General features: G+C 40.6%; 3 protein-coding genes and 2 long non-coding RNA genes across 33 annotated transcripts; 3 read left to right on the top strand and 2 right to left on the bottom strand.

Annotated features, from left to right (window-relative positions):
• Positions 1-2,288: 2,288 nt before the first annotated feature.
• On the top strand, positions 2,289-6,285 carry CYREN (cell cycle regulator of NHEJ). 9 transcript variants are annotated; one of them, XM_045495747.1, is made up of 5 exons: positions 2,289-2,345; positions 3,198-3,271; positions 3,801-4,084; positions 4,340-4,415; positions 5,318-6,285. In XM_045495747.1, exons 3-5 carry the CDS (start codon positions 3,942-3,944, stop codon positions 5,573-5,575), a joined length of 477 nt encoding a protein of 158 aa, XP_045351703.1. In that variant the 5' UTR covers positions 2,289-2,345; positions 3,198-3,271; positions 3,801-3,941; the 3' UTR covers positions 5,576-6,285. The 9 variants fall into 9 exon arrangements, with proteins under 9 accessions (XP_045351703.1, XP_045351708.1, XP_045351702.1 ...); XM_045495752.1 differs by lacking the exon at positions 2,289-2,345 and adding an exon at positions 2,410-2,574 and having other exon boundaries at positions 3,928-4,084; XM_045495746.1 differs by lacking the exon at positions 2,289-2,345 and adding an exon at positions 2,410-2,574.
• TMEM140 (transmembrane protein 140) lies at positions 6,169-20,647 on the bottom strand. 5 transcript variants are annotated; one of them, XM_045495755.1, is made up of 3 exons: positions 20,109-20,647; positions 9,576-9,670; positions 6,169-7,655 (listed from the first exon to the last, which is right to left on the bottom strand). In XM_045495755.1, exons 2-3 carry the CDS (start codon positions 9,586-9,588, stop codon positions 7,063-7,065), a joined length of 606 nt encoding a protein of 201 aa, XP_045351711.1. In that variant the 5' UTR covers positions 9,589-9,670; positions 20,109-20,647; the 3' UTR covers positions 6,169-7,062. The 5 variants fall into 5 exon arrangements, 4 of the variants coding, with proteins under 4 accessions (XP_045351711.1, XP_045351713.1, XP_045351712.1 ...); XM_045495757.1 differs by lacking the exon at positions 9,576-9,670 and adding an exon at positions 8,244-8,346; XM_045495756.1 differs by lacking the exon at positions 9,576-9,670.
• On the top strand, positions 15,216-17,620 carry LOC123606913. Its single transcript, XR_006716564.1, has 2 exons — positions 15,216-15,374; positions 16,008-17,620. It is a non-coding gene; the product is annotated as an uncharacterized LOC123606913 (long non-coding RNA).
• Positions 20,109-77,159, top strand: LOC123606912. 7 transcript variants are annotated; one of them, XR_006716560.1, is made up of 5 exons: positions 20,404-20,495; positions 70,643-70,802; positions 71,355-71,404; positions 71,995-76,859; positions 77,095-77,159. It is a non-coding gene; the product is annotated as an uncharacterized LOC123606912 (long non-coding RNA). The 7 variants fall into 7 exon arrangements; XR_006716557.1 differs by lacking the exon at positions 71,355-71,404 and having other exon boundaries at positions 20,109-20,495; XR_006716562.1 differs by lacking the exons at positions 70,643-70,802; positions 71,355-71,404 and adding an exon at positions 59,929-59,999 and having other exon boundaries at positions 20,410-20,495.
• AGBL3 (AGBL carboxypeptidase 3) lies at positions 37,745-116,317 on the bottom strand. 11 transcript variants are annotated; one of them, XM_045495732.1, is made up of 20 exons: positions 115,280-116,317; positions 114,206-114,313; positions 113,026-113,086; positions 112,220-112,249; positions 110,404-110,589; positions 95,923-96,030; positions 87,647-87,785; positions 85,687-86,466; positions 81,202-81,364; positions 79,466-79,592; positions 78,182-78,282; positions 77,849-77,961; positions 77,263-77,329; positions 71,624-71,710; positions 68,455-68,512; positions 66,592-66,663; positions 49,662-49,710; positions 48,293-48,489; positions 43,227-43,458; positions 37,745-39,528 (listed from the first exon to the last, which is right to left on the bottom strand). In XM_045495732.1, exons 2-20 carry the CDS (start codon positions 114,302-114,304, stop codon positions 39,129-39,131), a joined length of 3,069 nt encoding a protein of 1,022 aa, XP_045351688.1. In that variant the 5' UTR covers positions 114,305-114,313; positions 115,280-116,317; the 3' UTR covers positions 37,745-39,128. The 11 variants fall into 11 exon arrangements, with proteins under 11 accessions (XP_045351688.1, XP_045351690.1, XP_045351689.1 ...); XM_045495734.1 differs by having other exon boundaries at positions 77,263-77,326; XM_045495733.1 differs by having other exon boundaries at positions 115,509-116,317.
• Between the last annotated feature and the right edge of the window lie 4,108 nt (positions 116,318-120,425).

The raw sequence follows: 120,425 nt of genomic DNA, 5'->3' as shown, positions 1-120,425 counted from the left end.
CCCTCGCTGTCCTCGGGACTGGTCTGCTTGCCGCCTCCTCTCGGCCCCAGGAGCACGGCTTTCAGAGCACTTCAGCGGTTCGCTTCAACCCATCCAGATCCCACCGCTCGGGTGTTCTCTCCCCTGCCTGGGCTTCTCTCCCTTCAAGCAGCTTCTATGCAGACGCAAAGGTTTCCTGCTTCTCAGACCTCATTTTTCGCCTTGCTGGGAAGAAGTTTTAGGGAGGCACATATGGGGGGAGTGGTTCCACTGATAAGTATTTTCTTTCATTCACACACACAAAAAAATGACGCTTCACCAGTTAGACTTGGGTTTGTTTTGGCTCCCAGCTTGAGAGCAGAGGACCCTGGAGATCAGTGGTTCTAATACTTCTGAGGAGCCAGAGAGGTGGGTCCTGCCCCTGGTGTGGCTCCCCTGGAAAGACTGCAGGCAGAGTCTGGGTGCAGCCTGCAGCCAGGTGACCTCGGTGCTGGACTGGTTGGTTTTGTGACTTGAAACCACTGGTTTATCTCTTCAAGCCTTGATTGAGTTAAACTCTCCTGGCCCAGCAGGTGAGCGTGCTTTAGAGAAACCAAAAGCACCACACAACTTAGTATAGATCTTCAGGGTAGGGAGTTTTCCAAGCTTCGGATCAAGGTCCACGGTTGTGCACCTCTGGCCTGCGGAGGGTAATTATTCTATTGGCGGATCTGTTGCAAATCACATTTCAGATGGTGTCTTGATAATTTCATATTTTGGGGCCAGATGATCAGTTCTAATCATCCTTTTACCTCATGCGGTAGAAGAAGGTTCCTCTGGTGGGAGAAGTTTCCTCTGTGTTTTTGTCATGTCTGTCACATCTGCGATCTGGGGTCTCTTTGCTGGCCTCTTTGAGGCTGCTGTACGCTGTGATTTTAAAAAAAAAAAATTTTTTTTTAAAGTTTATTTTGAGAGGGACAGAGATAGTACGAGTGAAGGAGGGGCAGGGAGAGAGAGAGAATCCCAAGCATGTGCAGAAACCTACCTGGGGCTCTACCCCATGAAACAGTGAGATCATGACCTGAGTTGAAACCAACTGACTGAGCCACCCAGGTAGCCCTGAGTGTGACTTTTTTTTTTGAGAGAGAAGGCACAAGTGAGCAAGGGGCAGAGGAGGGCAGTGAGGGGGAGGGAGAGAGACAGAGAAGGGAGGGGAGGGAGGCCAGCCCCGCCCGGGGCTTGAACTCATGGAACCCTGAGATCATGACCTGAGCGGAAGTCTGATGCTTAACTGAGCCGCCCAGGGGCCCCAAACTGAGTATGATTTTAATTAAAGCTAGATGCTAGCTCCACGTGTCCCCCGCGGTGCTCGCATCAGGCTGAACGCAAACACCGGGGACTCCTGGGAAGTTTTGTGGAGTTGCCGGGTTGGAAAAGGGAGCACCTGGCCACCAGTCTGAATGTTAAGTGTTAGTGACACCTACTTACTTTAAGATAATTTCTTTTCCTGCACCTGAGGGTCTCACCCTGTACCCCCTCCTTCTGGGATGCCTACACCCCAGCAGCGAGAGTTGGACTTGGTCCCTGTGGGAATCCTGAGCCTTAAAAAAATGCAGGCCCTCCTCCCCTCACCCTAATTTCTGATTTGGGGGCTCAGGAATTGACACTCTAATACTAAAATCCGACTAGCAGACCTCAATTGGAGCCATGTTTGGGACTGTTAAAGAAAAAATATTCTATTAAATAGAAAATTACTGACACTTGTTAAAAACTTAAAGGCAGACTTTATTCAAGGGAGTGTTTTATAGTTTTATAGTGTTTGGGTTTTATAGTAAGGGAGAGCCATCAGGCTTAACTCTGAATACAAGAGGGAAAGGGACTTTATAGCCAAAGAGTGGATGGAAAGCTGCCAAGAGGAATCACCAAAGGTTTGGGTGCCTGGGAGGTGGGGGGAGGGGAAGGGTTGGAACTCGCTAAACTCGGCAACCAGGATTCTTGCTGAAGGCAATCTAGGCGATCAGACATTACCTGGGGAATGGTGAAAAATGAGGAGCCCGCCCAAATTTGAGGGCGATCAGGATTGGAGGGTGGGGCTCCTGGCTAAAATGACTTGGTAGGATGCTTGCGAAAATTGGACAATGCAGAGAGGAGCAGGGAAGCTCCAGAGGCAGGGCCTAGATGAGGGTTCAGAGGAGCCCAACGAGAGCGAGAGCCGGGTCAAGGAGAGAGTGTCGCGACCCCGGAACAGCTGGCGACTCCCGCTCGGGGCGGAGACGCCCACTGCGCGGGCTGCCTGCAGGGGGCGCGCCGGGGGGCCGGAAGTGGCGAGGCCGCGCGGGGCGGAGGAGGTGCGCGCGGGGCCGAGCCGTGTCCCTCCGGCCTGCCAGGTGTGGGTGGGGTGTGGATCCGCGCAGCCGCCCCGCGCCGCCTCTCGGGCCCGCCCCGGAAGCCGAGCCGGAGGGGCGCGTGGTCCGGGACTCGGCTCCGCCCCGCCGTATCCCGAGTGACGGGGTCTCGAGCCTGCGGGCCCGGAGGAGGCGGTCACGGCCGTTCCCGGGGCCGGCGAGGCCTCACGTGGCTGCCCGCGTGCTTCCGCTCCGCCCTCGTCCCCCGCAGGTTGGCACGCGTCTCGCCGCGGCCCCGGTGGCGCAGGGTCCCCGAGAGCGGGGCGGGCCTTGCTTGGGGAGCGCCGGGCACGTCACGAGCCGGCGGGGCCGGGTTTCACCCAGGTAGCGCGGGCTCTGCCCGGCTTCGCGGGCTCCCCGCGCCCGGCCTCTGCGCTTCTCGGAGCCCCGGTAGCGCGGCGGCCCTTAGGTACAGGGTTCGGTCTGCAGCACCCGGCTGCGAGGCCTGGCTGGCCATTCCGTTTTTTTTTTTTTTTTTGTTTTTTTTTTTTTGGAACCTTGGGCACATTGCTGTCAGTTCCTCGTTTGTAAAAATGGGCTTGATAATATCTGCCTGCGGGTGGAATAAATGTCGGTGTGCCTGACTGCGGGGCTGTGTCTGCGCCTGGCGGTTAGCAGGGCTCGGGTAGTTGTGGGAACAGTCGGCTGTCATCACTGCCTGAATTTTGACAGCAACCAGGTACACTGGCCAAGCTCTGCCCTCTGGCCGGACAGGTTAGGATGACGTCATGCTCATTTTTTTTTTTTCTTAAGTTGTAAACAGTCTTCTAAGATGAGCAATAAATGACTGTGATTCAGAGAGGGATCGCTTATTCATGGTTGACCCTTTTCTAGGCAAACCTCTGCTCCAGTAAGAGCCTCCCTAGGCGGAGCTGGACTGCTTTCAGAGTGGACTGCCAAGTGGAAGGGTGAGACTTGCACCCCGAGTCCCTGGGTGGGGACTGAGCTGTAGGGGGAGGGGCTGTGGCGGTGGTAAGTGGGGGTGGGGAGAAGAGAGACCAGGTTAGATGAGACAGGCTGTCAGGACGCCTTCTGGATTACCTCCTTCCTGGATCAGGTCCTGTTGTGGTTCCTAATCCCTACTGCTGGCTAAAATCTGGCCACCCAGAAGTATTTTTGGATTAAGGGAGGGAGTGTTGGCCATTTAAACCTTGCGGGGACTCAAAATGGTCTTGGAGTTGTCTGTAACCACACTAAGGTAGAGGAAATGAGAAGTCTGGAGTTGGGGAGATGAGGGAGAGATCATGAGAGAGATTTTCAGGGTAGGCTAGGCACCCTGGGGACAGCGAGCATCTTGGATGGCAGGGAGAAGGGGAATGGGCCATCTTAGTCTCCTGGGGCCTGCTGTCCACCTCTGGCCTGTCCTGACCAGTAATTTCAGCTGGTGACTGGAAGTATTCCAGCTTATTAGAGCTCACTGGACTTTGTTCTTTGTAGGACTTCAAGCGTGACTCCCATGCAGGACAAACAGACCTAAAGGTCCCGGTCGGATGAGAGTGGGCTTCCCCGTCCTGAATTAGAAAAGCAGGTCATTAAGCCGGGGCCCTGACTCGTCTTCCTTCATGAGAGAAAAGAGAGATGGAAACCTTCAAATCTGGGGATAAAAAGAGGGTCCTTCCCACATGGATGACAGCCCAGGTGGCCGAGAAGAGAAAGGTGCCCGTGAAGACCCCGAAAGCGAGGACATCAGCAGCAATGCCAAGGGCTGCCGCCGCCGCAAGGTGGGACAACTTCTGGTCGGGGTCCTGGGGAATGAGGAGGGAGGGAGGGTTTGGAGGCGTTACAGTTGCTGGCGCTGAGTCTTGCCGTGCGGGCAGAACGGTGAAGTGGGGGGGTGGTTTCAGCCCCACAGAGGTGCGCGTGGCAAATCGGGAGGCCCAGGAATGGGACTCTTGCCCTCATTTTCTGCCCCCCTCGTGAGACCTGAGACCCGAGACCCGTCTGTCCCCATCTGTAGCATCAGGCCTTCCTTTCAGACTTCCTGCCACGAGGACTGTGTACTGCATGAGTGAGGCCGAAATGGTGGATGTCGCCCTGGGGATACTGATTGAGGTAAAGTCCACTGTGTCTCTTCTTACTCTCACGACCAGAAACCGGACTGGGCCCTTGGTTAATGGCAATAAAGGAGACGCCCTGCATTCTCAGTCGGCCTTGGGGAGCCCTGTCATCTGTCATCCCCCTTCGTCCAGCTGTCCCTTGTCTAGCGCTCCTCGTGCTCCCCTTGGCCTCTCCCCATGTGCGGTGTCACTGAATGTTTGGGGCTGGACACCTGGGGAGGGAGTGGTCGTGGGTGGGAGAGCAGCTCTCTCTGGGTGACTGTGTGTGGTATGTGGAGGGGACGGAAGTTTTTCACTGCTTACGTCCTCTGAAGGGTCTCAGGTGGGTGAGGTGACGTCTCAGCCGAATGCCACCCAAGTCTCCTGGCTTTTGAAGCGAATAGTAACTGCCACCTTAGTGTTGTGGAGTACTTTCTAGTTGACCAGGTGCTTTCCTAGGTTGTTGCCTCATTTAATCCTTGCAATAACCCGGTGATAGTGATTGCAGGTATTACTGTCCCCATTTTACAGATGAAGATATTAACACCCAGGGACTTTCCCATAGTTACACAGCCGATAAGTGACAGAACGTAGGCCCACACTCAAGTTTTGTACCCGTGGTCCTTACGTTCTGTCACCCCCACCTTTCCAGATACGCTTTTCCTACTTTTCTTTTCCACTCTGCCATTCCTCAGGCCCCTGCCTGCCTCTCTCCCAAGGGGGTCTTGACTTCTTCCGGAGCTGTGAGGGGTGGCCGGGGGAGGGGGGGTGGAGAGGGGGAGGCTCTGATTTGGGGCGGTGCTCAAGCCGGTCACACGCTTCACAGTGGCTTCCGCATGTGTTCTGCGTCGCCGGCGGTTATTTCATTCGGGAAATAGCACGATGTCTGTTTTGCCCCTCATTTCTCCTACCCGGCAGGCCCGGAAACAGGAACAGCCCTTGGAGCCACCGACTCCAGCTGGCGCTGATAAGCCGGAGCTGTCCCGGGCCCACTCCGCTTTGTCACCGTCACCGAGCTCTCCTGGGAGGAGAAGTGAGGACGAGGACAATGAGAAAGACGCCCTTCCTCCAGGCCACAGCCCTCGGGGGCCCGCGGGGTCTGACTCTGCCCGCAGCAGAAGCCCCGAGGAGGACGAGGACATGTTAAAATACGTCAGGGAGATATTTTTCAGCTGAACGGACAGGCTTCCCAGGACTTTCTACCCAGAGCGCTGGAGGAAGCCGGCCTCCCCTCCCTCCCGGGGCCCGCCAGCCGCTCCCGCTCCTCCCTGGCAGGCAGTCACCTCCTTGGGGAGCTGCCCTGTTGAGTGTGTGCAAGTGAGGAATCCAAATGCGCTTCCGTCAGAATTTCTCCCTGCGCTCTGTGCCTTCTCCACTCGGAGGCCGTGGTTTTATTGGCCTTCCAGGTCCAGGGAAGGTGGGGACATGGTGGCCAAACTTATTGGAACCGAAGAGCCAACTTAATAATTTTCAACAAAAAAGAGGCATTGCTGCTAAGTGCACTGGAATCCCCACCGTCTGGTCCCCCTGATCTTCTCTCCCTAAGGAGGACGGCTGTTCTGAACACAGTCGTCCCCCCCCCCCCCCACGCCAGGCAGGTGCCCCGCCCACAGTGCTCTGCTCTGTGTGAGATCTTGAAACTCTGTGGGCAGATCGGAAGCCCCCCTCCCCCAGGCAGCCACCGTCCTGCCACTTGGAGGCTCAGCCTCAGTCCCTGGGCAGTTGTAAAGGAGCCCTGCGAAGACCCTAAAGACCAGATCACACCGGAGTCCGTGTTTCTGACTCTATTCAGTGTGGTTTTTGACAGGCACAGAATGAGGCAGTCATTTGCTGTATAGGTTTTCCAATATACAGGTGCTGAAAAATACAAACAGTTCCCCAGTGTGTGAGCTGTGTTTATGTCCTTTCCAATTCTGGGTGGAGAAGTGAAGGCCTCGACATCTGTATGGAACCCCTCAGTTCTTTTCACCTTCCTCCTGCCCAGGGATTCGGCGTTTTGTGTTCCCAACTCCCAGGTCACATGCTGGGAACGATTTGCCAGCTGACGCCCCTGCTCTGTCTGGCTTCAGGTCTGGGAGACTTTTCAGGAGAACCTTCAAAGCCACCAAGGCTTGTCTTTGTGCCCACGTGTTCTGTCTTTAGTGACTCCCTCAGGGATCACTCGTGGGCCTTTGGGAGACGGGCTCATCACTTCACACCCACCGTGGGGAGGGGGAGCCTGCTAACCAGGGCCCCAGAGAGGCTGAGGTGCACTCTCTCATAACGTCCCCCCTTTGTTGCCATGAACCTTCACTCGGTTCCAGTGTGACATGTGGCTAATTATCCTAGAAATCAGGCCTCGTGATGAGAATCCTTATGTCAGTTAAAGGAGTTCTCGTGACAATGAGCTTTTTGTGGTGTGTCCTTGGGAACCTCGGAAGTCCCAAAGGATGGACGGCCCCACGCTAACAAGCCGCAGGTACCGCGGCTGCCACTGCTGCGCCCTTGGCCTTCTCGGCACTGGGTACCCCCACCTCCTCCGCGGTGGGTCCCGTCTGCCAGAGCTTGAGGCCGGCACTTGCTATGAAACAGGCTGAGAAGACATGCCAGCCCGTGAGTTTTCTGGCACCTTCTCTGAGCATAGTTCAAACTGAACTCTTGCCATCGTGAGCCTCTCGACAGAACTAGCAGCTGTCAAGCTTGACCTTGTCCTCTGCTCTCTGAGGGAACACACACGTGGCCATAAGCAAGAGGAGGAGTAAGGCCTGGGCAGTGCCCAGAGCCAGAAACCCAGGCTCCAGGAGGGAGAGCCGGATCCACTTCCACATGTAGGTGAGGAAGAGGCCCAGGCCGCTGGCCAGCAGCATGGAGGACGTCGCCAGGAAGCACCCCGCCAGCCGCCACTCTGCCTCGTTACTGTTGCACCAGGCCAGGAAGAGGGGCAGGGGGACAAAGAGAGTGAAGACCAGGGCCCCGTACACACCGAGCCTGGCCAGGGCCAGGCCGACCCGCGGCACCCCCAGGGCCTCCAGCTCAGGGAACTGGTGGCACTGGAGGGAGCCGGTGCCCTCGTTCCACAGGCAGAAGTTGTAGAAGCCGATTCTGAGGTTGGGCGAGTCCACGAGGTTGCCGGCCTTCCAGAGGAGAGCATAGAACAGCAGGAAGATGACCGCCACCGTGACTGTCATGATGCCCAGGAACAGCAGCTGCTTGCCCCGCCTTGGCCTTAGGACGGTCATCGTCTCCTGCCCTTTTGCAGGGCTGCCTTCCGGGGCACCTGAGGGAAGTCACACCCGTGAATGTCCGGCCTCCCTCCCGGTTTCCTCACAAGCTCGCCTTCTCCCTTCTGGAATCCCATAAACACCTGTGGCAGCCTTCCCTCCAACCCCAGCGGGAACAAGAAGTCAGAGGGAGCCTGCAGGCGGGATGCACTTGGTAAGTCACCGCGAGCCCCCTCTCCGGCCTCATTCAGGAGGAGGGGCTCCCCCCCCCCCCCGGCTGCCGCTGCGTGCCGGAAAGCGGTGACAATGATGGATGCCCTTTGAACAAAGGCTTTGCTGCCCTTTAAACACCACAAGCCCCTGGAAATGTTTGTGAGGGAGTTTCTCAGATCCTTTCGAGGGTGGGTTTGTCTGGGGTGAGGGAGGAGGCTCGCTGTCCCTGGGGGCCTGAAGGAGGAGGAAGGCGTTAGAGGCACAGGGGCCCCCCCAGGGGGCGCTGTGGGAACTACTGTCAATGGGCCACAGACCCGGCACATCAGAACTTCCAGGTTGGGGTGGGGCACTGGTGTGTTCTAGAAGCCCTGTGTTCTAACACAAGCTGGGGGTGGGGGGACGAGGTCTGCTAGACTTCTCCGGGAGCTTACCTGCCCTGCTCTGGGAGTCATTACTTGGTGAAGGCAAGGGGCCACCTGCTCATGAAATCACACAGTAGCACTCGCTACCTTTTAAGTGTCTCTGATTTTTTTCCTGAGAACAGGAATCATAGAAATCTTGGAAAATAATACGTAAAAGAAAAAAAATACATAAAAAATAACCTCTTATCCCACCACGTACGTAGAACCACTAATTTCTTACCAATATTTTTTTCCTATGCGCTGATGTGTTTTTAAATAGTCACACTGTTGACCACAATGATTTTCTCGCTGAATATTATGCACATTTTTCAAAGCTGTTACATAGTCTGCAAAAACATGTTTAATGGCTGTGTGATATCCATCACGCCATTAGACAGCTTGTTTCCATTTTTACCATTATAAGTGACAGATAAGGAAGATGTTTGTATGATTCTTGGTTGGAATCTGATTTTTCCTTCAGCTAGATATCTAAAGTGGAGCCAAAGGTAGAAATACTTTTGAGTGATCTTATTGCATATTGCCAAATTGATCCGCAGAAAACTTAATTGTAGTCCCCGTAAAATAGCGTACACCGTCCTCATCGTATTTGAACAGTCTTTTCACTATGATTTTAATCAGAAGGACTTCTCCAAATTGCTCTTCTACCACAGTAGTCTGCCTGCGATACTTTTGTATTTGTAAAGTTTCCACTACCGAACAAAATAGCCATTTGCATGCCAAAGTGCCGCTAGCCTTCCAAGACACCAGGTGCTGGGGACAAAGGACGGAGGGCCATCCTGTCAGTGCACCCAGCCTGGGGCGCCAGGTGGTTTCCTGCAGCCAGCTAGCGGTGGCCCCGGGGAGAGGCTCAGGGGACGTGTCCAGCCCTGGGGGGCGGCTTCTGAAGGGAGCCCGTGAGAGGAGCAGCCGCTCCCTCGTTCCCTCCGCCGGCTGGAAGGAAGGTGCGTCCCACCACATCCCATCTCTGTTCTGCTAGAACAGGAAGTGCCCCGAGGGAGAAAGAGAACAAGTGTGAGGGAAGAGGAGATGGGCCCCGCTGAGGGAGAGGGTGCTGCACCAACTACCACAGACTGGGCAGCTTATAAACCACAGACTTTTATTTCCCCCAGCTCGGGGGGCGGGGGCTGAGAAGTCCAAGATCAAGGGACTGGCTGATTTGGTGTCTGGTGTGCCCCCTTCTTGGTTCGTAGAGGGACATCCTTCCCCAGTGTCCTCACATGGTGGAAGGGACAGGAAGCTGTCTGGGGCACCTTTATTTTTCTCTGGGACCTCTTTCACAAGGGCACTGATTTCATTCATGAGGGCTCTGCTCTCAACCTCATCACCTCCCAAAGGCCTCACCTCCTACTGTCATCACCTTGGAGGTTAGGTTTCAACGTACGAAATTTGAAGGACACAGCGATTCACTCTATAGCAGGTGGCTCCCTTCAGAAGACCTGAGTCAGTGCAGACAATGAGAATAAAGATTTGTCAGCAAGCAACTCCTTTGACCGAGAGCCGGGACAGCACCTTGCGGGGAGGCCGGTGCCCGTCAGAACAGAAACATACACCTGTGCCTGCAGTGAGGTTTTGAACTCCTGTCGCCACCGTCCACCAAGGGCCTCTGCCCCTGGCTTCTTCTTCAGGGGAGCTCGGCCAGGAAGCACCGAGGTGGCAGAGAAGGGCCATCCCGTGGAGGCCCTGGGACCTCCCGTACCCCCCTTGCAACAGCAAGGCTTAGCAGGTGTGGAAAGGTGTCTTTGGTCCATGCGTTGTGAGAGTAGCATAGCCGAAGTTCTAGCTGGCCCAGCCCGCGGTGCGGGAACATCCCCAGCAGTAGGTGTTCTGTACGGTTTTCGTATTTCACAAATGCTTGTAGAAACCTGTATCTACGTTTTTAGTGGGTTTAGGTGTTTCAGGGTGCGGGATGGATTTCCAGGGCTGGAACCCCGATTTGTGCACGTGTGCCGTAGCAGATGAGCTTTGACTTGCCTCCGTTGGTTGGGAGTGCGGGTGGCCTTACGTGGATGTTCCCTCTTCTTGCCCCTGTTTCAGGCCTGTTATACTTGGGTTCAAAAAAATCGCTATTTTTAAGCATTTTTGACTTGAAGACAGAGCCAGGTTCAAAAGGCGTGGCGGCCTGAGGACATCGTATCAGCCAACTCTGGCTGTGGCTCCCAGGTGACCGGCCTTTGTTTTTGACTTCCTGCCTTTCTCTCAACTGCCCTTTGGGAGGGTTTCAGTAGAGAGTGAAACAAAAGAGAACCGGACCTGGGAAGCCCAGGAGCACAAATATGGGGAAAGTGGTCGCCCCTGGTTCCCCTTCTTCTCCCCGGTCTTTATAGGCACAGAGTTCAGCTCCACCGCCTGGAGCTTGGGGCTCAGCGCCACTGGGCAACTTTGAACTTGTACTTAATTCTCCGTAGGGGGCGCCTGCTCCCGGTGCCCTCCACTCTGGCTGTGCTCAGGCGGCCCCCAACCCCTTCTGCCCTCTCTCTCAGTCTCCCTGAAACTCCTGAGGTCTTGCCCTGCCCCCTGCCTCCAAATCCTACTGATCCCTGCCCCCTTTATCCACTTGGCCGTCCATCTTATCTTCTGAACGGTGCCTGACACACAGAAGGAAATTCTTGTTAAGAAAGAAGAAAGGAAGAGGGGGGAGAGAGAGAGAGAATGAAAGATGGAAGGAAGGAAAGAAAGAAAATTAAAGAAAAAGTAAAGCCAAGCCCTGTGGTACCCCTCAGTTATTGCGCGTGTACATCTTGTGTGCGTGTCCTGACAAGCCAGCAGGCTTCCTGAGGCGAGGGGCGTGTTTCGTGTGTCAGACACACTCAGCACGGCGCTGGGCTGGCTGCTCCCCGTGTCCCGTCAGACATCCGGACAGACTTCAGGACCTCAGGGAGGCTGGTCGCCGCTTCTTCGTCTAAACATTTCGTAGAGGATGCCTCTGGACGTTCCGTTGGAAAACCCCATGGCGCTCTTCTCTGTTGTCCTAAGAGCCCACCCTGGCTTTCGTGGCTTTTGACAATCCACATAATCTCGTTCTCGCCACCACGAGCTTTTGAATTCCCTTTCGTGACGAGCCTTGCCTCCTTCAGAGGGTGAACCAGCAGGCTGCTGCGTCACTGCTGCCATTTTTAGCTGAACTTTTTCCTGTTTATAAGACAGCCACACGTGATGATTGTAGAAAAGTGGAAAAATATGTGAATGACCAAAACTCATCTGTAACTTTGGGTTGTAGAAACCACCACTCTCAATGCATTTCCTTCTGTCATGTTGTTTTACGCGGTCAGGCTCATGCGAATATATATGTGTGCATCCCGCTTTGTCAACATCATTACGGCGTGAGCGTGTCCCTATGTCACGAGAAGTGTTTCCTGCACGATGTTTTTCGTGGCTGCCCGTACTTTAGGACATTACTTTGTTAAGACTGGACACAACGCTGTGGCGATGTGTGTGAATCACCGTCCCTTACCGTTGGCACTTGCTTCTCAAGACGCCTCAAGTGCCATGGCTCTCCTGAGTCACAGAATCAAAAGGAACTTTACGAACTGTCCTAGTGCCTTCGTTCCCTTTCCCGGAGGCAGGTTTGTAGCTCCGGTCTCCATCTCCCGAGTATACTTGGCACCTGTCTGTGATCTGCGAGAATACCCGTCCACGTGATTGTATATATATATATATATATATATATATATATATATATACACACACAATATATGTATATATTGTATATGTTATATACACATATATTGTATATATATATATATATATATATACACAATATGTGTGTGTGTGTGTGTGTGTGTGTATATATATATATATATATATGTATATATATATATATACAGCCCCCCCTGCAACTGTCTCTCATGCCAGGCAACTGCTCACTCACCACCCGTGGAAATTCTACTTCGCTCATTAAGTGTTTGGTGAACTCTCAGAGTGAGCCCCGCGGAGGGGAACGGAGTACCCACAAAGAACGTCCCCTTCAGAGTCCCCCTCCAGGAGCGTGGGGACTAGACTGGAACTTCTGAGTTCTTCCACCGGGAATATATCGTATGTTCTACCTGGAGGGGTGTATATGTTCCGGAATGTGCTACCAAGGATGACTTCTGCCCAGGGTGCCCTCTTTCCACGGCAACATCAATGACAACCTGGTATTCTTCCTGCTCCTTTAGGAACAGGACACCTCGATACTGTCCCCTCTTGGACCTCTCCTGTTATCCTCGCCCCTCACTCCCTCCCTCAGCTTCGGCTACAGTGGCTTCTTCCTTATTTTCCAAGAACTTAAGGCAAGTCAGGACTTCCATGCTTGCCATTTTCTCTGCCTGGAATGCTCTTCTGTTATTACACGCCTCCCTTGGGCCTCTCTGCTCAACTGTCCCTTTCTTACGGAGGCCACCCCTGGTTAGCATCTCCACCTGTGACAACCCCTCCACCAGCCCCACGGCTCACACTGCCTGTGCCCCTTTCCTGCTCTCTCCCCATAGCTCTGGTGCCATCTAACATTCTCAACATTTCTTGTCCCCCCCCGACCCCGGTCCCCAGTAGACTGTAACCTCCATGAGGGCAAGGACTTGTATCTGCTGCTCATTTTTATGTGTCTGTGGTTAGCTGGTCTGTTTATCTGTCAAAGACCTATCTTTCACTGTTAACGTCCCCCACACCCGGGACCACAGGCCACACGGGAGGCACTCAGTAAAAGTCTGTTAGAGGACACGCCGGTGACTGAATGAACGTCAGCAACGGCACATAGAGTTGCTCAGACCCCTCCCTGTGTCGATTTTTTCCATCTGCTTCCCTGTCCTGGTCCTCCTCCTTCTGGCCCCTCCCTCTTCTTCCCGGTTTCTAAATGTGAGCTCTCTACAGGACTCTCCTCTCTCTCAGATACGTCACGTAGGCCTACAGCTGTGAGAGCCGCACACCGAGAGCCCCGACAACGGACACGAGATGTGGGGACAGCGGAGGTCAAGGGCACACCCACGAGCGGTCCCTACCGGGGCCCCCAGGACCGCCTGGTAGAAACTGATGGTATCATTTTGTTGTCAGAACAGAACAGAAGCTTGAAAGAAAAAACGGCGAGCTGATGAGGTTGTTACTAGTTGTAAATTCATCTCCCGGCCTTCCTTTTCACTCGTGATTTAAGAGAGCTCTAGGGGACAACAGAGGGAAGAAGTTGCTTTGAGAATTCTCTTTGACCAGTGAAGGCGTTCAGGGAGAAATCGAGTTTGATTGAGAGTTTATTAATAGTTAAAAACAGATTTCAGAAGCTCTTTGGGCATTTACTCTGTGCCAGGCCCTGTGCCAAGCACTTAGTAGGTGCCATTTTATTAAGTTCTTACGACAACCCTGTGGGAGCAGGTTTACGACTGCCATCCCCATTTTCCAGAGGAGTAAAACTGAGGCTCGGTAAAGGTCAGGAGCTTCCCCAAGGTCCCCCGGCCAGTGGACAGTGACAGTCCATCAGGCAGGCGGGTCGTAATCATCTAGAACCTGCCTCCACTGAATTGTGCGCGTGCCCGCTGAGGCCTGGCGGACGCTGTTGTCGTTATTGGCTCTTCGTGTGGTGGAGACCATGTGGAATGAGTGTTCTGGGCATACACTCTGCAGCTGTGTGTCCTGGGTTCCAATCCCAGTTCTACCATTGACTTAACATCCCAGCGCCTAACATTCCCATCTGTAAAATGGCTGCAATAGAATTTATCTTGTAGCTTATGTACAGCACGTGGAACGTGACCTAGTAAGTCCTGTGTCAGTCATTATTGTCAAGGAGAAGAAACTGGAACTCGGGGAAGGGAGCCCGGCCGCGGTGTGGCCCTAGAGGAGACAGACGGTGCCTGCGTCCAGTAGCCGAGCTCCGCTAGGGGACCTGCGTCCCAGGGAGCTGTCTTTTGTGCCCTTGGACGCTGATGTGGCTGCCACAGGTGGTGGGGAAGGGCGTGAACCTGCGGGGGGGGGGGGGGGTGTCGAGCGCCCTGGCTCAGGGCCTGTGAGCTCGAGCAGCACCCGAGCAGCACCCCGCTTGGCCTCCGGCACCTGCTCCCTGTCCGGACCCCGTCGCTGGCCTGTCCCCGGGGGCTGTGGCGAGACTGAGGTGTGGCAACTGTCTCCACGCCCGCCCGTAGGCTGGATGCGCTGGGCCCACCGGGCCGCTCTGACAACTGGAGCTCTGACTGTGGACAAAAGGGAGGTGAGGGAAGAGCGAGGGGAGGGGGGCTGGGGGTGCGGCATCAAGGGGGAGAGAGCAGCAAAGCGGGGGGAAGAAAGCGTCCGGATAATGCCAGAACAGGGTCTGAGCCGAGCAGCGCAGGACAGGGTGGCTGGCGGTGTGGGTGCGGCTCTGACAGAAATAAAAAGGGAAGAAGAAAGGGAAATGTGTCATGTTTCCTTTGGCAGAAGCATGAGCCCAGGTTCTTATTTTTCACAACCGGCCTGCGCTGGTGCGTCCCAAAGGTGCGGAGGTGCCCCCGGGGGTCGCGCCGCGCTCTGAGGACGGCCAGGCCGGAGGGCAGCTTTGTAGGCAGCGCGTGACATTTGGGTTTGCTTGCCTGTGCCAGGGAAACAAAAAGCAGCTTCACCAGCAGAAGCACGACCACGCCACGAGACCGCCACGCAGGGTCAAAACCATCCGTCTCCAGACCTCCACGAACACCGAGCCACGGACGTGGGCCGTTTCAGCGGTTCCGTGAATGTTAACTAGCTCTTTGTTCGTTTGTTTTGTTGCTTGTTAGCCTCGGCGGCGGACAGATGATGCAGCTGGGAACGAGGGTCAAAACATAAAAAATCTAGAAGGAGAAAAAATCCTTCACCACAAGAACGCGCCTGCGTCTTGGACCCGTCCTTACTTGGTGTTTTTGTTTGTTTAATGTTTAAACATTTTTTTTTAATGTTTATGTTATTCATTTCTGAGACAGAGACAGAGTGTGAGTGGGGGAGGGGCAGAGAGAGCAGGAGACACAGAATCGGAAACAGGGCCCAGGCTCCGAGCCGTCAGCACGGAGCCCAACGCGGGGCTCGAACTTACTAACTGTGAAATCACGACCTGAGCCAAAGTCAGATGCCCAACTGACTGAGCCACCCAGGCGCCCCTCCTCACTTGCTTTTTAGTGGCGGGACTCCACAGCTAGCTTATGGGAAGCTAAGGACCCAGAGCAGAGTTTGAGGGTAAGTAGTACCAGAAGGTAGAACAGCCTTTGGCTGTCACTCTTGGTTCTCCTGCCCAGCTCTCTCCTGCAATCCCGATAGACATTCACAGCCCCCTTCTACTGAGGAGGCCGGGGTTTCATCTTGTGACTCCATGAAAGGCACATCTTGGAGAGTTCCTTGAGCCGTAGGCCCTGTGGAATCAGTAGCTCTCAGGGCAAACCAGGAACCTGGCCTCACTGAGCTTGCCTTCCGGTTGAGGACACAAACACCAGTGGTGTACTTTTAAAAAGACCGTTCCAAGTTTTGAAAAGATTTGGGAAGGAAACCAACAGGATGAAACAAAGGAGAGAAGGTGCTGGAAGCCGTGAGTCTAGATTAGTGGGTCAGGGAAGGCCTGTGTGCAGAGGAGACATTTGTTTGAGGCCCGAGGGATGTGACAGAGCCATCCCAAGTTGGGCCTGGGCAAGAGCCCTCCAGGGAGACAGTGCAGCTGTTATAAACACCGGGGCCTGGGAGAGGATCAGATTTCTGGGGCCGGGGTGGCTGCAGCCCCGTGACTGAGGGGAGGGGACCCAGGTCCCTGGGGGCCTTGTAGGCCAGGGTGAGAGGTGTGGATTTCATCGCTCGACCCGAGCGTCCCTCTTCCCTCAGACGCGAGGCTCTAGGCTCCCAGACGGCAGTGGGCTGAGCACACAGACAGATCTGTGAGCCGGGACAGACGCGCGGAGGCCAGGGGTCACCTCACACCCGTCCTGCCGGCTGGGCCCTCGGCAAGCACCGAGGCCTACTTGGACGTGGCCGGCACGCAACCGTTGGAAGAAGGGGAGGCAAAGAATAATAGACCCAAAGACTTGGACCTTCAGTTTTGCAAGAGGTCTTTAGAGAGAGAGGCTTCTTCCCCGGCAAGCTTGTAACACCTCGGAAAGGGCTTCAAAACACATGCAGATTAACTCAAAGAAAGCAGATCACAGCTAAGTTGAGTAGCAGACGCTAGGGGCCCTCCCCCTCTACCCTTCAAGGCCAGTTTCGGGAACCTCGGAAAGCCAGTCTTCGGTCACTCTGACGAGTCTTTGCCTCATCACCCTGCTGGCGTCAGCTGTGGCCTCTGCCTCCCGGTTGTCCGGCTGCCTGAGGAGGGGGCCGAGGCTGCGGTTCCTGCCGCTCTCTGCTCTGCCCGGGGACTTGGCCGTTGGTACCCCCACCACCCGACTTCTGCCCAGCGGACAGAGGGTACCTCTCCACAAAAGCGCGGGGGACCCAGGGCTCACCTCCCAAAGTCTGTTGAAGTCCAGGTTTGGGCTGACAAAGTGAATTCCTGTACTGGGACCACAAAATGGAGGCGGCCCTGGTGGCCCAGCCCGTGTCACAGTTCTAAGCCTAAGTCATGTGAAACACCTGTCGGGGAAACCCAGCCCCCCCCCCCCCACCCCAGCAAAACAGGACCTGCCTGCCTTTTAAGGAAACCCCCACCTCCCGGCCAATCATGCCCATTCTTTCCCACGTTGCTGCTTCTCTACACAACTGGCTCTTGCCCCAAATCCTGCCAGACTGCTCCATGCTTGGGAGGCGCTGTACTCCCCCAATCCACAGCTTGTCTTCCCTCAAATGAAGGAAGGGTAAACTCATCACTCAATTGTTTCCGTTTTGTCCTTTGACAGGGTTGAGAACGCTGAGGTGGCGTGACCCAGGGGCACCAAGTACAGCTCTGAAGATCTCAGTTGCTAATGAGAACATACGGCCCACGTGCCGGAAGATGACATTTGCAGACGCTTGTTAACGCTTGTGAAGTCACTTTCGGGCGTACCATTTTGAGGCCTGTGGCAGGCTAGAGTCACTGAAGTAGTCATGGTACCCAGCTCCCGGGTAGATTCCTAGAGATGACGGGGGCGAGATTGGGCCCCAGCCCCCAGAACGGTACCCCCCCAGGGCTACCGGGATGGACAGCTCAAGAGTGGAGTGTCTCAGAAAAGCCACACATACGGGGTTAATACGTGACCAAAGTATTAGAGTTTGCTGGAAGGTTTTTCACGAACGGGTGTGGAAGCCGTCGATTAGCTTCCTGAAAGCAAAACTAGTTTAAGTCCTCATGTCCACCTCACATACCAAAATGAACGTCATATGGATCCAAGAGTGAAATGCCATGAACAGAGGGAAAAAAAGATCTAAAAACAAGTCAAGATTCGATTACGAATGAGAAGGAACACTTTGAGCTTAAAAGCAAACTGAAATTACAAAAAAAAAAGTGCAGATTTAACTATTTAAAAGAAAGACACATTTCCGTATAACAAAAACAAACTAATAAAAGTAAAAGCCAACGAGTGTGGAAAGCATCTGCAACAGATATGAAATGATTAATTTTACCAACATGTCAAATATTCATACAAACGAGTAAGAAAAACATTAACCGTCCGTCAAAACGGACAAGGAACAAAGAGATTTCAGGAAAGGACTGCCAAGTAGGTAAGTGTAGCTGTCATACTTTCTACCAAATGTGTGGGCGTTTTCCTCCACCAAGCAGTTCTCCGTGACACCAGCGGGTGTCCTACTATTTAAGCCAATTCTGACATTATCTACAGGAAGAGAGTGTCAGATCCTGGGGCTAAGGGTTCAGTCCCCAAAGCCGTCTCCCCTTCCTCCTTCCTGGCTCCTGACCAAGGCTTAGTTACCTGGGCCCGACTGGCGAAATGAATCCCTGGGTGTTGGTGACTGAATCTCCAGCCAGTCTGCCTCCCTGGAGGTTGTGGGGGGTGGGGCTAAAAGTTCCGACCCTCTAATCACAAGACCCTCTAATCACAAGGCTCTTTCTCCCACAAACAAACCCCGTCTATAGGGACTTTCCAAAAGTCAGCTCATTAGCATAAACCCAGACGTGGCTGGACGGAGCTTGTTAATGAATAAAGAAGACATCTTTATCGCTATTCATTCACACTTCTAAGTGTTCCAAGGGTTTTAGGAGCTCTGTGCCAGCAAGGGCAACAAAGTCCAAATATATATTCTTATTATATAAATCACTATATCTCATTAACTAACATGAGAAAAAACGTCTATGCCTTTGTAGCACAAGCAAAGAAAAGCCAAGTCAAATAACCTGTGAGTTTCCGTATCAAAACTGCGGCTAAGAACTTTGGATGGCACCTAGCTCATGGCAAGGCTAGCCTTGTCATACGGTGACGGTGACAGTGGCCCAAGTGACCCGTAAACATTTGCGCAAACTTTCCAGGAGGCGATTTGGCAATATGCATGGAAACCCTTAAAACTAAAAGATAGTCCAATCTTTTTGGCCTGGTAATTCCACTTAGGGGTTTACCCCAAGGCAGCAATCAGAAATGCAATCAATGGTCTATACACAGGAATGTTCATCACCACATTTTGCAAAAAACAGGAAGCAGCTTGAATGTCCACCATTGGAATTAAACTGTGATGCACCAAAGTGGTGAGACTGCAGACTTTAGAAAAGCCAGTCTAAAATCACACTAATAGAGTATGACTGGAGGAAGGAGACTAAGGGAACATTCTAAAATGTTAATGCATCTGTCTCTGGGTGGTGGCATTGTGAACAACTGTTCTCTTTTTGCCTGAAAAACATTTCCAGAATTATGTGTTGCATTTATGTAAAAGTGAAATGTAGAAAACAAACACAAACGGACTTCATGATCAGGTAGGGTAAGGCAGGAGTCGGCTGGCGAGAACCTGAGAAAGGGGATTACGTGCAGAGTCGAAAGGGATGTCTTATGAACAGATTCTTAGGTCTGGGGCTTGGCGAGGGTTGGGGTGTAGGAAGAAGATACTGAGAAATGCACATTAGTTGTCAGGAGTCGAGAAGGAAAGAAGGAATCACATAATGTGTATGTGTGTGTGTGTGTGTGTGTGTGTGTGTGTGTGTGTGCGTGTGTGTGTGTGTTTCCCAAAGGAACCTTTGATTTTACAGGTGAAGTATAACAGAAGTTATTAAGGAAACAGTCCGTATTTAAGAAAATATTTTAAGATCAGCACTGGCAGGCATGAGAAGCACTGTAGTCTAATAACATAGGCTCTGAATATGTTAGACCCTGTTCAATTCTGAGTCAAGAACACGGGTCTTTCTGACAATCTCAACTTGCGGTGTATGTTTTAAGCACTCAGGGTGTTTCTGTAACTCGGAATAGTAATAGTTGAGCCACTTCGAGTCAGTGACCTGCTTCTGTCTGGCTGCCCATTTCTGATGAGCAACCCGCCCCGCGGGCCATAAACATCTATTTGCACAGACTTTGCAACACCCTGTCGCCAGGTTATCCCTGTGTGTGTGTGTTTTTTAAGTTTTTTTTAGTGTTTATTTATTTTTGAAAGAGAGAGCAAGCAGGGGAGGGGCAGAGAGGGAAGGAGGCACAGAATCCGAAGCAGGCTCCAGGCTCTGAGCTGTCAGCACAGAGCCCGACCCGGGGCTGGAACCCAGGAACTGTGAGATCATGACCTGAGCCGAAGTGGGACACTTAACCGACTGAGCCACCCAGGCGACCCCATTGCCGTGTGTTTCTAACCGGGTGTGCTGGCAGTCCCCTCACCATCTTGGGGGCCGCAGCCCCCCAGGATGATGGTGGCGGGAGCCGAGGGAAGGAGGGCAGAGCGGCACCCGAAGTCACTGGGGGTGGGGTGGGGGGGGGGCGGGTGTGCGGACACGGCCAGGCGGCGTGGCCCCGCTAGAGCGCGAAAGGCCGGAGCCCACGCTGAGCCCAGACGCAGGCCAGCTGCGCTCCACGCAGGGTGGGTACTTACGAGCAAGAAGAGGCAGAACGCACAGGCGCTCGTAAAGAGGACGGGCAGGGAGTCAGGTTTAGCGGAGTCTCCTTTCTCGCTGGCTTCCTAACGCCAGGCTCCGGAGACGGAGCCGAGGCCGGTGGAGACGGGAAGGGCGGCCGAAGGCCGGCCCGGGCTTCCCACCCGCTCGCGCTTGCAGTTGTGCCCAAGTAAACAGCTCGCTGAAGGTCAGGGCACTGATGCTGCCGACTGGTGTCACATCAGCTGATTTCACTTTCATTTCCTCACTTGCCGGTGGCTCGTGACTTTTCAGAAAAAGGGAACGTAAACAACGTTGTTGTTGTTCACCAGATCGCGTACTTTACCCACGCCCGAGCCGCCCGACCAGTTGACCCAAGGAGCCAGGTAAGGGTCCTGACGCTCTCACACGACAGCTCCGGAAAGGGAACTGCCCAGGACACTCTCAAAGCTCCCAGTGATTTAGACTCCGAGTAAACACGACCTCCAGTTTTACTCAGAAGGGGCCTTTAAGATCATCTGGTCTAAGATCCCGGACCCGGGTCCCCCCCCACCCCCACCCCCACCCCCCACTGGGAAGCACTCAGGCCCTCTGTCCCCTCCTTTTCAGGAATCTGTGCTTCTCTGGCCACAAAACCTTGTGGGTTTAGCGTCCTCACAGGGGGTGTTTGGGCCCGTGCTGGAGCAGCGGGAACATCTCTTCCTTCAAAATAAGAGCAGAACCAAGCTTTTATTTTGTAACCACAGGGGCTCCCGGCCAGAGTTTAAAAGTTGCTTCCTTTGCCCACATGACCAGCTGGGAACTCCAATTTGGAGCCAGGCTTGGTTAAGTCAGTAGAAGCTGCCCTAGTAATACTGCAGAACGCCTGGCCTGGCGGGTTTCTTCGGGTTCCTCTTCCCTCCCCCCCCCCCCCCAGGAGTTCTTTGAACTGCCACATGTTTTCCCCTTTGGAGTTCCTTTAAACTCAAACCCTAGAAAGATGAGGTCTGATGAGGCTTTGGGGCCAGGGCTCCCAGCTACAGAGGAGCAAATTATTTAACCAAGCTGAGTGTGAGTTTCTCACCCGTGAAATGGAAGCGTGGCTGTTGTGGGAACCCAGAGAGAGTGTGAAAGTGCTGGGCACTCAGTGCTGGGCAGGTCATGATGGCAGCTGTTATTAGGGGAGGGGCAGAGGGAGAATCCCAAGCAGGCTGACAGCCCCACCTCGGGGCTCAGTCTCGCAAAGTGTGCCTTGATGACCTGAGCTGAAGTCAGAGTCGACCGCTGGACCAACCGCCCAGGCGCCCCCGCATTTGTTACTATTTAAAAGCAGAATTTCTAAATATTGAGAGTAACCTTCTTGGTAATGCCTTCAAGGCAGAGACAAAAGGAACTTTTCGGTAGGAATATAAAGTAGTTACTCTGAAAATTAAACACCGGTGAGTAAGGGGATGTAGTGGAAGAGGGAGAGAAACATATATTTATACACTCAGTACAGGTTCCAATGCACATAGTTGTAAGAGAGCCAAACAGAGCTTCAAAGCAGCGACCGCATTCTCCCTTCTTCTCCAGAGCCAAGCACTTTCACCTGGGTAAGCGGATTCTTCAGGTGTTTACCCCAGTTCTCAAAATAACCTGCTTGTCTCCGTGCTCTCTGGTTTCTCAGTTTCAGGCATCATCTACTGACTCTCAGTTTTCTTCTCCCTGATTCCCTGTCCACAAGCATGAGTCTTATCTTCCTCCTCCTTCCAAACTGGTTATATTAAGATTTTGCTTAAATGAATACCCAGCGTCTGCACTATTGTAACTATGTAAATACCACACACAGCAGTGGAGTCGTGTAGAAAATTGTGATTCCCACCCCCCCTTCCCGGTCTGTTAGTCTTCTCTGGAGATAATTGTCTTAATTCTGTGTTAGCTTGGATTTCTATGTACTTAATACCGATGCAACCCTCAAAACTTAAATCTTTTTTCAAGAAATGTGTATGAGTGGTGCTTGACCTCTTCCTGACAAAAGCTCCCCCAGCGCCCTTGAACCCACTTCTGCTCCGGGCTGGGTCTTGACACCCGGCACCCAGCAGTCCTCCTGAAGGACCCTCCCCACCACCCCAGGGATTCCCTCTGCCCCTGTCCTGTGCTGGAGTTCTTATTGCGGGTATCAAAGGCTTTTATCCATTTAGTGTTTATCCTGCCCTTAAACTTGATTAATCAAAGGTCGATCAAGTACAGAATTTTAGGCGAAAATAATTTGCCTGTATAATTTTGAAAGCTTTATTCCATTCCATCTGGCCTTCCTGTTATTTTTGAGAGTTTAAAACTGGTCTATTTTACAGCTTCCCAGATCGTCTCCTTTCCTCTTCTCAGCCTTGCAGCTTTGTCTTCAGAAACAAAAGTGGTGAAAAAAAAAACAACAAACAAACCAGAAATGATTTTTGTGGGTTTTTTGAGAAGGAACGAAATTAAATGTGCCCAGGGGCCCCTTGGTGGCTCCGTGGGTTAAGCGTCGACTTCAGCTCGGGTCATGATCTCACTTGGTGGGTTCGAGCCCACCTTGGGCTCTGCGCTGTCAGTGCAAAGCTCGCCTGGGATCCTCTGTCTCCCCCTCTCTCTCTGCCCTTACCCCCCCCGCCCCCCGCTCATGGTCTCTCTCTCAAAAATAAACTTAAAAAAATTAAACGTACCCAGTTTGCCATTCTTAACTGGAAACGTAATTTTTTTTTTACACCCTGGAGGCTCCTCCTAGCGGCCGTTTCACGGGCTCCCCCTAGCGGCACAGCGGTTCTGGCCGAGCCTGTTGCTCCCGTCAAGCTCAGCCTCTTCTTCGCTTACCACCCCAACCTCCAGGCTGTGACTGCACCCTCGCCCGGGCGCGAACTTTCCCGCACTGCTCCCCACACACCAGCTGGCTTGGGGAGACCCTCAGAGCTCCCGGTTCTCAGGGCATGCTCCTCCTCCCGGGGCGAATTATCGGAGGCGGTGGCGGCTCCCTCTGGTGACACCTCTGCTGGTGGGGCGATGCCCCGGGGCAGTCCCTCTGGTCTTTTCAGCTCGCTTCCCTCCCCGCCCCGTGAACACGCTCGGGCAAAGGTGACCAGGGCTCCGGCTTTCTTGGCCTGCTGGCTCTGGGGACGAGCCTGTGCCTTCTGGCTGGACGGAGGGAGGGAGGCCCTGACTTCTCGGCGGGGCCCGCCGGGAACCGAGTCCCTGCAACACGGAGGTAGGGACGTGAGCAACGCTAGCAGCCTGCCCCTCCCGGGGAGACACCGCAGCCCTTGGCTGGGAGCTGGGGGGGCCGGAGGGTGACTCCCGTGTCCTTGGCCACCTGCTCTGGGAGGGGGGGAGCTTCCCTCTTGCTGAACTGCTGGGAAGGGAGCAGTAGCTATGGCTCAAGTCAGATTTTAGTAACTTTTCTTGAGTGAATGTTTCTCCATCTGTTGTGTGTCCTCACGACGGTTTCCCGAGACTTTACAGGAGGGTTTTTGTTATTGTTTTGAAGTTTTAGCAGTTATGGTATTCTCGGTGGGGGGGGGGGGGGAAGTAGATGGAGGGGCTTCTGGGGCTGCTGTTCTAGAACTGGGTTTCTGCCCCTTGTTTTTTAAAGGGAAAAGTTTTGACTGAATAAAATCTAAGGACATTTAAGTATTGAAGAATACATGAGCAAATCTGAAATGGCAACATTTCAGAAAATTACAAAGTAAGAAACAAATGGTTGTAACTCACAAGTCCCTTCGTCTGTGAATTTAGAACTTTGATAAAAATACTGATAGGTTTAACTGTGATGCCTGTTGTTTGTGTTTTCCAATTTGTTAAAACTAATAATACCAATAAAAGTTTATTGAGGTAACTATTAAGAAGCTACTTTTACAGATTTCTAATAGTATATCGAAATAGTCTTTTCTTTTTTTCCAAATATCCTGCCTGGTTTTGTTAAAATGTCAGTGATGGTTTAAGTAATAGTAAAAGAATGCAGTATTTATATCCTTTCATTGTAGGGGACACAATGAAATGGAACTAATGTATCATAATGAAGTTAAACCCATCTATGTTAATTCTTTTTAAAGATTATTCATTTTGAGAGAGAGAGAGACTGCGAGCAGGGGAGGGGCAGAGAAAGACGGAGAATCTGAAGCAGGCTCCACTCTGTCAGCACAGAGCCCATGCGGGGCTCGAACTCATGAATCTGCGAGATCATGACCCAAGCTGAAATCAAGAGTTGGATGCTTAACCACCTGAGCCATGTAGGTGCCCCAAAACCCATCTATATTTAAAAATGCTTTGAGGAGTTATAATTCTATCAAACACCAATAAGAACAAACAAAAATCAAATAGCAACATTGAAAGTATTCAACAGAGGTAAATCTAAATTGCTTTTTTAGTGTTTTTTTCCCCCAGTTTTACTACGATTGACAAATAAAAATTGCATATATTTAAAGTGTACAACATGATAATTTAGTATACATACACACTGTACAATGATTACCACAATCAGGTTAATTAAGATATCCATCACTTCACTTATCTTTTTGTGGTGATAACACTTGAGATCTATTCTCTTAAGCAAATGGACAGATGAATGAAGAAAACATGATTATATGTATATATATGTGTATGTATGTATATATATATATATACATATGTGATTATATGTGTATATATATAAATCACATTTGTATATATATATACAAACGTGATTATATGTATATATATGTGTATGTATATATATACATACACACACACACACACACACACACACAGGGATCTCCCTTCCCTGTAGGCTTGCTTGAGCCTGTGTTTTGTCAGTGCAGACAATATATATTATATACCCTTATATATATATTGGGATATCACACAGCCATGAGAAAGAAATCCTGCTATTTGCAACAATGGGGATGAAACTGGAGAACATTATACTAAGTGAAATAAACCAGACACAGACAAGTACCGCATGATGTCACTCACATATGGACTCTAAAAAAAATCAAACATACAATAATGTAGAATATAGTTGAGTTTATCAGAGGCTGGTTGAGGGGAAAAGGGGAGATATTTGATCAAAAGATACAGTCTTTTAATTTAGAAGATGAATCTGGAGACCTACTGTACAGCCTGATTAGAGTTAATAACTATGTATTGTGTACTTGAAATCTAAATTACTTTTGAGGAGACAAAAAACCCCAATGTATTGCAGTGGGTGTGGATGTTCAGGGGCAGCTGCATTGACCTCTGAATTACATCTGCATGTGAATCTGGGTCCCTATGGAGTAACTGTCCTCTTTTCCTTGAAAGGGGAACTGTTATCATCTGGGTGATTATCTCTAAAGAGAGCAGGTAAACCTCATTCTCAGCACAGTTTCAGCGAGAGAGTGTATGGGCTCCTTTCTCATTTACGGCCTGTGTTGTTCATGGGTAATACTTTCAAGGTTTTTGTTTTTGTTTGTTTTGCCTTTGAGTCCCCACACTTTTCGTTCCTTATCTTCTTGGAAAGCAGGCTTAGGTTTTGTTATTGATGAGTGTTTTCATCCAAGCCATCCGTTATTTCCCTCTGAAGTTGTTCTACGTTTTCTTCTGAGATGCCTTTAGCATTAGTTAGTTGGGACTGGAAGGGTTTCAGTCCCTCTTTGACTGATCATGTCTGTTCTTAAATTAAGATGAGCCATTATCACCCAGTAACATGACAGTTCGGGGTTTCTTCTTGATTGTTTTTTCAAAGGTGTCCTCAAGTGAAGAGGTCAACCCATTCACATTTCTCTTAAGTGTTGCCAAACACAGAGTTTGTACCTTCAGAGGACTGGCCTTTATAAGAGGTGACCTGTGAGATCCATAGACTTGTATAACTCATTTTAGTCTTTTCACTGACATAATGATATTCTTTAACCAAGACAGAAGAGCATTTGGCTATCTCTTTATTCCTCCTTAAAGTATGTTGGCTTCTTATCAAAAAGTAAAAAATCATAGCAGCATATACTGAAGGGAAACCCAAAGAGCTTTGTCTCAAGTAGTTAGATACTACCACCAGAGCCCTGATCTAGGACCAGAATGGAAAGATATTTCTGTGGCAGTCCAAAGGCCCTGCATGACTCCAAAGGCACTGAAGCTTGGTTGCTGGCTATTGGTATCTGGTGGACCACAACTATCTGCTTGGAACCCTGTGGACTGTTGTATTTCTTTTTATTTTTTATTTCTTTTTAATTTTTTTGGAGAGTGTGAGCGGGGGAGAGGGGCAGATGGGAGAGAGAGAATCTTTAGCAGGCTCCACGCCCAGTGTGGAGTTCTACACAGGGCTTGGTCCCACGAGCCTGGGGTCATGACCTGAGCTGAAATCAAGAGTTGGACAGTCTGCTGACGGAGTCTCCTAGGTGCCCCTGGAGTGTTCTATTTCTAAATTATTTTTTAACGTTTATTTTTGAGACAGAGAGAGACAGAGCATGAACAGGGGAGGGGCAGAGAGAGAGGGAGACACAGAATCGGAAGCAGGCTCCAGGCTCTGAGCTGTCAGCACAGAGCCTGACACGGGGCTTGAACTCACGGACCGTGAGATCATGACCTGAGCCGAAGTCGGACGCTTAACCGATCAAGCCATCCAGGCGCCCCTGGAGTGTTCTATTTCTAAAACAAACTAGTGCCTGGCAACCTAGGCCAGACTACCGGTAGGGAGGGCAAGTGAGGCCTGGTTGAATAAAGCACTATGCCCTAATAAAACAAAGTACACTCTTTGTTCACTGCTGCACACACAGAAAGCGTATTTCTGTTGTGCTGATTGCAGCCAAAAGAGACTAGCCCATGAATTTTTGCCTCTCCTGACACTACGCAAAACCTAGAGGATTAAAGTAGCTTCGTGCCATAACCTACATTCTCTGCGTGCAGGTGTGTCAGAGCACAATGGTGAGACATGCCCACGTTCTGGGGTGAGCCTCCTTCTGAGTTAGTTTCCTTCTGCAGCCTTGAAGGCAGATCCTACTTATCAAGGTTACAAGGATCTCCCTTCCCTGTAGGCTTGCTTGAGCCTGGGTTTGGTCAGTGCAGACAAGCTGGGTCAGAGAAATGAAGGGCCTCGCCAGAGGTGCTACTTCACCGATAAGAACTCGGGAGACATCAAGGAAAACTGTTGACGTCTTAACATCTCATGTATTTTCAGCGGAAACTTGCTGTAGTTCAATCCAAGTGCCCTTAGCGAGGTGACTCAATGACCCAGGCTCCTACCATCATGTGGCCCTGCCACCGTCAGCACAGTCGTCTTCAGAACCGTGGTTGCCTCCGTGGAGGGAGTACATCATTCTATCAGCTGGATTTGCCATCTTTTGTTTCTTTAAACAAAATCGTACTCTCCTTGTATCTCTCTAGCAGATTCAGGCCCAGAGCCTCTTTTGTCCATACCCAGGACTCTGCCATGAGCAGTTCTCTCCACACAGCCTTTGTTCATAGGAGAAAGAACAATCAGCAGAGACTGATCTGGAAATCCTGCCGCATCAGGGTTTGGTTCACCTAAGAATGTGGAGAATAGAGGCTCTTACCAGGCTTGGAGGTGGGGGCGAAGATGGTCAATGTTTGGTAGAGTGATGACTGTTTCTTTGTTTATAATTTATTTGAAAGAGAAATCACAAATTAAGAGTTTATAACATGTTTCTAAAAGTAAAGAATTCAGCCATGGTACAGAAGATCTTTATTATGGAAAAAATTACTTAAGCAAATCTGTTTTATATGCAGAAAGGGTATTCGCTCTTCTGGGATACAAGTGAAATATAACTTATTTGGTGGTGATAGGCAGATCATTCTTATTTTTTAAAATGCTTATTTTGAGATAGAGCTTGCATGTACTAGTGGGAGAGGGGCAGAGAAAAAAGGAGAGACAGAATCCCAAGCAGGCTCTGTATTGTCAGTGTAGAACCCAGTGTGGGACTCGATCTCATGAAATGCAAGATCATAACCTGAGCTGAAACCTAGAGTCAGACACTTAACTGACAGAGTCACCCAGGGGTCCTCAGATCATTCGTATCTTAAGCCTCATGAGTACAGAACAATTTAATGATGTCAGGATGAAGCCCCAGACTCAGTGTGTCTTTTGTTTCATCTGATCAAGCCCTTCTGCCTGAGTCAGTAGTATCAGTGCCATCTCCAGAAGCCCAGCTCCATGAGCATGGGGAGTCAAAGACAATACAGTCTGGGTCACGTTTGCCAGAGAGGATGGGGTCACAGTAGACACTCAAAAGCATTTAGCCCTCCTTTCATAGAAGCCTCAATTTTTAAAGGGTTTTTCGTTTGTTTGTTTTTGATGGACCTAGAATTCTAGGTTGTCCGTTTTCCTTCTTTAAAACTGCAATTCCATTTTCTTCTGGCTTCAATAGTTTCTGTAAAGAGATTAAATCTAATTCTCATAGTTTTCACTGGAAGGAAATGTGGCTTTTCCCCACCCTCTGGCTGCTGTCACAATGTTTCCTTTATCTTTGGTTTTTACCAGTTTGACGATGATGCATTTGAATTTGATTTTCCTCATATTTATCCTCAGCTCTGCTGAGCTTCCTTTTGGCAGCTTTCTTCAAACATTGCGTATCTAATTCTCTTCTCCTTCTGGAACTCAGTTACACATGTTAACATTTAAGAGACTGTATATCCCAAATCTCTCTTACCCTCTATTCTGGTGTTTTCTTTCCTTTTCTTTTTAAAATGTGTTTATTTGTATAAGATGCATTCTGAATAGGTCTTATTGACGAGTCTTAAAACTGATTTGGTCTTCTGCTGTATCTAGTCTGCAGTTAAATCCATGTAATAAATTATTAATTTCAGATATATTTTGCAGTTCTAGAATGTCAGTTTCTTTTTTTTTAATTTTTTAAATGTTTATTTATTTTTGAGACAGAGAGAGACAGAGCATGAACAGGGAGGGTCAGAGAGAGGGAGACACAGAATCTGAAGCAGGCTCCAGGCTCTGAGCTGTCAGCACAGAGCCCAATGCAGGGCTCGAACTCACAGACTGTGAGATCATGACCTGAGCTGAAGTAGGATGCTTAACAAACTGAGCCACCCAGGCGCCCCTAGAATGTCAATTTATTTCTTAAAATAAATCCTAATTCTGTGTTGAAATGCTCCATGTTTTCATTGTTTTGTTTACCTTTTCCTGCATAATTTTTAAATGATCATTTTGAGGTCTTTTGTGTTAACTCCATTTACTGGATTATCTCTGGGTCTGCTTCTGTTGTCTGTTTTCTCACTTGACTATTGGTCACTTTTCCTTTCTTTTTTAATGTTGCCTAATTTTTAATTACATGTTAGACATGGTGTTGATACATTATAGAAGGGCTGGACTATTGTTATCTTCTAAAGAATAGTTTTGTTTTGGAAGAATTTATATTACTAGCAGATTATCTTGTTGGGGTTCTATTTGAATCTTTCTTAGAATGTTCTAGTCCAGTTTTGTCTTTCGTCCTAGGATGTAGCCCTTGCTCCTATGCATGGTCTTTATTCACAGGGCATAGTTTTTCTGGGGTTCCAATTCAATGTTGGGGATGCTCACTAAGGTTTCTGTACTTTGGTTGAGTTGAAACTCCTGGGAAGAGTCTTCCCAGGACTCTTTCCTACTTTGCTTACCATACTTTTGCTTTTACATAATCATTTTCGGATATGGTCAAAGACCTGAGGAGAACTTCTACATAGATTTTGGGGGCTATTTTTCTGTGGTTTTTTCTTCAGTACCCTGCCTCCAAATTTCAGCTATTGCAGCAGGTTCAAACTCTGATCTCTATTTAGTCTGGTCAGTAAGACTGTTGGGTTCTACTTCTCTGAACTACAGTTTAGAAAATGACTCTGAGGAAGAAAGTTGGAGTGAATGTAGGGTTTATCCCATATATTCCTTCTCACAAGCGTTTCAGTCCTGTGCTGTTCACCATATATTGCCTGAAATCAATTATTTCATATAGATGGTTTGGCTTTAGTTTATAGAGAGTGGGTTAATGCATTACCAGCTATCCTGTAATGGATGAAAATGGACACCTTCATTTATTTTTATAAATAAAAAGCAATGTAAATATTTAAGGTTCTTCCATGTCTTTTCATCGCTTGATAGCTCATTTCCTTTTAGTGCTAAGTAATTCATTGGCTGGATGTACCATAGTTTATTTACCATTCAACTACTAAGGACATCTTGGTTTCTTTCAATTTTTGGCACTTAGGAAACTGCTATTAACATCTGCAGTAGTTTTTGTATGGACATAAGTTTCAATCCTTCAGGTGAATACCAGGGAGTGTGATCGTATGGTAAGAGTATGTTTAGTTGTGTAAGAAACTGCCAAACTGTCTTACAAAGTGGTGGTACCATTTTTCATTCCATACACCGTTAGGAAATATTCTCTCTGCTTCTATCTTTTGTTAGCGATTATAGAGATTTCCTTAAAATTTTTGTAGAATTCATCAGTCTAATCTGGTCTTAGTGATTTCTCTTTTGGCAACTTATTTATTGATTCCTTTTCTTTAATGGATATAGGCCTATTCAGCTAGTCTATTTCTTCTTGTGAATTTTGGCAGAATTGGTCATTGGTCTCTTTCAGAGAATTGGTCTATTTCATATAGGTTATCCAATTTGTGGGTACTGAGTTGTTCATAATATTTTTTTAACTTTTATTTGTTTTTTAAATTTTCATCCAAGTTAGCATATAGTGCAAGAGTGATTTCAGGAGTAGATTCCTTAATGCCCCTTACCCATTTAGCCCATCCCCCCCTCCCACAACCCCTCCAATAACCCTCTGTTTGTTCTCCACATTTAAGAATCTCTTATGTTTGTCCCCCTCCCTGTTTTATTTATTTTTTTGCTTCCCTTCCCTTATGTTCATCTGTTTTGTATCTTAAAGTCCTCATATGAGTGAAGTCATATGATATTTATCTTTCTCTGACTAATTTTGCTTAGCATAATACCCTCTAGTTGCATCCACATAGTTGCAAATGACAAGATTTCATTCTTTTTGATTGCTGAGTAATACTCCATTGTGTGTGTGTGTTATATATATATGTATGTGTGTGTGTGTGTTATATATATAACATATGTGTGTGTGTGTGTGTGTTATACAACACACACACCACATCTTCTTTATCCATTCATCCATCAATGGACATTTGGGCTCTTTCCATACTTTGACTATTGTTGCTAGTGCTGCTATAAACATTGGGGTGCATGTGCCCCTTCAAAACAGCATACTTGTATCCCTTGGATAAATCCCTAGTAGTGCAATCCTGGGTTGTAGGGTAGCTCTATTTTAATTTTTTGAGGAACCTCCATACTGTTTTCCAGAGTGACTGCACCAGCTTGCATTACCACCAGCAGTGCAAAACAGATCCTCTTTTTCTACATCCTTGCCAATATCTGTTGTTGCCTGAGTTGTTAATGTTAGCCATTCTGACAGGTGTGAGGTGGTATCTCATTGTGGTTTTGATTTGTATTTCCCTGATGATGAGTGATGTGGAGCATTTTTTCATGTGTCGGTTGGCCATCTGGATGCCTTCCTTGGAGAAGTGTCTATTCATGTCTTTTGCCCATTTCTTCTCTGGATTATTTTTTGGGTGTTGAGTTTGATAAGTTCTTTATAGATTTTGGATACTAACTCTTTATCTGATATGTCCTTTGCAAATATCTTCTCCCATTCTGTCGGTTGCCTTTTAGTTTTGCTGATTGTTTCCTTCGCTGTGCAGAAGCTTTTTATTTTGATGAGGTCCCAGTAGTTAATTTTTGCTTTTGTTTCCCTTGCTTCCAGAGACATGTTGAGTAAGAAGTTGCTGCAGCCAAGATCAAAGAGGTTTTGCCTGCTTTCTCCTCGAGGATTTTGATGGCTTCCTGTCTTACATTTAGGTCTTTCATCCATTTTGAGTTTATTTTTGTGTGTGGTATAAGAAAGTGGTCCAGGTTCATTTTTCTGCATGTCGCTGTCCAGTTTTCCCAGCACCACTTGCTGAAGAGACTATCTTTATTCCATTGGATATTCTTTCCTGCTTTGTCAAATATTAGTTGGCTATACGTTTGTGGGTCCATTTCTGGGTTCTCTATTCTGTTCCATTGATCTGAGTGTCTGTTCTTGTGCCACTGCCATACTGTCTTGATGATTACAGCTTTGTAATACAGCTTGAAGTCTGGGATTGTGGTGCCTCCTGCTTTGGTTTTCTTTTTCAATACTGCTTTGGCTATTTGGGTATTTTTCTGGTTGCATACAAATTTCAGGATTGTTTGTTCTAGCTCTATGAAGAATTCTGGTGTTATTTGATAGTTATTGCATTGAATATGTAGATTGCTTTGGGTAGTATTGACATTTTAACAATATTTGTTCTTCGTATCCAGAAGCATGGAATATTTTTCCATTTTTTGTGTCTTCTTCAATTTATTTCATAAACTTTGTATAGTTTTCAGTGTATAGGCTCTTCACCTTTTTGGTTAGATTTATTCCTAGATATTTTATGGTTTTTGGTGCAATTGTAAATGGGATCGATTCCTTGATTTCTCTTTCTGTTGCTTCATTGTTGGTGCATAGGAATGCACTGGTTTCTGTGCATTCATTTTATATCCTGCAACTTTGCTGAATTCATGGATCAGTTCTAGCAGTTTTTTGGTGGAATCTTTTGGGTTTTCCATGTAGAGTATCATGTCATCTGTGAAGAGTGAAACTTTGACCTCCTCCTGGCAAATTTGGATGCCTTTTTATTTCTTTGTGTTGTCTGATTGCTGAGGCTAAGACTTCCAATACTATGTTGAATAACAGTAGCAAGAGTGGACATCACTGTCTTGTCCCTGACCTTAGGGGGAAAGCTCTGTTTTTCCCCATTGAGGATGATATTAGCATTGTGTCTTTCATATATGGCTTTTATGATTTCGAGGTATGATCCTTCTATCCCTACTTTCTTAAGAGTTTGTATCAAGAAAGATGCTGTATTCTGTCAAATGCTTTCTCTGCATTTATTGAGAGGATCATGTGATTCTTGTCCTTTCTTTTATTGATGTGATGAATCACAATGATTGTTTTGCAGATATTGAACCAGCCCTGCACCCCAGTCATAAATCCCACTGGTTGCGGTGAATAATTTTTTAATGTATGGTTGGATCTGATTGGCTAATATCGTGTTGAGGATTTTTGCATCCATGTTCATCAGGGAAATTGGTGTATAGTTCTCCTTTTTAGTGGGGTCTTTGTCTGGTTTTGGAATCAAGGTTATCCTGGCTTCATAGAAAGAGTTTGGAAGTTTTCCTCCATTTCTATTTTTTGGGACAGCTTCGAGAGAATAGGTGTTAACTCTTCCTTAAATATTTGGTAGAATTCCCCTGGAAAGACATCTGGCCCTGGACTCTTGTTTTTTGGGAGGTTTTTGATTACTAATATGATTTCTTTACTGGTTATGGGTCTGTTCAAATTTTCTATTTCTTCCTGTGTCAGTTTTGGTAGTGTATATGTTTCTAGGAATTTGTCCATATCTTCCAGATTGCCCATTTTATTGGCATATAATTGCTCATAATACTGTCTTGTTTTTATTTCTGCTGTGTTGGTTGTGATCTCTCCTCTTTCATTCTTGATTTTGTTTATCTGGGTTCTTTTTCTTTTTGATCAGATTGGCTAGTGGCTTATCAATTTTGTTAATTCTTTCAAGGAATCAGCTTCTGGTTTCATTGATCTGACCTTTTTTTTTTTTGTTGTTTCGATAGCATTGATTTCTGCTCTAATCTTTATTATTTCCTGTCTTCTGCTGTTTTGGGGTTTTATTTGTTCTTTTTCCAGCTCTTTAAGGTATAAGGTTAGGTTGTGTATCTGAGACCTTTCTTCCTTCTTTAGGAAGGCCTGGATTGCTATATACTTACCTCTTATGACTGCTTTTGCTGCGTCCCAGAGGTTTTGGGCTGTGGTGTTATCATTTTTATTGGCTTCCTTTTTTTAATTTTTACTTTTTAATTTCCTTTTTAACTTCTTGGTTAGCCCATTCATTCTTTAGTAGGATGTTCTTTAGTTTCCAAGTATTTGCTATCTTTCCAAATTTTTTCTTGTGGTTGATTTCAAGTTTCATAGCATTGTGGTCTGAAAATATGCATAGTATGATCTTGATCTTTTTGTACTTGTTGAGGGCTGATTTGTGTCCCAGTATGTGATCTGTTCTGGATAAAGTTCCATGTGCACTGAAGAAGAATGTATATTCTGCTTCAGGATGAAATGTTCTGAATATATCTGTTAAGTCCATCTGGTCCAGTGTGTCATTCAAAGCCACTGTTTCCTTGTTGATTTTCTGTTTAGATGATCTGTCCATTGCTGTAAGTGGGGTGTTGAAGTCTCCTACTATTATGGTATTATTATCAATGAGTTTCTTTATGTATGTGATTAATTGATTTATATATTTGGGTGCTGTCACGTTTGGAGCATAAATGTTTACAATTGTCAGGTCTTCTTGGTGGATAGACCCCTTAATTATGATATAATGCTGTTCTTCATCTCTTGTTACAGTCTTTATTTTGAAGTCTAGATTGTCTGATATAAGTATGGCTACTCTGGCTTTCTTTTGTCATCTATTAGCATGAAAGATGGTTCTCTATCCCCTTACTTTCAATCTGAAGGTGTCTTTAGGTCTAAGGTGGGTCTCTTGTAAACAGCATATAGATGGATCTTGTTTTCTTATTCATTCTGTTACCCTATGTCTTTTGATGGAGGATTTAGTCCATTGACGTTTAGAGAGAGTACTGAAAGTTATGAGTTTATTGCCATTATGTTTCTTGTAGAGTTAGGGTTTCTGGTGTGGTCTCTGGTCCTTTCTAGTCTTTTTTTTTTTTTTTTTTGTCTTTTCTCCCCTCAGAGAATGCCCCTTAAATATTCTTACAGGGCTGGTTTAGTAGTCACAAACTCTAATTTTTGTTTAGGAAACTCTTAATCTCTCCTTCTATTTTGAATGACAGCCTTGCTGGATAAAGAATTCTTGGCTGCATATTTTTTTGATTCAGCACATTGAGTACATAATGTCATTCCTTTCTGACCTGCCAATTTCTGTGGCTAGGTCTGCTGCAAACCGGATCTGTCTTCCCTTGTAGGTTAAGGACTTTTTTCCCTTGCTGCTTTCATGATTCTTTCCTTGCCTGAGTATTTTGTGAATTTGACTATGATGCGCCTTGTTCATGGTCAGTTTTTGTTGAATCTTATGGGAGTCCTCTATGCTTCCTGGATTTTGAGGTCTGTGTCTTTGCCCAGGTTAGGAAAGTTTTCCGCTATGATTTGCTCACATAACTTTTCTACTCCTTTTTTCTCTCTTCATCTTCTGGGACCCCTATGATTCTGATGCTGTTCCTTTTTAATGAGTCACTCATTTCTCTAATTCTTAAATTGTGCTCTTTTGCCTTAGTCTCCCTTTTTTTCTGCATTATTATTCTCCATAAGTTTGTCCTCTGTATCGCTGATTTGCTGTTTTGCCTTGTCCATCCTTACTGCCATGGCATCTATTTGAGATTGCAGCTCAGCAATAGCGGTTTTTATTTCATCCTGACTAGTTTTTACTTCATCTCTTCAGAGAGGGATTCTAATTTATTTTTGACCCCAGCCAGTATTCTTATTATTGTGATCCTAAATTGTGGTTCAGGCATCTTGCTTGTATCTGTGTTGATTAAGTCCCTGGTTGTTGTTTCTTCCTGCTCTTACTTTTGGGGTTAATACCTTTGTTTTGTCATTTTGAAGGGAGAAAAGGAATTGATAAGGTTAAAAAAATTAAAATAAAAAAATTAAAAAGTGCACACACACAAATAAAATAAATGATGCTAGATTTTAGGTGTGTTCTGGTCTGGCTATTGAAAGGAGCTTGATAGATTAGAGAAAAAAGGGAAAGAAAAAAAGAAAACGTTTGAAATTTTCAGAAAATGAATGCAATGAAAGAGAATAAAATGATGAAAGTAAAACAGAATTTGAAAATTTTACAAAAAAGTAAAAAATATAGTAGAAAAAATTAAAGCAAAATATTTTTAATAAAAATTGAAAATAAAAACTTTCTTTTTGTATTCAAGAAAAAGAAAACAAAAAAGAAAAAAATGGAATAGATGGACCAGTTAGCAGACTGAAATACAATTGAAATTACATTGTTTTCCTGTAGAAGTCAAACTGTGAAGCCCTTGATAGTCCACAAACTAAGTAGGCGCAGAGACTTGTGGTGTTCCTGAAGAGCGAGGTTGGCCCAGTTGGGCAGGGCTTAGTGTAATGGCTCTGTTCTCCACTAGATGGCGCTGCTTAGCTTACTGGGGTGGATTATTGTGGCACTTGTAGGTGTGTACGTGCATGCGCGGGAGTGGTGAAAATGGCATACCCAGCCACCCAGTCTCCAGTATCGGAACTCTATTCTCCTCAATCAACAATTGCACACCCATCATTTGTTTCCGGCTTCCCGCTCTCCGCTTTTACACTGTGACCAAGCTGTCAGGTTGCCAGGGCACTTCCCTCCTGAGTTTTATCTCAGAGGCAGCTGTGTTTCTCGACCCCTCACTTCTGAGGGACTGTGGCTTTGACCCGCTCAGATCCTCTGGGGGGAGTGTCTCACTGAGCAATGGATGGGTGCTGGCCACACCCACAGAGGACTGTGCTGCTGCCCAAGCCCAGAGACTGTGGCTGGGTGCCAGCCCACCCCCGAGAATGTTCTCGTGATTGTGTAGTAGCAGCATTTCAGGGATTATGGAAAATCACAACATACATCTGGCACCAGGCTTCACCCTTAATGACCTTGTTCCAGCACCAGTGAATGTGGTTTGTTATCTGGGGTCTGCTGGGACCGGGTGGCCACAGAGCCTCTACCAAATGTCCTTCCAGCAGTGGAATCACTTCTCCCTGTGTGGCCCGAGAACCTCCTAGACCCCACTATGCTCCTGGGGATTCACTCTTCCCACCAGAGCACCACCAGGTATCAAGCTGAAGAGTTTCAGACTCTGTGATCCCCGTTTATACAGTCTTAATGGAATTTAAACCCTCTCATTTCTCCCTTTTTAGTTCAGTCCCTGTGGCTGTTTCCACTTTTCCACTTTCTCTCCAGCTGCTTTTGGGGGGGGGGTGCTTTTCCCATATTCTCTCCCCATCTCTGTCCTCTCTCTGCAAGCAAAAACAGCTCCCTGCCCTCCGTGGCTTCTCTCACCCCCATTTCACCTCTCTGCTCTGCATACCTGCTGAGTCCTGTAGTTCAGGTTGTGCAGATTGTTGTGTTAATCCTCAAATCAGTTTTCTAGGTGTGCAAGATGGTTTAGTGTTGATCTGGCTGTATTTTATGGATGTGAGACCCAAAAAAAAAATTCTATGCTCTTCTGCTATCTTGGCTCCCTCCATAATATTCTTGTAATTAACCTTTTAATGTCTATGGGATCAGTCACTCTTTCATTTCTGATATTAGTAATTTGTGTCTTTTTTCTTAGTTTTTATTGCTAGTGGTTTATAAATTTTATTGACAATAGAATATTATTTAGCATTATAACAAATTGGCTGTTAAGCCATGACAGAATTTATATGCATATTACTAAGTGAAAAAAGCCAACCTTAAAGGCCACATACATACTATATGATTCCAACTGTGTGATATTCTTGAAAAGGTTAAACTATAATGAAGGTAAAAAGATGAGTTGTTGCCAGGAGTTAGTGGGGAGAGAAGGATGAATATGAAGAGAGAATATTTAGGGCAGTGAAACTATGTATGATACTGTAATGGTGGATATACTTTATTAGACACTTGTTAAAATCCATAGAATATACAACACCCAGGTAAAACTCTAAGGTAAACTAGGGACTTTGGATGGTAGTGATTTATCACTGTAGGTTGATCAACTGTAACAAATGGTGGACAATGGAGATAATGGGGAGGCTATATATGTGTGGGGGTCAAGAAGTTTATGGGATATCTCTGTACTTTCAGCTCAGTATTGCTGTGAACCTTCTCTAAAAATTCAAAACAAAAATAAAAATAAAACAAAAACATAGTAGCTACTCTTCTAATATCCCAGTGAGCTTTCCTTGAACCTTTGGCTATTGGCATTATTGTTGAGAGTAGACTACCCAACTTTAGATTTTCCTAGTTTGGGCTTGCTACCATGAGCTAGGTTTGTAGCTTGTAACTTTTATGTATCTCACCTACCAGATCCTCATTCTGCTTACCTTACCCTGTAATGGACACCGTTGGTGACCTGTGGCTCTTGTTTTCTCACTATCACATCCATCTTTATTATTTGCCCGACCTATCTGTTTCTCTGTAGTGTCCTCAAGGAATCCCACCAGTGCTCACTGTCTTATGAAAGATAAACTTGTGAGATGCTCCACTTGCTTTCCCATGAATGAATGGCTGGAGATGTACATTTGTCCACTCTAAAGGAAACTGCACATCTAATCTTTTACATTTTTGCTATACTTTGAGAAGTAAAACTATTATGAACCATAATCTATGCATTTCAGTGTTATTTTGTGACACACTTTTGCTCTGTGTACTTAACATCCTTTAACATATAGTATTTTAATTATTGGAGATGTACAACTTAGCACTTCACTATGTACTATCTTATTCTATAATTATGTTAGTCATGTATGTTTTATATGTACAATTATACAATAACCTTCCAGTGGGGATAAATGTCTTTTATATCATTGGTGGTTTCCAGCACACTAGAGACATAACAGAAAATCAAGAAATGATGTTTGCTGATTCATTAAGGTGCCTTGTAGGGATGTTAAAGTCATAGTATATGCCATTCCTTCCTTGAGTTTTATGCATAAGTTGTTTTAGGAGAATTCAAAAGTTCATAGATTTTTTTCCATCTTGACAAAAATTATATATAAATAAGTAATTCTAAATTTTCTGTATTTTCTTTGGATTTCTTTTTAAATCTCTAAAAGATGTTCCCACTAAAGAAGAGTTATCTAGAATTTGTAGTTTAGTATATGTATGTGTAAGGGGAGGGATAGAGATAGAGGGGTGGGGAGGGCTTTCTCATTTTTCTTTCTTTTCCTTTTCTTTTTACTATGTAAGCATGTTATTTTTCATCCACAGTTTTCAGAGTAGCATAAAGCTAAATTATTTGTCCCCTTGGAACTTCAAATGGAAGTAGGTTGTCCATAATTCCTATTTGGTTGCTCATCCCTATTCCTAGTTAGATGTGGAGCTATTTGCTTAGAGTTTTGGTCACTGGATCCTTCAGCTTGAAGACTCTTTCCTTTGATATCTGCATCCTTCTCAAAACTTGAGGGAGCAGTCTCCCATTTGCTGCTGAGAGGTTTCACATCTTGAGTCTTTGTGGCCTTGATTTGAGAGTGTTTTTTCTTCTTCTTGGGCACCTTGAGAGGTGACAAACTTTCAAATGACCGCTGGGACACAGACTGGAGCCACTCTGAAGAGCTTACCACAAGGTTACTTTGGCTTGTAAAACGGGGATTTCTGGGTTGTGTCCAGGATGTGGTGTATCTCTTTATATTTATGAAAGTAGCTGGCTTTAATCTAGGAAAGAAATAAAATACATGAGTTTTTGTCCACACGTACCCTAGGTGTTTGTAGTCCTTAGGTATTTGTGATAGCTTAAGTCATATTTTTAAATTCTTTGGTGACTTCCTCTTCCCTTAAAACTTTCACCATTATTTCTATGAGAATGATCTATGTCTTCATTTCTGGTCACGATTTTTCAGAAGTACTCCGTTCCTGTACTTCTGAATGCCCAGAGGATATGTTTATTGAGATGCCTGCCCTGACCCAGGCTTCCTGATATAATGGCCACTCTGGGCCTCCGGGCCTTACCTATACATCTAGTTACAATAAATGTTCTCTAAAATTCCACTTTTCTCTAAAAATTGACTTGTTTATCCTATTAGAATGTGCTTGGTATACTGCTATAGGTCTTGGCTTTTTTCAGGAAAAAGATCAGTATGAATCCCAAAGAGGGAAGCTGCATCTATTTCATCTTCCCAGAAGTGAAAACTCTCTCCAATCACATTTTGATCTATATAATCCTTCACAAGAATTTGTATCTTTACTAGATGGAATGTCAAACATGAGATTTATTCCTCAATGTCTGACTTCTGACCAGTGTTGGACTGGAGGTAAAGTTAAGAGACGTAAATCGTCTTGCTAATATACTAGACTCTATTCATTTTGGTTAAGAACAGAACAGACCACTTAAGTTCAAGCCCTATGTTCAGATGTTACATTCTTTAATATGATAATTCTGCCATAAAATACATTAAGTAGTCTCTCTCTAGTCTAAACCTGGATTGAGGTGTAAAGTGGTTTAACAAAGGTGTGGTTTTCTCATTTTTTGTTTATTCTCACTTTACTCAGTAATCACTTACTCTGGGTATGTGTGCTGAGCCAGTCAGGCCAAGTATATATAAAAGAGAAAGGCAGCCATAAAAAAGTTCAAAGGACAAAAAATATTTAATTATTATAAGAATAGTTTTTTAAGACATTTTTTTAATATTTATTTTTGAGAGAGAGAGAAACAGAACGTGAGCAGGGGAGGGGCAGAGAGAGAGAGACGGAGACAGAATCTGAAGCAGGCTCCAGGCTCTGCGCTGTCAGCACAGAGCCCGATGTGGGGCTCAAACTCACAGACTGTGAGATCATGACCTGTGCTGAAGTTGGTCGCTTAACCGACCGAGCCACCCAGCCGCCCCAATTATAAAAATAATTTAAATATACAGTGAATCCACCTGTTAAGAATGGTCTTGCTTGCTACTTTCGTACTCTTTCTTATATCCATGTATACCTACATTAGAAACTTTTGGGAAGTGTCTGCCCCAGGCACAATTTGCCCTTCTCTGGGGACTGCCTCTTGATCCACAGAGCTAGGCCTTCCATCAGCCATATTTGTAACTGTCTGATCTGTAACCCACTAGCATGGCTGCCAACCACACTGTCTTTCCCTATAATTTAGAATTGGCAGTGAAAGGTAGCGTGTCTTGTGAGTTAAAGTGTTATAGGATGCAAATTTGTGAGGGTAAGAGGTATGAAAACACTTTTGTAGAGCAAGAAAAGCAGAGACTGACGATGGATAAAGAGCCCTGGCAGCTTTCCATTCCCCAGTGTCAGTCGTTTTCTGAGACCTGGCTGAATCCTCTCTCCTCTTTATTTCCATAAATAGTCTTGGATTTTCTCAGAACTCTTCCCTCTTATCCTACCTTAGGCTTTTTGATTAATCTAGCTTAAACTGGTTTCTGTTATTTGCAACCAAAGAGTTCTTAATTAATATAACCTACTATATATCTATCTACTCTTCTAGACTCAGGGTAATCCACACTAAGTAAATTTCTGGGTTTGAAGGATGTAAGAAATCTCTCATGAAAATAATGATTAAAAAATCAAGCTATGTCTTAGTTGTCACCTTTGCCTAGGTCCATTGTATTTTGTTATTAGTTTCCTGATTTTTGAGTCTGCTGATATTATATGTGACGGATCCCTTGTTTGCTTAGGCCTAGGCTATCTGTTTCTTGCATATTAACTGATCCATTAGATAGAATTTCTGTTAGGCACTGCCTTCAGTGATAGCTATCCCATCTGACTAAAAACCGTTTCCAGTTGCCTATTTTTTATAAGTTTTTGACTTTGCTGATTATATAATAAAGAAATGGGCATTAATCAAAATTTAAGAAAAAAAAGCATAAAGAGTAGTATCATCCTCTGCCAATATTTTATCCAGAGATAATTATTGTTGGGACTATGTGCTACCAGAGATTTTTCTAGGTATCCTTGTGTTTGAGTGTGTATAATATGCACACATTAAATGTATTTGCATAGTGTACAAATGCAACCATACCAAAGCTGTTCTGTAGCTCTTATTCACTTGTGCATCATGAACATTATCCCCTGTTAATTAATATGTACTTATAATATTTAATAGTCACATAACATTTCATTTTATGGATATACTATAATTTATTTCAGCAATCTTCTATTGTTGAACATTCAGAAAGCTCTTACCTAGGTTTTTTTTTTTCCTTTTAGAAATTAGGTTTAATTTATAAAAGTGGAATTTTTTAGTCAAAATGAATGTATGACATTGAGGATTTTTCATTTATATTGTTGGACTGCCTTCCCAAGCCTCTGTATCAGTTCATATTCCAATCACCAGTGAGTGAATTCTTCCACTTGGAGGCAAAAATGAACAGTATTTCATGATTGTTTTAATTTGCACTCCTTTAAGTGAAATTAAACACTGTAAATGTTCGTTGGACATTTTTTTTCTTTTGTGAGTTTATGGTTCATAGGCTTTGCTCATTTTCCTATCGAAATACTCACATTTTGTCACTGATGTGTAGGTGATCTGTGAATATTAAGTATATTGATCTTCTGTTTTTCGTTTGTATTTTAAAAACTTTTAAAAAATGTTTTTTATTTATTTTTGAGAGACAGAGAGCACGAGTGGGGGAGGGGCAAAGAGAGGGAGACAGAATCTGAAGCAGGTTCCAGGCTCCGAGCTGTCAGCACAGAGCCCAACGCGGGGCTTGAACTCACGAACTGCGAGAGCAGTCAGATGCCCAACTGACTGAGCCACCCAGGTGCCCTATGATTTATATTTTAAAGCAAACTATCAAAGCACAGTGATGATAGACTCTGAAAGCAGAATGTCTAACTGGTGTAGCAGTTCTGCTACCTGTTGGCTGTGTGACCTTGGACAAATTACTTAACCTCGTTGTAGCCCAATTTCCTTACATGTAGAATGTAAAATATGTGCATGTGTGTATATAAACATAGAATCGTGTGTGGCACATAGAAAGTACTTCAGCCAGGCACCCCAATCTGGTCTTATCCTTTGTGCTTTCTTCTGAATATCCATAAACTGAAGTAACTCAAGTTAATTTTTTCTAATTCTGGCTGCTCCCTAGGATTATAGGGCTTAAACACATTGGAGAAATCTGAAGTCAGGCTATGGTCACACTTTATTCATGCATACTTTACTCATAGATTCAAACTAATGAGTAATGTCATGCAAATAGACAATCAAATAAGGCCCGATAACCTACTCCCTTCACATAGCCAATGTTTTTTGATGGCTTTGGGCTTTTGTTCCTTTGTCAAATGTGATATAGCTGCCATTTTTAAGAGGGTATGTTTGTTTCTTAACAATTCTTAATGAATTAATAAGCATTCCTTCTTTACCAAAAATGTATTAAATAGCTGAGAATGACAAAATTGTATTGACTTACTGATGTTGAATTTGGAAGTTGGTTCTTGGATTGAGTATCTGTTTTATCTGGGGGTTTTGCACAATTTTAGTGCTTTCCATGATAGGGAGCAAATACTGCAGTATTTCTTGAGTTTGAGCTATTCTTTTATCCCTGTAGATTCTTTTCTCATCATCTGTCCAATTTATGCCAGTCTTCTTGCTTTGGAAAGAAGTACATTCTTTCATTTTTCTTTTCAAGTTGTGATGCAGATCTGTGGAGCAACCACAAAAATATGTATAGATACATGAACTGAATTGACTCAGCAATTATTTATTGAACATTATGTGCCAAGATCTACCTAAAGATTCTTATCCATTTGGAGCTCATACTTTAATTACAGGGTCAGAAAATAAGCAAATCAAAAATAAAATATATGTCGGGATAAAATTTATGAGGTAAAATAAAGCTGGGGAGGGGTATAAAGAATTCTTAGGGGAGAGATTTTTATTTTTTTTTTAAGGCATTCAGGGAAGGCCTCCCTGTGAAGCTGACATGTCAAAGGAGTTAGGGAGTGAGTCAGGCAGATACCAGAGGGAAGAGCATTCTAGGCAAGAGGAAGAGTAAGTGTGAAGGCCCTGAGCTAGGTGCATGGTTGTGCGTTGAAGGATCACCAAGATGGCACAAGTGGCTATAGCAGATTGAATCAAGAAGAAAGAGATAAGATAGCAGCTCAGGTAGGTAATTGGGACTCTGTTCACATGAGGCCTCACAGGCCATTGTAAAGACTTTGATTTTACTAAGTATGAAGTGGGGAAGCACTGAAAGATTTTGAGGAGTGTCACGATCTAAGATTTGTTTTAACAGGATCCTGCTGTTATATAATCCTATACAGTAAAACCTTGGATTGCGAGGAACTTGTTCTGTGAGTGTTCCGCAAGATGAGCAAACATTTCTAATAAAATTTTAACTTGATAAACGAGCGGTATCTTGCAATACGAGTGGTAGGTGATGCCGAATGTCATATGATCACAACTGAGCCAATGGTTCTTGAAATTTGCTTTGAGAAATGAGTGCTTTGGATTACAACCATGTTTCCAAAACGAATTATGCTCCAATACCAAGGTTTTACTGTATTTTGAGATTTTTCTAATGAATTAATGTGGGATGAGAGAAGAGAGGAACCAGTGGTGACTCCAAAGCTTCTCATCTTGGGAAACAGAAGGATGGAGATATGGGAAAAACCATGGGAAGAGTATGTTAGAAATCCCTTCTTTATTACATGGTATGAAGGAATTGTTTATTTTAATTATGATAATTAGTATAATGTTTTTTTTTTTTTAATTTTTTTTTCAACGTTTATTTATTTTTGGGACAGAGAGAGACAGAGCATGAACGGGGGAGGGGCAGAGAGAGAGGGAGACACAGAATCGGAAACAGTCTCCAGGCTCTGAGCCATCAGCCCAGAGCCTGACGCGGGGCTCGAACTCACGGACCGCGAGATCGTGACCTGGCTGAAGTCGGACGCTTAACCGACTGCGCCACCCAGGCGCCCCATTAGTATAATGTTTTAAAAAAGTGTTTATCTCCCCTCTCAATTACTAAGACTACCACCAAAGAAAACCCAGAAAGTAAGTGTTGGTAAGGATGTGAAGAAATTAGAACCCTGGAGCACTATTGGTGGGAATGTAAAATGCAGTCACTATGAAAACCAGTATGGTGGTTCCTCAAAAATTGAAAATAGAATTACTATATGATCCAGCAACTCTACACCGGGGTATATGCCCCAAAGAGTTGAAAGCAGTTTTCAAAGAGTTATTTGTATAACCATGTTCATAGAAGCAGTATTATTCACAGTAGCCAAAAAGGTGGAAGCAATCCAAGTGCCCACTGATGGATGAATGGATAAATAACATATGCTATGTACCTACAATGTAGTATCATTCAGCCTTAACAAGGAAGGAAATTCTGACACCTGCTACAACATGGATGTAACTTGAGGACATTATGCTAAGTGAAACAAATGCTAAGTATTTGTCTTCCAAATACTTGATTACACTTAATATAAGGTACCTAGAATAGTCAGAGTCAAAGAGACTCAAAGTAGATACTTGCCAGGAGCTGAGAGGAGGGAGAAATGGGGAGTTGCTTAATGGGTATAGAGTTTCAGTTTTGCAAGATGAAAACAATTTTGGAGATTGTGTGCACAACCATGTGAATATACTTAGCAAAACTGAACTTTACACTTCATAATGGTTAAGATGGTAAATTTTATTTCATGTACATTTCAACACAATTCTTAAAAATTCAGTGTATTCAGGAAGAGAGATAAGGGATAAAAGGAAACCATGCATAAAGCCTGAAGAAGACTAGTAGACATTTTAAAGGATGTGGCAGGATTACTTAGGATGCTTAAGGTGGTATGTAGACCACAGAAGAAAAAGGAGAATACACTTAGAATAAAAGCAAGAAATAGGTTATGCTTTGTTAAAAAATAAAAAGTTTATCTAGTTAGAGACCTACATTGAACTATTTATGGGCAAAATGACATGATTTGCTGAACTTGCTCTAAATGCTTTAGATACTTTAAATGCTCTAAATAGCACACACAAAAAAAGTAGTGGGAATATAGATGAAAGAATAGCAGGATGCCGATAACCACTAAGGGTGGGTCATGGGCACCGGTGGATTCATTATTATATTCTACTTTTGTTTATGTTTGAATTTTTCACAACTTGGCTTTTTAAAAATGGAAGCGTCCATTATTAAAAGTGAATGTTGCAGGGCACCTGGGTGGCTCAGTTGGTTAAGTGTCCGACTTCAGCTCAGATCATGATCTCACTGTTCAGAGCAGGACAGAGCCTGCTTCAGATCCTCTGTTTCCCTCTCTCTGCCCCTCCCCTGCTTGCGCTTTCTCTCTCTCAAAAATAAACATTAAAAAAAATTTAAAAGTGAATGCTGCTATATTTTGAGAAAGTGAGAAAGAGGGTAGTCATTAGAATTATGTCCCTGAGGAAATTGATGGGTACGAGTTCTAGGGCACCACTGATACCTGGGAGAGAAGCATTTGGACTTCATTTTTAAAAATTTCAATATCCCCCAAAAGAGAGAATAGTATAAGAAACCCTCTTAAATCCATCACTCAGCTTCAATAACTGGATTTCCTTTTGCTGTTAGGATTGATCAGTATTTAGAGTCCATCGATGGCACTAGACGAAATGTTTATAGGCAGCTAATAATATGAATCTGTGCAGGGAAATCATGTTCTGAGGAAACAGAAATGATGCCTGGAATACCATGACTCACTTCTGGGTGTTGGTGGTCCAGCTAAATAGAAGACCGGATACTGTGTTTGTTTACCAAATTCGAAGAAATAATTTGGATATAAACCTGTCTGCCAGGATTTATTATGAATTTACTCCTTCCCTACTCTTCTCAGTCAGCTGAATCTCTGTATTTGTACCATAGCTCATCAGTAAATATGAACTCTTCCAGAACTGAAGTCTGCCTAGATCTCTCACTATTCTCTGACAGAATTCATCTCATTTCCCACTTGGTAAGTTCAGTAAGGGGGAAGGACAGAATTCCTTCTGTAATAAACAGATAATGAAGCTAGGAATTTAGAGGAAAATGTACAGCTCTAAATGTATATATTGTAAAGAAAGGGGCAACAGAAAAGAATTAAAGACAAGTCCCTCTGAAATGACTTCAGTAAAAAAAAAAAAATTGTAGAGTTTTTATTCGTATGTCATCAAGATTTATGAGGACATATGCCTGTAAGATAATGTAATCAGTAAGTGATGAGCCTCTCGGCTCAGCTCAGGAAAGGCTGAATGAGGCTGAAAAACATAATTTTTAGTAGCTGTGGAGGTGGGGGGGCACTGAAAAAAAATCTCCCTTTTTCAACAAAATTCCATGAAGACTACCTGTCTCCACTCTCTCTCCTATTTTAAAATATACTTTAATTAGATTTGTGCTTCTGTCATTCTACTGAAATTTCTCTGATCAAGATCCTGAATAATACTTCCATGTTGTAAAACCCAAAAGTAAATCTACTTCATTTATCAGAAGCATCAGACTGAGCTGATTATTGCCTCCTCTTTGATACACTTTCTTACTTAGCTTCCAGGACAACACATCCTCTTGGTTTTCCTCCTAGCCCACAAGGTGCTCCTTACGCTTCTTTTGTTGGTTCTTTTCTTTTTCTGATCCATCAGTACTGGAATTCTTAAGGATTTCCTCCTTAACCCTCTTCTATTATCTGTACTCATTTAGAAGTCTTGTCTAGGTTCACACCCTAAAGTACTATCTTTATCTGAAAATTCCCAAATGTACATCTAGCCCAGACCTCTTCCCTGAACTCGACTCCTATCCAACTGCTTAGTTAGGACCTGTATTTCAGTGTCTGAAAGGCATTTCAAAACCAAGTCTAAACTGAATTGCTGCTCTGCCCTCAGTCTTTGCCGTCTCAGCAGAGAATAACTCTACCCAGCTTGTTGCCCTGGAAACTAAAACCCTGGTAGTTCAACAGTTGTAAACAACTGTGAAACCCATCACCACAATCAAGACCTAGAAAATAACCCTAAAAGATTCCTTGTGTTCCTTTCCAGTCCGTTCTTGCCTTCATCTCCTTCTCTATCCCTTCTTCCTCCAGGAAACCCTTATCTGTTTTTTTTGTTTTTGTTTTTTTTTTTTGTCTCTGTGAGTTACTTTGCATTTCATATACATGAGATTTCATATAGCATTTACTTTTCTGTATCTGTCTTGTACTTAACACAATGATTCTGAGATTCATTCATGTCATGTGTATCAGTTCATTACTTTTTTATTCTATAGTATGGAAAGGACACCAATAACAAGGGGGTATTGGGAATAAGGCAATTAGGTTTTTTTTTCAAAGCTATATTAAACTGAAATAATTTTTTTTCTGTAATAGACTCATATAGAAATTAAGCAAATATTTTTCAGAATCAGGAATAAAATGGCTATTAATCCTGTTTATAAAAGCAGTTCTCATAATCCAAACTTCATAGGATTTATTAATGATACAGTGAAAACAACCTTTGTATTTATTAAAATCTGAAACAATAAGAAAAAACCCAAAACACCTCCTCTTGGGATCCTTGTCTTCTCAGTCCAACTGGGAATTTGTGTGCTCATAGGACACTTGAAGGATGTCACTTTGAAACAGTTTCCATACAAATCAGTGCTCTTGGGCTGAATTATTTCCTGGATTGACTTCTCACCAGTTTCTACCAATTGTCTTTGTTGGTCTTTGCTGAGCCTGTGAATCTTATTTTGGGGGCTGAAAGAAATTGGGTACTCAGATTTCAGTGTCAACCACGAGCTATCTAATCAAGAGTAATGTAATGTATATTACACCTCAGAGTATGTCAAGGATTCTTACAGCTATTACCTTACTTGGAGATCTTACCAGTCCTATGATATAGGCAGGATGGCCAATGTTATCCCTATCTTACATCAGAGAGGGAATATTAGGGAATCAGAATGGTTAAACTATTTTCTTAAGATCATGCGCTAATAAGAGGGAAGGGCAGGTCTAGAATTCACATCTTGTAACTCGAACCCTTTACTTTCTCCTATTTTGATACATCATTTGATTGCTTTCCATAGATATGATAACTAATATATTTTTAAAAATTGTTTTAGTTTGATCAATTCTAGATCCAAGTACAGGTGTGCCTAAAGATGGTATCTTACCTAATTTTATAAGTTTTGGGGCAGGAGAGTCTACATATTTCTACAGAACCCATTATGCTAAGTAGAAACCAAGTTCTTAGGAGAGTTGAGGAAGGAAGAAAGTGCAGACCATGTTTCCTCTGTTGGATATATTCAGTCTATCCTCAGATACTTACTCCTCCACTGCTTAGATGGTTGTTCATGTCACTGTTTCTAACTTGCCAAGGGGACTGGTGATATAATTATTCCTGGCTTAGACAAAACTACACAGTTTATCTGTTATCCCTGAATTCACTTTCTATTCTTTTTCCAGTTTTTTGGTGCTAGTATTATATGTGTTTTAGGTACGAGTATCAAAAAATAGGTGGCCAGTGCTCCAACTGCTATTACAGATAGTAACACATTTGATAGTCATCCATTGTAAACTGTTAAATAATTACCTTATGCCAGAAATGTTTCTTTTCAAAAAGAGAAACTCAGATAATGCAATGATAAATGCAGACAAATAAATGTCTAATTGTAGATTTTAAGGCATCCAATGGGGACAGTTTGGGAATACTGAAATCTCACAACGCTTCAAAATGCATCATGTAAACACTGCTACGTACAACACTGGCCTAGTCACAGATACTATGGAGAATATAAGGAGACTTCAATTAGCAATTGTTATAAAAAAGTTACTTTTACCTGTTGCTTTAACTCAAAATCAAAATCACAGAAGCCAGAGGGAAAGGAGTAATGTAGTCAGGTGGAAGAAATCAAGTATAGTTCTCCTACCTTACATATCTTTTTAGAAGCCAAGAAGGAGCTCGTGCGGGTATTTTCACTAAAAAAGAGAGTATACCATAAAATTTCTAAATGGAGATTTAAAAAAAATTTTTTTTAACATTTATTCATCTTTGAGAGACAGAGAGAGACAGAGCGTGAGTGGGGGACGAGCAGAGAGAGAGGGAGACATAGAATCTGAAGCAGGCTCCAGGCTCTGAGTTGTCAGCACAGAGCCCGATGCGGGACTTGAATTCACGGACTGCGAGATCATGACCTGAGCCGAAGTCAGATGCTTAACCCACCGAGCCACCCAGGGGCCCCATAAATGGAGATTTTTTTAGAGATTAACAAAACTTGTTTTTACTTCTTGACAATTACCTCATTCATACATTTAATGGCTAGCTTAACTGAGCTTATTTTCAATTAATCTGCCATTGTTTCATCCAGACATGAAGTATACCTGTACATATTTCCCCTAGAAGCCTTTAAACTCTTTCAAGAGAATAGTAGACAGTAGAAATACCTATCCAATAATTGTCAAACAATTCAGAATTGAATATATATATTTACATTTATATAAACATCTATGAAGGATGTTTGTCTACATGTATAGTAGACAGCCAACCTAGGACACAGCCATCCCAGACCCCCCCCCCCCCCCGCAAAAAAAAAAGTATAGTATGTAATAGGTAGCTATACATCACATATATTATGATTTTAACAGTAAAATATAAAATAGGTATTTAAAATTAATATAACATTCTATATTTCCTTTTCTGATATATAAACACTATTAAGCAAAAACAATTGGAGCAGTTAACAGTGGCAATTAGTAATTTATGGAAGAAATTAAGCAAATAGTATGTGTGATAATAATATATTAATATCTTTGTTTCTAATACAGATTTTAACTCCTTGTTGGATATTTAAATTTTATAAGCCATATTATTGTGTATTCTTAAGACACATAAATATTGACTTTTAAAAGTTGAAGGTAAATATAATGAGGCTAATAGATATTTCCTATATTTAATAAAAATTAACAATGATATGGTTATGTCCCATGATAAAATATTTTTGCATTTTGTATTTCCTTTTCTGATAATACTCTCTGAACTCCCTGCAGCCTTTAGGACATCCCTCTTTTCTTCTGTGTAGTGGTAACACTGAACACATTCAAAGTCAAGTTCTCTCTCACTTGCAGGTCTCTTATCAAGCCCACTTTACACTGGTCCCTGGTGGCAGTCCAGTGCAATGACATCAAATTAGATAATCCCGTCAACAGAGGAGTTTGAACATGGAATACGATTTTACTTACTAGCAACAGCAGGTTTTTCAACTTGTAAGGAATTAGTTTCCAGCCCTTCAAAAATGTCCATCCACTTATTATCTAGTAGACTAGCTTTTTGGCATTCAGGCCGTTTGCATCTTTAAATTCATCATGTAGGTTCTGCATGTCTGGATTGTTCATTGTTGTTAGACACTGAAGCACACTGGATGTCACCATAAGTTAAACTTGGGGAAAATGTGTACCTGTTTTTTTTTTTTTTTAATTTTACTTAAACATTTTTTAAAATTTTATTTAAATTCAAGTTAGTTAACATATAGTGTAATGATGATTTCAGGAGTAGAATTTAGCATTCATCACTTCCATATAACACCCAGTGCTCATCCCAACAAGTGCCCTCAAATGCCCATCACCCATTTAGTCTATCCCTCCACTCCCCTCCCCATCAGCAACCCTCACTTTATTCTCTGTATTAGAGTCTCTTATGGTTTGCCTCCCTCTCTGTTTTTATCTTATTTTTCCTTCCCTTCCCCTATGTTCATCTGTTTTATTACATTTCCACGAGTAAAATCATATACTTATCTTTCTCTGACTTACTTTGCTTAGCATAATACCCTCTAGTTCCATCCATGTTGTTGCAAATGGCAAGATTTCATTCTTCTTGATCGCTGAGTAATATTCCATTGTATGTATATTCCACATCTTCTTTATCCATTCATCAGTTGATGGACATTTGGACTCTTTTCATAATTTAACTATTGTTGATAGTGCTGCTACAAACATTGGGGTGCATGTGCCCCTTTGAATCAGAACTTTTGTATCCTTGTATACCTGGTAGTGCAATTGCTGGGTCGTAGGGTAGTTCTATTTTTAATTTTTTGAGGAACCTCCATACTGTTTTCCAGAGTGGCCGCACCAGTTTGCATTCCAACCAGCAGGGAAAAAGTGTTCCCCTTTCTATGCATCCTCACCAACATCTGTTGATTCCTGAGTTACTAATTTTAGCCATTCTGATAGGTGTGAGGTGGTATCTCATTGTGGTTTTGATTTGTATTTCCCTGATGATGAGTGATGTTGAGCATCTTTTCATGTGTCTGTTAGCCATCTGGATGTCTTCTTTGGAAAAGCGTTCATGTCTTTTGCCCATTTCTTCACTGGATTATTAGTTTTTTGGGTGTTGAATTTGATATTTATTTTGGGGGGGGGGCAGAAACCAGGGGAAGGGCAGAGAGAGGTGGAGAGAGAGAATCCCAAACAGGCTCCGTGCTCTCAGTGCAGAGTTTGACTTGGGGCTTGATTCCATGAACCATGAGATCATGACCTGAGCCAAAATCAAGACTTGAATGTCTAACTGAGTGAGCCACCCAGGCACCTGCAGGGAAAATGTTTTTAAAGCACAGGGGTAATCTGAACTTAAACTGAAGGTGGATTTCAAATAAATTAGTTTTCATGGCTGTTTCATTTGGCTGCCCCTTCTGGTGACACCTTTGAGTTTTGAGTCAGTCTTCTTTCCCCCCAAATGTCATCCCCCCCCCCCCACTGTTTGAGTTTTTGTCACAATCTACACACAATACCAAATAGCTCAGGTGTAGTGAATCCTTTTCTACAGTCCTTGGTACTTCTATAAAGATCATCAAACAGTTTGAGAGAAAACAATGTAAATTATTTTACTGTAATGCTTTCCTATATTCTCACATTCAAACTACTTCCAAATTAGAGGACATTCTTCTCCCACATGTCAAAAATGTGGTTTATTGGCAGACCAACGTTTTGATATTTGACAACCATGATAGACATCTTGTAGGCACAGGTACAAGGAGGCTATCTTCTTGCATTCTATAAAGTTAAAAAATCTCGTTAAGTGTTTCTGCAAGTTTTGAGGAAATTAAAAAGTGACCCAAAACTTTCATTATGAAAGACTCAATATCACAGGATAGAAAATCACACTATTTTTTAGTATAAGGTGTGCAAGATATCTTAGAAGGTAAGATATTTTCATTTTCTTTGGTAAAAGTTTATAGATGGAATGAAAGTTGCCAAATTTTACCTTTTAACTGCCAAGCATGCAGATACATGAGCAAAGTATAGTTATATTTTGACAACACATTAACAATACAAATATTTATGTTTTCTGTGCCCCTGTTCTTTTTCCTCTCCTCCTGGTATTCCAATTATGTGTACTTTACATCTTTTAAAATTGTCCCACTGACCTTTGATATTCTTTGTTTTCCCCTTCCATGTTCCTCTTAGCATTTCAGTTTGGGGAGTTGGTCTTACCTATCTTCAAGCTCACTGATTCTTTCCTTGACCACTTCCAGTCCACTACTGATGAGGCCATCAAAGGCATTTCTCATTTTTGTTAGTGTTTTTGGTTTTTAGCATTTCATTTAGATTCTTTCTTAAATGCTTCCAGATCTTTGCTTATATTGCCCATCTGTTCTTACATATTGGTTACTTTTCCCATTAGAGCTCTTAACATTAATCATAGTTGTCTTTTTAAAAATTGTATTTAAGTCCAGTATAATTAACCTACAGTGTTATATTAGTATCATGTGTACAATAGTAATTCAACAATTCTATACATTACTAAGTACTCCTCATAAGTGTAATCTTAATCCCCTTTACTTATATCGCCCATCCCCCCCCTACATTCTATAACCATCAGTTCTTTATATTTAAGAATCTTTTTTTAAATGTCTTTTCTTTGTTCATTTGTTTCTTAGGTTGAACATATTAGTGAAATCATATAGTATTTGTCTTTCTCTGACTTATTTCACTTATACTCTCCATCTCCATCCATGTTGTTGCAAATGGCAAGATTTGCCACACACACACACACACACACACACACACACACACACACACACCCCATATCTTCTTTATCCATTCATCTATTGATGGATGTTTGGGCTGCTTCCATATCTTGCCGATTAAAAATAATGCTTCAATAAACATAGGGGTGCTGTATAGATCTTTTTGAATTAGTGTTTTCATATTCTTTGGGTAAATACCCAGTAGTGGAATTACTGGAGCATATGGTAATTCTGGTTTTCATTTTTGAATCTCCACACTGTTTTCCACAGTGGCTGCACTGGTTTGCATTCCCACCAGCAGTGCACAAGGGTTCCCCTTTCTCCACATCCTTGCCAATACCTGTTGTTTCTCATATTGTTGATTTTAGCCATTCTGACATATGACGGGATAGCTCACTGTGGTTTTGACTTGCATTTCCCTGATGATGAGTGATATTGAGCATCTTTTCATGTGTCTGTTGGCCATCTATATGTCTTTGTTGGAGAAATGTCTGTTCATGTCTTCTACCCATTTTTTAATTGAATATTTGTTTTGTGGGTTGAGTTGTATCAGTTCTTTATACTTTATATATTTTGGATACTAACCTTTTATTGGATATGCCACTTGAAAATACCTTCTCCCATTCAGGTTATCTTTTAGTTTTGTGGATTGTTTCCTTTGCTGTGCAAAAGCTTTTTATTTTGATGTATTAATAGTTTATTTTTGCTTTTGTTTCCCTTGCCTCAGGAGACATATCTAGAAAAATGTTGCCATGGCCAATGTCTTTCTTGGTGTCGACTTTCATAATGTAGACTTTTTATGGTTTCAGTTCTCACATTTAAGTCTATGTTTTCTTAGTGTAGACTTTTTATGGTTTCGGTTCTCACATGTTTTCTTAGTGTAGACTTTTTATGCTCTCTTAGTTTAGAATTTTTATGGTTTCAGTTTTCACATTTAAGTCCTTAATCCATTTAGAGTTTATTTTTCTGTATGGTGTAAGAAAGTGGTACGGTTTCATTCTTTTGCATGCAGCTATCCGGTTTTCCCAGAACCATTGGTTGAAGAGACTGCCTTTTTCTCATTGCATAGTCTTACCTCCTTTGTTGAAGATTAATTGCCCAAATATTAGAGGGTTTATTTCAGGGTTCTCTATTCTGTTCTATTGATTTATGTGTTTATTCTTGTGCCAGTCATACTGTTTTATTACTATAGCTTTGTAGTATATCTTGAAATCTGGAATTGTGATACCTTTACTTTTGTTCTTCTTTTTCAAGATTGCTTTGGCTTTTCAGGGTCTTTTGTGGTTCCACACAAATTTTGGTGTTACTTGTTCTAGTTCTATAAAAAAATGCTGTTAGTATTTTGATAGGGATTGTATTAAGTCTGTGGATTGCTTTGGGTAGTATAGACATTTTAACCATATTTGTTCTCCCAGTCCATGATCATGGAGTATCTTTCCATTTGTGTCATCTTCAGTTTTTTCCATCAGTGTTGTATAGTTTTCAGAGTACAGGTCTTTCACCTCAATTATGTTTATTCCTAGATATTTTATTATTTTTGGTGAAATTGTAAATGGGATTGTTTTAATTTCTGTTGCTTCATTATTAGTGTGTAGAAAGGCAACACATTTCTGTGTATTGATTTTGTATCCTGTGGCCTTATTGAATTCATTAATCAGTTTTAGTAGTTCTTTTGTGGAGTCTTGAGGGTTTTCTATGTATAGTAATATGTCATCTGCAAATGATGAAAGCTTACTTCTTCCTTATAAACTTGGATGCTTTTATTTCTTTTTGTTGTCTGACTGTTGTGGCTAGGACTGCCAGTACTATGTTGAATAAAAGTGGTGAAATGGATGTCCTTGTCTTGTTCCTGACCTTAGGGGAAAATCTCTCAGTTTTTAAACAATGAGTATGATGTTAGCTGTGGGTTTTTAAATACATGACCTTTATTATGTTGAGGTATGTTCCCTCTAAACCTACTTTGTTGAGGTCTTTTATCATGAATGGATGTTGTGCTTTGTCAAATGATATTTCTGCATCTATTGAAATGATCATATAGTTTTTATCCTTTCTCTTATTTATGTATCACATTGATTAATCTGTGAAAACTGAACCGCCCTTGCATTCCAGGAATAAATCTCACTTGACTGTGGTGAATGATTTTCTAAATGTATTGTTGGATTTGGCTTGCCAGTATTTTATCAAGGATTTCCGTATGTGTGTTTATTAGACATATTGGCCTGTAATTCTCTTCTTTTGTAGCGTATTTACTTGGTTTTGGTATCAGTTTAACACTGGCTGCATAGAACGCATTTGGAAGCTTTCCTTCCTTTCTATATATATATATATTTTTTTTTTTTTTTTTTTTTTTTTTTTTTTTTGGAACAGTTTGAGATGAGTCAGTACTAACTCTTCTTTAAATGTTTGTTAGAATTTACCTGTGAAACCATCTGGTCCTGGAATTTGTTGGGAGTCTTTTGAATACTGATTCAATTTCACTGCTTATAATCAATCTGTTCAAATTTTCTATTTCTTCCCGATTCAGTTTTGGGAAGTTATAGGTTTCTAGGAATTGATGTATCTCTTCTAGGTTGTTCAATTGGTGGGCATATAATTTTTCATTATATTGTCTTATATGTCTTTGTATTTTCTGAAGTATAAGTTGTTATTTCTCCTCTTTCATTTCTGATTTTGTTTGAGTCCTCTCTCTCTTTTGATGAGAATACTGGCTAAAGTATTCTCAATTTTGTTGATCTCAAAGAACCAGCTCCTGGTTACACTGATCTATTCTGTTATTTTAGATTCTATTTTATTTCTTCTCTAATGTTTATTATTAATCTTTCCTTCTACTGGTTTTGGGTTTGGTTTTGTTATTCTTTCTAGTTCCTTTAGATGTAAGGTTAGATTATGTGAGATTTTTCTTGCTTCTTGAGGTAGGCCTATATTGCTATAAACTTCTCTCTTAGAACAGCTTTTGCTGAATCCCAAAGATTTTGGAAAATTGTGTTTTCATATTCATTTGTCTCCATATAATTAGAAAACTTTTTTTTTAATTTTTTTTTATTTTAGAGAGGGAGAGTGAGTGAGCAGGCTGGGAGAGGGGCAGAGGCAGAGAGAGAGAATCCCAAGCAGGCTTCCTGCTCAGCATGAAGTCTGATGCAGGGCTCGATCCCACAACCTGATGTGAAATCAAGAACTGGACGTTTAACCGACCAAGCCATCCAGATGCCCCTGTATCCATATATTTTTTTGATTTCCTTTTTGATTTCTTGGCTGACCCATTCATTGTTTAGTAGCATGTTATTTAAGTTCCATGTATTTGTGTTCTTTCCAGATTTTTTTCCTGAGGGTGCTTTCTAGTTTCATAGCATTGTGTTTGGAAAAAATACATGGTATGACTTTAATCTTTTTATTTGTTGAGATTTGTTTTGTGGCCCAATATGTGATCTATTTTGGAGAATGTTCCACGTACACTCAAAAGAATATGTATTCTGTTGTTTTAGAATGGGATGTTCTGAATATATCTGTTAGATCCATCTGGGCCAATGTGTCATTCAAAGCCACTGTGTTTTTGTTGATTTTCTGTTTGGATGATCTACCACTGATATAAATTGGGTGTTCAGGTCCCCTACTATTATTGTATTACTATTGATTACTTTGTTACCAGCAGCTTTATGTATTTAGGTGCTGAATACCCATAGTTGTTATATCTTCTTGCTGGATTTTCCCTTTGATGATTACATAGTGTCCTTCTTTGACTCGTTACAATCTTTGTTTTAAAGTCTATTTTCTTCTGATATATGTATTGCTATCTCAGCTTTTTTCACTTAAATTTACATGATCAATGTTTTCTCATTCCTTCACTTTCAATGTGCATGTGTCTTTAGGTCTGAAACAAGTCTCTTGTAGGCAGCATACAGATGGGTCTTGCTTTTTCATCCATTCTTTTACCCTTGGAGCATTTACATTCAAAGTAATAATTGATGCTATTTTGTTACTTGTTTTATGGTTGATTGTGTAGTTCTTCTTTGTTCCTTTCTTCTCTTGTTCTCTTCCCTGATGGTTTGCTAGCTTTCTTTAGTAATATACCTGGATTCTGTTTTCTTTTTCTTTCTTTCTTTCTTTCTTTTTTTTTTTTTTTGCATATCTCTTACTGATTTTTTATTTGTGGTTACCATTAGTTTTGTATGTAAATCTTATGTATAGAACAGCCTATATTAAATTGATGGTTGCTTAATTTTGAACCCATTCTTTACTCCTCTCCCCTCATGTTAGACATATGGTATCATATTTTACATTTATTTAGTGAAGTCCTTGACTGACTTTTATAGTTATACTTAATTTTATTGCTTTTGTATTTCCTACTTTTCTCACGCCTGCTTTATGGTCTTTCCTTCCCCTCAAAGACTCCCTTTTAATATCTCTTCAAGGCTGGTTTTGTGGTCATGTATTCGTTTAACTTTTATTTGTCTGGGAAACTCTTCATCTCTCCATTATGGATGATAGCCTTGCTGGGTAAAGTATAACTGACTGCTAGAATATTATTTTTATCTTTCAGCACTTGAATATATTATGCTGCTCTCTTCTGGCCTTCAAAGTGTCTGCTGAAAAATCAGTTGATAACCTTATGGGGCTTCCTTTGTATGTAACTGTTTTCTCTTGTTGCTTTTAAAATTCTCTTGTTATCACTACTTTTTGCCATTTTAATTACTATGTGTCTTGGTGTGGACCTCCTTGGGCTGATTTTGTTGGGGTCTTTTGTGCCTCCTGTACTTGGATTTCTGTTTCCTTCCCCAGATTCAGGAACTTTTCAGCTATTTCTTCAAATACATTTTCTGCTCCCATTTCTCTCTCTTCTCCTTTTGGGATTCCCTATTAATGCAAATGTTATCATCCTTGATGGTGTCATTGAGTTCTTTTAGTCTAATTTCAGTTTCTATTATGTTTCTCTCTTGTTCAGCTTGATTGCTTTCCATTCTGTTTTGCAGGTCTCTGATCCATTCTTCTGCTTCCTCTAGTCTATTTATTCCAACTAGTGTATTTTTAATTTCAGCTGAGTTCTTCATCTCTGGTTGGTTTTCCATCTCTTTGTTGAGGGTATCACTGAGGTCCCTCCATGTTTTTCACAAGCCCAGTGAGTATCTTTGTGACCATTACTTTAAGTTCTCTATCAGGCATTTACTTACCTCCATTTTGTTTAGCTCTCTTGCTGTGATTTTGCCCTGTGCTTTCATTTGGAACATATTTCTCTGAGCCTATTATATCTACGTGTTAGGAGTCAGCTGCATCTCCTGCTCTTAAAAGTAGTGGCCTATCAAGAAGGGGCTCTGTAGTGCCCTACAGTGCAGTGTCCCTTGTTCACCAGAACCTGGTGCTTGAGGGGTATCTATTTGTGCACCCTACTGTTGTGGTTGAGCCACTTCTGCCTCCAGTCTAGTCACCTGCTTTGGCTCTCTTTGCCTGTTGTGGGTAGAGTTTCATCCCCATGTTTCTGGTGTGCCAGTGGAGGCTGCCTTGGGCTTGAGTTGGAGTCAGACAAGGCAACTGCCAGAGATACTGTAGTACAAAACTGCTGGGCATTTTCTCTGTGTTGTCCTCTGAGAAGCTTTGGCTGGTGGATGGGCCCTTGTTGTCAGACTACATGTCTGCCCCCAGCACACTGCTAGGGCTGCAGTTGGACTGGTGTATATGCTTATTTTCCAGTCTCCCCTGGGTAGGGGTCACTTTGGAGTGGTGCTGGTCTCTGTCATGACTGCATGTATCCTTTCAGGCCGGTAGCACTGCTTTAGGTGGGTTCCTGTCAATACTGTATTAGAGGAGAATGCAGGGGCAGTTCATGTGGTGTTAGCAAGGTTTGTGCAGGTCTGCTGTGGGAGACAGTCTAGAGCTAATGTCTGGTTAGAGGGCTGTGTTTGGAGGAGGATGTGGGGGTGGGGCACACCATTAGCAAGTTATGTAGTGAGTGTTGGCACTATACTGTTTCCCACAGGTGTCCATGTGTCTAGGCTGGGAGGTGGGGAAAGGAAATGGCACCCACCAACTCTTTTATTCTCGGAGAAGTCTCCCAAAGATCTCTGCCCCTCTAGCACATGCTCTGAGATGAGTAAACAAATCTCCCTCCTGTATACCCCAAGCGTTTTTCAAACTGGTACTTTTATGCTGTATCTCAGTGAGGCTCTTGTGCTGTCTCTTTCAGGGTGTGGACTGAGTTTCCTATTGCCCTCCTGGCTCTGCCAGAGCTGAGTCAACTGATTTTTAAAGTTCCAGGTATTAAGCTCTGCTGATGATAAGAACTTGCAAAATTATGCCCCTCTTGTTTTTTTGCAGCTTCTCCAGGCCTGGGGTGCTTGGTGTGAGGGTCTGGTACTCTCTCCTTTCCACATTCGTGGCATTCCTCCCTATAGCAAACAGTACCACCCATCTATTTAGCTCCTGACCTTGTCTCTGCCTTTCCTATCCTCTTTGATATGTCCTCTTCTCTACACTTAGCTATGGAGCATCTGTTCTGCGAATCTTTGGGTTGTTTTCTGGGTTATTTACACTGATGTGGGTGTTACCTAGTTATATCCATGAGATGAGGTGATCAGAGGGTCCTCCTACTCCACTATCTTCCCTGGAAGTCTACATTGTTTAATTTTCATATGTTAAAACAATCTTGCATTTCTGGGATAAATTCTATTTGGTCATTGGGCATAATCCTTTTAATATGTTGTGGGATTCAATTTGCTAGTATTTTGTCTTAATTCTTAATAGATTCAGATCTTGGTAAAGAAAAATGATTATATATTTGGCCCCTGGAATCCTAACAATTGCCTTCTTGAGAAACGTTGTCTCATACACCCCTGTCCTCAAACAACTCCTATGTAATCCTGTAACACAGCAAGTAGCATTTATCCCATTATATTTCTGCTGTCTCTTTACCTGTTTGTCACTTTCTGCTTCTTGAGAACAGACTATATTTCCCATTGTATCCTAGTATCTAGTACAATCTTTGACTAGTATAACTTGACACTTCTGGGAAGCAGATAGCCATCAGATCCTTAAAAAAACATGAACAAAGATGGAAAAGAGATTTTTTAACAAAGACTGATTATAAGAGAGTGTCTGAGACATAGAGGAATACTGTTAGGAAGGTTAAAATATCAAGTGAGTTAAGATATGAATAAATATTTGGCACAAGAATAGACATTCAGATCAATGGAACAGAATAGAGAACCCAGAAATGGACCCACAAACATATGGCCAACTCATCTTTGACAAAGCAGGAAAGAACATCCAATGGAATAAAGATAGTCTCTTCAGCAAGTGGTGCTGGGAAAACTGGACAGCGACATGCAGAAGAATGAACCTGGACCACTTTCTTACACCATATACAAAAATAAATTCAAAATGGATGAAAGACCTCAATGTAAGACAGGAAGCCATCAAAATCCTCGAGGAGAAAGCAGGCAAAAACCTCTCTGATCTCGGCTGCAGCAACTTCTTACTCAACACATCTCCGGAGGCAAGGGAAACAAAGTAAAAATGAACTACTGGGACCTCATCAAAATAAAAAGCTTCTGCACAGCGAAGGAAACAATCAGCAAAACTAAAATGGGAGAAGATATTTGCAAAGGACATATCAGATAAATGGAACATCTATAAGGAACTTGTCAAACTCAACACCCAAAAAAATAATCCAGTGAAGACATGGGCAAAAGACATGAATAGACACTTCTCCAAGGAAGACATCCAGATGGCCAACCGACCCATGAAAAAATGTTCAACATCACTCATCATCAGGGAAATACAAATCAAAACCACAATGAGATACCACCTCACCCCCGTGAGAACGGCTAACTTTAACAACTCAGGCAACAACAGATGTTGGCGAGGATGCGGAGAAAGAGGATCTCTCTTGCATTGTTGGTGGGAATGCAAGCTGGTGCAGCCACTCTGGAAAACAGTATGGACGTTCCTCAAAAAACTAAAAATAGAACTACCCTATGACCCAGTAATTGCTCTACTAGGCATTTATCCACGGGATAAGGTGTGCTGTTTTGAAGGGACACATGCACCCCGATGTTTATAGCAGCACTATCAACAATAGCCAAAGTATGGAAAGAGCCCAAATGTCCATCAATGGATGAATGGATAAAGAAGATGTGGTATATAGATATATGTATATATACAATGGAGTATTACTCGGCAATCAAAAAGAATGAAATCTTGTCATTTGCAACTACGTGGATGGAACTAGAGGGTATTATGCTAAGTGAAATTAGAGAAAGACAAAAATCATATGCCTTCACTCATATGAGGACTTTAAGAGACAAAACAGATGAACATAAGGGAAGAGAAACAAAAATATAAAAACAGGGCGGGGGACAAAACAGAAGAGACTCAAAAATATGGAGAATAAACTGAGGGTTGCTGGAGAGGTTGTGGGAGGGGGGATGGGCTAAATGGGTAAGGGGCACTAAGGAATCTACTCCTGAAATCTTTGTTTCACTATATGCTAATTTGGATGTAAATTTTAAAAAATAAAAAATAAAATAAAAAAAATATTAAAAAAGAAGATATGAATAAATATTGACAACAAGCTGTAAATTTTAATCTGGGTGCCTGGGTGGCTCAATCAATTTACCCTCTGACTCCTGATTGCGGTTCAGGTCATGATCTCACGGTTCGTGGGTTTGAGCCCTGCGTTGGGCTCTGCGCTGACAGCGTGGAGCCTGCTTTGGATTCTCTTTCTCTATCCCTCTCTCTCTGCCTCTCCCCTGCTCACTTTCTCTCTCAAAATAAGTAAACTTCAAAAAACTTATAAAAAAGATGTAAATTTTACTTAGCTATATTCAGAATGAAAAATCTATCACAATTTTTAAATCTGACCTGCTGGGATTATTTTAATGATAATCATCCTGAGTGTTGACAAAGAGCAGAATCCCTCAGCTTTTAAGTTGCTTCTGTCTTTTCTATCAAATAGAGTTTTCTTTTCTCTAGAAAGAGGAGACTAAATATTGGTAAGAGATGACGGAAGTCAAAAGGCTTCGAATGGGTTATTTCCAGTCCCAGACATATTACATCTCAAGTAAGGAAAAAATTTACACATAAGATCACAAAACCACTGACAACAATTTTTTTTTTTTTAAGAATTCAAGGAAGGTACTCTCTGTTCTTGCTAAATGTCTAACTTGTCACTTAAGACTGCATCATAATTTAAGTATCAATTTCTTCAAAAAAACATGCCCTGAGATTTCTAGGCTGGATCTGATCCTCTTCTCTGAACAATCTGAGCAATTTGTGCAAATCATTATGACTTTATCTAACTCTTATTGTAATAAACTGTATATGAGTCTTACTAAAATTTGATACTCCTTCAGTGATGAGTAGCTAATGTAGTTGAAGAGAGGGAGAATTAAGTTTCAAGCATAGGAGATGGCATGAGGAAAGGCAAAAAGGTAAGACTGATTTTGAGGTTACAAGAAGATTATCTTTCCTGAAGTCTAAAGTAAAAGGCAGGGGCGCCTGGGTGGCTCAGTCGGTTAAGCATCCGAGTTCGGCTCAGGTCATGATCTCGCCGTCTGTGAGTTCGAGCCCCTCGTCAGGCTCTGTGCTGACCGCTCAGAGCCTGGAGCCTGTTTCGGATTCTGTGTCTCCCTCTCTCTCTGACCCTCCCCCGTTCATGCTCTGTCTCTCTCTGTCTCAAAAATAAATAAACGTTAAAAAAAAATTTTTAAAGTAAAAGGCAGAGAATGGCAAGGGGTAAAACTGGAGCGGTAGTCAGGAGCCAGTTCATTGCAGTTCTTGTACATCATGTTGTAGAATCTGGTTTCTGCGCGGTAGCTAGTGGTTGTCAGAAAGTCTTTTCCTTGGGGCGCCTGCGTGGCTCAGTTGGTTGAGCGTCCGACTTCGGCTCAGGTCATGACCTCACAGTTTGTGAGTTCGAGCCCCGCATCAGGCTCTGTGCTGCTTGCTTAGAGCCTGGAGCCTGCTTCAGATTCTGTGTCTCCTTCTCTCTCTGCCCCTCCCCTGCTCACGCTTTGTCTCACTCTGTTTCTCAAAAATAAATCAATGTAAAAAAATTAAAAAAAAATCTTTTCCTTTTGAATTAACAACATTATCAAAAGAAAGAAAGCTAGTCAGGATGAGTAAGGGTTGGATGGGCTAGGTCCTAACTATTTGGCCTTTTGCCATCTCTCATTTATAGTCTCCTAAGTGGTGAGTCGCAATGTATGGTGTGCTAATTGCCAACATCAGAATTATCTGAAGTGCCTTATAAAAAATGTAGATTCAGGGGCTGACAACAAAGACCAGCTCAGAATCAGAAGCTGGGGTTTCCATAAGCTCCCCAGGTAATTCTCATGTACATTAAAATTTTAAAGCCAAACATTCTATAAGACAACTGGCCCATGATCTTCAAAAATGCCAGGGCTATGAATGAGAAAGAAAAGCTGAGTGGCTATTCCAAATTGAAAGAGAATAAAGGTATGTGACCTTTAAATGCAATTTGTGATCCTGAATCAGCGAGAATTTTTGCTCTAAAGGATGTTACTGCTACATTTGGCAAAATTTAACTGTAGTATATAAAATAGTATTGCATCAAAATTGAATTTCTTGATTTTAATGTAAGACACCGTTCTTGTTCTTGGAAAATATGTATTGAAATTGTTTAGGAATAAACATGTCTATAAAAAATGGGTTGGGGAAATATAGGTAGATACAGTTCTTCATACTATTCTTGAAATTATTTTGAAATTAAAAGTTAAAAAAAAAATGGGCGCCTTGATGGTGTAGGCAGTTAAGTGTCTGACTTTGGCTCAGGTCATGATCTCACAGTTTGTGAGTTCAAGCCCTGCATCGGGCTCTGCACTGACAGTGCGGAGCCTGCTTGGGATTCTCTCTCCCTCTCTCGCTGCCCCTCCCCGACTTGTGCTCTCTCTCTCTCTCAAAATAAATAGATACACTTTAAAAAAATTAAAAAGAGAAAGCCTAGCGGCACCTGGGTGGCTCAGTCGGTTGGGCATCCGACTTCAGCTCAGGTCATGATCTCACAGTCTGTGAGTTTGAGCCCTGCGTCGGGCTCTGTGCTGACAGCTCAGAGCCTGGAGGCTGCTTCGGATTCTGTGTCTCCCTCTCTCTCTGCTCCCCCCCTGCTCATGCTCTCTCTCTCAGAAAAAAAAAAGAAAAAAACATTTTAAAAAATTAAAAAAAAAAGAAAGCCAAAAAAAAAAAAATTTAAGTCTTAGGAATGTGCCAACTTCAACCACTCTTAGGAAACTGGTATTACTGAAAGGCTTTACATACTAGTTTTACATCATCTGATTGGTGTTTTTGATCACTTTTATGGTAGTAAGAAAGACGGAATTAGGATGACAATATTGGTGGCAAGAAAGCCAATTAGAAATCTCCTTGTAAACAGGTGATGAGTGAAAAGAATGATGACATAATAGGAGATACAGAGATTATGAGGTAAAATCAGTTGGATTCAGTGGCTGGATCTGAGGGATGGAAATGAAAGGAAAAAAAAGACTGTCATGTTTCTAGGTTAAAACGGGTGGTTTTGTATCTAATACTGTGAGCAAGGTTACAGAGAATATAGGAGGAACGGCATTTAGTGTGGAATTAGATGAATTTGAATTTGGATATGTGGGACATCTCTGTGGAGATGTTTAGGAGAGAGTTAAATACAAGAGTTTAAAGCTCTGACAAGAGGTCAAATGTATATAGAGATATGTCCATCTGTATACGCACACAAATATATATAGCAAGTACAATGACATGACACACTTAAGATCGAGAGTTCATGAAAGGCTAAATCTAAGATGATTTAATTTAACAGGAATAAATTTAAGACCCAATAAATAAATAAATTTGGTTCAATAAACATTGAATCAAAATGCCAATTGAAGAAGTAGAAAATGGAGGAGACAACACTGAGCAGCAGCAAACTTTATACGTTTGAGTGTATATAAATGCAATTTATCAATGTTTTAGGATAGTTTCCAAAAGAACAGATGCAACCTTAGACTGCATTAATGGGAATCTAGGGTGTAGAAAGAAGCAAATGAAAGTGATGATTTGTTGTATACTCATTAACTGGCGTCTACAGTGCTGTGTTCAGTTTCAGTCAAGCTTGAACAGTGACAGAGTGACAGGAAAGAAAAACATCATGTGGTAAAGGACTTGAATCATGCTGTATTATGGATGGCTGAAAGAAATGGAAGGAAAGTTTCAAGGAAATAAATGATTGCTTAAAAAAATACTTAACATCTACTATGTGGAAGAGACTGCATTTTTCAAGGAGAATCAGGGAAAATCCTTGAAATATTTACCTTTAAGGTTACTTCACTCTTCGTTTTGTGTAATTAAAGAGGTGGATGAAATTTATAGGGACACATGTTTTTAGCTTAACAGAAAAAGGATGTTCTCAATGCTATAGCTCTCAAGCAACAGAATGAACTGTACAATTGGGTAAACTACTTGTCACCAAGTGTCCTCACTCAAAGGTTGGATGAGGCTGGATACTGTAATGAATAGGTAAGACTAGAGGACTCTCAAGGTTTCTGTCTTTAGGATTCAATGTGATGGGAATGAAGAGATTAGATAATGAGATGAATATTCTTTTTGTATTTTGAACAGATAAATTACAAGGAATCAAATAGACATGTAATGAATTTCTACTGGCTTCCCTTACAAATTGCTTGGGCTTGAGAGAAAAATAAAAATTTGAGGTCATAATTTCTGGGAAGGCGAATTGCTTCTTGGCTATCCATTTTGAAGATAAGCTAGTTACTTACATGTAGATTTTGATCAGACATACATGGTTTAAAAAGCTCACATGAAGATTCATTACTGCCTCTATTCCTATTTTACTCACCTAAACCTTGATTAGGGAATGGTCTTCTGAAATAATCAAATATACTGTCATCTGATACATCAGGGTTTGTAGCTAGAAAAGATGATAAAAGATCATTTGTAGCATGAAAATAATTTGAGTCTTTTACACTTCATATTTTTTATCTTTTTCTAAACAAAAAGGCTAGAAGATAATGTAAAGAGCTTAGCTCAATTAGCACAGTTCTCAAATATTATGAATTTTTGTTACCTTTTTGCTTTTTATTGTTAAAGTATAAAAAAATGTCCATACTCTTTAGGTCAGCAATTCCTTTCTAGGAATCTAGTATAAATAAATAACAATATACACAAATATGGAGTTTTAAGGTCTTTGTTATTGTTTGTAATAGAAAAAAATGTAAGCAAAAATGTTTAACAAATACAATGGAATACTTTGCCACCACTTAGTAACATGTAAAGAAGTTTATAATATACTTCAATTTTCTTTTTTTTTTTTTTTTTTTTTTTTTAAATAAGGTTTTTTTTTTTTTTTTTCAACGTTTATTTATTTTTGGGACAGAGAGAGACAGAGCATGAACGGGGGAGGGGCAGAGAGAGAGGGAGACACAGAATCAGAAACAGGCTCCAGGCTCTGAGCCGTCAGCCCAGAGCCTGAGGCGGGGCTCGAACTCACGGACCGCGAGATCGTGACCTGGCTGAAGTCGGACGCTTAACCGACTGCGCCACCCAGGCGCCCCTATACTTCAATTTTCAATGAAAATGTAGATTGCAAAACAACATGAACATTCTGTGATTAATAGTATGTGCACAGATGTAGAAAAAGATCTAAAGTATTCTAAAGTGTGCTTTTCAGTTCTAATTTTTGATATTAAATTTTCAACAGAGGAATACATTATATATAAAAAGTGATTTGCTTGGGGGGCGTCTGGGTGGTGCAGTTGGTTGGACATCCGACTTCAGCTCAGGTCATGATCTCATTGTTCGTGAGTTCGAGCCCCGCGTTTGGCTCTGTGCTGACAGCTCAGAGCCTGGCGCCTCCTTCGGATTCTGTGTCTCCCCCTCTGTGTGCCCCTCTCCCCCATTTATACTCTGTCTCTCTCTCTTTCTCTCTCTCTCAAAAACAAAGATTAGAAAAAAATTAAAAAAAAAGTGATTTGCTTGGATGATCACTATGAGAAAGAGTAGTTAATTTAAAGTTCAAATCAATTAACCACATTAGTTATAATAGAATTCTCCCCTTTCCTTGGTGTGGTTCTTATTTCCATTTCTATTTCTAGTTAGCTTGCTAGATCATAAACTAAATGGATATATATACACATGTATGTATGTGTGTGTGTGTATGTGTGTGTATATATGTGTGTGTGTGTGTGTGTGTGTATATATATATATATATATATATATATATACACACATATATTTTAATTAGGTCATCTCAAATAGAGTCAAATTCATATCCAACTTAGCAGATTCTAGTAAAAGCAAATGGTCCATAATTTTATTTCCCTCCTGGGATCATCCTCTATTAAATTATGAAATGAGAGGAACAAGATGGTTTTTAAAACAAAATCCCTATATTCTGTTTGGGGAAAAATCTCTCATATCAGAGAGATCCCTCAAGTACATGGCCCACTCACTCCAACCTTCTGTTCTTTGCGCTTTCTTGGAGCCCTGTCTAGACTACTGGCATTACCCTTGTAACACTGCACTTCGTTTATTTACTTGTTTTTCTCCCCCTATTAAAGATGGGCTCCTGGGGGTAAGAAATGGTAATAGTATACTACTTAATGTCCCTAGCACCAAGCACAGTGGTAACCTCAAAGCTGTGGCACGAAAAGTGTTGAATAAATGCATTAATTGGCTAGAGAGAGTACAAGCAGAACATTACCTTTCACATCAGAATTTGATTGTTTGTGTCTTTGCACTAAATGTCCTTTATCACAAACCTAATGGAACACAGAACCAGAAGGAAAACAATATGTTATAAACATGAAAAGGAAGTATATTTCCTGTATCATCTTTGGTATAGTAGTTTTCAACATTTCTCATTTTATCCTCATAGGTTTAGAATGGGCAAAAATACCTCTTAAAACAGAGCCTTCTAATACCTTTCATAACACTACTTTTCTCCTGCAACAATGAGTAGAAGAAAATACTGATATGGTTATTTTGGCACTAAAGAGAGTTACAAATCTTTTTCACTTCATAAGAATTTATTTACAATGAGAGACAAAAAATGGATGGTTATAATCTCACTTATTTAAATAAAAATAAAGATTTAGGAAGATAATATGAAATGAGTGAAAATATATAAAATTGTATGAAAAATGTATAATTGATTACAAAACTGTGCTTATATAAAAAAGACGAAAAATATTTTGTAGAAGTCCATAGTAAGGAAGAGCATACACATATTGTTTTCTACCTTGAAAAAGGAGTTGCCAATAATGACCAGGTACACTAAATGAGACACAAAACACTACAGAATTGTAACAGCTAATCTTGAATAGTCTACAAATCATGTAACCATGAAAACACTTTAAACTTTTGTTTAAAAAGTTTCCAAACTTTTGTTTCTGCATCTGTGGTATGTGGATATTATAAAGAGCTTTCTGAACGAGCATTAGAAAGGGGAAAAAAACCCTGAGGACATCAATATTTTTTTGCCAACCTGTTATCCGTATCAACTCATGATGAAAAGTGGACTATGGAGTAGTTAAAAACTAAAATCTCCCTTTTTTGTAGATAAAATTGGCAGCAAAAAAAAAAAAAATGATAGAATCATAAAAATGAGAGGAAAGTATAAAAATAAAAACTTGATTACTGAAGGCAGAGAGAAAGGAAATATTCTAGAAAAAATTACACAAAGTTAAAAGCAATACTATATAATCAGAATTTGGAGAGACAAGATGTGAAATTAGGCTAGAGAAATTCACTTGTGGTAAGACTTGATTCGATGAACTCCATGTTATTTTTAGCCCTCTTCCCTTCGTTGAAATGATGCTATAAGCCATTATAAACTATTCCATTCATCCTATAGAAAATCACCAGGCCAGTGTCCTTCCTTATGAACATGATCTCCCAATTCTAACCACAGTAATCTATAATTGTTTTTGCTTAAGTCTTCTGAATCAATTATTGAGAATGTCCAGGTACAAAATATAGTTACCTAAAATACTTTAAAAATAACTTACAAATATTGTTTTCAGGATGTATGGATATCTTACAATTAAGAAATAATTCAGAGCATGAATTTAGGTTGTCCTTGGGCATTAAACTCAGTTAAGATGACACTGTTCACTCTTTTTGCCAAAGACTGTTAAAATAAATTTCAAGATTAATGGCTAAGAACTCCTATTAGTTTATAAGAGCACTTATGTATGCAGCTTTTCAAATAACCAAATGATGATTGTTTTCCATCTGGAAAATCCAACATTAAATACAGATTATGATTTCATAACAATCTTGAAGCTCTAATCAACCAGGGGGAAAATACATAAATATTTTAATGTAAAGGAATTTACTATATTTTGCCTGAAATATAGCTTGGGTAGAGGAGAAAAGCCACTATGTGGAGATGTTTATGAAAAGTAAATATGTGTCTGACAAAATCTACATACAAAACAATAAAAAAACAATCTCCCAAACAAAATCTACTTCGGTTATTGGGTTCTGCAACTGACTTAACACATTGAGATCAATTAGAGGGTTTGTTTACCAAAAACTTTTTTATAATCTTGGCCCTCTCCCAAGCATACTCACATTGCTTAGATTGCACAATTTACAAACAAGAAATCAGATACCAATATAAAAATATGCGATATTACATAACAATGTGCTTTAAAGACTAGAATTAAAAATTTATGAGGAATACACACAAATGAGTGTGTGCATCCTGATAAAATCTGAATAATTGCTGTGGACTAGATCAACATCAGTTTTATGGTGTCAATATAGTATCATGATACATGCAAGATGTTAACAATGGAGAAGTCAAGGATGCAGCAGACCTCCTACACATATTTCAAATAAAAAGTTCTTAAAAACTATCTGTTTTTGTCTGATTCTCCCCAAAGGCAAAATTTCTGACCTGTCTCTGGAGCTGGTGGTGGGGACAATGGCACTCTTCTCTCAGTGACACCCACTTTAGGAGTTGAGCTGTACGTGGAAAGAGGGCAGCAGTCTCAGGTCTTCTCTATTTGCCTCTAGTGTGATATCACCATTTCACAAGCTAAGGTAAGGGTGATTAGGGCCAAAATATTCTGGGTAATGTGGCACCCCAGGCAGAATCTCTGTCTCCTGAATGGAGCATGGGTAGAAGAAGGGAGCCCCCACCTCTTGGCTGCACTCACTCCGAACTTAGCCCCAGCAACAGGTAGCTGGAGGCGGGATAAGAACTACTGATGCCCTGCCCCTTTTGGGAAGACAGCCCTCTGGCTGGCACGAGTGGAGAGAGGGGGTTCTGTGTTCTTGGCTGTGCTGGTCTGGGGTGGAGATTCAGTCTCACTGAACTGGGAGGGGGAGGAAGGAATCTTGCTTCAATTGCCACAAGCTCTTACTGTTTTCTTTTTACCAAATTTTAGGAAATTTTCACAAATAGATGTTTTTCATTTGCTATCTGCCCTTAGGGCAATGGTTGTGTTGTTTGTTTTTAGTATCACCAATTTTTGTTACGTGAATGAATTTGCAGAGCTTCTCATGCTGTTATGGTAGAAGTCAATCTCCCAGCACCATCTATTCTTACACTCTTGTATTGCCATTTAATTTTTCTTAATTTATCTCTTCTAGTTATCCTAGATGTATCTTTGTAAGATACCTCAAATACTTTTCAGAGTAAAGTAAGTAAAAGTGAAATTTATAGCACCTATTAATAAAATCCACTTCTCATCTGTCAAGGTTCTCTTATATTTTTATAAACAGCAAATAACATAAGCAAAGTTTTAATCACTAACATTTCCCAGGGCAAAAATTTGGGGATAGAAAGTGTAACAGGAAACAACTTGCCATTCTCTTGCAACCATTTTTCAAAAACTGTTAAAAACCAGGTCAGTGAATACCTCTGGTTCTTCTCTGGTGTTTTGATTACTTGCTATGGTAGAATTTCTTTCCTTCTTTGTTTTCAAGTGTTTTTTCTTGTTTTTTAGCTAAGTAAAAGAATCATACTTGAAATCAATATTTAATCAACACACCAAAGACAGTATATATGTGGACATAAAGCTATCTTGAGACTTCCACTTCTAGGAAGATAAAGTACTTCTTCTATCCCTCCCACTAAGTACAACTGAAAATCCTGGGTATTCTACACAAAATAAGCATAAGAGGCCCTAAAAAGCAGAAAGAAGAAGGTAGACTGGTGAGGGACTTCAGGAGCAGAGGACAGAAGAATAGTGAGTAATTCCTATGTTTTGTTTTTACTTACATATCCCAGCTTTAGAGCCAGAGAAGCCATCAACCCAGAAGTGCCAATGAGTGAAGAAATAATGGATGAAAATTTGATGAAACTTCCCAAATGTGATGAAAGATACGATGTAAACATCCAAGAAGCTCAATGAGCTCCAAGTAAGATGAACTCAAAAACCCACAATGAAACACATTGTAATTAATCTAAGAGAAAGAGAGAATCTTGAAAGTAGCAAGAGAAAAAAATTGTTACATGGAAGAATCCTCAATAAGATTATTAGCAGATTTCTCATCAGAAACTGGAGGCCAGAAGACCATAAACCAATACATTCAAAGTGCTTTTAAAAAGTGGCATTATTGTCCTTCAAAAGTTAGGAAGAAATTAAGACATTCCCAGATAAACAAAAGCTGAAAGAGTTCATGACCACTAGACACATCCTGTAAGAAATGCTCAAGAGAGTCCTACAAGGTGAAAAGACACTGGAAACTAACTTGAATCTGTAGGGAGAATAAAGATCTGAACAGAGGCAATTATAAAAGCTAGCATATCACTGTAGCAATGGTTTTAAAGAGCACTTTTTGTTTTCCAATACATTTAAAGAAAAACAAAGCAGTTAATAATACAGTTTCATCCTGTTGTGATCAGAGAAGATACTCTGTAAGACAGCTAGCTTTTAAAATCTTACTTATTAAGACTTACTTACTTATTAAGACTCACTATTAACAATTATATAGCAACAAATTAGATAATATAGATAAAATGGACAAATTCCTAGAAACACAAAACCTACCAAGACTATATCACAAAGAAATAGAAAATATGAACAGACCTATAACTGATAATGAATCAGCAATAAAAACATCTCCCAACCACAAACTGTAGACGTGATGGCTTCACAGGAGAATTCTACCAAACATTTAAAGAACTAACATCAGTACTTCTCAAACCTTTCTAAAAAACTCAAGAGTAGGGAACACTTCCTAACTCATTCTATGAGGCCAGCATTATCCTGATACCCAAAGCCATACAGACACTACAAGAACAAAAAAATTTATAGATCAGCATGTCTTATGAACATTAATGCAAAAAATCCTCAACAAAATACTAGCAAATAAAAATCAGCAGCATATTAAAAGGATTGTACACAATGACCAAATAGGATTTATTCCTGGAATGTAAGGATGGTTCAACATAACCAATTGATCAGAATGTAAGGATGGTTCAAACGTAAGAAACTAATGAACGTAAAACACCACATCAACATAATAAAGGAAAAGACCTCACATGAACATCTCAATTGATGCAGAAAAGGCATCTGACAAAATTCAACACCTTTTCATGATTAAAAAACCCAACAGACAAGGCATAGAAGGAAACCACCTCAACACAATAAAAAAAACTATAGCTGACATGTTTGATGGTGAAATGCTGAAAGCATTTCCTTTAAGATCAGGAACAAGTAAGGATGTCTGTTTTCATCACTTCTATTCAACACAATACTGGAAATTATAGCCAGAGCAACTAAGCACAAAAATGAAATAGAAGGTATCCAAATGGGAAAGAAGTAAAACGATCTCTGTAGATGATATGATCTTATATTTTAAAAACTCTAAAGAGTCCACAAAAAACCTGTTTGAACTAATAAATTAAGTCAGCAATACAGCAAGATACAAAGTTACCACACAAAAATCAACTGCATTTTTATACACAATTAGAGAACAACTTGAAAAGGAAATTACAAAAGCAATTCCATGTACAATAGCATCAAAAAGAATAAAATACTTAGGAATTAACCAAGAAGGTGAAAGAAAACTTCATCTTCTTGTACAAAAAAACTACAGTGACTACAAAACATTGTTGAAAGGAATTAAAGAAGACATAAGTACATGAAAGCATATCTCTTATTCATGAAATGTAAGTCCTAATATTATTAAAATATCAATATTACCCAAAGCAATCTATGGATTCAATGCAATCCCTATCAAAATCCCAATGACTTTTCTTTTTTGCAGAAATAGAAAAATCCATCCCAATATTCAAAGGATCCCAAATAGCCAAAATAATCGGGGGGGGGGGGAGGGTAGCGGTGGGGAAGGAACAAAATTGGAGGGTTCATACTTTGATTTCAAAATTTACTACAAGGCTACAGTAATCAAAACAGTGTGGCATTGGCATAAAGATAGCCATATAGACCAAAGAAAAAGAATAGAGAGCCAATAAAGAAATCCTTGCATACAGTCAAATGATTTTTGACAGGGGTGTCAAGACCATTCAATGGGTGAAGGACAGTCTTTTTAACACATGATGCTCAGAAAATTGTATCTCCACTTGCAAAAGAATGGGGCCTTTACCTTATACCAAACACAAAAATTAACTCAAAATAGATCAAGGACCTAAATGTAAGACCCAAAAGGATAACACTTTTAGAAGAAAACAGGACAAAACTTCACAACACTGGATTTGGCAATGACTTATTGGATATGATACTAAAGGCTAAAAGCCAATAAGGGCAGTACTGAGGTCTTCAGCCCAACAGCTTTTGAAGAACAGCTTTTGAATTTTGTCAACAATCATGTAAGTGAGCTTAAAAGTGGATCTTTTCTCAGTCAAGTCTTCAGATGAGACCACCTGACCAACACCTTCATTGCAGCCTTTTGAGAGACCTCAGACAGAAGCACATAGTGAAGCCACTCCTGAGTCCCTGTCTCATGGAAATGGCATGAAAATAAGTATCTGTTGTTTTGGGCAACTGCTTGGGGAAATTTGTTGCTCAGCAATAGAAAACTAATACAACATCCATCTTACTCCATTTCAGCTGCTATAACAAAATACCACAGACTGTGTGGCTAAAAAGAACAGGAATTTATTCCTCCTAGTTCTTCAGGCTGGAAGGTAGAGGTCAATGTGCCAGTATGGTCAGGTGAGCACTCTCTTTTGAGCTGCCAACCTCTCGTTTGTATCCTCATATGGTAGAAGGGGCTAGGCATCTCTCTGGAGCTCTTTTAATAAGGCACTAATCCAGAGGGCTCTGCCCCATGACCTAATCACTTCCCAAAGGGCCCACCTTCCAGGACCATCATATTGGGCATTATAATTTCAACATAATGAGTTTGGGGAAGATAGAATTATTCAGACAAAGCATTCTGTCCCTAAGCCCTCCAAATTCAGGTCCTTCTCACATGCAAAATACATTTATTCCATCCCATTCCATTCCAACAAGTTAAAGGTTTCCAAAATACAGTGATGGGACAGACATAGGACAGACATTCCCAAAGGGAGAAACAGAAAAGGATGGAGTGCTGGGTTGCCAGTAAGGACATAGAAAAATCTAGCAAGGCAAATTCAACAAGATCTTAGAGCTCAAGAATAATCCTCTCTGGTTCAATGGACTGCCTTCTGGACCTACTGGAGTGGCAACATCACCCGTACGGCTTGGCAGGGTGCTGCTAATGCCTGGCTCTCTGCTAGGGCACTGCCCACAATGTAGGTCATGGCTCGAGGCAGCTTGCCTTCATGGCCTCTGTTAGAGGCTGTTTATCCTGCTGAAATCCAGGTGGTAGTGGCCCTGATGATCTCTTAGTTACCTCTGAGGCCATTTTTCCCCCTTGTCTTGAAGAAGAGTGCATGTTCACAAATAGATTTATGGTACCGTACTGTAAAATTCAGGCAGTCTGACAGCCTTCCTTCATTCTGTCCTGTCTCCAACCCCTTCAGTTCAAGCTGGCAGTCTTCCTAATGGGGTGGTTGATTAGTTCTGTGGTTCATACCCACACTAATCTCCTTATCATACAGTTGATCCCCACCACTCTTACTCTTCTTTTCTGAACACACGTTCCTATTGTTTTGTAACATGGGTAGGCTGAGAATTTTTTAAATCTTCACCTTCTGGTTCCTTTTCGCTTAACAATTCCTTCTTCATTTCTCTCTCCTTGTTTTCTACTATAAGCAGTCAGGAGGAATCAAGCTGCTCTTCAACACCTTACAAAGAAACTTTTTCAGCTAAATTTCCAATTTTATCACTCACAAGTTCTACCTTCCATGAAACGCTATAGAACACAAACTCAATACAGCCAAATCCTTTACCATTTTATAGTAAGGATTAAATTTTCTCTACTGGTCAGTAACATGTTCGTTTCTGTCTGAGATCTCATGAAAATCACCCTTAATATTCAGATTCCTACCAACGTCCTATACACAATTAGTTGTGTGTGTTTAAGATGGAAACTTGCTCTACAGCTCCCCTTTTTTCTTTCTGAGTCCTTACCAGAATCATCTTGAGAAGTCCCTTCATGGCAATATCAGCATTTTCTAACATGCACTTCAAAACTCTGCCAGACTCTACCAGTTATCCAGTTCCAAAGCCACTTCCACAGTTTTAGGTATTAGTTACAATAGCACCCCACACTCGGTACTAAGAGAGTAGTGTCTTAGTTTGTCTTAGTCACTTCCTAACACCATCACATTGATGGTTAGGGTTTCAACATGTGTAGTATTTGGTGGGGACATAAGCAGTCCATAACACCACCTGAACTTCCTTCTCCTCCTCCCACTCTATATTCCTCCTTAGGCACTTATCACATATTAGGCACATCATATATTTTACTTATCATTATTTTTTATTTCTACCCACTAGAATATAAGCTATGAAAGAGAAGGATTTTTGTCTCATTTTTTGTTCACTGCTCTATCCCCAGCACACAGTTGAAGCTCAATATATAGTTGTTAAATAAATGAATAAATGAACACTGGATTTGCAGGCATGTGATGTATGTGATGCATGTGATGTATGTCTCATCAGCAAGTGGTTAATTTGTATTAACAAGTTGTTAACAAGTGGCTTTTGAGAAGTAATCTCTCTGGATCTTTAAAGTAAGAGTGTTAAAAATCCTAAGGTTAGGGGCGCCTGGGTGGCGCAGTCGGTTAAGCGTCCGACTTCAGCCAGGTCACGATCTCGCGGTCCGGGAGTTCGAGCCCCGCGTCGGGCTCTGGGCTGATGGCTCAGAGCCTGGAGCCTGTTTCCGATTCTGTGTCTCCCTCTCTCTCTGCCCCTCCCCCGTTCATGCTCTGTCTCTCTCTGTCCCAAAAATAAATAAACGTTGAAAAAAAAAATTAAAAAAAAATCCTAAGGTTAGAAAATTCTATGATTTGATATGTTACATAATCAGAAAATAACAATTACTGTTACACAATAATTACACAGCTGCAAGCATTTTTTTTTTTGCCTGATTATTAGTCATAATGAGAAGAGTACCTATTTAGTATATCCATACCATAGGCAGAAGTTTTCAATCATACCTGAGAAGTTAATTTGAGAAGGTAAGTCTGAGACTCATTGGATTCTGAACTGTCAGAGCCTCGGCTACTAAAAAAAAAATAACTTTGATATAGTAATTATTTTAATTATTATATTTATAATTATATTTTATATTTACAAGTAACTTATTAATTATATATTATAAATATTAAAACAATAATATTTTGGTGGCATTTTAAAATTTCAACTGTTATTTTTATTAAACTGTTATCTTATTGGAACGGTAGAAATGGTTCTAATTATAAGAATAATTAGAGGTTTACAGGGGCACCTGGGTGGCTCAGTTGGTTAAGTGTCTGGCTTCCACTCAGGTCATGATCTCACGGTTCGTGAGTTCAAGCCCTGCGTCGGGCTCTGTGCTGACAGCTCAGAGCCTGAGCCTGCTTTGGATTCTGTGTCTCCCTCTCTTTCTGCCCCTCCCCCACTCACGCTCTGTCTCTGTCTCTCTCCCTCTCTCCTCTACCTATAGGTGGGATTTTCAGTTGAGACTGATAATTTTATATCCTACAGTTATTATTAAGGGCATAGTAAAACACAAGTTATATTACATTCACTATCTTGACTTACCTAGACTCTAGATCCAATGCAATTTCTTTCAGAGAAGTATCTGAATCCTCAAGGACTTTTTCCAAATTTATATGTTTTTCCATCTCTTCCAATTCTTTCAGGCACTGATAGTACTAGGGGAAAATGATAACTTAATTATAAATTAACTTTATTTCCTAATTAAACTAATTGAATATTTATAGATACCTGGCACAGCAACTATGAGGACATCAAGTACCAAAAACCCCAAACACTGTTGGGATAGTAAAAGAAACACACTGCTATAGGCCGTTAGTTAGATTATGTTATCTGATAAAGTGGAGTTTGAAGCATTACCAAATGGACTTTGCTTACCTTGGTTCGGTCTGGGTCACAATAGTCCAAAAGAGAATCACAAAAATGATACCCCATCGACTCCAAGTCTTTTGTGTTGAAATGAGTACCTCGTTTATTACCTAAAACATCAATAAGTTTAACCACCATTTGTCCTTAACAGGCAGGCTTACGTTCTGTGTTTTCACAGAGTATAAATAAAACCTCTGGTCAGATTCCATCTCCTGTCCTTTGGATTTGCTTCTCCAGGGCAAGTCATTTAACAGCTTATTGCTTTCCTTCATTCCCTCTCCACATCTGGATCAAAGCTGACTTAACACATAGTAGGCTATGTTGTAGGGCTGAAGAATATTTAATAAGATCATATGGAATACTTGGTTATCAGTTATAAACATGCTCATAATCACTTAGAGAAAAACTTGGGTAAATATTTTAATGTTTTCATCATCATAGATACCATTATATCAGTTTCAAGGTGCTTTAAAGACCAGAAATACATGTGTGGGTTTCTAGCACTTTCCTTTGAGTCAATAAATTTTCTAAAAACATAACCATTATCTTAATATGGAATATTCTAAGGGTAAACCAAAAGATTTCTTAAATGTAACTACAGAGCACAATTTTAAAAACATTTTTAAAAAATATTTATTTTTGAGGAGAGACAGCACAAGAGGGGGAGGGACACAGATTCTGAAGCAGGCTCCAGGCTCTGAGCTGTCAGCACAGAGCCTGATGCAGGCAAGGTTTGAACTCACTTGAACTCACGCAGGATCATGACCTGAGCCAAAGTCAGATGCTTAACTGACTGAGCCACCCAGGTGCCCCCACACACTTTTATTTTTAAAGGAAACAAGTGCTTCCATTAAAATATAAATTGACCCCCCAAGGAACCCCCAACAAACCCAGTCTATTTTGACTTGCAGATAGCAAATCCACTAAAGACATGTCTATCCTGATGTTTTAAGTATGAACATTGCTTTTTCTTGCAATCAGGAGTCATCTATAAGGACTCTTTCTTAAAAACATAACAAAAAAAATAAAAAATTAGTTCATGAAATAACCAATTAGGGATGTTATCTATATGCTAAAACTCCCTTTTCTAAACAAAGGGAAAATGATGAGATGGAGATGCATATAGTGGTAGTTTGTTAATTCATCCTGTTTAGAGAATTGATTGGACACCAGCATGTTTCTAAGTAGGAAGAAAGTGCTCACTATCAAACTGTCTACACTATTAATCTTATGTTAAAAACGACTCTTTGGTTTGAAGCTCTGACAGCCATGAATGAGAACACTTAGTCTTACCCAGGGTAGATCCACAAAAAGTAGCCTCCATGGTGAAGCTGTTCTTGATTCCCATTTTCCACATTACCACCCTTCCTGTTCCCTCTTTGCTCTTCTGAACATTAAACTTGCAAGCTGAGAATGAAAACTAAAAATAAGCAAAAAAAAAAAAAAAAAAAAAAAAGAGAGAAAAGTGTGTTTTTCTGAGTACAATGTCTTTCTCAGAACTAGGATTGAAAAGGAGGAAGTAGTGCAAAAGCAGTAATTCTCTCTAAAGTTTCACGGGCTTTTATTTCCTAAGGATGACATATTTACATTTCTGAGAACTACAGATTTGAATGCTGGTAATAAATTTTACTTTTAATCTATATAAAACATATACCTTCAAAACCTATTAATTCTTGATACTGTTGGGATAAGATCTTATACTTTAAAAAACTTATAGGAAAGGGCTTAAATATGTTTAGAAATAACGATTAATGTAGATTAAAAAAAATTTTTTTAATGTTTATTTTTGAGAAAGCCAAGAGTGTGAACAAGGAGAGGGGCAGAGATGGGGTGTGGGGAGGGGGAGAATCCAAAGCAAGCTCCAGGCTCTGAGCTGTGAGCACAGAGCCTGATGTGGGGCTCAAACCCACAAAGTCACGAGACCATGACCTGATCCCAAGTCAGAGGCTCAACTGACTGAACCACCGAAGTGTCCCTGATTAATGTAGATTTTTTTGAATAGAATAAGGATGCTTTATTTTCACAAGATCGATCACTGGAAAGCTGTCCTAAAAGACTGTTATATCTATAAAATGTTTTAGTACAAAAAAAAAGTTTTTGTAATTTTATTTTTTATTTATGATAAAAGTGACTTGTGTTCCATTCTGAGTTAAACACATGTAGAGATCTGTGTAAGCACTACTACAATCAGGATATAGGTCAATTCCATCACCTCTAAAATTCTCCCTTGTATCATTCCTTTACAGTCACAAGTATTTAATTTATTCTGAAGCTACAGTAAATGATACCATTTTCAGTTGCAGTTTCCAAGTGTCTGGTGTGAGTCTATAGAAATGTAACTGGTTTTTGTGGGTGGACCTTGTCATGTAGGACATTGCTGAACTCACTTATTCGAGGACTTTTTTTGTGGACTGCTTCGGATTTTCTATGAAGACAACTGTGTCATCTTTATTACTTGTTCCTTTCCAAAGTGTCTGCCTTTTATTTCTCTCTTGCCTTTCAGCACTTAGAACCTCCAGTATAAGGCTGAATTGAAGGGGTTAAGGCTGGCTATGCCGGCCTTGTTCCCGACCTTATGAGGAAACTAGTCTTTTACCATTAAGGTGGAAGGATAAGGCACATTTTTTCCTTCACATTTCAAATTAAACATTCCCCACAGTTGCTTTTTTATGGTCCATTGTATAAACCAGGCAAAATAAATAAAAAAGCAGTTTACTAAGATGATCTATTCTGCAGTCTCACATGAGCAACATGTAATAAAAGAAAAGTTAAAAATCTTAAATGGGGGGCGCCTGGGTGGCTCAGTAGGTTAAACGGCCGGCTTTGACTCAGGTCATGATCTCATGGTCCGTGAGTTTGAGCCCCGCGTCGGGCTCTGTGCTGACAACTCACAGCCTGGAGCCTGTTTCAGATTCTGTGTCTCCCTCTCTCTGACCCTTCCCATTCATGCTGTCTCTCTCTGTCTCAAAAATAAATAAAGGTTAAAAAAGAAAAAAAATCTTAAAAAAAAAATCTTAAATGGTACTTACTTTATCTGGACAATTTTTGCTCAGCATAAGTGGAAAGATTTGTTGTTGTAAGTATAATGCTTTACATCTCTCACTACTGTCACAACCATACATGAAGATGTTCTCTTTCCTACTATGGCCATGAAGGTCACAATATAAAATAACCTCTCGTTTCTCCATTAATCTACCAAGGAAAAAAAGAACGAAGTTACTAAATTTTACCTCTGCATTTTTCTTCTCTGGGTGGAACTATGGATTTACAAGTCTAATACCCAAATAAACAGAATTTCTTATATCCTTGCTTTCGACTTCTTTCTCTTATCCATACTGCACATTGACAATTTTATTTTATTTTTATTTTTTTTTTATTTTTAAAAATACTTTTTTTTCAACGTTTATTTATTTTTGGGACAGAGAGAGACAGAGCATGAATGGGGGAGGGGCAGAGAGAGAGGGAGACACAGAATCGGAAACAGGCTCCAGGCTCTGAGCCATCAGCCCAGAGCCTGACGCGGGGCTCGAACTCACGGACCGTGAGATCGTGACCTGGCTGAAGTCGGACCCTTAACCGACTGCGCCACCCAGGCGCCCCGACAATTTTAAAACATCTCTAATAATTTCCTATTAACTATATACATATATAAAATGTGGATGTTTACCTTCCATTATAAGGATAAAATTTGCCTTCCACCCAAGACTCTCCAACAGGATCCCTCTGCTTTATTATTCTGGTTTTCCCTTGCACACAGAAAACAGCTCACTCCTAGCTTTGCCCATTAGCTTTGACAGAGATTCTTTCTGACTAGAACATCTTCTTTCTTCATCTCTGTATGTACAAATACTGCCCCTCAAGGCTGACTTCATGTCTCACTTCCTAATTAGTCAGGGTCATAGATTTTTCTTTTTTTTGAATTCCTGTAGCACATAATATTGGTACCATTTACTTGACACTTACCTTGGAAATTTTTTATATTTTTGATATTTAATCTCCTTATGGGTAAGAAATGTTTCAAATCATCTAGAACAGTGCTATGTACACAAGTACCCAAATATTTGTTAAAAACTGAGTACCAGACAACTTGGGGCTGAAGCCAATTATTATACAACCCTTGATTAAAATGGTAAATATCTGGGGCGCCTGGGTGTTCAGTCAGTTGAGCGTCTGACTTCAGCTCAGGTCATGATCTCGCAGTCCGTGAGTTCGAGCCCTGCATCGGGCTCTGTGCTGACAGCTCAGAGCCTAGAGCCTGGAGCCTGCTTTGGATTCTGTGTCTCCCTCTCTCTCTGCCCCTCCCTTGCTCATGCTCTGCCTCTCTCTGTCTCAAAAATAAATACAAACATTAACAAAAATTTTAAAAAACGGTAAATATCATTTTGAGAAAAATGGCACTAAAGTTTGAATTTTTTTTCTGGTAAATTTTTAACAAATGAATTACTACACATTTCTTAGGAGCACAATCCTTGGCTTGTAAAACTTGCCATTCAATGAGTATTAAAGCTATAAAAAAATAAGCCCCCTCCAAACTGATGAAAAGAACTAATGAAGAGGCATTAAAAAGGTTAAAAAAAAAAAGTGGTGTTAAGATGGTAGGATGATGGGCATTTTTTGCCTCCTCTCCCCCATATTTCTAAACTTTATATAGTGTTCTATCACTTAAATAACCAAAATCACATATACTATTATATCTGGAAGGGTAAGTACCAAAATGTTAGTAATGAATGATACTTATAGTAATATGAAATATATTACTTTTATAACAAAAATATTAAAACCTAAAATCAAAACATAGCTTACATTAGCAACAATACTCCTTTAAACTATAGCGAAATCCCAAAGTAAAGTCTGTTACATGTATTAATTGGTTGCCCTTTTCTCATTTGGTGCCCAATAAATTCTAATGGAAAATGGAAGACTGACAGAAAGCCACTAAATGATCATTACAAGTTTTTAGATAACGAAGTAGATTATAAAACAAGAATATCAAGTTAGGGCCTTAAATATGAAATACACTAAACATTTTGAAATAAACATTTCCCCAGTTTAAATGACCTTTCAGTTTCTTATATGTAAGTTAAAACAAACTTTTAACTAATTCTCAAAGATATGTCATTACTTCTGAAGGGTCTAAATTTTACATGAATTTAAATCACTTGAGAAACATCTTGGATCTTTTTTCTTACCCACAGGTTAAGATATTCTAAGTAACGTATACTAAGTAACCTATACTAAAACTACTCTTATTCTCATATTCTTTAACTATACTAAATCTTAGATATATTTATAGCTGCTTGCCTTCCCACACATATGTGACTTCTTATTCTACTTACCTGCCTATGATCAATTGCATTGAGGTAGTTTTCCTTCTTGGAAGTCTTTCTGAAACTTACTGAGTAGATTCCTGCCTTAACCTTCTTACAAGGCAACCTGAGAAGAACTAAGACATTTAAAGTATTTTCTACAGAGACAAGCCAAAGGGCCTTGGCCTATAATCCATCTTGTGTTGGACCAGGGACCCTTTATGTCAAAGAGCACTAAGCAGATACTATAGATATTCTAATCAGCATCCTTTCTTAGGATTTTAAAAAAAAATTCTAGAATAATTTTAGATTACCCAAAAATTGGAAAAATAGGAGTGTTTCCATGTACTCCTCACCCAGTTTCCCCCGTTAACAAATTACTTAACCATGGTACAGTGTTCAAAATGAAGAAAGCAACATTGGTATACGACCAGTAACTACACTCCCAACCTTATTTGGATTTCACTGGTTTTGCCACGAATGTCTTTTCTGTCCCAGAATCCAATCAGGGTCATCACATTACTTAGCTCTCTTTTTATTGTTATCCCCAGGGGAAAAAGGACGTCATAGTTTATTATTTTTTTAATCACTTAATATTTCTCAGATAACTGCAGGGAATCCTGGAGACCACATCTGTGAGGGGTATGAAAACAGAGTTTTGAGTCCTTTTGGTGGGGATCTGCACCTTAGTCCCTTTGTGCCTAAGCAGATAAAAGGATTAACACGGAAGTGAAAGTTGATGCTGAACTGAGATAACTGGGGCCATCCTAAGCCTGTCAGCAGCTCTGATGGACTGGAGGTACCCTTGACATCCTCAGCCTTGAAACAGGGTTCTTGTACTTGCACTAGGGGCCCTAGCAAAGTGGGATAAGGATATAAACAGTCTCTGTAATGTACTTATTATTGTAAATATTTGAATAATCCTAAATAGTTTACCAAGAGTTTTTACATCTATATCTGATTCATTATCAATTTTTTCTTTTTATATTTGAGCTAACACTGAAAACACTTAGATCTTTCAGTGTTCTGTATTTTATTCTGGGTACTTTTTATAATTTTTTTAAATGTTTAATTGAGCATGAACAGGGGAGGGGCAGAGAGGGAGACACAGAATCTGAAGCAGGCTCCAGGCTGTCAGCACAGAGCCCCATGCGTGGCTTGAACTCACAGACCGTGAGATCATGACCCGAGCCGAAGTCAGATGCTTAACCGACTGAGCCACCCAGGCTCCCCATCTGGGCACTTTTTAAATAACACTCTCATTTAATCCTCCTGCCTATGAAGTAAGTATTATTATTACCACATCTATATACTTTATAGATGAGAAAACCAAACTTTAGATTTGTTTTTAAATTGCTCAAGGCCACACAGCAAATGGCATACCAGGATTCCAATCTGATATTGTAACGCCACTCCACACTCTTAACCAAAAAAGTCAAGAGGCTTTGGACTTGGAATGGGGTTCTCTGACTCCAGTAAATCTTTCTGCTCTAGCACATGCCTATTCTTGATTGTTATTAACTGAATCTATTAAAGAATTCACCCCTTCAACAAAAATTTAAATATTATGTGCATTTGCTGCTCTGGATTCTTTGGAAAATTTAAAGCTGTTCATTTCTTTTCCGGGGGAAATAAACACTATTATTCATCAAAATTGCAATAACTATGCAACCTGATAGTCAAAAGAGTACACTTATCATGATGAACACTGAGTAATGTATAGAACTGTTGAACGACTATATTGTACACCTAAACTAATATAATATTATATGTTAACTATACTAGAGTTAAAATACTTAATAAAAAAAAAGGCTCATCAAAGAGCAATGTATGATCAATATAGCGCCAGGAGGCCCTATGACATATAACTAATTTTCACATGTAAGAGATTCAAGCATCCCGAAGTAAACATCAGTGCTACCTTTAGCAAGAAACCAGATTTGGGATATGCAAATTTAACTATTAGTTTCACAAAGCCACTAAAATGTTCTAGAAATGTATTCATTATTTAAGAAAAGGATAGTGAATCCAGTGGCATAATGCCAGAAAGAAGAGTGGAAAGAGTGGAGAAAAAATTAAGTAGCTATAGTTAAACAATTAGTTAAACTATCTTAAGAAGCTAGGGTAAAATGAATGGGATTGTGGTAACCAAATTCTCACTTCCAAGTTTACTAAATAAGCAGAGAGGTAATTTGAGACTTATCTTACCTACGGATCATGTTCCGGGTATACCAAACAGAAGGAAATGATTCCTTTAGGACAGATGTATAGTTACGGTTTAAATCTTGTCCAGCTAAGGAACAACGATAATTTCCCACTATCACACCATCTGGATTCAGCATAGGTACCACCTTGAAGATGAAAGTGTCCCGAAGCAACTGTGCATCACTTGAGTCTCCTAAAATATAATCTAGGAAGCCTTTCATGATCCAAGAGCTGTTGGTTTCCCCTGGATGTACCCTTGCAGTCAAAATCACAGCCTTTCGCTTTCTTGAGTCAGCATTCTTCAAAGGAGTAGTGATCGTTAAAACATACACCATGTTTCTAGCAATTGTGTGGCACAGGACACGTATTTTACAAAACTTTGACCGTACTGAGTCATTATTGATACTAGACAAGTATTCTTGCAGGTTGGTGTAAGTATACGGATAGCAGTGAGCAAAGTAGCAGGTATCTTTGTTGTGTGGAAATTGAAACGTCCATGTAAGAGAGAAATAATGGCGCCCCTCTTGTCCCTGGTTGTTCCTATAATATTTGATTTGGTCTCCTATTCTCTGCCAGCCAATATTATGAGCCTTGGCCTCTTTTTCAGAATAAAACAGTGGGCGCATACCCCGACTGTAAAGACTAGCAGGCTTAGTGAAATTGATTATAGTGAATCTATAGACGATTCCTGCTTGAGTATTAGTGACTTGGAAATAGTACCACTGGGTGTGTTTATTTGTGAAGAGGTCAGGGCGCACAGTCAACTGGTATTCATATTCTGCCCTAATACATAAAAAGGAAAAAGAAACATGTAAAAATGACATTCAAATTTAAATTACATAAGGAAAATTATTTTACTTTTACCTATTCACTGAGAGCCTTTTTTCCTGAAACTATTTAGGCAGCATCCAACAGCAAGTAATTGTAAAAGATAAAAGTTTTGAAATGTTCTTACTGGATATGAAATTGCTTCTGTGCTAATTCTCTAAAGCCTTTTTATTTCTTTGTAATTCAAGAGAGCACATTAAAATGGGCATTTGATAAAAAAATTCTGTATTTTACCCCGATTACATTTCCTATAAAAGAAATGATTAAAGAGCTCTTAAAACTTAAAGTCCACTGTTTCTTTTTTTTTTTTTAACTTCAGATATATATTCCTTTTTCTACTAGATTCAAACTCTAGAGATCTGAAATACTATCATTGAGAAAAGTTTAAAACATATAAATTAATACAACCACATACATTAAAAAATTTGAAAACTTTTTAAGGACTGTTTTTGGTAACTATTTGCATCCCTCGTACTTAATCACGAAGGATACTTAAATAAAGGTAAAAATAATTTTACTGGCACATTTGTTTTACACACACACACACACACACACACACACAATCTTGCTGGGTTATTTGTGACTTTTCTTTGCCAAGTAACCTTCTCTTCTATCAGGACTATGTACTTACTGTGTATGTGTATGTGTTATAAATAGTGATTGAGAAATAGGTGAAATAAAGGATGCAAAACCAGAGCTGGTGAATCTAGGTCATGGGTTTATGATGGTTAATAGAGAACTGTATTATTCTCTGTATTTAAATATTTTCATAGTAAAAATTCTTTTAAAGAATGCTCTTGGATAGCATGCATGTTCCCAAACATATTTTATAGAACACTCATCTCAAACACTATTCCAGTAAAAAATTTGAGAAGCAGTGTGAGTGTATGTGTGTGTGTGTGTCTGACAGTTCATACTGGCATATTAAAAATGTACACTACAGAAATCTGCTTAAGTTCATAGTATCTGAATCCAGAATTTGAACCTTTCATACCCCCTTCACAATCTCTAATTGGCATCTATACTTCAAGGAATTACAGTTCATTAATGAATACTAAAACTTTAATGTACCTAATACAGAAAATAATAAATAGTTGAAGGTCCAGCTCCTCAAATAAAAATAATTAAAACCTACACTTTGACTACCTTCTGTAGATTTCCACTCTCAAACCTTGCTTCAAACATCAAAGTATTGTCATAGTTATCCACAGGTTGCTTCAGGGGTGTTCGGTTGCCCCCTACTCGGGAATACACAAAACAGGGCTCCTTGTAAGCTGATGACAGAAGAAGACCATAAAGGTATCAAGCCATGTCTAAAGTACACAGATTATTCTGCACAGAGTTTGGAGCCACAGTATAACTGAAGTGTCACTAAGGATTTAAAATTTTAAAGTAATTTGACACTAACATACAGATTTGTTGAAGTCTAAGAATTTTCAGACTAGAAAAGCAATGCCTAAAATAAATTCATGTATTTGTCACATTAAAAGTATTTCTCCTACTTCTAATTTTTATGAAGTAATTGGTCCTGAACTTTCCCATTCACTATAAATAACTATAAAGCTGGATAAAAAAATATGAGCTGTTTCCATATATTTGGATAACACACAGACTAGAACTATAATAATAGTTGAAAGAAGATAAATACATGAAGTATGCCCATGTTTAACCCTGGCTTTCTTCCTGGGAATACTTTCTGACTACATCCTAAGAAGGTGGCACTTAAGAATACTCTAACAGTCTTGCTGAGCTGAGGAGGCAAGACAGTTGCTTGGGGCTACGGAAATTTATGAGACAGGACACCAGAGAGATGAAAGCTACATAGATGGAGGGCCTCAAAAGTCTACATGGTGGTTCCCTTCATGGCTGAGGGCTTGGCTGTATAAGCACAAGATAAGACCGAGTAAGATAGGAAAATGTTACTGTGGCGCTGAGATATGCAATTCTAGAATATACTGTAATTCTAAACTATCCGGAATGGAAAGACTTTATGGAGCATCTCAAGCATTCTTTCATGATTCAAGAAAGGGAGCATACTAGGCATATGTACCACATCCAAGAGTAAAGACCAAGACCTAGGACTAACTGAAGGACTAAGACAAAATAAAAATTTTGCCCTTACAAAAGTCTGCCCTTATAAAAAAATAAAACCAAGCCTGAAAGAAGCAAAATGATATGCCAGCAATTTAGCTGCCTACCAGAACAAACTGTGGCATAATTTTTAAAAAGAACATTAATACAGACTTCTAAAACATATTTTCACAACGTCCTGCATATGATTAGGAAAAAATATGAAACATGAAGAAAAGCAGGAAAAATGTGATCCATGGTCACACACACACACACGCACATAATTTTCAACAAACCCCAAGATAACCGAGATGTTGGGATTAACAGATGACTCTGAATATATATCTAAAGACTTACAGGAAAAGATAGAGATAATGAACAAACAGATCAAGTAATCTCAAAAAAACCCTGAAAAACTACAAAAAAAGAACCAAATGAAAAGGCTAGAAATAAAAATTACAATAACTGAAGTTAATGATTTATTAGATGGGTTTAAGAAAGATGTTTTGTTATTAGCATACTATTGTAAATCAGATATGAGATTTTGCATTACTAGAGTTCTCAAAGTACAAATATCGATCTTGACTGTTAAGAACATTTTTCCTGAGGCTTAAGAAAAATTGAATACTGCAAAAGAAAGATGCAGTAAATTTAAAAACAGATAAATACAATTATCCAGACTCAAGGACAGAGAAGAAAAAAAAAAGATCCAGTGACATGTGGAACATAGCTAGAAATCCAACATATGTGTAATTGGCATTCCAAAGGACAGAAGAGAAAAAATACAGAAAAAATATGTGAATAAATAATGGCTGAAAAGTTGTCAAATTTGAAAAAAAATTCCAACTCTATTAACCTATGGATCAAAGAAGTCCAGCAAACTTCAAGCAGGTATCCAAATATAATGGTATCCAAATCTAGGCAGATCATAGTCAAATTGCTGAAAACAGCCAGAGAGAAAAAGACACATTATATATATGTAGGGAACAATGATAAAAATTATGGCTAACTTTTTATTTAAGACAAAAGATGTCACAAGACAATGGAACATTTTAAAGAAAAAATTTTTAGAAGAAAAAAAACCATGAACCCAGAATTCTATGCATCTTGTTGTTTGGAGATTTCTCTTTCCTATAGCTACAGATCTGAAAACCATTTTACTCTTTCAGGCCTAGGACACACAATGATTTTGCTCTCTTGACAGTTTTATGTTGCTTTACCATCCCTTGTGAGTCTCTCTTAAGTCTGTCCACACTTTGGTAAGTTATACTTCCATTAAACTTTCTTAAATTACTCCCAGTATGCTATTCAGTTCCTGACAAGACCCTGATTGACTCACCTCAACTATTTTAATATTTTATCAGATCACATTTAAGTTATGTGCAGAAGTTCTAAGGCAGGTTAGCCATGTAAATATTTGAAATTAAAAAAAATCAGAGATGCTTGTCTTTACTCTGGTTCTTAAAAAATATGTGAGTACAGCACAGGGGAAGTGCCCTGCAGGTCCTCACCACGCCAGGGACTATCCAAAATGACCAAGCGGAAGAATTCCCCTCAGAAGAATCTCCAGGAAATAACAACTGCTAATGAGCTGATCAAAAATGATTTAAATAATATAACAGAAAGTGAATTTAGAATAATAGTCATAAAATTAATCGCCGGGCTTGAAAACAGTATACAGGACAGCAGAGAATCCCTTGCTACAGAGATCAAGGGACTAAGGAACAGTCATGAGGAGCTGAAAAACGCTTTAAATGAAATGCAAAACAAAATGGAGACCACCACAGCTCGGATTGAAGAGGCAGAGGAGAGAATAGGTGAACTAGAAGATAAAGTTATGGAAAAAGAGGAAGCTGAGAGAAAGAGAGATAAAAAAATCCAGGAGTATGAGGGGAAAATTAGAGAACTAAGTGATACACTAAAAAGAAATAATATACGCATAATTGGTATCCCAGAGGAGGAAGAGAGAGGGAAAGGTGCTGAAGGGGTACTTGAAGAAATAATAGCTGAGAACTTCCCTGAACTGGGGAAGGAAAAAGGCATTGAAATCCAAGAGGCACAGAGAACTCCCTTCAGACGTAACTTGAATCGATCTTCTGCACGACATATCATAGTGAAACTGGCAAAATACAAGGATAAAGAGAAAATTCTGAAAGCAGCAAGGGGTAAACGTGCCCTCACATATAAAGGGAGACCTATAAGACTCGTGACTGATCTCTCTTTTGAAACTTGGCAGGCCAGAAAGAATTGGCACGAGATTTTCAGTGTGCTAGACAGAAAAAGTATGCAGCCGAGAATCCTTTATCCAGCAAGTCTGTCATTTAGAATAGAAGGAGAGATAAAGGTCTTCCCAAACAAACAAAAACTGAAGGAATTTGTCACCACTAAACCAGCCCTACAAGAAATCCTAAGGGGGACCCTGTGAGACAAAATACCAGAGACATCACTACAAGCATAAAACATACAGACATCACAATGACTCTAAACCCATATCTTTCTATAATAACACTGAATGTAAATGGATTAAATGTGCCAACCAAAAGACATAGGGTATCAGAATGGATAAAAAAACAAGACCCATCTATTTGCTGTCTACAAGAGACTCATTTTAGACCTGAGGACACCTTTAGATTGAGAGTGAGGGGATGGAGAACTATTTATCATGCTACTGGAAGCCAAAAGAAAGCTGGAGTAGCCATACTTATATCAGACAAACTAGACTTTAAATTAAAGGCTGTAACAAGAGATGAAGAAGGACATTATATAATAGTTACAGGGTCTATCCATCAGGAAGAGCTAACAATTATAAATGTCTATGCGCCGAATACCGGAGCCCCCAAATATATAAAACAACTACTCATAAACATAAGCAACCTTATTGATAAGAATGTGGTAATTGCAGGGGACTTTAACACCCCACTTACAGAAATGGATAGATCATCTAGACACACGGTCAATAAAGAAACAAGGGCCCTGAATGAGACATTGGATCAGATGGACTTGACAGATATATTTAGAACTCTGCATCCCAAAGCAACAGAATATACTTTCTTCTCGAGTGCACATGGAACATTCTCCAAGATAGATCATATACTGGGTCACAAAACAGCCCTCCATAAGTTTACCAGAATTGAAATTATACCATGCATACTTTCAGACCACAATGCTATGAAGCTTGAAATCAACCACAGAAAAAAGTCTGGAAAACCTCCAAAAGCATGGAGGTTAAAGAGCACCCTACTAACGAATGAGTGGGTCAACCAGGCAATTAGAGAAGAAATAAAAAAATATATGGAAACAAACGAAAATGAAAATACAACAATCCAAACGCTTTGGGACGCAGCGAAGGCAGTCCTGAGAGGAAAATACATTGCAATCCAGGCCTATCTCAAGAAACAAGAAAAATCCCAAATACAAAATCTAACAGCACACCTAAAGGAAATGGAAGCAGAACAGCAAAGGCAGCCTAAACCCAGCAGAAGAAGAGAAATAATAAAGATCAGAGCAGAAATAAACAATATAGAGTCTAAAAAAACTGTAGAGCAGATCAACGAAACCAAGAGTTGGTTTTTTGAAAAAATAAACAAAATTGACAAACCTCTAGCCAGGCTTCTCAAAAAGAAAAGGGAGATGACCCAAATAGATAAAATCATGAATGAAAATGGAATTATTACAACCAATCCCTCAGAGATACAAACAATTATCAGGGAATACTATGAAAAATTATATGCCAACAAATTGGACAACCTGGAAGAAATGGACAAATTCCTGAACACCCACACTCTTCCAAAACTCAACCAGGAGGAAATAGAAAGCTTGAACAGACCCATAACCAGCGAAGAAATTGAATCGGTTATTAAAAATCTCCCAACAAATAAGAGTCCAGGACCAGATGGCTTCCCAGGGGAGTTCTACCAGACGTTTAAAGCAGAGATAATACCTATCCTTCTCAAGCTATTCCAAGAAATAGAAAGGGAAGGAAAACTTCCAGATTCATTCTATGAAGCCAGTATTACTTTGATTCCTAAACCAGATAGAGACCCAGTAAAAAAAGAGAACTACCGGCCAATATCCCTGATGAATACGGATGCAAAAATTCTCAATAAGATACTAGCAAATCGAATTCAACGGCATATAAAAAGAATTATTCACCATGATCAAGTGGGATTCATTCCTGGGATGCAGGGCTGGTTCAACATTCGCAAATCAATCAACGTGATACATCACATTAACAAAAAAAAAGAGAAGAACCATATGATCCTGTCAATCGATGCAGAAAAGGCCTTTGACAAAATCCAGCACCCTTTCTTAATAAAAACCCTTGAGAAAGTCGGGATAGAAGGAACATACTTAAAGATCATAAAAGCCATTTATGAAAAGCCCACAGCTAACATCATCCTCAACGGGGAAAAACTGAGAGCTTTTTCCCTGAGATCAGGAACACGACAGGGATGCCCACTCTCACTGCTGTTGTTTAACATAGTGCTGGAAGTTCTAGCATCAGCAATCAGACAACAAAAGGAAATCAAAGGCATCAAAATTGGCAAAGATGAAGTCAAGCTTTCGCTCTTTGCAGATGACATGATATTATACATGGAAAATCCGATAGACTCCACCAAAAGTCTGCTAGAATTGATACATGAATTCAGCAAAGTTGCAGGATACAAAATCAATGTACAGAAATCAGTTGCATTCTTATACACTAACAATGAAGCAACAGAAAGACAAATAAAGAAACTGATCCCATTCACAATTGCACCAAGAAGCATAAAATACCTAGGAATAAATCTAACCAAAGATGTAAAGGATCTGTATGCTGAAAACTATAGAAAGCTTACGAAGGAAATTGAAGAAGATTTAAAGAAATGGAAAGACATTCGCTGCTCATGGATTGGAAAAATAAATATTGTCAAAATGTCAATACTACCCAAAGCTATCTACACATTCAATGCAATCCCAATCAAAATTGCACCAGCATTCTTCTCGAAACTAGAACAAGCAATCCTAAAATTCATATGGAACCACAAAAGGCCCCGAATAGCCAAAGGAATTTTGAAGAAGAAGACCAAAGCAGGAGGCATCACAATCCCAGACTTTAGCCTCTACTACAAAGCTGTCATCATCAAGACAGCATGGTATTGGCACCAAAACAGACACATAGACCAATGGAATAGAATAGAAACCCCAGAACTAGACCCACAAACGTATGGTCAACTCATCTTTGACAAAGCAGGAAAGAACATCCAATGGAAAAAAGACAGCCTCTTTAACAAATGGTGCTGGGAGAACTGGACAGCAACATGCAGAAGGTTGAAACTAGACCACTTTCTCACACCACTCACAAAAATAAACTCAAAATGGATAAAGGACCTGAATGTGAGACAGGAAACCATCAAAACCTTAGAGGAGAAAGCAGGAAAAGACCTCTCTGACCTCAGCCGTAGCAATCTCTTACTCGACACATCCCCAAAGGCAAAGGAATTAAAAGCAAAAGTGAATTACTGGGACCTTATGAAGATAAAAAGCTTCTGCACAGCAAAGGAAACAACCAACAAAACTAAAAGGCAACCAACGGAATGGGAAAAGATATTTGCAAATGACATATCGGACAAAGGGCTAGTATCCAGAATCTATAAAGAGCTCACCAAACTCCACACCCGAAAAACAAATAACCCAGTGAAGAAATGGGCAGAAAACATGAATAGACACTTCTCTAAAGAAGACATCCGGATGGCCAACAGGCACATGAAAAGATGTTCAGCGTCGCTCCTTATCAGGGAAATACAAATCAAAACCACACTCAGGTATCACCTCACGCCAGTCAGAGTGGCCAAAATGAACAAATCAGGAGACTATAGATGCTGGCGAGGATGTGGAGAAACGGGAACCCTCTTGCACTGTTGGTGGGAATGCAAATTGGTGCAGCCGCTCTGGAAAACAGTGTGGAGGTTCCTCAGAAAATTAAAAATAGACCTACCCTATGACCCAGCAATAGCACTGCTGGGAATTTATCCAAGGGATACAGGAGTACTGATGCATAGGGGCACTTGTACCCCAATGTTCATAGCAGCACTCTCAACAATAGCCAAATTATGGAAAGAGCCTAAATGTCCATCAACTGATGAATGGATAAAGAAACTGTGGTTTATATACACAATGGAATACTACGTGGCAATGAGAAAAAATGAAATATGGCCTTTTGTAGCAACGTGGATGGAACTGGAGAGTGTGATGCTAAGTGAAATAAGCCATACAGAGAAAGACAGATACCATATGGTTTCACTCTTATGTGGACCCTGAGAAACTTAAAAGGAACCCATGGGGGAGGGGGAGGAAAAAAGGAAAAAAAAAAAAAAAAAAAAAAAAAAGAGGTTAGACTGGGAGAGAGCCTAAGCATAAGAGACTGTTAAAAACTGAGAACAAACTGAGGGTTGATGGGGGGTGGGAGGGAGGAGAGGGTGGGTGATGGGTATTGAGGAGGGCACCTTTTGGGATGAGCACTGGGTGTTTTATGGAAACCAATTTGGACAATAAAATATTATATAAAAAAAAATATGTGAGTATATGATTTATAGAATTGTTTACTGTATAGGAAACAATCCTTGTACATTTTTGTTTTGCCAGCCCTTTAAATAAAATACATATGCTTCCTGAAGTTATCTCTAATATATGCTCTAAGATATAGAACTTGGATGGTGAAAATGTGCAGGAATCCCAAATTTCCTTACATGGTGCTTTAGGAGCAACACAGTTTGGCATATAGGCTGAGACATCTATGTTTTGTTTTTAGCATACTATTGTAAAGCAGATACGAGATTTTGCATGAATAGAGTTCTCAAAGTACAAATATTGATCTTGACTGTTCAGAACACTTTTCCTGAGGTATAATCTTAGATGTTATTTGCAGTGTGGGGTATTTTCCCCTTTTAAAGATGCAATCTCAAGAAATGCATCAAACTGGCATGAAATGAAAATAAAGTCATCTGAAAGATTTCACAAACATGAGCTATCAACAGAGAGGCAACAATAGTTGCAGAATACTCTACTGGATTTCTCTTTGAAAGGTGATGTGAACATAATTCCTTTTAAATATAACTCTCCATTCTAGTGGGCATTATGTTTTTTTTTTAAAGCAACTTTGCATAAACTGCAGTACACCTTCAAGAATATAATTAGCACTAAATCCACACTTGAATCAATCTGTAACCAAACATCTTGATGGTGACAGAGACTTCATGGTATTCTGCAGTTTCCATTATAAACAGCAAAACAAATACAATTAAGAGATGAATATAGATACCAAATTATATTTTATAGCAACATGTTTTATTATGTACCCACCATCTTCAGCTAGATAAACTACAGTATCTTCCTTGTAGTTTGGATAAAGAGGTTCTATCTCTAGACCTGTTGGGATGTACACTGGCTCAGGATAAGAAGGAGTCCAATCTGGGGGAAAAAAAGAGAAAACATTATTTGGATATTACTTCAAAATAAAACAGGAAATGTTTTTAAACTTTATTTATTTTGAAAGAGTGAGTGAGAAGGGGAGAGGCAGAGAGAGAGAGGAAAAGAAAGAGAATTCCAAGCTGATAGTGCAGAGCCTGATGTGGGGCTCAAACTCACGAACTGTGAGATCACGACCCAAGCCAAAAACAAGTGTCAGATGCTTAACCCACTGGGCCACCCAGATGCCCCAATAAAATAGGAAATTTTTACCATATATTTTCAAATTATTCATTGGTATTTTTACTCTAAAATTTAGTGTTTTATGTAGGGCTAGATTTTACCAACGGTTCATTGAAAGTGATAATGAACACTGCCACACTGTAACAAAACCCGTAACATTTCATTTGTACTTTGTTCTAAATTATTAAAGTGAGTAGCTCGTGATTATTTTGTGTCATTAAGGATTTCATACTGAAGATCCCATTTTCTTGAGCATTTGATGACTTTTTGACCCACCTCTGGGAATCCTGCTCCACCTTTTGTTCTCCCTTACCCTGCCTCTTTAGCCTCCTGCTTGACAATCGTTGTCCTCTAAGCTTATACATGTTCAGATTTCTTCTATCTTCTCAAAGGAAGGCTATCCTTGAACCCCCATTTTCTTCTTTAGCTATACCAGCTTTCCTTCTCTTCATTATTTTTAGAACCAAATTTCTTAAAAGTTGTCTAGACCATGCTGTAATAAATGACTTATTTTTGATCAAACTTTTGAACACGTCCTATTTGACTGAAAAAAGTACTGCACAGCCCAGCTGCCCTAGTAGTTCCCACTTTTTAGCGGAACAGAATTTGGATGATGCATTCTCCTCCTTTCCTTTTATCTTTAGCTGATATGTGTCAGACATGCATGGCTGTGGAAATATGTATGCTCCAACAGAGGGAGCCATACTCTATGATCCCAAATATATTCATTAGAACAATTTTTTAAAATGTGGTGATAAGAAATAAGTATTACTTGACGTTTTAAGGATTGTGTACAACTGCTTTAGCAATAGAAGTGTATTTGACATGAATATGGATCAAGTCTAGCTACAGAAAAAGAATAGAACAGAATATTGATGCAAATATGCATGAATACACATAGTAGCATTAACACACAGTGAAATAAACTGATAATAAATCATAAAGAAAATTATAACTAAAGAGTGAGCCTCTCATTATTTGAAAGCCTTAATCAACACAAATCAAATTTAATCATGAACTACTAACATAGCATTGATGCTGACAATTTTGGGGATTTCAACTATTTACCTTTGTGCATGTTTATTGTCAAAAGCTGCATGATTTCTTTAATTCTTAATTAAAGAAACAGAGATTTCATTAATCCGTTTATACTCTTCTTTATTTACTAATAAATAGTCCTATTTGTAAAGAAGTATGAAACTTTACCACTGGAATTGGATAAAGAACTTATACAATAGGAACAAGTTTGCAGCTTATCAAAGTACCCTTATTGAGAACCATATTTTGAGAATCGGTCTAACCCACTTCAATCTAACTTTTGCTCTACTCCATGAAAACTGTTTGCATCATATTTGACAGACTGTTGGATGGATGAATGGATAGTTGAACAACTCCGATGGGATTCTTATGTACGCATCCCTTAAATTCAAATAATGTAATACTGACTTATTGCCATAAATGCTTTCTATCTGACAATACCTTCCCTGCAAAGAAGCTTGTTTGGAGCTAAAATTGTTTAAGCAGAGATATGGGCTGGGAATGGAAGTATTTCCAGATTTTTTGAGAAGTAATCCATTAAAGAATTTCACCTGTGAGGGACTTAAACATCAAATGGATTCCTGATATAGACACTTCTTTACTGCTATCTAGTGGTAACTTTTGCAGGTGTCATTAAGCCAAATAGCCAGGCAAGTTCTATACCCTTTTAGAATCTTCCTATTATCAGAATCTCCTGCCAGACTTTTTGATCTTTTCCATTCAAAACACTACTTAAAGGTGGTGGAATCACTGTCTCAAAGAAATTATATGTCTGTGTATAACAAATGTTTTGCTTCCCAGTTCTCTTAAAGCTGCAAACTTTTGAGGTACCAAAATAGCACTGCTTCAACAATGGACCAGCATGAAATTGCTAGCATGGTTCCTCTGCCCTTGTGTTCTCTTACAGATCCAGCCCACCCAACACATCCTCAGCAGGAGTCCATCCAAAGCAGTACCACAAGCACGGCAGTGTGCAATCAGCCCTGACAGGGGCCAGCACCACCCCAAAGTGCCTCCTTCCCTGAGTAAATGGGGAAGAAAATCACACATACCAGTTCAACTGCTGAGGGCAGGTATATGATCTGACTGCAGGTCCCACCCAACAACAAAAGCCTCCCAGGGGACCACACAATGAGAGTACCCTGCAGGTTGGTGCTATACACCTCTGGAAAACACCTAGTCTGACTCAACTCAAGCCCAATGTAGCCCCAGACTGGCTCACTAACAACACAGGGACCAAACCCCATCCACAATAGGGAAAAAAGAACCAATGCAGACTGATGGCAAACATGGCTCAGCCACAACAGTAGGGTGCATGTAACATACATAGGAGACAACTCTGAAGCGCCAGGTTCTGTTGAACAGGGGACAACACACTACAGGCCACTACTTTTAAGAGCAGGAGATGTAGCTGACTTTTCTAACCCATAGAAACAGACACAGAGAGACAAAATCAGGAGACAGAGGAATATCTCTCAAATGAAAGAACAGGACAAAATCATAGCGAGAGAGCTGAATGAAACAGGTAAGTAATATGTCTGACAGAAAATTTAAAGTAATGGTCATAAAGATACTCACTGGAATTGAGAAAAGAGTGGAAGACCTCAGTGAGACCCTCAACAAAGAGACAGAAAACATGAAAAAGAACCAGTGAGAAATGAAGAACTCAATAAGTGAAATTAAAACTATGCTAGATGGCATAAACAGTAGACTAGAAGAAGCAGAAAGACAGATCAGTGACCTGGAAGACAGAGTAATATAATCAAGCTGAACAAGAGAAAGAAAAAAGAAAAAGAAAAATTCAAAATAAATTGAGAATTCAGTGACATCATCAAGCATAACATTCATACATAGGGATCCCAGAAGGAAAAGGGAGAGAGAAGGGGGAAGAAATTTTATCTGAAGAAATAATAGTTGAAAACTTCCTGAATCTGGGGAAGGAAACAGAAATTCAGATCCAGGAGGCACAGAGAGACCCCAACAAAATCAATCCAAGGAGTTCCACACCAAAACACATAGGAATTAAAATGACAAAAAGCAGTGATAAAGAATAATTTTTAAAAGTAGCAAGAGAAAAGAAAACAGTTATATACAAGGGAAGTCCCATAAAGTTTATATAAAGTTATCAGCTGATTTTTCAGCAGAAACTTTGCAGACCAGAATGGAGTGGGATGATATATTCAAAGTGATGAAAGAAAAAACCCTGCAATCAAGAGTACTCTATCCAGCAAGTCTATCACTCAGGACAGAAGGAGAGATAAAAGAGTTTCTCAGACAAATAAAAATTAGAGGAATTCATCACTAAACCAGCCTTACAAGAAATGTTAAAGAGGATTCTTTATGTGAAAAGAAAAGACTATAGAGGTGCCTGGGTGGCTTAGTTGGCTGAGTGTCCAACTTTGGCTCAGGTCATGATCTTGTGGTTCGTGAGTTTGAGCCCTGCATCAGGCTCTGTGCTGACAGCTCAGAGCCCAGAGCCTGCTTCGGATTCTCTCTCTCTCTCTCTCTCTCTCTCAAAAATAAATAAACATTAAAAAATTAAAAAAAAAAAAAAGAAAAAAGAAAAAAGAAAAGACTGTAAGCAAGAGTAAGAAAATATTAGGAAGCACAAAAGCAGTAAGATTAATTATATCTATAAAAATCAGTCAAGGGATTCACAAAATAAAAGGATGTAAAGTATGGTACTATACACCTAAAACTTGGGGCAAGGGGTGAGGTGAGGAGTAAAGAATGAGTTCAAACTTAAGCGACCATAACTTAATATATACTGCTATATGCAGAAGGTGTTGTGTACAAAACTAATGGTAACCATAAATAAAATACTAATAATAGATGCTACACAAAAAGTAAAGGAATCCAGGAATATCACTACAGAAAGCCAGAAAATAGTGAGACGAGAGAGCAAGAGAAGGAATAGAGAAGAACTACACAAGCAACTATGAAATGAGTAACAAAATGGTGGTGAATACATACCTATCAATAATTACCTTGAATTTAAATGGAGTAAATGCCTCAATCAAAAGACATAGGATGACAGAATAGATAAAAACGCAAGACCTATCTATATGCTACCTACAAGAGGCTCATTTCAGACCTAAAGACAGTTTGAATGCAGATTCAGTGTAGATTGAAAGTGAATGGGTAGAGGAAGTTTTATCATGCAAATGGAAGTGAAAAGAAAGCTGGGGTAGTAATACTTATATCTGACAAAATAGACTTTAAAACAAAGACTAACAAGACAAAGAATAACACTACATAATCATAAAGTTAACAATCCAAGAAGATATAATAATTGTAAATATTTATGCACCCACATGGAGCACCCAAATACAGCAAATAACAAACATAAAGGAAGTAATTGATAATAATACAAGAATAGTAGGGAACTTCAACACCCCACTTACATCAATGGATAGATCATCCAAACATAATCCCAAGGACACTTTGGACAACAAGGACAAGTGGCTTTGAATAACACATTGGATCAAATGGATTTAACAGATATATTCAGAACATTCCATCCTAAAACAGCTGAATACAATTCTTTTCAAGTACACATGGAACATTCTCCAGAACATATCATGTATTAGGCCACAAGTCTCAACAAATTAAAAAAGACTGAAGTCATACCATGCATCTTTTCTGACCACAATGCTATGAAACTGGAATTCTACAACCACAAGAAAAAAATATGGAAAACCCAAATATATGGAGGTTAAATAACATGGTACTAAACAATAAATGGGTCAACCAAGAAATCAAAGAGGAAATAAAAAAATACATGGAGACAAATGGAAATGAAAACACAACAGTCCAAAATCTTTGGGATTCAGCAAAAGCTGTTCCAAGAGGGAAGTTTATAGCAATATATGCCTAACTCAAGAAGCAAGACAAATCTCACATAAACAACCTAACCTTACACTTAAAGGCTAGAAAAGAACAAAAAAACCCCAAAACCAGTAGAAGGAACATTAGAGCAGAAATAAAATAGAATATAAAAAGACAACAATATAACAGACCAATGAAAACAGGAGCTGGTTCTTGAAAAGTTAAAAAAAAAATTGAAAAAACTTTGGCCAGACTCATTAAGAAGAGAGACAGAAGGGGGGAGGGAATGAGGGAGAGTAAGAGAGACAGAGAGAGAACTCAAAATCAGAAATGAAAGAGGAGAAATAACTGACATCTCTGAAATACAAGGGATTATAAGAAAGTATTATAAAAAATTATATGCCAACAAATTGGATAACCAATAAGAGATGGATCAATTTCTAGAAACATATAACCTCCCCAAACTGAATCAGGAATAAATAGAAAATCTGAACAGACTAACTACCAGTAATGAAATTCAATCAATAATCAAAAAACTCCAAACAAAAGTTCCAGACCGGATGGCTTTACAGGTGAATTCTACCAAACATTTAAAGAAGAGATAATACCTATTCATCTCAAACTATTCCAAAAAATAGAAGAGGAAGGGAGGTTTCAAAAGTCATTCTATGAGGCCAGCATTACCCTGGTACCAAAGTTGATAAAGGCACTACAAAAAAAGAGAACTACAGGCCAATATCTCTGATGAACATAGAAGCAAAGATCCTCAACAAAATAAACAATCAAATCCAACAATACATTTACCATGATCAAGTGGGATTTATTCCTGGGATACAAGGGTAATTCAATATTCCCAAACCATCAATGTGATACACACCTCATCAACAAGAGAAAGGATAAAAACCATATGATCATTTCAACAGATGCAGAAAAAGCCTTTGACAAAGTACAAAATCCATTCATGATAAAACTCTCACAAAGGAGGTTTAGAGGGAACATGTCCTCAACATAATAAATGCCATATATGAAAAACCAACAGCTAACATTATACTCAATGGAAAACAAAAAACAAGAAACAAAAGAAAACAAAACAGCACTGCTTTGAGTTCTCCTTGGGTCAAAGTCATGTCCCCAGGAGACTTAGTTAGCATTTACTATGTCACATGAGCACCAAATCAGTGCTGTTTGTGCCATTGTGTCTCTTGGATCATCTTATGAAGTTTTTTACTCTGGCCTTCAGCTCCTTTCTCCTTTGTCTTCAGGTCTAGCTTGGAGGGTTAATACTGAGATAACACTATGCCCTCAGCCCTATACCATACATTTCATTTTAAGGAAAAAAAACAAAAACAAAAATAAAACACCTCTCATGTTAAAGAAGACTCTTGAGGCCCTAACTACCAGGATAGCAGACAAGCCTAGACGTGTCTGAAAAGAGCTTATATTCAAGCTATAAACTCTATGCAAAAATAAATTTAGAATGTGACACTTGTAAGACTAGCAAATATTTTGTTTTAAAGCATTTGTTTGGTGTTTTCCCTCCTTGACTTCATTAGTTTAAGTTCCAATTTGTAAATGATACTATTCTTGGTAATAAGAGACTACTAGTTTCTCAGAAAGTCAATAAATATAAATTTAGAAAGTGTTTTCATGATGGTAAATCCAAATCTGTAGAATACATTTATTTGTACTATACCTATCATCTTTTTATGGAGGAAAAGCAATGAAAATTAACAGCTCCAGTACTGATTCAACCGTTTACAGCACTGATTTATTTATTAAAAACATTTTTTTAATGTTTATTTATTTTTGAGAGTGAGTAAGCATGAATGGTGCAGAGAGAGAGGAGGCGGCACAGAATCTGAAGCAGGCTCCAGGCTCCTAGCTGTCAGCACAGAGCCAGATGTGGGGCTTGAACCCACGAACCGTGAGATCTTCACCTGAGCTGAAGTCTGACGCTTAACTGACTGAGGCACCCATATAGCACTGATTTAAAAGCCTAAGTAGATGACAGTGAATATTGCATTTTTTTTCTCTCTCTTTTTTCTGTAAGACTTACCTGCCCTTCACCCTTGATTTATCCCACTTTTTGATGACAGACACGTAGTAGAAGGAAGTGATCTTATAAAACAGATGTCTAAGAGTCACAGAAAATCTCAGGAGTAATAAAACTTGAATTAAAGGTGCTTAATTTGGATGCTTTTGATAAGTATTTTTTATCAAACAAATTTGCTGTATAAAAATTTAAAAATATACTTTAAGCCAAAAGAAAATGAATTATCCATAATTCATCGCACAGATCTAAATATGAACATTTGGGTTTTTAGTTTCAGGCTTTGTCTTTTTCAACTATCCCATAAAGATGCTTCCAGCTACAAGTAACAACAATTCTTAAGGCAAACTGGCTTACACAGTAATTTATTATCTTACATATCTAGAAATCTAGAAACAGAGAGGATTCAAGGTCTGGTACAATCAGTGGCTCAATGGCCATTCAAGGCACAATGTATTTATGTCTTTCTACTTTGTCATTTCAGATCTGAGGTCCTCCTAAGGTTGGATCCCTTACTGTTGTAAAATGAGAACAATGTGGCTTTCAGTAAAACAGTGTCATGGACTAACTGACATATACTACTTAACTGAGGTGAAATGGATACTTGGGAGTCAACTACAATTCCTCTTGTATATTTTATCACTTTATGTATAAACTGATCATCAATTTTTCCCACCCCACCTAACCAAATATCTTAGCGATTTTTCTTTTTAAAAATTTTTAAATGTTTGTTTATGTTTGAGACAGAGAGAGAAAGAGCATGAATGGGGGAGGGTCAGAGAGAGAGGGAGACACAGACTCTGAAGCAGGCTCCAGGCTCCGAGCTGTCAGCACAGAGCCCGATGCGGGGCTCGAACTCACAAACTGTGAGATTATGACCTGAGCCAAAGTCGGTCGCTCAACTGACTGAGCCACCTAGCCTCTCCGATTTTTATTAATATATATAGATCTCCCTCATTTCTTAATAGCCGTGTAGAGTTCCCTAATATGGATTGCCATTACCTGACCACTGACAGACATTACAGTCATTTCTTTACTGACGGACATTTTGGTTCTAACAGTCTCTTTATACTACATTACTTATAATATGCCTTGATTCATGTGTTTGAATACCTGTGGGCTAGATACCTGGCAGTGGAAATGCTAAATCAAAGAACATGTGAATTTTACATATTGAAATATAAGGCACTATATACTGCCCTTAAAAATATATATTAATCTCATATATATATTTGTGTGTGCAATTTGTTTGAAGATAACTTTTCTTGGGGTGCCTGGGTGGCTCAGTTGGTTAAGCATCCTGACTTCGGCTCGGGTCATGATCTCATGGTTTGTGAGTTTGAACCTCACATCGGGCTCTGTGCTGACAGCTCAGAGCTCGTGCTCTCTCAAAAGAGAAATAAAAAAAATTTTTAAAAAGAATATAGTAATCTCATTTATATATTTGTACATGCAATTTGTTTGAAGATGAGTTTTCTTACTGACATTACAAAGTTATTTCATTTTTTTCCTCTATTAACTGCAAAAGGAGCCTGTTTAATTCTTGGAGGAATTAACCTAATGTCTGTGTATGGAATATCATTGGCTATCCCTGTAAACTTTGTCTGAGACTAGAAAATCTGTTGATATCTCCCAGAACTATATAGTATTTTATTAAAAGAAATTCTTTGGGTATTGATTATAAAAGATATTACTTTTCCAAGATTAATTTATGTTCCATATTTCAATGATTAATAGAAGGTTCAAAATAGATAATGGGCCAGATTTGGCCTGTGGACCATAGTTTATTATTACAAAGACTGAACTCCTAACCATGCTAGTATGTGTTTTTACTATTCAAGAAACCACCCCCAAACTTAGTGACACAAAACAATAATCATTTATTTATCTCAGCTACATGATTCTTCTGGTGGGTTAGGTTCACTCATTTATCTTGATAAGCTGCAGGTTTGGCTGGTGGCTAAACGATGTAGGCTAATCTTGGCTCATCTCTGCTTCATGCTCATCATACCCAGCAAGCTAGCTATGGATTGTTCCATGGTGGCTGGACAGGGTTTAAGAGAAAGCAGTATACAAAGACTTTTGAGACCAATAACCAAAAGGGCAAAGAATTTTATCAGTTGACGTAAAAAGCCAATGAATACACCTGTTGGTCAATTGCAGGTCTTCTTTGGAGAAATGCCTATTCAAGTCCTCAGCCTGGTTTTAAATCTTGTTACTTTTTTTTTTTTTTTTTGCTATTGAGCTGTAGAAATTCCTTATGTTGTATTTTAGAGATTAACCCTTTATCATACATATGGTTTGCAAATATTTTCCTGTTCCACAGGTTGTTTTTTCAGTTTTGATTGTTCCCTTTGCCACACAGAGCTTTTTAGTTTGACGTAGTCCCACTTATCTATTTTTGCTTTTGCTGTCTGTACTTTTGGCATGATATCCATGGTATCATTGACAATAGCAAGGTCTTTTTCCATATATTTTCTTCTAGGAGTTTTACAGTTTCAGGTCTTATGTTTAAGTCTTTAATCCATAATAAATTGTGAGGTTTTTTTTTTTTTTTTTTTTTTGCATACTGTAAGATGTTAAGGGTCGATTTCATTCTTTTTCATGTGGATATCCAATTTTCTCAACATTTGTTGAAGGGCTATCCTTTTCCCATTGTATATTCTTGGTACTCTTTTCAAAGATCCATTGACTGTATATGCATGGAATTATTTCTGGGCTCTCTATTCTGTTTCAGTGGCCTCTAGGTCTCTCTTTATGCCAGTGCTGTCCTTTTTTGATTACTCTAGCTTTGTAATACATTTTGAAATCAAAAAGTGTGATGTCTCCAGCTTTGTTCTTCTTTCTGAAGACTGATTTGGCTATCTGGTCTTTTGTGATTCCATCTGTCTTTTAGAGTTCTTCCCTTCCCCCTTCACTTCCCTTCCCTTTCCCATTCAGTTTTCTTCCTTCCTCCCTTCCTTCCTTCCTTTTATATTTTATTTTTTTAAAGTAGGCTTCACACCTAGGACAGAGCCCAACATGGGGCTTGAACTCACAACCCTAAGATCAAGACCTGAGCTGAGATCAAGAGTCGGATGCTTAATCACCTGGGCCACCCAGGCACCCCTAGAGTTGTTTTCTATTTCTATGAAAATGCCATTGGGATTTTGATAGGGATTATATTGTTAACTGATCTTCAGGGAAATGAAAACCAAAGCCACAGTGAGGTATCATTTCACACCTATTATGATGGGTATTATAAAAAAAAAAGTTCTGGCAAGGAAGTGGAGAAACTGGAATCCCTGTACACTGTTGGTGGGAATAAAAAATGCTGCAAACACTGTGTAGAACAGTATACAAATTCCAAAGTTAAAAACAGAACTACCACATGATCCAGCAGTCCAACCACTGGGTATTTACCCAAAAGAATTGAAATTAGGATCTTGAAGAGACATTAGCACTCTCATATTCATTGCAGTACTATTCACATTAGTGAAAATGTGTGAACAATCTGAATGTCCATTGATGGACAAATGATACAAAGTGAATGTGCTACACACACATGCACACACACACACACAGAAACAGTATTCAGTCTTAAAAAATGAAATCCTTCAATATGCAACAACATGGATAAACCTTGACACATTATGTTAAATGAAGTCACAGAAGGACAAATACTACATGATTCCACTTACATAAAGTATCTAAAATAGACAAACTCCGAAAGCGGAATGGTGGTTGCTGGGAGCCAGCAGGAGGGAAAAACGGGGAGCTACTAATCAACATATTTAAAGCTTCAATAATACTGGATGAGTAAGATTTATAACAACATTGTGCCTATAGTTAACAATACAGTATTGTACATTTAAAAATATGCTGAGGGTACGGGGCGCCTGGGTGGCGCAGTCGGTTAAGCGTCCGACTTCAGCCAGGTCACGATCTCACGGTCCGTGAGTTCGAGCCCCGCGTCGGGCTCTGGGCTGATGGCTCAGAGCCTGGAGCCTGTTTCCGATTCTGTGTCTCCCTCTCTCTCTGCCCCTCCCCCGTTCATGCTCTGTCTCTCTCTGTCCCAAAGATGAGTAAACGTTGAAAAAAAAAAAAATTAAAAAAAAAAATATGCTGAGGGTAGACCTCATGCTAAGTGCTCTTACCACAAAAAAAAATAAATATAAAAACTAAAATAGCCAATAAATATATGTAAAGATATTCCATGTCACTAATAAAGAAAGAATATAAATTAAAACATAACATATATAAAGCAAACAACACCAGATTGTTGAAAATCAGGGAATTAAACAGTGTTTATGGGTATATGGAAAAACAGGCCTTCTTAACGGTGTAATGAAGGATTAACTCAGAAGGCCTGGGTTGTCCAAACTCTGCACATACCAAAGAAAAGTGAGACCCTTGTAAAACTCCTAGAAGATAACCTCTCAGACTTTGGACTATCCTGCTTGATAAGAGTCTATCGTCTACTTGGGGCTTTGGGTCATACCAGATAATTTACACTAATGTGACTTATGGTAGAGGGGCTTGTACCATATGCTATCAGTTTTAACAGGAGAGGTTAGAGACTGAGTAACTAAGGCCAACCATGTATGTACTACTCCATGGAGACATGACCAGCCCCTCATAGAAATCCTGGATACCAAAGCTTGGATGAGCTTTCCTGATTGGCAATACTTCATGTGTTATCTCACATGGCTGGGAGTATTAAACACTGTACAAAAGACACCATTAGAAGGGGACAACTGAAGCTTGTGCCTGATCTATCCTGGACTCTAGTCTATGTACCTTTTACCTTTGCTGATTTTTTTAACCTTTGCTGATTTTAATCTGTATCATTTCAATGTAATAAACCATAACCATGAGTATGGCAGTTTTTTGAGTTCTAGGAGTCCTTCTATAATCATTGAACCTGAGGGTAATCTTGAAGACCCCAACCATGCTCATATAAATTGTTTGTATGACTATAAATTGTTACAGCTCCTCTTGGAGGGCAATTTGGCAGTATTATTTTAACCAGAAATCTAGGCATTTACTTCCAACACTACACACACACACACACACACACACACACACACACACACACACAAAATAAGACACATATAAAAGAATGTTCATGTAGTTCTGTTTGTCAGAGCCAAAGACTAGAAACATCTAAAATTCATTAATAAGGTAGCAGTTACAGAAAATATTGTTTATCCAATTAAATCTAATAAATCAATTTATACAAAAAAAGATTGATATATGTGAGCTGATGTGGAAAGACTTTCAAGATACATGGTTGTGTAGGACAGAGTTCATTTATAGCTAAAGCAGAAAAGCTCTATTTTTATATCTGGGGAAGTATGGATATCTAGCTTTGACAGTTGGCCAAGATAAGGACAGTTAAGATTTATAATGTGCTACTTAAAGTCTGAAACTCCCCTGGTACCCACCATGGGCAGTTTATCTACTGGTGGTTTTCATTTGGCAGAATCAGACAGCCTGGCTTGAACATATGACCACAGGGGCATAAACACTCAGCTGGAACTTTTGACTTAGAAGTCATCTGACACCTGTGTGTGTGTGTGTGTGTGTGTGTGTGTATACATATATACATACATATACATATAAATATACATATACATATATACATATGTATATATAAATATATATATATATATAGAGAGAGAGAGAGAGAGAGAGAGGGAGATGGAGAGAGAGAGGGAGGATGGGAGGGAGGGAGGGAGAGTCAATCAGAGAGGGGGAGACAGACTTCTCCTTTACCCTTTCTCCATCAAATAATATAAAGAGAAAAGTTAGTTTATAAGAATGTGTAAGTAGCATCTAATTTAAGTAAGTGTAGACAATTATAGTAAGTATAGATGGTTTTTAATTATACTCACCAGTGAATGTCTAATAATATCTTTACATGGCAATAATATTATAGCATTATAATATGCTATAATTAACACAAAGTGGAAAACAGTGGCAATGAAGAAGTGCTAATAGGAATGTTTCTATCATTTGTGTGTGAGAATTGGGAAGATAAGGCTGTAAGCCACTGAATGAAAACTAAATTTGAGAATGCACATATACAGAAACCTAAAAATATTCACTGAAATATGCACATTTCACGTCCATAAAACATACACTGAAGGAAAGAAGCAGAAAGTGGGAGAGGAGAGAAAAACGACAAAGGGGCACAAAGATAGAAAATAAGAAAGGAAGGGCAATGGCGAAAGGGAGAAAGGCAGAAGGTGAAGAGGATAAAGACACACAGGAGAAGAAGATATTCAGTGTGGTGGCAGGGGAGGAGGGGAAGGAGCAAGAGGTAGGGAGGAAAAAAAAGAGCAAGATTACACAGCCATCTAGCATACCCTCTGTCTGCAACCTCACTCTATGTAAGAGTTTGAATGTGACTGGAACCGTCATGCTATTTGGAATTGTTGAGAATTACAAAACTCTGGCACATGTTTTAAGTTCCTCTTTTAAGCACGTGTGGCTTAAAACTGAAATGCAAGTGCAAATGCACACCAGAGTTTGAAGATTTCATATGAAAAAAAAAGAACGCAAAATATTTTGGATATATTTGAATTAAATAAAATATATATTAAAACAATTTTTTTAATGTTAATTTTGAAAGAGAGAAAGCACTCAAGAGGGGAGGGGCAAAGAGAGAGGGAGACACAGAATCTGAAGCAGCTCCAGGCTCTGAGCTGTCAACACAGAGCTGGATGTGGGGCTCGAACTCATGGACTCTGAGGTCATGACCTGAGCCGAAGTTGGACACTTAATTGACTGAGCCACCAAGGCGCCTCTAAATTAAATATATTTTTGAAATCAATTTCACTTATTTTCCTTAAAAAAATATTTTTTATGTTTATTTTTGAGAGACAGAGACAGAGTGCGAGTGGAGAAGGCACAGAGAGAGAAAGAGGGAACACAGAATCTGAAGCAGGCTCATGCTCCGAGCTGTCAGCACAGAGCCTGATGTAGGGCTCGAACCCATGAGACATGAGATCATGACCTGAGCTGAAGTCGGACACTCAACCAACTGAGCCACCCAGGGGCCCCTTTTTCCTTTTTTAAAATGTGGCCACTAGAAAATTTTAAATGATACATACAGCTTATGTTATATTCCTGTTGGAATGCACTGTTCTAACACCATGAGTCTCCTCATTAAAATTAAGTTTGGCAAAGTAAGTTTGCTAATATTTGAATTCCAAAAACATCTAGGAACATACCAATATGCTGGACTTTTTCATCAATGACCTCACAGTGGTACGGCCACCGTGTTGGACTCAGTGGACCAGAAGAAGAAACACCATACAAATCTCGTGGTTCACGAAGGCGTGGCACCCATCTCCCTAGTTGATATTCCAACAGTATCTGGGTAGTCCGGGGGAAAAATGGGTCACCAGCAGAGTTCGCTGAAAAAAGATTCAACACAATCATGAGTGATAAGAAGCAAAGCCCCAATTTCTATAATTTTTTAATACATTCCTTTTTCCCTTCCAATACCATTAATTTATAAATATTTGTGGACATTATAATTCATGGCACTTAAAAAATAAAATTACTGGGGCACCTGGGTGGCTCAGTCGGTTAAGCTTCCAACGCATGATTTTGGCTCAGGTCATGATCTCATGGTTGTGAGATGGAGACCTGAGTCGGCCTATGCTTAAGATTCTATCCCTCTCCCTCTGCCCATCCCTTGTTCCCTCTCTCTCTAAAAAATAAAAAATAAATAAATAAAATTACTATTGAAATTTTGTAACAATTGATCTTTACATAGCTAAAAAGTAGTTTTTGACCTCAGATACTATCATTTTATACTAAATTCCGTGCTACTCCAAAAACATTTATTTCTCGTAGTTATTCTAGCAAAGTGTTTACTGCCGAGTCTTCTTAAACTTAATCACACTGAGGCAACGATTTGTCCACGATCATAATTCCTCACCGCCTACTAGAAGAATATTCTCAAGGGTTGCTAGTGAACTCTGTCACAAATTTTTCTCAGTGCTCGTTCTAGGGTCACTGTGTGACACAACCCCAAGCACATAATTCACAAAGAATACAACACAAGTAGGCAGCGCAGAGGCCCTGTCTCTTTCAATGGGATAACTGTGGGGCATCAATTTGATGTGGATAATCACCCCTCATGTACTTTGTCTTTTTTGATGCTATACTTTCCTGTTTTCTCCCTTTCACATATTTCGTTTTCCATTTGTCTGACTCCTCTTGCTCTCCTATCTCTAAAATGTGGCTTTTTACCTAGATTTAGTTTTGGGCTATTTTTGTACGATAACAGATATATCAAGCTGGACTAGATGTCAGACCAACTGAGTTCTATTCCACCACTTTGTTTCTATATGATTTTTCTTGGCTAATGCAGCCTCTCTGAACATAAATTTTACTATATGTAAATAAGGAATAATAATATTCCCTGCTACTTCTCAGGATTGTTATTTAGATCCATTTTTTCAACAGTTATTAAGCATCTAGTTTTTCATTATGTGAAGAGACCACATTTTGTCTAATTTACAGTATGACTCAAAAATGGCAAGGTAGCTATTAATTAGGAAATAAAACTAGATCAATATCTCATACTGCTCATGAGTGTAAATTATAGAGAAATTAAATACAAAATTCAAAGTATTTAGAGAAAACTTATATGATTATAATAATGACCTTGGGGTAGGGAAGGCCTCTGTAGCTTAAACAGATTTAAAAATAAAGAGCCACAAATGAATAATGATAAACTTAACATCAAAATAATTCTAAGTCATGGAAGCAACATTAACAAAGGATTACTATAACAGGGAATTCATTATAAGAGGAAACATAAATAGACAAGCATATGGAATAATTCTCAATTTCTTCAGCAATAAAGACGACACAGGTTAGAACAGTGAGTTACCTCCTTTTTTCCAACAGATTGGCAAAATTTTAAAAAGCAAAAAAGGGTGGCAAGATGTCCATAAACTAGTACTACAAATATTTTATGAGTATGGGCATAGATACGTAAGTGCAAAGAAAAAGGTCTAGAGGGATACATACCAAACTGAGAATAGTAGGTATCTTGAAAGACTTTTACGATAGAGAGAAGAAAAAAGAAAAGAATTAAGGCCTTATCTTCAATTTCAGATCATCTGTGATAGATATGTGGATATTTAGAAGAAATATTTTATTTTAACTCTAAATGTGTACATTTTTTAAAAATCAAGTATACACAAAGATTCCATATATGTGTACTTTTGCAAGTGAATGGCTTTATTAAAAAAACTCAGTCAGTTAAGCGTCTGACTTCGGCTCAGGTCATGATCTCACAGTTCGTGGGTTCAAGCCCCACAGCGGGCTCTGTGCTGACAGCTCAGAACCTGGAGCCTGTTTCAGATTCTGTGTCTCCCTCTCTCTCTGCCCCTCCCCCCACTCGCGCTCTGCTCTGTCTCCATGTCTCAAAAATAAATAAACATTAAAAAAAATAAAAATGTACTTTAAAAACACTATGTACTGTGACTCGAGTCATACTGTAAATTTAAGAGCTAATTATTTAAAGAAATGCCTATGTAAATCTTTATGTTAAGTGTAGTCCTTCATAAAGTAATGACCACTTTTATTCAGTTTCATTCAATATCAGGTTTACTTAAAACCTTCACAGTTTGAGCTCCAAAAGATTCTTATAAGAGTGGATACATTTTCTATCCTTATCCAGTATCAGAATACATTCCTATATTATTCAATCTTTTTTTCTAGTTTCTTCATTTTCTTATTTTTCGTGGACCTTGAGTGAATTTTTCATTTGCTATTTATTCACTCAAGGTTTTATCATAAAGGGAAGGAAGAAAATATGGATAAGTTCAAACCTGTTAAAAGTGCACACTGGTGGATATCTTCGCTTACAAATTTCATGAAGTTATCCTCATCCTAAAACAAAAAGAGTTTTAAAATATTCTTTTAAAAACCAACAGCTTCCAAATCCAGAAATTTTTTACATCTATTTTAGTAGTGAGAATTGAGTGCCTCTTTTTAATCTTTAATAAATGAAAAAAAATTAAAGGATTATTAGGGACTACTGGTCTCAAAGTGCCAAACACTTCAAATATCCTCAAACCTTCCAGCCTTTATCTTTCATCCTTCTTTCATTGGGTAAGGTCAGATTAATGATTGCAGGGAGGGAATAAAGTTTAAAGATTCTTGGTAAACTTGGCAACCCAATTTAAACTATGAATAAAATTAAAAGAAAAGAAGCACAAAAAGCCATAGACTGAGAGGGTTAATAGAGAGCTTATTTTGGGACCTTAACTTAGATACATGGTAATTTATATTTTACTAAAATGTGAAGGAAATCTCTCAGAAATATGTACTAGAACCAGGCAAACTCTTTTGAAATACTGTGCTTTGTTTTTCCCTTTTTATTCTTCCGTGTCCCTTTGTTACATCAGAGCCACATTAAACCTATTATGGTGACAAACAGTAGATTTAGGACATAGGAGGCTGCAGTATTATGATACACATTATGATGTAACACAGAATACACGTAAGTGAAGAAGAATTATAAAAATAAAACCTTAGTAATGATTTAATACACACTTTTAAGTAAAACTGAGAAGAATCTTAGCCAAAATATTTTCTCAAAAAACAATACCAATCCGGGTTCTCTTTCTAGACAGGGCATACTGCACACAGCAATATCTTGGCTTTCAAATTATTTTCCAACTTCAGTGACAAGTGATTTAAACATCGAGTTGATTTTCACATCCAACTGATTTTGTAATATTTTTACCGGGAAATTTATATTTTAAATTTTTTTTTTTTTCAACGTTTTTATTTTTGGGACAGAGAGAGACAGAGCATGAACGGGGGAGGGGCAGAGAGAGAGGGAGACACAGAATCGGAAACAGGCTCCAGGCTCTGAGCCATCAGCCCAGAGCCTGACGCGGGGCTCGAACTCACGGACCGCGAGATCGTGACCTGAAGGAAATTTATATTTTATAACATACGGTTTATCTGAAATTAAGTGGAATGAAGTTGAGAAAAACATACTGATTCATCTTCATCACTGATCGTTCTGTCTGAATAGTCTTCCTTTTCTGAATCTTCTGACATTTCTGGCAATATCTGGCTTGAAATTTCTTTTATCATGTAGGTAGGCTGTAAAACAATTTCTAGGGAACTTATTTGACAGTTTTCTGTTTAAGTTGAAGGTGTTTATTACATTAAATGAGTACCCCAACCTTTTGTTCAATTGTATTTAACTAACAGTGACAACAGGCTTCTCTAAAAGCTATATTAGGACACAGCTAATTAGACATTCAATTTCAAAAAACTGAAGACATTTTCCATTTCCATGAAAAAGAGGCAAAAATCACAAGGAAAGGCTAATCAAGTAAATAATGTATTGGAAAAAGAAATTTCCAGGCTACACAGCCAAATCATTCACATCCTGTATTCCCAATACCGCACAGCATAGTAAGTTCGGAATGATCCTGAGGCATTTAAAAAGATCATGGATCAAAAATAAATAAATAAATAAATAAATAAATAAATAAATAAATAAATAAATAAATAAAGTAAAAATAAAAAAATAAAAAGATCATGGGTCAAAGGAAAATTATAGTTACTCAGGCAATGATATCTAACAGCATAGCTTAAAAATTTTTTTTTCTGCTTTAGTTTTCAATTGACCAAAAGTTCAAATGACTACAACAGACTTTTCTCCTTAGATTTTGGTTACTATTCTGTAAGATACTGTCTCTGTTCTAATATTCGATTATTCTTACTTAAATCTCAATAGCTATCCGAAGGTTGTATTGGCGGTGACCGCTACTCCTTCCATGCAAACATCCTCCCAAGTGGTTAAGACAACGGAATACCAAATTCCTTGCCAAGACTCTATTATTTTTGAGAGACCAAAGGAATTTACCAATTTCGAATCTATTGGTTTATGCTCCTCTCTACAGAGAGCAAATAACTCATGCAATAGAGATGACACCTCCAGTATTAAGAGACTTAAGTTTCAGCCTGGGGGGATCGTCACAATTCCAAATTTGGAAAACGTGGCACAAATCCTGGCTCTATTTCCTAACATGAACATAGGAGGCACACCAACGTGCTGACCTGAGTAGTGAAACCTGAACTTCAGGAAAGCCACACACACACACACACACACACAGATTATCTAATGGGCGCTTCCTGTGTCTTCCACGGCTGAAGCAGACGAGGCAAAAGCAGGCGTTTCCACGCCCAGCCACGCAGGGCGGGTCTGCGGACAGGCCAGGTGACTTTCTCAGTGGGAAGGACTTTTAAGCCCCAAGTTGTGTCTGCAAGGTGTGCCTCCCACGCTCACTTCTGGACCAGGCAGTGTGGGGAGGAGCTCATTTTTTGGGACGCGCGGTCTTTCCACGCGCGCTCACTTCCCGCAGGGGGCGGCCCGTCTGCGAAGTCTCTTCCTTCTGGGCCGCCTCGGCCGGGCCCTCGCCCCCGCCCCGAGTCCTCCGCCCAGGCCAGTCGTCCCGTCCCTGGGGGGCGCAGCCGTTCCGCCCGAGACACCTAGGCTCCAGCGTCTGGAAGGAACGCTGGGGTAGTTCAACAGCTCCAGCCACGCCCTTCACCGAGAGGTGAGGCCCTCCGTTTCCTGAGCAACGGGACCATCCTCGCGAGACTTCCGAGCGCCCTCGGTAATCACCTAGCGACCAGCGCCGAGAAGAGCCCACGCGGGATTTCGGCCAGAGGAAGAGGAGAGCCCAGAGGATGACGGGAACGAGGGGCCGAGGAGAGGGGGGCGGAGAGAGTCCCCAAGTGCGTTAGCGTGGAGCCCCATACCTGGGCGGGGGGAAACTTAGGAGAGGAGAGGAGCGGGCAGCGATTTGTCCCTTCGCTTCTCCGCGTCGATTGTCCTTTATCCAAGGAGGCAGTAGAACGTACTGGTTAAGACTTGAGCCTTGTTAGTCTTTATTTGCACCCACACAGAACTGCATTCTGCGCGATTGTGTGCCTAGTCATCTTTATTCAGGAAACGAGACTTCTCTCTAAATACTTGGTAGAGGAGTGATAGATATACTAGGGTGAACTCTAAATTCTTCCCAGCTCAGAGATTCTTTAAGTATCATAATTGTTAGCAAACACATCGAGCACTTCGGACCTTCTGAGGCGCTATGCACATCACTTTACGTGCATGGTCTTTTCTAATTAAATGGGGTCTTTCCATAACAGACTTAAGACACCCTGGTCCATAAGAGACTTGAAGACGTTATTCCTGAAATCACCTTGATTTCCCCCTGGTCTAAACCGTTGTCCCAGTGTAGCTGAAAAAAAGTCTTAAGATGTTTGGAAACATTTTTACTCTTTTTAAGTTCTTTTGGCTGGTATATTAATAAGAGAAAAATAAGTTTAATTTCTTCCACATGGGCACCGCACATTGGCATGAGAGTCTCCAAGATGGACACCCGAGGCTCATATGCCATCCTGAACTAAGGAGAGAGTGGAGTCTGGGGCATCAAAGGGCAGGAAGACAATTCATAGGAAGATGGGAAGAGCAAATGTTTGGTAAACAAATGTTTACCTGCCTTTGCCACGCAGAGACAATGGGACACAGAGAGGAATTGAACATGCCCTGCCAAGCTCCCTCCAATTTACTACCCCTAGCGCATACTTTCTGCAGTTATCTCTGGTGATGGCTGTTTTCCTGGACGGGGCACTCTATAAAAAGCTGCTCCTGAGCCTTTGGGCCTACACTGTCTTCAGCTCAAAATAATCTGCATGCCAAGTGGCATGCAGGTGGTGGATGCTTGCCCTGAACCCCATCAAGTGCCTTGTTGCACCTTGTTTTACGCCGTACGTATGTAACTAAAGGTGACCTGCGCAAAGAATATTTAAATAAGGACTCTATTTTTCTGTTGGACTTTAGAGTCATGGTTGCAAACCATTGAATGTCAGATAAACAAGGTGAAGAAACCCCAAGAAATGGTCTAACCAGGGAACACAGGAAATTAAAGGCAGAGCAGCGACTTAAGTCTCATGATTTTTAGTCCAAATATTTACATGATCATATTTCAAGTAATCCTATAGATGAACATTATTTTATTTTATTATTATTATTTTTTAATAAACTAGATTTCTTCAATTATTAGGTTCCTTTCTTTCAACGTTTATTTATTTTTGGGACAGAGAGAGACAGAGCATGAACAGGGGAGGGGCAGAGAGAGAGGGAGACACAGAATCGGAAACAGGCTCCAGGCTCCGAGCCATCAGCCCAGAGCCCGACGCGGGGCTCGAACTCACGGACCACGAGATCGTGACCTGGCTGAAGTCGGACGCTTAACCGACTGCGCCACCCAGGCGCCCCTAGATGAACATTATTTTAGCGCATAAATAAATGTTGAAGAATTTAAAAAACTTTGAAAATCATAATCACTTATTCTTTGATTCATTCAACTAATTTTTATTGAAATCCCCCTACTAGTCAGGGATTGTTGCTGTGTAAGGCTGTTGCAGGAAACCAAACAGACATTCCTCATGGAGGTTATGGGAGAAGACAGGCAAACCAATTAAAAACACTCCCTCAGGTGATGATAACTGCTATGGAGAGAAATAAAAGCAGGGAAAAATAAAGACCATTGGGAGTACTCTGGGTGGGTGGGCCTTTGTAGGGGTAGCCCTCTCTCTCTCTCTCTCTCTCTCTCCCTCTCTCTCTCTCTCTCTCTCATAAACTCCACACTCAATGTGGGGCTCAAACTCAGGACCATGAGATCAAGAGTCACATGCTCTGAGCCAGCCAGGTGTCCTAGGGTAGCTCTTTCGATAGGGTGTCCAGGAAGCTTCTGTAACCAGGAGTCATTTGAGCAGAGACCAAAAGCAGAGGGATGAGCCGTACTGATGTCCAGAGAAGACCTTGCCAGGTAGGGAAAGTGGCAAGAACAAAGGCTCTGAGACAAGACAGGGTTAAGAATTACACTAGGCAGTCCTGTTGAGGTGAAACCTAGCTGGAGCCAGTATCATTATCAGGAAAGAGGTTTCATTAGGGTTTCTTAAGTAAATTTTAAATGGTTTAAACTACCTGCTTCTTTTTAACTTTTTTTTTTTTTTTTTTTTTTTTTTACTTTATTTCAGATGGTAGTATACAGTGAAATTCCTTAAGTAGAATGAAAGTAAGGCCTGGAATGAGCTTCTACTAAGGACGTTCTGTCGGTCTGAAATTTTGTTCCCGTTTCCTATAATCTTATCTTGAGAAGCTCACAGGACGGACTCCTTATATAGACAATTTTGGCTTCTTGGCAAGGCAACTTTACTCCTGCATCAACTTCCCCTCCTCCTGTTTTCTGGTGAATTTATCTCCTCTAAGCCTGCAGTATAAAAGGCACTATAACAAGAGCAAGAAAAGAGGAAAAGAAAAACTAAAACAATACTCTAAAGAGCACAATTACTAGTGTGGGAATCAGGAGGAAAATTCTCTTTAGCAACATGCCCAAATGTAAGTTGTGTTAGGACTGTAACTTATTTTGTGTAAGTTTATCACTTTGAATTTGTTGAGCAGAGACTTAAATGCAGTGACTAGGGCAATCAGGAGTTATTTGTGACATCACAGAAGTTATCGGTTATATGGCTATAAAGGTCTTGTCACAGTTTGGCTGAGGAAGCCATACTAAGTCCTGAGAGCCCTGGGGTGCTCGAGTACCCATCTTGGCCTTCCTCAGATGATCTGGGTTTAGAATGTCCTGCTATAGGGCCAAACTTCTCAAACTGTTTCCAAGCTCAAACCTTGAGATCCGTCCCAGGCGATTAACTAACCAAGACTCAGCTCAAGTGTCATCCCCATAGTGAAGTCCTTCCTAATCTCTCTATCATTGGTTCAGTTAGTTTCTATTATTAGTTTGTATAATGTGTCTAAATCTGGAGACTATAGTGAAGCATTATTCTCCTAAACACTTGGAAATGAGGCTAGTAAGTAAGAATGCCCCCTGCCTGCTCAACAAATCATGGATAGGACGAATCACCTCAAAAGACAAAGAATGGTTCCCATGCTGAGTGTGAAGTCTCAGGACAAAAACCATGAAATGGTTCCCCACACCCACCCCCGGCCGATAACTGCCTCTGAACTGTGCAGTGGAGAAATCCCGTTTTCCACGGAGGATGTGTTGCCACAGTCCAAAACTTGCTAGCCACTTTCAGCTACTAAAACAGTTTCATTTTGGTATTTAAGATTTTTATTCTGACATTTAGTGTTAAGCACGTTTTAAATGTCAGTTTCAAACTGGAATCAAATCTTCCTCCTCCTCCCCCCCTCCCCCCCCCCCCCCCCAAGCCCTGGCAGCCTAGATCTATCCCTACCTCTGATGTCTTGGGAAGTGGGAATGAGTTGGTGCTTTCCTATTTACATTCATCCTGGCTTCCTTCCACGTGCCAGGTCCTTCTGTTAGGATGAGCAGGGGCTGGGAAGGGAGAGGGCGAACGTCTCTAACTGGGCCCAAATGCAGTCTACACAGTTGGTCTTCTCTGTGGGCTCCATGAGGTTGGTGACTCTGACGTGCCCCCTAACGAGAGGCTTTCTTCAAGGCACACTCCAAGGCAGTAACAATCTCTTGTGAGAGACGGTGGGGAACAGAGATTAGGCGCGTGGGCTCAGGAGCCAACTGCCTGGGGTCAAATATTCTGCCACTTAATAGCTGTATGATCTTGAGCAAATTCTTTACCTTCTCTGTGCCTCAAGTTATTTACGTGTAGGGTGAGGATAATAAAGTACAGAAGGTCCCCTACCTACGATGGTTCAACTTATGATTTTTCAATTTTACAATGGTATGAAAGCAGTATGATTTCAGGAGAAACCATACCTGGAATTTTGAATTTGAATCTTTTCCTGGGTTAGCCATATGCAGGATGGTCCTCTCTCATGATGCTGGGCAGTGGCAGGGAGCCACAGCTCTCAGTCAGCCACAAAGTCATGAGGATCAACAATCAATATACTTACAACCATTCTGTCCCCATTCGACCATCCTGTTTTTCACTTTCAGTACAATAGTCAGTAAATCACAAGAGATATCCAATGCTTTGTTATCAAATAGGCTTTGTGTTACGTAATTTGCCCAGCTGTAGGCTGATATAAATGTAGACTTATACATGTTTAAGGTAGGCTAGTCTAAGCAATGATGTTTGACGGGTTAGGTGTGTTAAATGCATTTTCAACCTAGGATATTTTCAACTTACGGTGGGTTTGTTGGGATGTAACCCTATCATAAGTCAAGAGAGATCTGTAGCGCCTATCCTGTAG

This window comes from Leopardus geoffroyi, chromosome A2 (genome assembly GCF_018350155.1).
Source record: "Leopardus geoffroyi isolate Oge1 chromosome A2, O.geoffroyi_Oge1_pat1.0, whole genome shotgun sequence".
Lineage (NCBI taxonomy): Eukaryota > Metazoa > Chordata > Mammalia > Carnivora > Felidae > Leopardus > Leopardus geoffroyi.
This window is presented reverse-complemented; position numbering and strand designations above follow the sequence as displayed.

Excerpts from the sequence above, each read along its gene's own strand:
- CYREN (XM_045495745.1), top strand. The coding sequence starts at position 2,932 with ATGTCGGTGTGCCTGACTGCGGGGCTGTGTCTGCGCCTGGCGGTTAGC. Across the intron at positions 3,078-3,197 it reads TCTGCCCTCTGGCCGGACAG|GCAAACCTCTGCTCCAGTAA; the intron begins GTTAGGATGACG and ends ACCCTTTTCTAG. Across the intron at positions 3,272-3,927 it reads GTGGACTGCCAAGTGGAAGG|GAGAGAAAAGAGAGATGGAA; the intron begins GTGAGACTTGCA and ends GTCTTCCTTCAT.
- AGBL3 (XM_045495732.1), bottom strand. The coding sequence starts at position 114,304 with ATGATAAAAGAAATTTCAAGCCAGATATTGCCAGAAATGTCAGAAGAT. Across the intron at positions 78,283-79,465 it reads TTTTTGTGGATCTACCCTGG|GTAATAAACGAGGTACTCAT; the intron begins GTAAGACTAAGT and ends TTGATGTTTTAG. Across the intron at positions 43,459-48,292 it reads GACAAGGATCCCAAGAGGAG|ATCTGCATCACAACTTGAAA; the intron begins GTGTTTTGGGTT and ends GTTGCTCCACAG.